General features: G+C 42.2%; 1 protein-coding gene across 1 annotated transcript; it reads right to left on the bottom strand.

Annotated features, from left to right (window-relative positions):
* Nucleotides 1–2,478: 2,478 nt before the first annotated feature.
* LOC124776070 (trypsin-1-like) lies at nt 2,479–117,192 on the bottom strand. The gene is made up of 12 exons (XM_047250913.1): nt 117,144–117,192; nt 116,955–117,053; nt 109,156–109,289; nt 104,340–104,431; nt 101,246–101,358; nt 100,851–101,050; nt 96,337–96,468; nt 35,713–35,811; nt 16,597–16,688; nt 8,865–8,977; nt 8,426–8,625; nt 2,479–2,622 (listed from the first exon to the last, which is right to left on the bottom strand). The coding sequence occupies exons 1-12, from the start codon at nt 117,190–117,192 to the stop codon at nt 2,479–2,481; spliced, it is 1,467 nt and encodes a 488-aa protein (XP_047106869.1).
* Between the last annotated feature and the right edge of the window lie 26,987 nt (nt 117,193–144,179).

Genomic DNA, 144,179 nt, shown 5'->3' on the forward strand with positions numbered 1-144,179 from the left:
TACCATAAATTCGTCAGGTTTGTGTATTCACAGCACCCTGTAGTGTAAAATCAACGTCGATGCGTACCAGAAATCGAAGAACAAATTCAGAACTTTGCTGTGATCATGAGATATCAGTTGCTGAAGACTCTGGATTTTGTACAGGTATCAGTATTAAGTAGAACTCAAAACTTTCTGTGCTGTTGACCATGGGACGGACAATTGTCGTGACACTGCACAAGCGCTAAACACTGCCCGGGGCACGTGCTACATGTTACAGCAACACACTCTCTTCAGTAACATCCACTGAGAAAGGACGCGTTCCTGCAGGGCTGTCCATAAATGCGTAAGAGTACTGGGCGTTGGAGATCTCTCCTGAACAGAACGTTGCAAGGCATCCCAGATATGTTCAATAATGTTCATGTTTGAGGAGTTTGCTGATCAGCAGAGGTGTTTAAAATCAGAAGTGTTCCTGGAGCCACACTGTAGCCATTCTGGAAGTATAGGGTGTCGCGTTGTCCTGCTGGAATTGCCAAAGTCCGTCGTAATGCACAATGGGCATGAATGGATGCAGGTGGTCAGACAGGATGCTTTGTACGTGTCATCTGTCAGAGCCGTATCTTGACGGATCAGGAGTCCACATAGCACTACAACTGCACACACCACGCACCGCTTTAAGATCCTCCAGTTCCCTGCTGACATGCACAGTACATGGATTAATGAGGTGGTCTCCGTACCCGTACACGTCCTTCCGCTCGATAGAATTTGAAATGAGATTCGTCCGAGTAGGAAACATGTTTCCAGTAAACAATCCAACGTCAGTGTTGACGGGCCCAGACGAGGTGTAAAGCTTTGTGTCGTACACTCATAAAGGATATATGAGTGGGCCTTTGGCTCCGAAAGCCCATATCGATGATGTTTGTTGAATGGTTCGCACGCTTACACTTGTTGATGGCCGAGCACTGAGATCTGTAGCAATTTGCGGAAGGGTTGCACTTCTGTCACGTTGAACGATTCTCAACAATCGTCATTGGTTTAGTTCTTGCAGGGTCTTTTTCCGGCCGCAGTGTTACCGGAGACTTTATGTTTTACGGGATTCCTGACACCAATGGTACACTCGTGAAATGGTCGTATGGGGAAAATTACAACTTCATCGCTACCTCGGAGATTCTGGGTCCCATCGCTCGTGCGCCGACTATAAAACCACGTTCAAACTCACTTAAATCTTGAAACCAGCCATCGTAGCAGCAGTAAACAGACTAACAACTGTGCCAGACACTTGTAGCCTTATATAGATGTTGCCGACCGCAGCGCTGTATTCTGCCTGTTTACATACTGTATCTCTGTATTTGAATACGCATGGCTATACGAATTTCTTTGGCGCTTGAGTGTAGAACAGATTCACTAACAGCGCACGGCCTCGTTTCTCGATAGTCATATTGTTCACTCAGGTTATGGATTGTCAAATGACGGCATGGATATTAAATTGTCATACAAACAGTTTACTGCGCCACATTTACACCTTTTACCAAGGAAAAATCCTCAAATGGCCGTTCGTTTTCAGAAGTTACTTTATTCAGATGCGAAACTGATCGTCTAAATAGAATAACTTTTGAAATCATACGACTGATTGGGGATTTTTCCCTGGTAAATATGTGACCGGCCGCTGTTGCATATCCACAATGAATAAACACACATTTGCACGTGGTTGCCACAACTGGAACTAATTATTTTTCCAGCGTAAATGCGTCTCACATTAACACATAAGAATATCTACCAAGCTGAAGTGTCATACGATAAAACCAGCCCACACAGTACCCCCATGAATACCTGCACTGTAGTTATAACCAGTCGATATTTTGCGGTGTACCACACTCCAACCTTGTACCCTGTTCCCTTCGCAAAGTTCAGTAGGGAGCTGGATGAGATGAACCTGCATTTACTGCCAGGAGCAGTTCCTGTCGGTTTTGAAAGTGGTTGTCACCTCCTGTCCCTGTCAGTTAAGATCTCTTTACGTACATTGACCTTGCGTCGTGTTAAGTGGCTGATAATTGTGCACCAAACCTCGAGGATAAGTTTGAAAATAAGCTTTGACTCACTATAATGTCAGTCAGCCTAATTCACGATGTAGTCACAAGGGAAATCAACACTCCTCCGCTTTGACTCATCTTACTGTGTTAATGCCATGCCATCTATTGACATACACACACCACACTTTATGGTCTCGACTTATCCCAAGAGGTGCAGGCTTACTTGACGACATCGTACCATTTCCACACTACCTTCGCAATTCAAAGCGTTGATCTACATTTATAAAAAAGATAACTAATAATTTGTCTAGTGAATTTAGCATACAGTTCCCTTTCTCACAGAGATAGGAAAAGTATTACAAAAAAAAAAAAAAAAAAAAAAAAAAAAAAAAAAAAAAAAAAAAAAAAAAAGAACAAGAGCTGGTAGCTGTCATTTCAAATATTTTATTTACAGGTTAGTTCCAAGTGTTCACAGATTTTCGTTGATGAAGTCCAGGTAGGCGGAGACTCTGGTGAAAATGGACGGTGCTCCCGCAGCGCCACAAGGATTCATCGTGAACGATACTATCCCGATAAGCTGTTGGTTCTGCTCCAGCGGGCCACCAGAGTCGCCCTGCAAACGCAAACATATTGTGTAAGTAACGTACACTTTGCACAATGGACTTTCGTATTGCTTGTGTTGGAATATTATGTACCGGCCGAAGTGGCCGTGTGGTTAAAGGCGCTGCAGTCTGGAACCGCAAGACCGCTACGGTCGCAGGTTCGAATCCTGCCTCGGGCATGGATGTTTGTGATGTCCTTAGGTTAGTTAGGTTTAACTAGTTCTAAGTTCTAGGGGACTAATGACCTCGGCAGTTGAGTCCCATAGTGCTCAGAACCATTTGAACCATTTGAATATTATGTCAAATTTGGCACTAACTACAAGACCGGGATTCTCTAGGTGATCAACAACAATGAGCTTTTGTAGAAATGTTGTGACAGTGATTCTGTGACAAGTACTCTAAAATTTTGATTAAGTAACACTTCATAACAGAAACAAGTGACTCTTATAGATGGTCCAGTCACAATAACGTGACCATTCCCTGTGTTTGATATCAACGTCCAATAACCGTCAAGACTGCAGTTGGCAGTGGAGGTTGAATATAGCTCGTCGAAGGGGGAGGGGGGAGACGCTGAAATAGTGCAGCCGTTGTCGTAATGTTGAAATGGAACGAAAGTTACTGCGTATGGAACCCCTTGTGGGGATCTTGTCCGTGCACCCGTGATGAAAACTGTTTATCGGTGAGGAAGGCTGGGATTGACACGCTAGTACTGCAATTAGCTACCCACTAAGTGACGATAGGTTTTATTTTCAGAGGAATCGCATTTTATGCCCCATGAGACAGACGGCCGTTGGCGTGTACAGCGCGAAATGTCTGTAAGGAAAGAAGTCTAGTAAAGAGGGGTTGTCGTGGGGTTCTCTCGGTGACGTCGTTGTTCAGGAAAGCGCAGTGGATCAACACAAGTGTTCATCTATCCGTGGAGAACATGTCCATCTCTACCTCAGTACGATGACATCTGCTGCAGTGTATGTGCGCTGTTCGAAGAGCACCACTGTGAGTTGACAGTACTGTTGTTGTTGTTGTTGTTGTGGTCTTCAGTCCTGAGACTGGTTTGATGCAGCTCTCCATGCTACTCTATCCTGTGCAAGCTTCTTCATCTCCCAGTACCTACTGCAACCTACATCCTTCTGAATCTGCTTAGTGTATTGATCTCTTGGTCTCCCTCTACAATTTTTACCCTCCACGCTGCCCTCCAATGCTAAATTTGTGATCCCTTGATGCCTCAAAACATGTCCTACCCACCGATCCCTTCTTCTAGTCAAGTTGTGCCACAAACTTCTCTTCTCCCCAATCCTATTCAATACCTCCTCATTAGTTACGTGATCCACCCACCTTATCTTCAGCATTCTTCTGTAGCACCACATTTCGAAAGCTTCTATTCTCTTCTTGTCCAAACTGGTTATCGTCCATGTTTCACTTCCATACATGGCTACACTCCATACAAATACTTTCAGAAACGACTTCCTGACACTTAAATCTATACTCGATGTTAACAAATTTCTCTTCTTCAGAAACGATTTCCTTGCCATTGCCAGTCTACATTTTATATCCTCTCTACTTCGACCATCATCAGTTATTTTACTCCCTAAATAGCAAAACTCCTTTACTACTTTAAGTGTCTCATTTCCTAATCTAATCCCCTCAGCATCACCCGATTTAATTTGACTACATTCCATTTTCCTCGTTTTGCTTTTGTTGATGTTCATCTTATATCCTCCTTTCAAGACACTGTCCATTCCGTTCAACTGCTCTTCCAAGTCCTTTGCTGTCTCTGACAGTATTACAATGTCATCGGCGAACCTCAAAGTTTTTACTTCTTCTCCATGAATTTTAATACCTACTCCGAATTTTTCTTTTGTTTCCTTTACTGCTTGCTCAATATACAGATTGAATAACATCGGGGAGAGGCTACAACCCTGTCTCACTCCTTTCCCAACCACTGCTTCCCTTTCATGCCCCTGGACTCTTATAACTGCCGTCTGGTTTCTGTACAAATTGTAAATAGCCTTTCGCTCACTGTATTTTACCCCTGCCACCTCCAGAATTTGAAACGGAGTATTCCAGTTAACGTTGTCAAAAGCTTTCTCTAAGTCTACAAATGCTAGAAACGTAAGTTTGCCTTTTCTTAACCTTTCGTCTAAGATAAGTCGTAAGGTTAGTATTGCCTCACGTGTTCCAACATTTCTACGGAAACCAAACTGATCTTCCCCGAGGTCCGCTTCTACCAGTTTTTCCATTCGTCCGTAAAGAATTCGCGTTAGTACTTTGCAGCTGTGACTTATTAAACTGATAGTTCGGTAATTTTCACATCTGTCAACACCTGCTTTCTTTGGGATTGGAATTATTATATTCTTCTTGAAGTCTGTGGGTATTTCGCCTGTCTCATACATCTTGCTCACCAGATGGTAGAGGTTTGTCATGACTGGCTCTCCCAAGGCCATCAGTAGTTCTAATGGAAGGTTGTCTACTCCCGGGGCCTTGTTTCGACTCAGGTCTTTCAGCGCTCTGTCAAACTCTTCACGCAGTATCTTATCTCCCATTTCTCCTTCATCTGCATCCTCTTCCATGTCCATAATATTGTCCTCAAGTACATCGCCCTTGTATAAACCCTCTATATACTCCTTCCACCTTTCTGCCTTCCCTTCTTTGGTTAGAACTGGTTTGCCATCTGAGCTCTTGATATTCATACAAGTGGTTCTCTTCTCTCCAAAGGTCTCTTTAATTTTCCTGTAGGCAGTATCTATCTTACCCCTAGTGAGATAAGCCTCTACATCCTTACATTTGTCCTCTAGCCATCCCAGCTTAGTCATTTTGCACTTCCTGTCGATCTCATTTTTGAGACGTTTGTATTCCTTTTTGCCTGCTTCATTTACTGCATTTTTATATTTTCTCCTTTCGTCAATTAAATCCAATATTTCTGCTGTTACCCAAGGAACCCTCGTCATTTTACCTATTTGATTCTCTGCTGCCTTCACTACTTCATCCCTCAGAGCTACCCATTCTTCTTCTACTGTATTTATTTCCCCCATTCCTGTCAATTGCTCCCTTGTGCTCTCCCTGAATCTCTGTACAACCTCTGGTTCTTTTAGTTTATCCAGGTCCCATCTCCTTAAATTCCCACCTTCTTGCAGTTTCTTCAGTTTTAATCTACAGGTCATAACCAATAGATTCTGTTCAGAGTCCACATCTGCCCCTGGAAATGTCTTACAATTTAAAACCTGGTTCCTAAATCTCTGTCTTACCATTATGTAATCTATCTGATACCTTTTAATATCTCTAGGATTCTTCCAGGTATACAACCTTATTTCATGATTCTTGAACCAAGTGTTAGCTATGATTAAGTTATGCTCTGTGCAGAATTCTACAAGGCGGCTTCCTCTTTCATTTCATCCCCCCAATCCATATTCACCTACTATGTTTCCTTCTCTCCTTTTTCCTACTGACGAATTCCAGTCACCCATGACTATTAAATTTTCGTCTCCCTTCACTACCTGAATAATTTCTTTTATCTCGTCATACATTTCATCAATTTCTTCATCATCTGCAGAGCTAGTTGGCATATAAACTTGTACTACTGTAGTAGGCATGGGCTTTGTGTCTATCTTGGCCACAATAATGCGTTCACTATGCTGTTTGTAGTAGCTAACCCGCACTCCTATTTTTTTTATTCATTATTAAACCTACTCCTGCATTACCCCTATTTGATTTTGTATTTATAACCCTGTAATCACCTGACCAAAAGTCTTGTTCCGCCTGCCACCGAACTTCACTAATTCCCACTATATCTAACTTTAACCTATCCATTTCCTTTTTTAAATTTTATAACCTACCTGCCCGATTAAGGGATCTGACTTTCCACGCTCCGATCCGTAGAATGCCAGTTTTCTTTCTCCTGATAACGACGTCCTCTTCAGTAGTCCCCGCCCGGAGATCCGAATGGAGGACTATTTTACCTCCGGAATATTTTACCCAAGAGGACGCCATCATCATTTAATCATACAGTAAAGCTGCATGTCCTCGGGAAAAATTACGACTGTAGTTTCCCCTTGCTTTCAGCCGTTCGCAGTACCAGCACAGCAAGGCCGTTTTGGTTAATGTTACAAGGCCAGATCAGTCAATTATCCAGACTATTGCCCCTGTAACTACTGAAAAGGCTGCTGCCCCTCTTCAGGAACCACACGTTTGTCTGGCCTCTCAACAGATACCCCTCCGTTGTGGTTGCACCTACGGTACGGCCATCTGTATCGCTGAGGCACGCAAGCCTCCCCACCAACGGCAAGGTCCATGGTTCATGGACAGTACTGTTATGGGCATCAAACGCCCCGGATTTGATCTCAACGTAAGCTGTGTGGGACCAACTCGATCGGGCAATTCAGACCATTGATCCTCAACCGAGAAACCTAGCGCAGCTGCACACAATACAGGAGTCGGCATGGCTCCACATCCTTGTCGATAACTTCCATAACATCACCGACTGTCTTCCTGAATGTCTCACAGAGGTACTCTCTGCAAAAGGTGGTTATTCAAGGCTCTGACTGGAGGGCATTTTAATGTAGGTAGACAAGCTGCTTGGGTACATGAACGGAAAATGCTTTCGTCTCATAACATTTATAATAATGCTAAATTACCTGAAGGTGAAGCATTTGTGGCTTAGAAATCAAATGTGAATAAATTAAAACAGTAAACACAGGTGAGTGAAGTTAAAGTAGTTTGAAAGTAGAATTTCGTCTCCACAACAAAATGTACATCGGAGTGGATGCCAATGCTACTGTTCGGGGATCAGGCTGCTGTTCTGACAGAAAGCAACAGAGATTGAGCAAGACGAACAGAGATTTAGCTAAGCTTTGTTGAAGGCTGAATGAAACAAGGAATATTATTATGAAGAGTTGCAGAAACGGTAAGTACCAAGTCATATTTTGTGATTAGACGTCAGAAGGAGTGAAGGAATCTTTCGTGAGAAAATCCACCATTGACTAAATATCTCTCCAGTTTTGTTTGCAATCAGGGAAAGTAAGAAGAGAGACAACATTCGAACGAGGATTATTTAGAAAATTTTATCTTCTATGAGGTAGTTACTTGAAATTGGCATAAAAATGAAGATACCAGCAGTAATTTGAGGCACGTGAAGTAAAAATTTTCGATGAGTGAAACAGACCAGAGTTAAGCAGTGAAGTACTAGAGTTCTGGATGCTGTTCCCGTTAATGTCAACCTATTGCCCACGTGCATATGAAAGCTAGGGCGTCCATAAAATAGTTTGTCCGGTTTGGTGGGGTGGGGAGGAGGGAGGGAGCGAGCGAGGGGGGGGCTAAACCTGGGAGTACGGAGTATTGTTAATGCTATGGAAAACGAATAACGACTAGTAAATAGCCATAAAAGATTTTCAGCTCCGACGCCGTTAAATATCAGTGGTAAAGCTGAAAAAGACGAAATTGATGTATTGGAATGTTGTACTATGTGTTATGGGGACTGAAGAGGTTTTGGCAAGAATTTGACCTTAGGAAAATCACAGTAGACTTGAAAGGCGCGTACTTGATTTTCTGAAACTATCCATTTAGGCACCTGTAATGAAAAAATATTGATTTTGTACATATTTGATGGCATCGGGAGGTAAGAGGAAAGGCAGAGACGAATATGCTAAGCAGAAAGAGATGAAAGTGAAATGAAGAATATCATTAAACCAAAACGAAAGTTGTGTGGCTGTAGTAAAACTAATAGTTGTAATAATAATAAGATCTACAATTCGAAATAAAATTCGAATATGGTATTATGAATCGACCCGATAGAGCAGATGATTAATCATCATAGTTACTTACCGCACAGATGCTAATTCCTTCATAGAATGGCCCTGTGCAAACCATCGTCTCTCTGAGAGGATTGAAAGTGGGATCCAGTTCATCCATGTGCGCCTTACAAGTTTCATAATCGTAGATGGTGAGATCGACCGTCTGGAGAATGTTAGGTTGCGTCCCGTCTTCCGTAGTGCCCCATCCAGAAAGTACACCGATGGACCCACCTAAAGACAAAAAGAAGGTTGGTTTACGTCTGAATAACGTAAGTCATTAAGTGTCCACGTACAAGGGATCATCATTATAAATGGTCTCTATTTTAACACGATAGAGAAGTAAATGATCCTTTGCTAAGTATGTAAATGTACGTGGGATCTGAATATCTTTTAGAAGTGTGTCCGCTAATGGTCAACGAGAAAGAGGTCGAAAGATCGGCACGATCGATTATTGGAGGTGTTGTGTATACCTTCAGGGATGGCTCCCGCGCTGGGCAAGCTGATAGTCTGGACATTGGAGTTCAGTGTCAGGGCGGACTGCAGCTTGAAGACTGAGACGTCGTATGGCCCCACGCCGGCAGCGCTGTGGAAGAAAATAAGGTCAGTCGCTGAGAACAGATTTCGATTTCAGAGCGAATGGACTGGGTGATGTATTTCAAAGGTTGATGCCTGTGCTGTACAGTGATATCGTTCTAAACTGTCAGAATTATCCATTACATATCAAGTTCGTTTACAGCGGCAATGTCAGGCAACCTCAGAAGGAAGGAAGTAACATTCGTCTTCCCGTTGACGAATAGCCATAGCCACGGTTTGGGAAAGGATGGGGAGGTAAATGGGCCATGACCTTTACAAACGTACCATCACGGAATTTGTCCAAACCTATTTAGGGAAAAGCCGGAAAACGTAGCAGAATGAGAGTCTCAAATGTCATTCTATAGAATGTGAGTCTAGTTAATATGGTACTCATTGGGCCACTTCACTCCGTGGCAAAACTTTGGTGCCGCAATGATTCTCAAGTCAGAAAGCCTGATCAATATCACGTACATCTGAGTGGAAAGAGTGGACCTCATTGGAGAGCAAGGTGGACGTCTGTTGTGTTTTCTGATGAAAGCTGATTCTCCCTTGGTGATGGTCGTGTATGGCTTAGAAGTCGACTAGATGAGGGCCTGAAAACAACCTGTCTGCGTGCTAGGCACACCAGACCTACACCTGGAGTTATGGTCTGGGGTGTGATTTCGTATGACACCAGGAGCACACTCGTAGCTATCCCACGCAACTTGACTGCAAATTGGTACATGTATCTGGCTGGCGATTCGACCTGTTTGTTGCCGTTCGTCAATAGCATTCCAAGGGGTGTTTTGCAGCATAATGGCGCTCGCCCACATACCGCTGTTGAAACCCAACATGCTCTGCAGAGTATCGACACGTCCCTTGGCCTGCTCGACACCACGTGTGTATCCCACGAGCACGTATGTGATAATATTGGACAACTCCAGCGATATCATCAAAAAGCATCAATAGCCCCTGTATTGACCGACAAAGTGCAACAATCACGGAACTCCATCCCGCAAACGGACATCCAGCACCTGTACAGCATACTACATGACGTGTGCTTCTTCCACTCAACCCATCCTGAGGTAACACTGGTTGTTAATGTACCAGCGTTTGACATATTAGATGCCTTATCTCGCGCTTACATTAACCTGTGCTCTTGCAGTGTTAATGACCTACGTAAGTTAGCTAGAGAAGCGTATTCCCGAAATTTCTTTAGACTACATTAATTATTTTTTGGTGTTTCGATTTCTTTCCATCAGGGTATTTCCTCAGTCTTCTGAATAAGCTGATAGGCTCTTAAATTTGTGTTCCTTTCGTGGGTTTTGGTATAGTTTTTCTTCTGTACCATACACTGGTACAACTGCAATGATTGAAGTAACTCACTCGTTGTCTTTTTTCCTGTTCAGATCAATAACTGCGTCTGTTTGACTGTGACCCCAGTTATGCCTCAATAGCTCTTCCTCCTGTTCCTGATTTAATTCACTATTAAGTCACCATATATTCATGTACTAGTGATCTCTCTATCTCTCCTCTTCCCCCTCCTCCCCCCACTCTCTCTCTCTCACTCTCTCTCTCTCTCTCTCTCTTTCTCTCTCTCCCCCTCTGTCTCTCTCACTTCAAGAGGCTTCCTGATGCTTTGTTGCGTTCAGACCATATCATTCAAGATTTACATCTGAAAAATGTTAGTATGAATGTTTTCCTTTTAACGCAGAAGCTTCTACAGGCTCCACTTGAGAGATGTAGGGGCTTATATGCTTAACTCTGACAACTTTCTTAAAAGAGGGAACTATGGGGAAACCAACTATAATTTCCCTCTTTCACACTGCAGCGTTGTTTACTACTCTTCTCCTGCGCAATTGGATAGTTCGGATATCTGTTCGTTTATGGTCGGCATGGGACTACATTATAACGCTTGACACCACTGAAGTCGCAGCTGGCGGTGGTTAGGCATCAATGGAATGCACACTACAGGGCGTCTGGCTCGGGGTTGTCCTTGAAGTAACCGATTTGTAACAGTTCGTTGTGTCACTTTTGTGCCAGCTGCTGCTCAAAATGCTGCTGCATATGCAGTTACGATGCGTCAGAGTCATGGTCGAACACTATGGTCTTCCCTCTCGGCATTGGGACGTGGCTGTCCGGAGCCCGGTCTGCTAGCGACCATTCACTCTGTTGACCACCACTGACAGCAGTTATGTACAGCGGCTACGTTCCTGCCAAGTCTTTCTGCAATATCGCAGAAGGGAAAACCAGTTTTTCGTAGCCCCATTACACGACCTCTTTCTATATAATAATGGTGTCTTTGTCGCCTTTAGGCACTCTTCAATAACGTCAACTCACCACGTCCAATCTCAAAGGTAACTAACGCTCACGACCGTTACAGCGTGTTTGTAAAGCGAACCTGATTTGCGTCCTCTCAGTGGCGGTTCTAGCGCCACTCTTATATGACTGGCGCGAAATCTGAATGGAGATCATCATGTAGAAACACGCCTACCAACTTTTATTGATGTCGCGCAGCTCTTCTAGCTACTTTGGTTTTTTCGTCAGTGTATTTGATAAAAAAGAGAATTTTTTAATAAAAGGATGGGAAAAAGGTAAGAACGAGGGATGTAAGAGAAGGAAAAAGCAGGGTTGTTCAAAATTTTGTACAACTATTTTGCTTTACTTGTAGTGAACAGTGCAAAAAGATAAAAAAGTGGAGAAACCGGTAAATGTGGTTCATCTTTACTTACACAGAGATAAAAACCCTGAGCTATATTTTGGGAAAGCAACTGCTACGGTTGAGGGCTATAATGTAAGAGCAAAAGGAATAAGATTAACATAAACAAAAAAATTACACATTAATAAATACAGCAAGATCAATTACTTGTTCAGTATCAATATGCAGTGATCCACGTAATACCCTGAATTGTATTAGCGTTAGAGGACCAAACTGATGACATACCAAAGAATACGCTACAGCTGTAACATGCTTTCATACTAGTAAGTCAAAGAAAAGCGCAAAATGATTTGAGACTCACGTCAGTTTCAAGTGCCTTCCTCTGCCATTATATTAGCCCATCTAGAGAGGAACTTCGTGATGAAATCTGTAAGTACTTAAAACAGTGCAGGGATCAAGCAAGGCAAACCCTTTTCCAAGCAAGTAAACGCGTGCACAAATTTAAAACATTAATATCCTCTGATCAAAACTATTGAATATTGATGTTGAAAATAGACCAATAATTCTGGCAGACGCTATCAAAACTATACATCGGGGTACATACAGGGTTTGGACAAAAATATGGAAGAATAATGGTTCAAATGGCTCTGAGCACTATGGGCCTTAACTACTGTGGTCATCAGTCCCCTAGAACTTAGAACTACTTAAACCTAACTAACCTAAGGACATCACACACATCCATGCCCGAGACAGGATTCGAACCTGCGACCGTAGCAGTTGCGCGGTTCCGGACTGCGCGCCTGGAACCGCTAGACCACCGGGGCCGGCATGGAAGAATAGCGAGAAATGCATGCTTGAGCGTAAATCCAGACGCTAGTCAAGCCTGCAGGTTGTACTGTTGAGTTTGACCACGAACGGCTCCTGTGCAGTCTTTTCAATACTTGCAAGCGTCAGTCATGGTCAGAAGAGTATCGTGTGTAGTTGTGAGTTCATTATGTCGGAGCTAAGCGACTTGAAACGAGGAAAAATTGATGGTTCTCGCATGGTACATTTTTCCGCAACCGAGGTAACCGAAGAGTTCGCTGTTTCAAGAGGAACCGTATCGAAAATCTGTACCGCATTCACGGAAGGCGCAGTACATCGTCTGCATAGTCACAAAGCGGACGAAAGTGTGTCGACTGATCTTGACAGACGATCATTGAAGAGGTTTGTGACGGAAGATAAGACGCCGACAGCTGTTAAATTAACTGCAGAACTGAATGTCGCAGCTGCGAATCCTGTCAGCACGAACTCGACACGAAGGGTGCTCCATAAGTTGGGAACTGAAGGATGAGATGAATTCCAAATCTACAGATGAGTTGGTTCAAATGGCTCTGAGCACTATGGGACTTAACATCTATGGTCATCAGTCCCCTAGAACTTAGAACTACTTAAACCTAACTAACCTAAGGACAGCACACAACACCCAGCCATCACGAGGCAGAGAAAATCCCTGACCCCGCCGGGAATCGAACCCGGGAACCCGGGCGTGGGAAGCAAGAACGCGACCGCACGACCACGAGATGCGGGCTACAGATGAGTGATGCAAATGCCCGTAACAGGAAAACATGGGGCCGAAGCAACAAAACCCTGACTATGTAGAAGTGGAAGAAAGTCATTTCATCGCATGAGTCTCGTTGCACACTGTTTCCAACATCTGGATGAGATTACATTCAAAATGGAAGGGGCTTGGTGATAATTTAGGCAGCCATCTCGTGCTAGTCCATGGGCCTCGTGGATATTCTTCTAAGAATTATGCAGCCATTTGGCTGATGAGCCCAATTCTATTGTACAAAGTTTGCTCCCCAGTGGAGGTGTTGTATTCCGACGAGGGCCCTGTAAAAGCAGCCATCTTCGTTAAAACCTTGTTTTGTGAGCACGATGATGAATTGTCGCATCTCCCCTGGCCAACACAATCACCAGATCTTAATATCCATCACCGTTACCTCAACTTTCTACTGTTATGCAAGGGAAATGGTATAAGGTTCCGCTGAAAACCATACAGGGCCTGTATTTAACCCTTCTAAGACGCTGGAAGCTGTTTCGAATGCTGTCGTTTTGCCTAACCGTACTAGGCCTGGCAGTGTGTTGTGTTTCTGACGTTTACGTAATTCACCCTGTGTAAGCAGACAGCCATGTGAAATAGGGATACACACACGATAGTCTCCAGACAACATCCGTACTTCTTTTTGTGTACTTTTTTGAGGACGACACTTGTCTTACGATGCAGCTTATGGGTATCGACATTACTCTCTCGATACCTTATATCTAGGCGCACTTGTTACACTAACAGTGAACCAGTCGATCATCATCGTTGGTAAATGCCCAGATCCCAGCGTCACATACCCTGCTGTTGCGTTTCATTAATATTACTGCAGCACTTGTGGTGGGTGCTGCATCGGTTATACACGAGGGATAGTCAAAACCTATATTATCGCCACGAAAAAAATCTAGCTTTTTCCATAAAACTCAGTGAGTCCTTCTGTGCATCACATGTCTCACAAGTATGGATGACGAGGTGCAGAACTTGTTTGTAGAATTCAATAATTTGGCTGTAGAAAAAAAGTTCCGTCTAGAAAAATTAGCTGGTTTCCATTCTGAAAATACCTGCCAAGGGGTATTTTCTTCACTCTAGGAAAGATGAAGAATTCTCTAAGTGCTGTGGCTGGAGAATAAGGTTATGTAGCAAAATTTGGTAGCCGAGGAAGCAGCATGTGTGATTGTGATATATGCAGAATGACCTGGGGCGTCGTCTTTGAGCAAAAATACACCCTTGGAAACTTCTGCGCTTCGCCTCTACATCCTCCTGTAATTTCGGTATTACTGTACATTAGAAGTGTATCGTAAAAGGTCCCAAAAAATACACGGGAACACATTTTCTGATTATAACTGTGTCTGCGACATGTTCAATAGTGGTGAATGGATCACCTTATTTCCATTCGTTTGTCTTGAGGTCATAGTAATAACACGCAGCACTCGTCCACCGTGATTACGCAGTTAAGGAAGTCATCTGGATTGGATTGAAACAACTGTAAAACCACCGCTGCTGACTTGTTCGCCGGGTTTGTAAAAGGTTATGAGGAACCCAGTGACGAACGACTATTGTTATGATCAAAATGTCGTGAAAGACATTGAAAACTGTTTCATGAGTGTTTTTAACTTTTTCAGCTATTGACTTGATTGTGATACGCTGGTTTTCAACCACTAGCGCTTCCTTTATGCTATTCGCAGTTCTTCAAAAAGAGGTGGTCTGTAACTCGTTCTTCATTCATACATATTTGGCCACGCAGGAAGCGTCTGAGATACTTAACTACTTTGTCATACGTTGATGTGTTGTTGATATACAACCCCCCCCCCCCCCCCCGCAACTCAGAATGCACCAATACAGCTTCGTTTCCCTCTGAAGGCAGAAAATGGATTAGCGATCAATGCTATAGTTCATTAACAGGCTGCACCATTTTTTTAGAGGCTTACCTGTTATAGGAAAAAATTCTAACACTTGCCTGCAAACAAATAAACAAATAAAGCATTTAATTATGCAACTTTTGTGTTTCCGTTGATAACTGAAAAATTATGTTCAACCCACGTACCTCTTAAGTCTTACAATGAAACTGCGCGTGAAATAGATATAATAAGACATTATGTTTGTTCATGTATTCTTACACGTTCAGTCAATGCTAAACACTACCAGACACAGCACTGCACAACTAGGGTGCCCAAATGTATGTCCCCAAGATAGTATGTACCATAAACTACAGAAGGCAATGCCTGCACGAAAGTACTCTATGACATTTGATTTTACAATGTTATACGGTGTTGGTCTATCTACAACATGCGTGCACGTGGTAATAAACGATTATTATAACACAAATATTGATACAAATTTTGTGTGAATATACTGTACATTTTGTGTAAGTGTGAACTCACCGAGCGGAGTAAGCTAAAGAACAATTAATTCAATTAAAAAAAGATTTGTTTGCGGATTCATCAATTTTCATTTGTGTTGTCCATCGCTGCAGAAAGTAATATAAGGCAGCAGTATACTATGAAAAATTCATCGTAGGATGGCAAGATGATGCAGTGTTACATTGTTACGGCATCAGGAGATCGACAGTATTTCTGTTGTGAAAGAAATAAAAATAAGAAAACTTAGCCCTCTCATTCCGTTTGAAATCTGCTGGCCAAAATCAAGGACCACATGGGCACTTCCAGATGCAACCACTTTCGAAAATACTTCATAGGCGGCTGAGTGTAAAACGGGTATACAGGTTTATTACGTGTGGGGATGCAAGGGGGAAAAATAAGTGTAGCAGGAAATTTCATTGAAGGTTATATAATTTGCTACATATCGAAGCACCTTATTCTATAAATAGCTGAATACTGTAAGTATTTAAAATTCTAACACAAATAGTTCTCTAGACAGATACGAGGACTATTCGGAAAGTAAGGCACGATAGGTCTCGAAATGGAAACCACAGTGAAAATCATAACTATTTTAGTTGCAATGGTTAGCTGCACCTTCCAGTTACTTCTCTACACAGTCGCTGCTCAGACTTTGACATCTGTCGTAGCGTTGTACGAACTTTAGTACCCGATTTTAAGACCAACGAATATCTAATTTTAGGTTTTCCATGGTTTCCCTGAATCCGATCAGATTAGTAGTGATGTGGTTTTCATTTAAAGCTCCAAGATACATTTCCTAATTTCTCTTGTCCAATCAGAGCTTGTGGTCCGTTTATAATCACTTTATCGTTGAAGAGATATTAACCCGCAGTGTTTTTGCTATTCTTTTCAGTATGCAGAGGTTGATAAACAGACGAGATCGGCGTAAGAATAAGTAACATTGTATAAAAGCAGTTGGGAAAGTACTGGTGTTATGTGACCTACAACGAGAATATAGCTGTGTAGAAGAAGCACAATAGATCCAGCGAGTAATTACTAAAGACACTCACCCATTAAACTGAGGATGTGGGATCTGTTCCGTGACCAGAACCTCTTGCTCGGTGCCTTCATCTGTGCTCATGTCGTAGTCTCCAGCAACCGCCTGAAAACACAGGAACAAAGCACTCGTGCTAATGTCCTCTCATCAATTTGTTTTATAATTACATTAGAGATTAAAAAGTAGGGTAGTTTCCAAATGTGATTGATTTGGATGGTTTACAAGGAACAGCTTCAAGGAAGCAGTGGAAGAAATGGGCACCATGAGAGATGAAAGAAAAGAAAACAGTTGACAGGGTACTGGAGAAAGAATAAAAGTAATAGCTGCCCAAACGCAATGCTTAGCTGACATGTTACGAAAGAACAGCAAAACACCAATGCTGTGTGGAGCACGATGTTCTGAATATCTAGTAAGTATTCAGTACAGTTAAGAAAAATTGTGAATTTAATTCCCTCTCCCGCTTCCTCCACGAGCCACCCTATAAAGAATTTCCTCGTTCATTTGTATTACTACGCTCTTCGATCGCCACTAACTATATGTGTTTCGTACATTCATACAAACTGTGTCACGTTCAGAACAACAACTTCTACAGTATCCAGTCACATTAATGATACCACCTGTCAAGAACCTGAATAATCGCCTTTTACAGTACGGTCCGCTGCAAGGCGTGCCGGAAGAGAGTCATTGACGTTTACGAAGATACCGTCATGGATGTGGGGCCACGCCAAATCCAGTGCTTTGGCCAGCTGCATTAGGTTCTCCTTTGAGGACCGATGGCGCGAGCAACCCGGTCGAGGTGGTATCACAGATTCTTGACTGGACCTAAACCCGTGTACTTATGTGGTCAACGGTGTACGAAAAACTCATCTTGGTGCTCTTCAAATCACGCACGTACACTGAGACTGTGTGAGGCTTTCATTATCCTGCTCGTAGATGCTATCGTGTCGATGAAAATGAAACTGCATGGAGGAGTTGACGTGGTCCCCAAGGATGGATACGTATTTGTATTGATCCTTTGTGCGTTCCAGAATGACGAGATCATACAGGGAATGTCTTCCAGCCTGGACCCGTCCGACGATTGTTGCACTGTGCTTGCTTTCAGACGTTTCGCGCTATACACGTCAATAACTCTCTGCCTGATGGGGCAAAAAAAACGTGAATCATCTGTAAAAGCCAGCTGTCGCCATTCAGTGGACCTCGAGTTGCGGAACTGACATGCAAGTTCCAACCTTCGTCTCCGATGAGCAGCAGTCAGCAAGAGTGCATGACCCAGGCTCCGGCTGCGGATACAGATAGACAGCAATGTTCGCTGAACGCTCGTTGAAGAGACACTGTTGGCAGCCCCTTGGTGTCCACGTCTATTCGCCTGTACTCATCCCCGCAACCGTCGTTCCCTCCAGTCATCTGTGATGAACCACTGCTGCCTCGGCGCCGATTTTGGGTAGCACCATTTCGCCGTCCTGGGTATACTTTAACCATGGCGGGACGTGCACGGTTTACAAACTTATCCGTTTCGGAAATGCTTCCAGCCTTGGCCTGAGAGCCAATTATTATGCCCTTTTGGACGTCAGACAAATCGCTCTGTTTCCGCATTAGAAGAATGACTGCACTGTTAATCGAATCCCCCTGACTTGTTTTATATACTCTCCACTACTAGTGCTGCCATCTGTCGTTTTTGAGTGCACGTTGACGATGAACATAGGCGATTATCACACTCATGTCACTGGAACGTGTGTGATGGGTTTCGTATGACGGCAGCACAGAGTGTTTATTTGATGGTTGCGGCGTTATGAACAAAGCGGTCACTGCGTAGGAGTTGTGATGGCGTTGATTCCTCCTATCACCTTCTAAGGAGCCCTGATATTGTGAACTGGAGAAGTACAGGGTATGGCAAATAAAAGTGGCCCGGAAGAGTGGATAAGGTTAGACGCGAATGTAAACATATAACCACATCCCGTGACTCGCACACGACGTGTACTCCCGCCACGTGATCCACACGAGTTTAGAGCGTAGTGCAGGCTGTGTCAGTGTGAGTGGAGCAGTGCAAAGGGGACGATGGAACTCCCAGTGGAGCCGTGGGTGTTCGTGGAGGAAAAATTATGTGACAACAAATTTGTGGAAACTGTGTGGTCAGTTTTTTGCTGAGAACTTTAAGTTGTTCAAGCGCTAACAAAGACTGTCATGCAACGCTTAGTCCAAAAATGTCATTAGACAGGATTTGATTTGATTAAGTCGAAAACATTCCCAAATGTGCCCTTACGCCAGAAAATGTACTAAGAGATGAATGTTGGTCACGTTTATCATCTTCTACTGTCATGTTAGTACTTTCCTCTGCTATGTTTTCTTGTACCCTGGAACTCTGCTCTCAGGGCCGTTTTTGTCTGTACACAGAACTAATTGTAGGGAGATATTCAGGAAAGTATATTTTACGAGTGTTATTTCGAAATTAAGAAACGATAGGTCGCGAAATGGAAAATACAATGAAAATCTGATGAAGCTTAGAACAGATGCGCCTGCCGATCGCATCATGTCGCTCTTTCCAGTTCTGAGCTCACAGCAAGAACGTAAAGATGGTTAGAAATTAACATCTCCCGCCAAATATGAGGGTCTGGCGAAAGATTTCGCCTGAAGCTGTGCATTCCACATAGCATAACTGTCATGTGGTTCGTTGCACACGGCAATTCTCGGCTGCACTGTACAGAGGCAATGAAGATGCTTCTGCAGCGTTTTTGATGGGAAGTGTTTGATCGCCCCCAATACAGTCCGTAATTGACTACCACTGAGGTTCATGTCTGCTCAAATGAACCGCTGGCTATGAATACAATAATTTGACGCAGACAACGAGCTGCAGTCCAGAGTAGAAAATTGCCGAAAAGCACTGTCAGCTGTCTTCTATAACGAAGCAATTGAAAAGTTCGTACAACGCTACGACAGATGTCAAAGTCTGAGCAGCGACTGTGTAGACAAGTAACTGGAAGGTGCAGCTAACCGTTGCAAACAAAACAGTTATGATTTTCACTGTGGTTTCCATTTCGAGACCTATCGTGCCTTACTTTCCGAATAGTCCTCGTATCTGTATAGAGAACTATTTGTAGTGAGATATTCAGGAAAGTGAGCAAATCGTCACTGCAGTGAATCTACGCAAAGACTGACAAGAAAACCCTTGGGTGCAGGGTTACAAGTTTATTGATGCTCATTTCAAGTGCTGTGTTAAGAGTTATGACAGGAAAAATATTAGCTGTTAATGACTCTCCACGCGCATTACGAGTGTGACAGAAAATGAGTATGCGGGAGGACTAGAGATCAGCCTTCGATGGGATGTATTTGTATGTATCACATTTCACAAAATGTACTTTGTCCACATTCAAGAAGGGCTGTAAACAAACCATTAACTTGCACCATGAACACCGAATTGAAAATGGCGCGCCACAGTGAACACAAACGTTTGCATCATCAAGATCGAAGGCGAACACCTCGGGAGTTACACAATGTGCACGACGTACGAATGGGTATTCCCTCTTAACGAATGCATACAGAATCATATTTGTGTAACGGGATGATGAGGACTGATGGAATGTGATGGCATTCGACTGAATCCGAAACACTCTGTCGTGGAGGTTATCGTGAAACTGGCTGTCCTTTAAGGCGTATCTGGGATAGTATCTTTTATAGGCACGAAAAAAAAAAAAAAACATCCAAAGACTGAATTTGTCCAGTGGTTCCAGGTGGTATAAACTGCAATGTCACACGCTTTTTAGGACGCATAGATTTCTCCAAAGCAGTATGATTTTTATACGCGGACCAGGAAGGAAGGAAAAGCAAGCTATGGACCAAAAGCACTGCTCACATCATAGCTGTATTTTTGCCACTCTCGCTTGCTGTCATGTAAATATTCGCTACTATACTTGCAAGGTCACGCACATGAGAAAGAGTTGTAGGAGGGTGAGCACCTCTAACTTCTCGCTGCACAATAAATAACTTTCCAGGCAATCTACCATCCAGTTTAACAGTCGGCCTAAGTGTACATGTATACGTTAATGCACTGATGTTAGCTGATCCTGATACAACTGTCTTGGTACCTCTATTTTCCAAGGATCCATACATACGCACTTCCTGTTCAAACCTAGATTCGTTGGAGTTGAAATAAATTCCTTACTAGCGAAGGAATCAGTGTGTTTATCTCATCTACAAGTCTTTGCGACCTCGGATCCAAGAGGTTTCTTTTGAGATAAATTTCTTCAGTTATTTTGGTGAAATGGGGAGCTAACATGAAGATAATACAATGCTTAACCTAAACATTAGCACCAGTTGCTGAAGAGCCTTTTGGAAACAAACGAGATTCGGTTTTTTGAGATGGTGATTAAATTATTATTAGGTATACTTTTTTACTTTTGACACAATCACTTTTTTAAGACAGTCATAAGCGATTTCTGACTACAATGGCCATCTTCTGGTACTGTGGGTGGAATTTAGTGCATTAGTGTTCAGTTGAGAACGCGTGGGCACTTGTTAGCCAGATGCCACCCATAGCATCAGAAGAGGCCATTATACACCGATACCTGCTTACCAGTGTGTTGTCCGGCAATTTGAACGCAACACAGGGACGATTCTGCATGGCATGGTTTCGACAAGTCCTTGGTAGGTTTGCAGAGCCATGTGGCAGCAGATGTCTATGCATAGATAACGTATTTCCCGTCAATTACGTGCCGGTGGTTTGTGGTCACGAAGATGAAACCCGATGGCGTCCCTGTGTGTTACATTGGGCTCGTATCAGGTGAATTTGGTGCCCAAGACATCAAAGTAAAGTTACTACCGTTCTCCTCAATCCAATGTAGCACTAATCTGACCTTGTGACACGGATAGTTATGCTGACTGGAGACGCCGTGGTCATCAGAGGAGACGGGAAGTATGAAGGGATGCAGGTGAACTGCATGTAGTCGACAGCTGTGATGGTGCGTTCGACTGCCACCACTCGTCACGTGGAAGCACAGATGAATGTCCTCCATAGCATAGTACTGGCCTCCACAGTTCGGTGTCCGTGATGCAATGTAAGTATACATCAGCCTTTCGCCTGGGTGACACTGTGGTTTAAAGAGAACTATGATTCATCCGACCAGGTGACACGTTACCGTTAACCCGCTGTCCAGTTTCGATCATCCCTTGCCCAATGAAATCGTAACTGGCAATGTCATTGGGTCACCACGGGAAGGGGTAGGTGTTGTCTGCTGCAGAGCCCTATGCTCGTGTGCCCAAACGGTGTGCTACGAAAGAATTTTACCTGCACCAGCATTCTCTGTGCTCGGATCTGCTACACATCGCAGCATGTCCTGTATTACAGAAGAGAATTTGTACGAATATCACAAGAGTTCCACGGTGAAAAGGATCTACACCTATGTGATATCTGTTCAATAGTATATTACGATACAGATGTGTTATATGAACCGTTCGATTCCATTCATATTAGAATAATATTCCTTGAAAACTGCAAAATTTATTTTCGTTATGAATGTTTTCGGGACTACACTGTCTGAAAAAAAAATCCTAACATCAAAAAAGAATGTAGAGTAATGAAATTTCGAGAATACGTTTGCCTACGTAATATGTAGAGCATTTTGGGTACAACAGAGGTATGTGGCCAAGCGTTAACCTGTTGTAAAATACCTCTCGAACACTGTTCATGAATGGCAGTACAATAGACAGAGTCACCACAGTGACATACAAATTTGCAGTCAGGGTGCGTAGGATGAACAAGAGAGTGCTCCTGCTGTCATACAAAATCACACCCCAGACAAGAATTCCAGCCGGTCGGAGTGACCGATCGGTTCTAGGCACTACAGTCTTGAACCGAGCGACCGCTACGGTCGCAGATTCGAATCCTGCCTCGGGCATAGATCTGTGTGATGTCCTTGGGTTAGTTAGGTTTTAGTAGTTCTAAGTTCGAGGGGACTGGTGACCTCAGTAGTTAAGTCCCATAGTGCTCAGAGCCATTTGAACCATTTTGAACCATAATTTCCTGTACAGTTCCAGTGTGTGCTGGCAGGAAGACAGACTGGTCCTAGGCCCTCAACTGGCCTCCTTCTAACCAAGCACGGCCGTCACTGACGCCTAGGGAGAACCACCTTTCATCAGAAAATAAAAATACTTCTACCCCGACTTCCAATTAGCTCTCGCTACACACCTCTGAAGTCACAAATGGCGGTAGTTTCGGGTCAGTTGAATGTATGCTGTACGACGTCTGGCTCGGACCTATCCTTGAAGTAACATATTTGTAACCGTTCGTTGTGATATTGTAGTGCCAACTGCTGCTCCACATGCATTATAATGGGTCAGAGCCCTACGCGGAACACGATGGTCTTCCCTCTCGGTAGCGTCGCGTGGCCATTTGGAACCCGCCAAGAATCCAGTACAGCCTTTATTTCTTCCGAACTAAATACGAAAGAATGGACCAGATGTTGCTTAAATTCAAAGAAATAAAGATTTATACTAAATAAATTAACAAGAGAAAGAACAGATCCCTCCCCCCAGCCTCCCACCGACCTGCCGGGGTACACAAATCAGGTCTCTGGTTAAAGGTCAAGAAAAAAGTTGCGAAATTTACAAGAATGCAAAATCCCGAAGATTAGAAAATTTTTACAAACGATAGAAATTTAGCGCTAACATCAATGCAAGATACTTTTAATAGTTTCCACATCGAAACTCTGTTTCGAAATCTGGCAAAGAGATTCTGTAGTACGTAAAGTGCACCAGCATCAAGATACAATCAATATCTTCACTGCGTTACGGCGAAGGTAATGTTACCGATGACAGTGTCACTAAAGCAGAGTTACTACACTACTGGCGATTAAAATTGCTACACCACGAAGATGACGTGCTACAGACGCGAAATGTAACCGACAGGAAGAAGATGCTGTGATATGCAAATGATAAGCTTTTCAGACCATTCACACAAGGTTGGCTCCGGTGGCGACACCTACAACGTGCTGATATGAGGAAAGCTTCCAGCCGATTTCTCATACACAAACAGCAGTTGACCGGCGTTGCCCGGTGAAATGTTGTTGTGATGCCTCGTGTAAGGAGGAGAGATGCGTACCATCACGTTTCCGACTTTGACAAAGGTCGGATTGTAGCCTATTGCGATTGCGGTTTATCGTATCGCGACATTGCTGCTCGCGTTGGTTAGCAGAATATGGAATCGGTGGGTTCAAGAGGGTAATACGGAACACCGTGCTGGATCCCAACGGCCTCGTATCACTATCAGTCGAGATGACAGGCATCTTATCGCCATGGCTGTAACGGATCGTGCAGCCACGTTTCGATCCCTGAGTCAACAGATGGAGACGCTTGCAAGACAACAACCATCTGCACGAACAGTTCGACGACCTTTGCAGCAGCAGGGACTGTCAGCTCGGAGACCATGCCTACGGTTACCCTTGACGCTGCATCACAGACAGGAGCGCCTGCGATGGTGTACTCAACGACGAACCTGATTGCACGAATGGCAAAACGTCAATTTTTCGGATGAATCCATATTCTGTTTACTGCATCATGATGGTCACATCCGTGTTTGGCGACATCGCGGTGAACGCACATTGGAAGCGTGTATTCGTCATCGCCATACAGGCGGATCACCCGGCGTGATGGTATGGGGTGCCACTCGTTACACGTCTCGGTCACCTCTTGTTCGCATTGACGGCACTTTGAACCCTGGACGTTACATTTCAGATGTGTTACGACACATGGCTCTACCCTTCATTCGAAGCCGGCCAGTGCAGCCGAGCTGTTCTAGGCGCTTCAGTCTGGAAGCGCGCGATCGCTACGGTCGCAGGTTCGAATCCTGCCTCGGGCATGTATGTGTGTGATGTCCTTAGGTTAGTTAGGTTTAAGTAGTCCTAAGTTCTAGGGGACTGATGACCTCAGATGTCGAGTCCCATAGTGCTCAGAGCCATTTGAACCATTTCAACCTTCATTCGATCCCTGTGAAACACTACATTTCAGCAGGAAAATGCATGACCGCATGTTGCAGGTCCTGTACGGACCTTCCTGGATACAGAAAATGTTCGCCTGATGCCCTGACCAGCACATTTTCCAGATCTCTCACCAACTGAAACCTCTGGTCAATGGTGGCCGAGCAACTGGCTCGTCACAATACGCCAGTCACTACTCTTGATGAACTGTGGTATCGTGTTGAAGCTGCATGGGCAGCTGTACTTGTTCACGCCTTCCAAGCTCTGTTTGACTCAATGCCCAGGCGTATCGAGGCCGTTATTACGATCAGAGGTGATTGTTCTGGGTACTGATTTCTCAGGATCTATGCACCCAAACTGCGTCAGTTCTAGTATAATATATTTGTCCAATGAATAGCCGTTTATCATCTGCATTTCTTCTTGGTGTAGCAATGTTAATGCCGGTAATGTAAATAAAGTTTTCTGATATTCCTTCACCAACGAATACGCAGTAAGTATTCCAGAATTCTAATGAAGAACTCCTGCCAATATTAGTAAATTCGGATATCTTCAGTGTAGCGAAGCAGCTTAAATCACTTAATAAAGGCAAGTCATCTGGTCTGGATTGTAGACCAGCTTGATTGTCCTGAACACCGGTGTTAGCAATCACGTACAGTGGCTACATTCAGGCCAGATTTTCCTGCAGTATAGCAGAAGGAGCATCCAGCTTTCGTAGTCATACAGCAGGATCTAGTTTAAACTCACTGAGATGTTGATAAAGTCATCTTTGTCGCCTTAAATGCATTTTTGACAAATATCAACTGACCACGTTCAATCTTAGAGACAGGCTCAAGATCGTTACAGCGTGTATTTAAAGCAAACCCGATTTGCATCCGCACAGTGGCACTAATAGTACCACTCTTATACGACTGTCATGAAGTTGAATAGACAGCATCTTTTAGATGTAGAAACACGGCTACCAAATTCCGTTTATGTCACATAACTTCTTTTTGGTGTTGCGATTTGTTTTCTGTCAGTGTATCATGATATTATATCAACTGAAATTTCACTTATCGTACTGTATTTCTCTCCATTATACGTTGAAACTCCGTTCCTTTACATTTACACTCTATCTCTGGAAACGTGAATTGTCATATGAAATCACATTTGTTACTTTTCCCAGTTATCGGGCCGGCCGAAGTGGCCGCGCGGTTCTGGCACTGCAGTCTGGAGCCGCGAGACCGCTACGGTCGCAGGTTCGAATCCTGCCTCGGGCATGGATGTGTGTGATGTCCTTAGGTTAGTTAGGTTTAACTAGTTCTAAGTTCTAGGGGACTAATGACCTCAGCAGTTGAGTCCCATAGTGCTCAGAGCCATTTGAACCATTTGACCCAGTTATCGGCGAAAAAAACGCATTTTTGACGAAACACAAAGTATTAAAAATGTCTTATAGAAATCGTCTTTATGATTAAGAAATCACTAATTATTTACAAGCCATATTTGTATTTCGAAAGTATTTTGTACATAAAAGTTATCGCATTTTGTCTGCATTGACAACTATGAAATTCTTCGTTCTCTTGAAATATATGCTGTTTCTTGCCGTCGTAAATTATGAAAAATCAGTTGAAAGAGAGTCTGAGTGAAGCATTCGTGAGGAACGGACTCGGCGACTCAAGTCACTAACTTGTCTGCATTGTAACTCTCAAAAATTATTAATTGAAAATTCGACGGTATTACACACTGTTTCACCCAAGAACTGTTCCAATTTCGATCAGTGTGAAATAAATGAAGAGTTGATTTTAAAAGGTGTATCGTTTAAGAATATTACAAATTTTACCAGTCACACTACTTGGAAAGGGTCCAAAACGTCATTATTGACATTATTGTTTAGTGAAAGCATTACAACGCATCACCGCCATCAGGAAAGATATTTTGTTCATAAAGATGTCAACTACAACAACAATTTCAAGATGAGTATAATTCTGTAACATTTTTACTGCAACAAACAACATAAGTGCTGCCTACCTGCAATCCGTTTTTCAAATTGAATTGCCTACAGTCAACAAACAGAACAGTCATAAAAACTAAATTTTAGTCCAGTTCATTATCTTGTTGTTTTATGTACTGTGGAAACCAGTTTTATTAGGACGGACAGATGAAGACGTTTATAGAAAGGAAAACCAACAGATGGAAGTGAATATATATATAAATGTCTAACTCGACCCTTTTTCCAGACAGTGTGGAGAACTGGGACAATATAAGGCGCAACTAAAAAATGGGAACTATGGTATTTTAATAGCAGTTTCGTTTCGAGGAAGGCTCACTCCAACTACATGTCCAACCAGAACTGTATTGGTTTCGAAACAGTACTTTTATAAGGGCGTGGTGTATTTGGATAAGTAAAATTACTCATCTTAGTTATAACTGGTGAAGTTATGAGGGAGTGCGTAGGACGGATAAATATTTTAATATCAGTTGAAGTAAATTCCTTTTTATATGCAGATATCTATCCCCCCACTTCATCGTGACTATTACCGCCTACAGGAAACGACATCTCTCTCGAATCTTGTGTATTGGGTAGTGAGATGACAGCTACTCTTTAACCGTTAACCTGTGGTGCACACCCTGTCGCCATGTGTAACTACAAGCTATAGAGCTGAGAGGCAGCTACATTGATCACAATTCCTAGTTGACGCAGGGTTCCGCAACTTACTTGATGTATGTACTTACGTAGTAGTACCCCGATGAAAACACGCAGTGGGCGGCTGACAGGATGGCCGTTGTGGTGATGATGGAACCACCACAGTTGTGGAAGCGAACACCGTCCCGCACCAGTTGCAGGGAAGCGATGTACGGAAACTGGCCTACGACACAAGAGCAACAGTGTCCATAGACCTTTACCTTTCCTTTCCTTCACTGTTATCTGGCACTTCTGTGTTCCACTTCATAAGCGGCAATGGACTACCATAAAAAAATGATCTGCTCCTCGAATCCTGATTACGACAGTTGGTTATCACAGTGCAATTCTGCCCGATATTTTTAGAGCTAAGGAACGACTTCTTTATCAATGAGAACCTTGCAATGATCAAAATTTGCTCCAAATTAGAAGGCAATTATCCACATAAGAGCATAAATACATAAACGTCCTTCAGAGGAAATCGTCGACTTTGACCCTACGGTAAGGTAGTGAGGACCATATTGTGCATCTCAGAATATATACACATGGTCCATACTAAGAGACATGGAAATCTACAACTGATAATAAAAGTATTTTAAGCAAGGAAATAGTTACAGAGTTTAATGAAGAGCACCACAATAGTGATGCGATGAAACAGATTAATGTTATAAAGCCCGGCCGGCCGGAGTGGCCGAGCGGTTCTAGGCGCTTCAATCTGGAACTGCGCGACCGCTACGGTCGCTGGTTCGAATCCTGCCTCAGGCATGGATGTATGTGATGTCCTTAGGTTAGTTAGGTTTAAGTAGCTCTAAGTTCTAGGGGACTGATGACCTCAGATGTTAAGTCCCATAGTACTCAGAGCCATTTGAACCATTTATTGTTATAAAGCGACTTATTCAAATTCTCCCTCCAAGACTATACTGCTCTACCTCTAGAAGCAAAATAACAAACGCTAAGTTGATAAAAATAAAAAAGATATAATACACTAAAATAATCTTCAGTTATATATCAGATGCACGGTGTTATAAGTGCAAATTGAGATACTTTTTATACGTCGTACAGCAATATGCACAGGCATCAGAGTGTTGGTTGTTTTTTCTCTACGTTGGCCAGTCTTCCCACAAACATGTCACAAAGCTTAGGAACTGAAGTTTTCTGCATGGTTATTAACCGCATCACTAACTGGACTACACTTGTCGCTTTAGACTTACTGTTTTGCGTCCACACATCCACGCTTCAACATCTGACCGGCTGTCCAGAGGAAAATAAGCTTTATGGTTTGCTGTTACAGCATGTACTTGCAGTCACTAACCAACCTAAAAACATACGACTTGCAATAGCTATAATTATTAGTCTGCAAATGACGTCAGTAGTGATATAATGTTGTTCAGTACTGTGCGCTCAGTCAGCAGTACAAATGTCTGTACGTATACCCATCAAACCCTGTGTATGAACAGAAATTTTTAAAAAGTTGCCTAACCGTCCACAGTTATTAACACCTGAGACTATGCCGTGCAGTAGAAGTGAAACACGAAGAAAAAAAGGGAAGTTATTCGTACCGCTATTGAGACGCTGTAACTGAATAAAACGGCTGTTCACCAGGTGTTACAAGCCACTTTGTGAGTTGAATGACTGAACAATAGTAATAATCTTCGTCTTCATAAAACAATCCACGGTGACAAAAAATGAAGTTTCATAACTGACAGTACACGATTTAAATGAATTTTGGAAACTCTGTTTCAGATAAAAAAATCTATACCTGCAGTTGCAACACTCTAGGAAAGCACAAAATGGATTTCTCTCTTTCGTACAGGACAAATTCTGTTACTACATTATGTGTTTATCCCATCACAGATAATGTACTTACAGTGACATGTAGCAGTGTTCATTTCATAAAACAAAAACCTGATATTTCATTGGGCATTCAGACCAATGATACACTTCTACAGAGTGTAAGATTGTTCAAGTGAAAATAAGTAATGTAAAATGGTTAATTTTTGTAGCCATTCGTCAGCTACTATCACTACGTCGTTTATCTGGAATAAGGATTAGTTGTGTTGTAGAGTAACGTCGCCTTTTGCAAGCTATCAGCGGCCTGAGTCTCGTAACACGTAAGGTAGACGCTAGGGACTGGTCAAGCGGCCGAGCAGATAAGGACAAGTCGGATGAAATTCCTGCAATGCTAGAGGTGGAGCGACGGTGGTTTAGTCTGCCGGCAAAGAGGTGCTTGTAAAATGGATACGGCGAGCAATGGATACTGCAGGATACTACGAAATTACGCAAGAAATCACAGAAATATCACATCAAATACCAGAGTCCGTTATGGTGATCACGACACTGAGGACCGTGTATTGCCATTTTATGAATAATTGTGCCTTATCAATTGCGGAAGTTGCGTCATCATAGTAGGTGAACGATATTACTTAAACCCTTTAATAGCGTAAATCCTCTGAGTAATATTTACAGTATGGGTCTTAGACGATAACTGAGGCCACATAATGCTATCTACTGTACAGAATTGTATAACGATCTGGTGATTGCAAATTAGGCACTTGCGTCAGAACTAAGTCTCCTCCACATATACATTTATAATTAACGTAGTATGTTGTACCTTGAACCATTCCCAATTTATCGCCGGCCGGGGTGACCGAGCGGTTCTAGGCGCTACGGTCTAGAATCGCGCGACTGCTACGGTCGCTGGTTCGAATCCTGCCTCGGGCATGGATGTGTGTGATGTCCTTAGGTTAATTAGGTTTAAGTAGTTCTAAGTTCTAGGGGACTGATGACCTCAGAAGTTAAGTCCCATAGTGCTCGGAGCAATTTGAACCATTTATTTTGAACCCAATTTATCAGTAAAGCGTTTGAATTGTTTTGTTGATTAACTGACTAAATGTTCACTTGGCTTGTAATAAAGAAGTATGTCACATAAATGCAGCACTACTTATGTAAATTCTAACAACACCTTTTGAAAGAGCTCAAAGAGAAACTTTGATTGAGCAGGCCTAATTTTATTATTAACTGTTTATTTGTGGTCGCTTCCTAGTTGTAAAAGTTGAAGATGTGTGTGCACAGTTTACATTTAAACTATTTGTTTAGATCTGTGATGAGGTGGGGCTGTACAGCTATCAAATAATTGTGAAACTTCATTGTGGATTAACATTAGCTGTTTACTTTTATGCCCAATGATACCGGTTACGCTTAACAGACCATTATCAAGCCGAAACCTACCGAACAAACTAAGCCCTTAAAGTGCACAGCTCACAATATGCTGACAAAATAACAAGTTTGGCGTTAAATAGCTTAGAAATTACTTACAAAGCCTAACAAGCTTGTCAGTATCACATTTCAAGTGAACAACTTCCAAGTAGGTAGAAAAACATAGCTTATGTTGCAATAAACAATCTCCAAAAGACACAGGTATGTAGGAGACGCACACAAGACGCTCATACATTTCAGACTAAATAAAATTCTAATGGAGTCGCAATAAGAAAAAGGAAAAGTCCAAAGGCAAATTGCTATGAACCTTGGATAAAGATGGTAAGAGAGTGTCTGTAAACGAAACATGTATACATATCACAGACGCAAGTGAAATCTTTGGAGTATTTTGGAGTGCATCGATTTAACAACGATGTAAACATTAAAGTGGCTTAACGAAAAATGTACATAACAAATGATATCAGCAAAGCATAATCAAAAAAATACATTCAGTGAAGTGACATGTGTACTAAAGGAAAGTTTCACAAAACATGCAATGCCAGATTAATAAAAAGTAAATAAGAAAAAACGAATTAACCTTCATTAAGGTTATGTATAATAAATAAGTGAATTTGAGGGATCCAGTGTTTTTTTATCATATCAATCAAATGCACATGTAAACAATAAGGTCTTAAACAGTGTAATCATAACAATCGTTCATATGATGAAAGGATTTTCTATCACATCGATCTTTCCATAATGTAAGTAGTCGCGTAGCTATCGGAATACGTGTTACGTTAACATTGTCAGAATAGGCAACTTATTAAGGGATGCTGTACATAAGCAGATGTTAAAAAAATGAACAATAAAGCATCATATAATAACTTATGAAGTTCTGTCACATAAATAAAACGTGAATATCAGAAGGACAGAAATTGTATGTAAATGTTACAATATAAATTGGACATTTATTTACAGAAAAATTAGATACACTATGAAATACAGACATGGGAAAGGGGAGAGAGCGATGTGCTGTGACTGAAATGTCTAATCGTTAGGAATATACGTTATGCAAAGAAAGATAAGCTTACCAAGGAACATGAAATGTTTTAAAACATAAGGGTATGCGTGCTGCAGGGGATTGGGCGAAAGACGAGGTGGAGGAAGTGTAATGGAGAAGAAGACACATATAAGTAACATATCTACATCTGCATTTATACTCCGCAAGCCACCCAACAGTGTGTGGCGGAGGGCACTTTACGTGCCACTGTTATTACCTCCCTTTCCTGTTCCAGCCGCTTATGGTTCGCGGGAGGAACGATTGCCGGAAAGCCTCCGTGCGCGCTCGAATCTCTCTAATTTTACATTCATGATCTCCTCGGGAGGTATAAGTAGGGGGAAGCAATATATTCGATACCTCATCCAGAAACGCACCCTCTCGAATCCTGGACAGCAAGCTACACCGCGATACAGAGCACCTCTCTTGCAGAGTCAGCCACCTGAGTTTGCCAAACATCTCCGTAACGCTATCACGCTTACCAAATAACCGTGTGACGAAACGCGCCGCTCTTCTTTGGAGGCTCCTATTAATTTGTTATCATATAAGATCATTAATTGCTCATTTTTGATCTACGGTGAGGGCAGTGGGTCAAGAAAGCAATAATACAATAAATAACAACAGGTTGCAAACATACTGCAGCGTTAAGCCAAACAATTCCTTTTTTTAAAGAGTTGTAGAAACAATAACAGACAGTAAAGGTACAATCAACTTTGACATTGAACATACTTACTTAGCTAACTGGTTAAGAGAAAGGAGGGATACATGATAGTGTACTACAATACGCTGTGCTTATAATAAGATTCGTTAACATGCAGTACTAAATCCATAATTATAAAAGTATGTCATCACAGTTGCAACAAATGCAAACGTAAAGAAATAATTATTTTAGAAAAAGAAGCAGATATCGTATATATAGAGTGCTGTCTTATAATCTGTACTTTTATACACCTGCCAAAAACTGCATAACTAATTATTCCAGGAGCACCTCTGAAATTGATTATAACATTTATGTACTAAAAAGATGATTGTCAGCTCATTACATTAACCAGAAATTATTAGAAGTGGACTGGGTTGTCTATAGGAAGGTAGGGATCGAAGGAAAAGAGGGACTTGGCTTACTATCAGATCAATATGCTTATATAAACTATGCTAGCCCACAGTAAATGCAGCTAAGTTCAAAAGCAAACCTGTAATGGATAAAGAATGGGGGAGACGCCGATGCTATGATGGGTGACAGGGACACAGAAGAAACTGATAGGATAGGAAGGAGAAACGGGTACAAATCGTGGAGGCATTAAGAAAGGTATAGGAAGGAACGTACCAAAAATCATTATATCATAGCAAAATCGTTTTACGCATAACAAGTACTGGCTCGTTTATTTGGTGAGTATGCTCCTTAGACCTGGTATTTAACTTCCATGTAGTTTGTCCTACACAGAATTTGTTACAATGCGAAAAATTAATTCTAGCACTTCCTCAAATCCAACCGTAATAATTCTTTTTATAAACAGTATTAAAATTAAGTTGTTAAAAATACATCAAATAAAAGTATTTCATAAAAATCAAATATTAAAAGAAAGACGACACCAGGAGTCTCTTATATACAGTAGTGTTTACCAAAAATGTATTTACTTCATGCTAACTATTTCATAAATGTATCTGAAATCATATGAAACATTTAAGGATTACCATGAGGACAGTCAATGAATAGTTTTAACAGGAATTTAAAAAAAAATTAGTGGAAGTGTACAAAGGAAAGAGGAGGGGGGCAATGGAGGGCGGTAGTACGTTACCAGAAGGTTGTTATTTCTTCAATGAAATGTTCGCAAAAATTTTCCATTAACTCCTTACATTTCAATTCTTTATGCACTTTCAAAATTTGGTACCAGTGCTGTTCTGAACCGAAATAGATTGCAATACCTTCCAAAATGATCATTAGTTGGCCCTTTTCAATTTTACGTAGTAAATTCACGCTGTCAGAAATGTTACATGTATAAAAAAATGGCTCTGAGCACTATGGGACTCAACTGCTGAGGTCATTAGTCCCCTAGAACTTAGAACTAGTTAAACCTAACTAACCTAAGGACATCACAAACATCCATGCCCGAGGCAGGATTAGAACCTGCGACCGTGGCGGTCTTGCGGTTCCAGGCTGCAGCGCCTTTAACCGCACGGCCACTTCGGCCGGCTGTTACATGTATAGCAAGGGCTGATTGTTGTCTTACTGTCTGTTATGGTTGATGATTGCTACAACGTCAAACGAAAAAAACTACAAAGAACGAAAGTCTAGCTTGAAGGGGGAAACCTGATGGCGCTATGGTTGGTCCGCTAGATGGAGCTGCCATAGGACAAACGGATATCAACTGCGTTATTTTTAAATAGGAACTCCCATTTTTTATTTAATATTCGTGTGGTATATAAAGAAATATGAATGTTTTAGTTGGACCACTATTTTCACTTTGTGGTAGATGGCGCTGTAATAGTCACAAACATATGGCTCACAATTCTAGACGAACAATTGGCAACAGGTAAGTTTTTTAAAATAAAATACAGAACGTAGGTACGTTTGAACATTATATTTCCGTTGTTCGAATGTGATACATGTACCTTTGTGAACTTATCATTTCTGAGAACGCATGCTGTTACAGCGTGATTACCTGTAAATACCACATTAATGCAATAAATGCTCAAAATGAAGTCCGTCAACCTCAATGCATTCGGCAATACGTGTAACGACAATCCTCTCAACAGCGAGTAGGTTGCCTTCCGTAATGTTCGCACATGCATTGACAATGCGCTGACGCATGTTGTCAGGCGGTGTCGATGGATCACGATAGCAAATATCCATCAACTTTCCCCATAGAAAGAAATCCGCGGACGTCAGATCCGGTGAACGTGCGGGCCATGGAATGGTGAGTCGACGACCAATCCACCTGTCATGAAATATGCTCTTCAATACCGCTTCAACCGCACGCGAGCTGTGTGCCGGACATCCATCATGTAGGAAGTACATCGCCATTCTGTCATGCAGTGAAACATCTTGTAATAACATCGGTAGAACATTACGTAGGAAATCAGCATACATTGCATCATTTAGATTGCCATCGATAAAATGGGGACAGTTACCCTTCCTCCCATTATGCCGCACCATACATTAACCCGCCAAGGTCGCTGATGTTCCACTTGTCGAAGCCATCGTGGATTTTCAGTTGCCCAATAGTGCATATTATGCCGGCTTACGTTGCCGCTGTTGGTGAATGACGCTTCGTCGCTAAATAGCACGCGTGAAAAAAAATCTGTCATCGTCCCGTAATTTCTCTTGTGCCCAATGGCAGAACTGTACAAGACGTTCAAAGTCGTCGCCATGCAATTCCTAGTGCATAGAAATATGGTGCAGGTGCAATCGATGTTGATGTAGCATTCTCAACACTGACGTTTTTGAGATTCCCGATTATCGTGCAATTTGTCTGCTACTGACGTGCAGATTAGCCGCGACTGAAGCTAAAACACCTACTTGGGCATAATCATTTGTTTGCAGGTCGTGGGTGACGTTTCACATGTGGCTGAACACTTCCTGTTTCGTTAAATAACGTAACTATCCGGCGTACGGTCCGGACACTTGGATGATGTCGTCCAGGATACCGAGCACCATACATATCACACGCCGGTTGGGCATTTTGCTCACAATGGCCATAAATCAACATGATTTCGACCTTTTCCGCAATTGGTAAACGGTCCATTTTAACACGGGTAATGTATCACGAAGCAAATACCGTCCGCACTGGCGGAATGTTAAGTGATAGCACGTACTTATACATTTGTGACTATTACAGCGCCATGTATCACAAAGTGAAAAAAGTGGTCCAACTGAAACATTCATATTTCTTTATGTACTAGGCGAATATGTAATAAAAAATGGGGGTTCCCATTTAAAAAACGCAGTTGATATCCGTTTGACGTATGGCAGCGTCATCTAGCGGGCCAACAACAGCGCCATCTGGTTTTCCCCTTCAAGCTAGACGAGTTTCGTTCTTTGTAGTTTTTTCGTTTGATGCTTATTTCATGATATAATTGGCACGGTTACTATCAATAGACCACCCTGTATACTTCTTGAGAAGCTTGTATGTTTTTCCATAACATAAATCCCTACGATTAAATATTTCAATCACAGCACTACGCCTCATGGGAAAATCACAATGTTTTGAGGTGGAAGCGTTGCCGTCTTGTAGTGTAGAATTATATAGTGGAGCTCACCCTTAGTGGCGTCATGTCCTCCGAAGATGCGTCCCTTAGCGACTGCCCAGCCGCGGGTTGGTCCTGTGTGCGGTAAACGCCGTATGGGTAGCGTCGCTCCTGTGGGCAGAATAACAAACGTGTGACACCGTGCTCAGTCCTGCTGATATGAGAAACTGACTACAACCGCTCTCCTGTCTACGCACCCAGTACGCACGTCGCCAGAACCAAAGTTAGGAGTGTTTGTCGCAGCATTCTGAAATCCTTCAACCCTGATACGGATCGACGCAGTGCTTTTTATATGTATATTCCCTCCTGCTCACCAGACACGCAAGTAGCCAGATAGTGAAAATGGTTATCTCTCCTTTTTTAATACTCATCAGACGCAGTTCATGGTTGACGTCAGTTGTCATTAACGATCTCTTCTCACAGCCATTGACGAAAGAATAATACCCTATCAGTATTACTTTCGGGAGGTTACGACATACTCAGGTGTTCGTTTTGAGACACTATCAGTCAGCCTGAGAAAACGTTTGGCATTACTGCATGAAATGATGGAGCCGCCCGTTGTGGCCGAGCGGTTCTAGGTGCTTCAGTCCGGAACCGCGCTGCTGCTACTGTCGCAGGTTCAAATCCTGCCTCGGGCATTGATGTGTGTGCTGTCCTTAGGTTAGTTAGGTTCAAGTAGTTCTAAATCTAGGGGACTGATGGTCTCAGATGTTAAGTCCCATAGCGCTCAGAGCCATTTTTAAATTGATAGAGAATTATACTTGTTTGACAACTGGGAGTACATTTAAGGAATTTCGCTGAATATTTATGGTATTTGAGACAGGAGTAAAGAGACGGCATTGAAACTTGACATGAAATTGTTAACATTCTAAGGAGTAAAATACGAGTGATTTACACTTGACCTAAATAAAGAGGAAAACAAAAAAACTTAGCAACTACTGTACATAAACGAAATCTCTTCGTGTTCGAGGGTTTGAAACACTTTCTGACAAAAGATCTCTCTTCTAAACAAGTTCCTTGAAAGGAAAAAGAGTGCTGCTTCGCACTCTGAGACAGATGCGTTGTTTTATAGACATTTGAATGCAGATCATCTCCACAGAAAGTTTCCACGTTTTGGATCGCGAGTCCAAATGCTTTCGTATTGTTAAGGGGAGACATAAATCATTCTTCTTTTCCATAGCGTTTATCCCGTCTAGTACGGGGCCCGCCTGATCAGCATTTGATAAATTTTATTTTGTTACTTTAAGTTTATGGTGTGTGACGTCACACTCGTAACGGCCACCTGAGGGAAGTCGGGTGGCTTTGACCGTATAAATTCGGTTCTGTGTATTATCCTACTTTAACTGCTTGTGTATGAAATCGTCTGAAGTGGAATTTAGGGAATAGTCCAATACGTACAAAAACGAGCCTGCGAAACCTCCTACAAGCCACACTTAGGCTTCAGGTGTAACGATCCACGGTCGTTAATCCGCCGCAAGAAATAGATCCGAATCCGGCCCATACACTGCTGTCCATCCAACATACAGCACCAAGATGGATCAGAGACATCACAGCCAAATTGATATGGGAACAAACATCACATGGTTGAAAATACAGCCTCGTGTGAAGTGAGGAAAATGATGGCATCAATATTGAGTTTTGTCGCCATTGCTGTTTATAACCGCTGCTATACGCCTCGGTATTGAATCAGATAGGCCCTCGATGTGTTGTTCGGTTATAGTAGTCCATGCTGCTTCCACATATTACCAAAGTTGATCTGGTGTAGCAACAATTACCGACCAGACGTTTTCGATAGGTGAGAGGGGAGAACAGGGAGGCCATGGCATCAGTGCAATCGTATGAGCGACAAAAAAGCCTTGAACATTGCGTACCACGAGTTATCGCGCGCTGTCCAGTTGCAAAGTGGCCGTCGGCACGCTCCGAAGTTATGGGAGGCTCCAAAACGTCAGAGATGTAAACAACAGGCCCCAACACTTCAGAGATGTAAGAAATGGCTCTGAGCGCTATGGGACTTAACATCGATGGTCATCAGTCCCCTAGAACTTAGAACTACTTAAACCTAACTAACCTACGGACAGCACACAACAGCCAGCCATCACGAGGCAGATAAAATCCCTGACCCCGCTGGGAATCGAACCCGGGAACCCGGGCGTGGGAAGCGAGAACGCTACCGCACGACCACGAGATGCGGGCTCAGAGATGTAACCCCGGCTGGCTAGTGTGCCGGCAGTTCGTACTAGAGGGGTGCGGGAGTGGAATCTGTACTACCCCAAACCATAATACTGGCTACAGGATCGGTATGGCGATGAATAAGGCCACAGTTCAACAGTCTCTCACCACAGTGTCGCCAGACTCTAATCCGACCATCATGGTGGTGCAGGCAGAATCGGGATTCACCGGTAAAAACAATGTCTTTCCATTCGGTTGTCCATGTCCGTCGTTCATCGCACCATTGCCGGTGCAAACGCCTATGGCGTTGACTCATTGGTAAACTCAGCGATCTAATCCGACCATCATGGTGGTGCAGGCAGAATCGGGATTCACCGGTAAAAACAATGTCTTTCCATTCGGTTGTCCTTGTCCGTCGTTCATCGCACCATTGCCGGTGCAAACGCCTATGGCGTTGACTCATTGGTAAACTCAGCGATGGACGCCTTGCGCAAACGACTCGAATGGCAAGCGCGGATACTGCTTGTTGCGCAACAGACCGAGTTTGTTGTGATGTAGCAAAGTGATCCATAACTGCCATGCGCACAATATGCCTGACATCAGTGTAGTGGTGCAACGAGGTGGATGCAATCGGTCCCTTCGGTCCGTCATCCCCTCCTGCACCCAGTGATTACATATCCCCATCACAGTTGCTTGCTTTCCTCCAACATGATCACCGATTTCTCTGAAGGACAATAAACATTCCCTATAGGCTACTGTTGCTCCTCGGTCGAACTCCAAAACGTTCTCGAAACATGCTCTTGTCTTCAACGACGCACACTCAAGCTGCTTACGCCAGACAACCGCACGAAAGAAAAACTCCAGTAGGTCCACCGGACTCCTGTTCCCCTTTTATATAGTGCTGGCGCCCGTGATGTGGGCCCGCGCTGAGATGCTTATGGACGCTTCCTTCAGGGTATGCGTTTCAGGTGGCCAGGAGTGTATCTCTGTTCCGACATCTAGCGCACTGCGCATTATGCTATCCAAGCAGGTCAAAGAGAGCTATAAATTTTGCTTGCGTGGGAATCTACAGGGTCTTATAAAAGAATACATTGTCCGTTGTAGCGTGTATTGTGTTTTATTAAAGTTGTGCTATTAGCTGATTTCGGCCGTGAGCAATAAACGAACGTTGAAAAGCGTCACGTCTGCATAGATCGTCATGTATAAATAAAGCATTCCGCAAGTGACATTAACGTAATTAGATTTACAGTGTAATGGCATTACTTACATTTGCTATGTTATGTATTAAATATCGTGTTCATCTGATAGTAAAAACAGACGTCGCACATAAAGTGCTGCAGTCTGACAATTAAAACAGCTGTTACGATGTTGTCAAAGATCGTCGAAACATCGTAATTGTTGTTTTAGTTATCAGACTGCAGGACTTTATGTTACGATGGAGTGTTTTGACGCATGTGACATAAAAGAATGTGATGAACACGATATTTAACACATGAAATATCAAATTTAAGTATGTTATTCCCCTGAAATCTGGTTACATTAATGTGAGTTGCGGAATACTTTATTTATACATGACGTTCTATGCAGACTTGTAACACTATTCCACACTGGTTAATTTTAGGTGCTTAATAATGGTTCACGACCGAAATTAGTCTATAGCACGATTCTAATGAAGCGCAATACACGCTACAACGGACTATATATTCGTTTGTTAGAGCTATAAATAGGGGCAGGAATTCTTAAAGTCTTTAAATCGTATCACTAAGAAATTGTCGTTTATAACGAAGGTCTCGGGCAAAAGTGGAAGCTGCTCTATTACATCTGTAATGACGTATTCTTCAGACCAAAAGAGGACACTCTCCATATTACGGCAGAGCGTTTGACACGCCACGTCCCGATGTGATTAGGTTCCGACACCACAGAACAATTTCAAATATCTGTATCGTCTTCAGTTTACCCAATACGAAGTTCGCTTCCGATCTTTTCTAAGACAGTGGCTGAGTTCGACTTCATTGACAACTTTTTAATGCTTACCAGGTCACGGCAGTATGCAATACAGCATGTTGTGGCTCCTCTTTCGATAACGTTAACGAATTCTTCCTGAATCTTTTTTCATGTATGGAGAAGTACAGTTCTCCAATATGAAATTAAAAGCTTTAGTAATTGGCCATAAAGGGCATAATATGTATAATAATAAACCCCATACACTATTTTCGTTCGTGGTCTTTTTTGCAATTATGTGTTTTTTACCAGCCCACCCCCCCCACCCAGAACTAAATGTCATGAGGCTGAAGAAGCAGCAGAAAACAGTAGAATTACTTTGAGAAATTTGTCCTTTTAAATCGCTAACCTCAAGTATCCCAGAAGTTAAAGAAAGGAACATCATGTTAAATTTTCGTTAAGCTTTATTGCCTGCATAAGTGGCTCATTATTATCAGTTTGTAAGCACTGAGGCACTCTGGGATGTGTCCAAAGTGCGAGACCTTTAGCAGACCTAGTGTAATTTTAGTTTTGTCTCTGTATAAAAAAACTAAGTTCATCCAGTGTTGTTTTATAAATCAACCTGTTGTAATGTTTAGTTCCAGTATCGCAATTTTATTACAATTCAAGATTCGTCAACCAAATTAACTCACTGCGCGCAGCACAGAACTGTACGTGATTCTGAAAGGCTGATGAAGAGCGAACGAAACAAGAATTGTGTTATACATTCCAGTTACCACAATGACCTTAATATAAATCTGTGTCAACATCCACATGATTACTCTGAAATGCACACTTAAGTGCTTTTTAGAGGGTTCACTGAATAACTGGTGCACCTCGTCAGTGATCGCCTTTTCTACAAGATTTTTCATGTGTTGGTTCCCATTTAGATAATTTGTAATTGTAACCCCAAGACCTATAACTGAATTCACAGCCTTTGAAATTTTGTGATTATTATGTACTCACATGGAAGACCTCATATTTTGTATCGTTTACTGTCATTTACCACTCTTCGCATTATACAGATACCTTGTCTAAATTATGCTGAACTTCTTTCCTTTCTTTTTCTTTTGTTCTGATAACTTTAATGACAGCGTCCACTGGAAATAATGTAATGTGGCTTCTCAGACTGTTTCCTAATCATTTATATAGATTTATATCTATATAGGGTCTATGATAGCTCCTTGAGGAACCCTAGATATCACACCTGTTTCTCTCGACTACGAATTGTGACCTTTCTGACAGGAAATCAAGAATCCATCGCACAGTCGAGAGGCTCATCCATGGGCACGCAGTTTTATTTGGAAGCGCTTGCGGAGAACCATACCAAACGCCTTCGGGGAAAATATAAAAAATGGAATCAACTTGAGAGCCCCTCATTGCTTCGTATGGATAAAGATCCATTTGTGTTCATAAGAGCGATACTTTTGACATGCCTGCTGGTTAAGATTCGTTAGGCCGTATACTTCAAGTATTTCATAAGTTAGATGGAATGATCTCGTATTGTGTTCACGGCCAGGAGTCCCCACCACTGAAAGTTCGGTCATCGAGTTGCCAGTCTTTTCAATTGATGCCACATTGGGCGACTTCCGTCTCGCAGATGATGAAATGATAATGTGGGCAACACAACGCCCCGTCGCCTAGCGAAGAAATCCTCTGACCCAGCCTGGAAACGAACCCGACCACGCTGCATGGCATTCAGACGCCTTGAGCACCCAGTTAAGGAGGTGGACCACAATGTCGCAATGCAACGTGTTTTCCAAAAGCCTACTGACAATCGATGTGAATGATACGGGTTTGTAATTCAGCGAGTTACATCTACTTCCTTTCTTTTGTACTGGTGAAATCTGTGCAACTTTCCTGTCTTTAGATACTGACGTCTTGTCGAGTGAACTCTGTATATTATTGACAATTCTGATTGATTTGATACGGCACGCCCTACGAATTTCTCTCCTGTGCCAACCTCTTCATCTCAGAGTAGCACTTGCAACATACATCCTCAGTTATTTGCTGAATGTACAAGTCTCTATCTTTCTCTATAGTTTTTGGCCTCTCTCTAGTACCATGGAAGCTGTTCCTAGATGTCAAACAGATGTCCTACCATCCTGTCCCTTCTTCTCGTCAGTGTTTCCCATATATTCCTTTCCTCTCCGATTCCGCGCAGAACCTCCTCATTCCTTACCTTATCAGCCAGCTAATTTTCATCATTCATTTCTAGTACCACGTATCAGTGCTTCGATTCTCTTCTGATCCAATTTTTCCACAGTCTATGCTTCATTGCCATACAATGCCGTGACCTAATGTACATTCTCAGAAATTTCTGCCCCAAAGTCCTATGTTTGAAAGCAGCAGTTTTCTTGATTGCGCTTTTTGGCAGTGCTGGTCCGCTTTTGATGTGCTCCATGCTCCTGCCGCCGTTGGTAATTTTGCTGCCTAGGTATTAGTTTTCCGTAACTTCACCTACTCCGTGATCATCAATCCTGATCTTAAGTTTCTCGCTCTTCTCATTTCTGCTACTTCTCATTACTTTCGCCTTTCTTCGATTTACTCTCAGTCCAGATTCTGTACTCATTAGACTGTTCATACCATTCAGCAGATCGTGCTAGTCTTCTTCACGTTCACTGAGCGTAGCAATGTCATCAGCGAATCGTACCATTGATAACCTTACAACTTGAATTTTAATTCAACTCACGAAACTTTCTTTTATTTCTCTCATTGCTACTTCGATGTACAGATTCAACAGTATGGGTGAAAGACTACGTCCCTGTCTTATACCCTTTTTAATCAGAGCACTTCGTTGTTGGTCTTCCACTCTTATTATTTCCTCTTCGCTCCTGTGCATATTGTATATTACCCGTCTCTGTCTATAGTTAATCCCTATTTTCCTCCGAATTTCGAATGTCTTTCACCATTTGACACTGTCGAACGCTTTACCAGGACCACAAATCCTATTAATTTGCGTTGATTTTTCTTTAGTATTGCTTCCATTACCAACCGGAACGACCGAAGTGGCTCTCTGATACCTTTACCTTTGATAAAGCCAAACAGAAGGAATACCATTCATGTAATCCGATAAAGAATCATGGAAAGGTCACGTCCTAAGGTACGGAAGTCAGGAAACTGGCATATCAGGCAAAGGGGCCATGTTGGAAAGTGAGTCGTCCACCGTCAGATATGTTCCTCTTGTGTAGCTAGCGTCATAGGCCACTGAGTGGAAGAGTGGCTGGAAGTGACGGAGAACGATGTGTGATTTGTGAAACTAACTCCAGACTAAGATTTTTTTTGCACTCACGTAAAAAGGGTAAAGAGACTCTAGCCCACGTTCGTGAAGGACATTGGTTTTTGATACATGGTTCTCTTTTCAGGTGAGGGTGTTCAACAGCTTATGGCGGTCGGGGCATATACATTTCAGCATGCTTGTTTTTAACGGAATGTGGGCAACAGGAGATACCAGTGGGGACCTGGCAACTTGTAGAATGGTTGTCTCATCCATTTTTACTTCAGTAACCAGTCAGGCACTCCTATCTGGTATATCGTTTTAATATATATCCTAGCAAAGCCTATAGTTACACTTATCAAAAGCATTAAAAACTGATTTACTCCATGTTTTCGCTCTCTCTCTCTCTCTCTCTCTCTCTCTCTCCCCTCTCCCCTCTCCCCTCTCTCTCTCTTTGTGAGCGTATGTCTGCGTGTGTGTGTGCACGTTCGCAAATGCGTGTGCCTTTTTCCACAAATGTGGTGCTATCTTCATTGATGGAAACATCAACTGCGACCACTGCCGCAAGTAACCTACGGTGTCTCAAGACGACGTCTGGTACCTATATGATTACCATTTTACATGATTATAAGCGGGTATTGTAGCCATTCCTCTGTGAAATGACATTTTCCGTCTTCCATTGAAATGTTATCATATCACAAAGTGTGTACGACTGGTGACTGCACCAAGGTTATGGTTGCTATTGATGGGCCTGCTCGATTTCCCTGTGGATACTGACAATAAACGCGTGCCAGTGGTCATTAAGTGCATACTATGTTGCCAAAGATTCGCCATTTTAGTGGTGATTTATTGCACGAAGACACAAAGCAACAGTGAAAAAAGCCAAGATTTGCACCATGTTCTTGTAACTGACTAATATTGACGAGTGAGACTTCGTAGTGCTATGTAAGGGTAATTAAATTTCTGCAGCCAACTTTGGAAAGTGTGAACGATTCACACTACTTTGTCATATTCACAATATAAAGCTACATGCTGCGGATGGAGGCTGGGTGTCGTTAACCGATTCAGTGTGAGTTGCCTTGGATGAGCCACCTGGAAATTTGGTGTAATCTTACTCCTAAGTTTTCCGCTATGTACAAAATTCAAGCAATGATTTTCACTTTTTGTATTCTAATAGTTTTTAAGTGTTTTGATACTCAATCAAAGTTCTTTTTTTAAGTTTTTGTTACCTCCGAAGGCGACATTCTTATTTTAGCCTTCTTGGTTTCGAACAGAAAACACCTAAAAATAAACATATGAATTCATTAAAAGACGTACTCTATACACCATGAGCTGCACTAAACATGCTTAATTTGCCAAAACGGTTTTTCATGTTAGTAACCCATCCTCAGAGAAACATTATCAAGAACTGTCACTCCCTAAAATTTGACAGCACTAACATACATGACAAACTGTGTGCTATGTTATAGGTAATATTTCAGACAAGCAAAACATTTCTAGTGCAGCTCATGGTGTATAGAAGATGTCTTTTAATAAATATCTGAAAGCCGTGGAGAACCAATCATTCAAGGTTTATAAAGAAATATAAAATATAGACACTTATTTAGACGTGTATAGCATTTAACAGCGGTTACACTAAAGCCCATTCAAGGAAACTGACGAATAAAGGAAACAAGTCCGTTGACTGGGCTGATGACACATGATTCTATTTTTCAGGTATTTCATTAACAGTGAATATTTATGAGTTCTTTATCCACTATAGTGAAAAGCAAAGTATAATGTTCAACTTACAATGAAAATTAAGTATTTATTGCAATATCCGAGATTTTATTAAATATTTTCTTTACATAGCCCATCGACAGCAACCTTCTCCCAACCCGGAACCAATACAATACGTCAATGAAACCTTTATTCGTATGGCACCATTGGTTAAAAAAAGTTCATTGCTTCAGAGCACACTGGTGTATTTCTGTAAGCTATGGCCTGTTACAATGGGACAATCTCTGAGCCGGACTGTAGCGTTATCTTAAATCTTATTACCGTGGCTGATCATATCACATATTTGGTATCGAAAACTCGCGTCAGTCTTCAGAACAAGCAACACAAGTACACATTACGTAAGTGAGAATCCATTAAACTGTTTTCAGTCTCATTGATAGTTCAGCTTTTATCTTAATGTGCGTCAAGGAAGCACAACAGCTCTTCATTGACGTAAAGCTATTTCAACAACCCACCCACAGTCGATATATTTTACACCTAGTAGCTGAAAACAGACCTGAACGTACCGAAAATGTCAATATGGAGACAGGGAATACTGATCATGATATTAAAACAGCGACGGCGGTTACCGAAATAAATAAATAAATAAAAGGTTTGATTCCTAATGGACCAAACTGCTGAGGCCATCGGTTCCTAGACTTACACACTATTTAAACTAACTTAAATTAACTTATGCTAAGAACAACACACACACCATGCCCGAGGGAGGACTGGAACCTCTGGCGGCAGCGGTCGTGCAGTCCGTGGCATGGCGCCTGAAACCGCACGGCCACTCCGAGCGGCAGTTAATAAATACATCATTATTTTGGAAAGAGCAGATAAGCCGTTGTTAGTATCCTACTTAGACAGTGAATGGATTATTTTAGTTCCAGTATGGTGGCCAAAGCTTAAAGTGATTCTAAATCGCGCTCTGCTGAAACATGCGCCAAATGTACGGATTAAGGGCGGAAATCATCCATCATTGTTTAATAAAAACTTCGAAAAATTCTGAGAAAAGAGGTATTATTGCACTCTTTGCTCCAAAAAGGAAGTAGAAATATCGACAGGCAAAAGTTAGCAGGCTTTCCTCTGCCAATAAAAAACATCGATGCGCGAAACATTCACGAGTTCCGTAGCCATACGTTAGCGAAAGATGTTGTTGAGAACACAAGACGAATCTGATCGCACGTAAATTGCTAAACAGATCGAAGATTTCTTTATGTTCGTCACTCGTCGACTTGTCTGTTGTGGCAAAAGCGTACAGCAGAAAGCTGAAATTTTAAGTCTCCCGTTTAAAAAGAAGCATTCATGAATGAGGATGGTACACACGTATCGTCGTTTAACCTCACGCACTGAACCCTGTATTTATGACACAGAAACGTATATCCATGGCTTTGAGAAGCAGCTAATGAATTTTCACTAGATCGCAAGGTCCGGATGGGATTGTAACTCGCTTTTACAGAGACTACTCTTCAGTTTTGGTCCTTATTTACCTTCTTTTATTACTGATCTCTCACGATGAAGGGGTAGTCTTAAGCGAGGGGAAAAGCCGCAGGTGATATCCGGGTATAGGAAGGGCAAAAGAACGGATTCGCCAAATTACAGACCGGTATCCTTAACGTCGGTTAGCTGCAGGATTCTGAGGATATTCTAAGTTCGAACGCAACAAATTTCATTGAGATAGAAAAGCTGTCCACAAATCACCATGCATTTAGAAACCATCCATCGTACGAAACTCAGCGTGTCATTTTCTCGCACGGTGTTCTGCGACCCATGGATTAAGGGCAGCAGGCACATCCCATATTCCGATATTTCTGGGAAGAGTTTCACATAGTGCCCCATTGCAGAGCGTCAATGGTAACGAACGTCCGAGCAGGCGGAATAAGTTTTCAGATACATGAATGGCTTGATGATATCGTAAGTAATAGATCCCTGTACGTTGTCCTGAACTGAAGAAGGCGTAGAAGATGCTCCACTGAACAATTTGAGGTAGGTAAGCTGGGGTTGAAGAAACCAGCTTAAGGAAATAATAGGAACAAAATCACATTACCACGTACTTTTTTACATTATTTACTGTTAATTGCAAATACCGTCATTGATACAATGAACGTACCATTTGTACTGTAGCTTACAAAACGTGCTGTAACTGGCGGCCATCAACCAATCAAGCATGACATGGAGGATCAAGATTCTGACGCACCATGCGAAAGATCCCTGGTGTGTTTCGAATCACAAGTAGCTACAATTCTGACAATCAGTGACCAGTCTCCAGCATTCGTCGATCGAGAGGAATAAACACTTGTCGTGACGGATGATGCCCGTTAGGAAATCGTTCCCTGCACAACCTTTCAGCACAAGGTGCGTGTCTGTGAGTTCTGCGAATCTGTACCGATACTGCTCGCTTATATTCTCCTGTAAGTCGCTCAGCAACACTGAGTAATGGATGAGTCTGTCACTGATACATAGCACGCTCCGTCATGGGACAGTGTAAATACGATACACAGAGCCACTGTATTTACAAGTAAACCTACAAAACCTCCACCATGACTTCCTAGTAATCAGGTTCATGCTCCTTGTTTGCTTACAGAAAATAAAGAATGTAGACGTAAATAAACAGCACAGTACGTGTAAACTTGTACGCACGTTAGTTGTAAATAAGCTGAAAAGCAGTAACGCTAGACAAGTTTACTACCATATTTTCTTAAGCTGGCTTCTCTGACCCCAGGTTCCCTACCAGTGGAGCATGCTTTATGTCCTGTTACATTTTTGCACGCTCTTGCGGAAACAACCCGTTTACAAATAATCGATCTGACTGACTGACTCAGCAGCAATCTGCGACAGTTCGCTGGTGTGTACGGGAAAGTGTCGTTGTTCAGTGACTCTAGGAAGATACGGGATGACTTAGACAGAATTTTTCTTTGGTGAGATGAATGACAGAATACTCTGAATGTGGAAGAATGTAAGGTAATCGAGATTAGTAGGAAAAAACAGTCATGTTATATTCGAATGAGCTATTAGTGGCGTGCTGTTAGATACAGTCACATCGTTTTAATATCTAGGGCAAGGTTGCAAATCAGTATAACATGGATTGAGCTTATAGGGCCGGCAATTTGGAAGACGAATAGGGGTGAGGGGTGGTTAGGTTGCTACAAAACACCTGTGATATCTGTCCTTTAGTACTGTTTGGTGTACCCACATGATTGGATTAAAGGAAGACATCGAAGTAGAGGCGTGCTGCTAGATTTGTTAACGACATGTTTGAACAAGACGCTAGTATTACAAAAAAATGCTTCGTAAGGGCAAATGGAAATCATTGGAAGATAGAAGGCATTATTTTCGGGAAAGAATTTTGAAAAAGTGTAGAGAACAAGCATTTGAAGCTGACTGTAGAACGATTCTATTGCCACTAACGTATATCTCGCGTAACGATCGAAAAGGCAATATAAGAGAAATTATGGCACCTACGCATGCGAACAGAGAGTAGCTTTCCCCCTCGATCCATATGAAAGCGGGACGGCAAAGTTAATGACTACCAGTGGTGTAAGACACATTGGTCAAGCGCCGTACGGTGACTTCCGGAGTATGTCTGTAGGTACAGAAGACAGTGTGACTATTGTTTGAAATTATAGTGATGGTTATTATGTATTTAATTGAGATACATTTATAAAGATTCAGTATTTAGTTTTGGACAAGTCAGTGGTAGTGAAAACAGTGTTACGTTGATCTGTCTAGAACTCTCTGAGGAGGGAATATAATTCGTCGTATGGTAACACATCTACAATAGATGTCTACATGTTCCACCAAATCTCTCGTTTTCGGGGTATCCCTCAATCTTCTGACGTCTATTCACAGCTTGTTATAAATTTCCGTACAGTAGAGGACTTCAAATGGCCAGAAAATTATCGTCTTCATTGTCAGTACGTTCGAGATGAGTAGAAAATGTACCGCTTTGTAGGTCAACCCAAATCTTGCTCACATCTCTCTGAAGCTGTGTTGTTCATCGTAGAAAAAACATCTCTGTGCTTCAGTCAAGACGACAGAATGTACTTTTCAATGGCTGTCATGGATTGTGTGTAGAATGTCTTGGTAATTCAAGCAGCTGTAGGTTTATGATGTGGAGTAAAATCTGCAACGGAACAACTATCCTGTGTCCAGATTGTCAAAGATTCTCTCATCAGTCTGGATGATTCATTCAAGGCATCAACATCCTTCTTGGTATAATCTTTCGTGCCATGAGTACCTTCTGGCCGGCTGTGGGAGCCCTAAAACATTTTAAAAATCTACGTAAAAATGAGGAAATTTTGTCGTTTATCAGCCGATTCGTGGCGCTTTTTCGCGAAGTTTAAATAAGTTTCCTACTTTTTAAAAATAAACTTCTATTGCTATCTTATGAACCGACATAGTTATTTCAGCACTGTAAATTGAACGTGACCTGACGTTTGATACAGTTCATTGTAGCTACGTATTACTCGGAGGTCGTCTCCGTGTACAGGGATGCAGCTTCTTCCTTCCCAGGTCTTAACGTACAGTGCCGCTGCGTCTTGATGCTGATAGGAGCCCGTTGGTTTGTTGTAACTGTTAAGCAGTTTGTTGACCGGCCTGGTTGCCGATAGCCACCAAAGGTTTTTAAAGACTGTGGCTAATGCAATGACTAAAGAGTCCATAGAAATTCCCTCATATTTTGCTATTTTCCTTCTTTTTTATGTAGGTCCTAAAGATAAGCTAGAAATTTTTATTTCTCATTGTGTCGCAGGTGACAGATAATGTGTACTGTGAGGGTGACTGCCCATGCGGTGGCTCATCTCTCGCAGGGAATGGCTTTAAGTCTGGTGACTTGATTGTTGTTGCCGCTAAATGGTTCGGCACTGTTCCGCTTAGCAGGCTGTGAACTACGTTACTAGTTTTCAAAATATCTGGGTCTTTTGATACATTCCCTTGTTCCAGAATATCTGGCTCACCGCTTGGGTCGCAGGTATTTGACCTGCCCAGGTGTATGCGTGCTAGTTTTTTAAGGGGTCGGTACTGTCCTGTTAGCAACCTTGTGCCACATGCTGCGGACTATGATGAACCACCTGTAACTTAGTTAACACCATGTTCCGTAGATCATTGACACAATGTTCTTTTGTTGTGATGTATAACGAAACAGTTTATAGGCTATGAACACATGTTAATTCGTGCATATGGGGTACTTTCACCTTTCACAGATTAAATAAATAGCATAGCGACTTAAATTTATAAAGATAGATGCATAAGTCTTTAATATTTTACTCATGCTACTACTGAAACATACTTTAATTTAAGAACAAAAATAAACATTTTTACCTTTTTCTTCCCTCAGGTTCACTAGGGTTTACATCAGATAACGTTTAGGTATTTATGGAATCATTTTTTTTTTTTACAGCCCAAAAGCGTTAAATTCTTTCTCTGATTGTTTGTTCAAATGGCTCTGAGCACTATGGGACTTAACTTCTGAGGTCATCAGTCCCTTGAACTTAGAACTACTTAAACCTAAGCAACCTAAGGGCATCACACACATCCATGCCCGAGGCAGGATTCGAACCTGCGATCGTAGAGGTCGCGCGGTTCCAGACTGTAACGCCTAGAACCGCTTGGCCACCCTGCCCGGCTGATTGTTTGTCTTCTCTCGTCTATCCAGACACTGTTTTGCTTTTGCTCATCATGATAACCCGTTTTTAAGTGATACATACTTTTACTGTTAGTGAAGTATTTTTTTATTCAGCCCAACCTTCTTGAAGTTATTCCCTACACGCTTGAGCAAATTGTAGGAGACTTGGGCCTGTTGTCCCGTATACTAAAATTAAGCTTCTTTTGTCGTGTTGCCTCAATCCCGAAGATGTCCGTTAAACTTTAGTCTTCGTTTGTATATCCTGTACCGCTTCTGCTACATTGTTACTTAATATTTTTTCTCAAAGTTATCAAATATGGTGCAATGCTTTTGAAGTAAACAGATATGGTCGTCTTCGAGTCTTTCACGCAGCAAAAAGGGACAAAGTGGGGCCAGTGTCACTGATAAGACAAGAGGCCTGTCATTATGGGCCACTTCAGCTAGTAACATCCAACCAGTATGCATTAGATCAGGCCTGGCAAAGTGTGGCTCGCAAGTCATTCCTCTCAAGTGAGTGCTTCCCCCTCCAACTCGACTCCTGTAGTGACGTCACGGCCCCGACACGGCCACGCTGGACGACTATCAGTCCTCGTGGATCGTAAGCTTCATAACACTATCTCGCTAACAGAAAGGTCAAAAGATATACACTACTAAAACATTGACTTTTGTTTAGTTACTTGACTCCAACTCTTATACTTACACTACCGAGACGTTTAAATATTTAGGTTGGATTTATTTAACTTCGCCATGACAAAATCTGCCATTCGCTTACACTTTTCTTCGTAGCGAAACGAAGTTGATGCTCCAACGTCTCGTTCGACACAATATTACACTGAGCAGGTTAAATGTATTTCATTTAAGAAAATGTATTTTCACAAGTGAATGTTCACCCGAAGAAAGATTTTATTTTAAGAGCGAAATATGTGAATTTTGGGTACCGGTCTTGTGGCTTGACAAAGGAATTTCGGGTCTGTTACTGTTCTGAACAGCATGAATGGATTATTCTGTAACCTGCAAACTTCTTCCTGAAGAATTTTCTAATACTTCTAAGACTAATTTTCACTGGACTGTTAAACAAAATCTCTAAAACGACTATGAAACTCATTGGAGACTGCACCAATAATGGAAGTAAATCTTGAAAATTTTACTTCCATGTATTTTTGTTTCAACTCGCAGGAACTCGGGAAATAACACAAAAGTTCAGTAGCTTAGATGCAATTCAAAGAACGTAAATATACTCCGGAATCCATTAATATCCGTAAACATATCATAAATATTACGTACCTTCCCTTGGAAAAGTAAATCCTAATTATTTAAATTATTTGTAATATCTCTTAGAAATGACAGTTATAAAAATGGTTCAAATGGCTCTGAGCACTATGGGACTCAACTGCTGAGGTCATTAGTCCCCTAGAACTTAGAACTAGTTAAACCTAACTAACCTAAGGACATCACAAACATCCATGCCCGAGGCAGGATTCGAACCTGCGACCGTAGCGGTCTTGCGGTTCCAGACTGCAGCGCCTTTAACCGCACGGCCACTTCGGCCGGCGATGACAGTTATAATAAAAAAAGTGAATCCTTAACCTTGACTTCAAATTCCGTATTAGCCAGTTTCATTTCCCTACTCAGAAATTTGAAAAGTTACATAACGAGGGAAAAAAAGGAGAAAAAGAGTTTAGCCTTTTCCGGCACTCAGCTTCGCTTCTGACCACAACTTGTGCAACATCGATACAAATTGCGGAGCATAATTTACAAACGCCAGTTTCATCAACACACTTTGAACTGCAATAAAATTATCCAAACCTGTTCTTCTAAGCATTGAAACTAAAGCGAGTAACTCTTCATGTACAGAAAATTCGTCATATATTACACGAAAAAAAATTAGTTGTTGAATAAGGTCAGTTAGATCAGTACTCTCATCCATACACATACACAAAAGGCCAACACTCTGTCGTTAAATTGTCGTTTTCTATGTTATGGTCAATATCACGAATTCACATTGTTACGTCACTAAGCAGCTGTTTCAAAATATACGACATCATTATCAAAACCTAATGCTTTTTCCATTCTTATTGCAGATTATCTAACGACCAATCTGAGCTTTTGCTAATTTTTAAGCATACGACATATGGTGCAGTTAAACTCTTTGAATTTGATGGTTCAGACAACTCTTGTACCTTTTTTCTTTAGTTATCGACGAAAATGGCATTGTGTTGCTTCATGGCTCGATGAGAAAAGTACTAACTTTGTTTTAGCTTAAGTATTTTTTACGCACTATGCAATGACGTTTTTTATCGGAATTGTGTGCATAAAAGTACTTGACTTTCCACTCGTCTTGAAAAACACGCTTTTCAGTATTTTTTTTTCGACATTCTTGATAGAAGAATAGCCACGGAAATAACCAGCATCAAAACTAGAATGATAGGCACTGTAATAAACACGATGAAAACTTCAAAGATAGTTCAATATTAAGGAGAGTAAATCTGAATAAAACGTCTAAACAAGCCCACTAACGCACTAGCGATGCCTCTTAGAAGTCGAAGAGACGCTGTCCCAGTCGACTGCTGACGTCAGAAATTTTGTCCCTTAGGAATTCACACGCATTTGAATTCACACACACTGATTACTCGAACAGGCGTCTTTGAGCCCAACTACACGTCCTCTCTGAAATACTGATATCTGCGCATATTGTTCACAATTCTGCGAGGCATAGTCACTGTCCAACTGAGTACTCGGAATGAAATCCACGTAGAATTTATGCCACGGTATGGTCTCCTTGTTACTGTCCTTGCCAGCTGCACGTTGAAATGACGCTACAGAGTCACACATTCGTCCATCAGCCGCCAAAGTTTAAAATTTTGTCTTTCCAGTGGATACCTGAATGAGTATCACTTTGTGACCAACTTGCGTAACTCCTTCGTGGTTCAACGTTTTCTATTGCCTTGGAGTGTAATTATTTAGAAAATACTTGATGTCAATAATTCATAAAAACCTAACGAAAATGTTTTTATATCCTCTATCCGCTACCGCCCACCATGAAAGCTGAAACGCCCACTAGTGAGCAGTAGGGACCGGTGTTGACGACCACTGAATTAGACGGTTACAAGTTCGGCAAGTAAAGATGGTTATCATTTGATGTGATACACTAAGGAAGGAACCGTTACTGTTACTTCAGATATTTGAAAATTAATAACCCCTCCAGCTCTGGTCGAAAGTAGCCGTCAAAAACAAAAACACAGATTAGAGGGAAACGAATCACAGCTAAAATGAGTCACTAGAGCAGTCTAGTGCTTACAAGAAAAACATGCAATAACTGCTGTCACCTTCCAGTTCTCTCTTATACTTTTCAAATTACAGGAAAACCATATTTAAAATCGGATCTTATTTGACACATTTATCCTATATACCAGCAGTAACTAGCAGTTTAAGTTCAAAAATGTGAGGACTTTATTATTCAAGAAAACAACCACGTCACAACTGCCGCCTGGTTTTCCACCAGTCACAAGCAGTAATGCAAACACCAATCAAAACGTCTGGTTTCCGGCAATGAAAAGAAATAATAAAAACACCGATAAAGAACTGCTCTTCCCTTCATCCTTAACAGCCTATGAGAATTAGATAACGGTCATGTCTGTGGGTACATCAGAAACATAGTTTCCTCATTCAGCAGTAAATAAAAACACCTTGAAGAAGATCACTTGCAACAGTGACCGAAACGTCGATAGTTTTACATATTGACAATCCGGTCACAAATCCAGAAAAAAATTTGCTGAAATTTGGCTTTGTTTGTTTGCCGTTAAATATCTGAAATCCTGGTAGGCATTGAAATTGCTGTACTACAGTGTCGTAGCACACCTCTAGAAGTGACAGAGTATAATGTTTCATGTTATAACCCAGTGGGGCAGTCCGTTTTCTGCGTTAAAGGGGAACATCGCTGCGTCAGTGCGCGCTGAGTTCGTTGAAGTGTTTTGCAACGAAGCACCATCATATGACGCACTGGTTAGGTGACGGAGACGCATGCAGTGTAGTCAGACACATCTGAGTGACGAAGAACGTGTGGGTGGAATATCTCACAGTGAAGGACTGGGAAGTCCGTCGTATCGTATCGTGATGGAGGCGAAACCGAAAAAAAATGAAAATCACTTGTGGATCATTTTACAACAGTTAACACGAAATTTGGAACATGGCAAATATCACCACCAGCTGGGTTTGAAACAGCGCACACCCGTTCAAGGAGCTACCCAAACTGAAACATGAGCAGAAATGTTGCTTTCGAATGTTACCAGTCCAGATTACGTTACCGTCGACATATGCTCTGAGGTAGAAATTAAGAATGTTATTAATGACGTCTAATTCAGAACATCTCACGAAGTTTATAATGTTTCAGATAAAATAGTAAAATTAGTGAAACCTGTTACTTAGGGAAAGGTAGGATTCGGCGTGGATGGGGCCGTAATCAGTTACCATTGGTTGCTCAGTTTTTTAAAAAAGTTACGTACACTTTATTTGGAAACAATTGCAAATATAGTTGACAATAAGCAACAGTTATTCAGTTTGACTGTTAAGACACAATGTATAATTGAAAAAATTTAAGCACAGCTGAAGGCCTTATTGAACAGAAATTCAAATTATTTGCCGGCTTTTAACATTTTTTAAATGTTAAGGATAATAAGTTGCCGTCTCCTCACCTAAGAATAGATGATGAATGCAGCTAGCCGCTAACGTTGTGTAATGTCTTGTCTGTATAGACGTGTATCTGTTGCCTTTAAGATCCCTTCACCTTCACACATAAATCTCTGCAGTAAAGTAAGGGCCTCCCCTTTCTTGGCTGATCCGTGATGAGACAGGCAAAAAGTTAGACTAATGCAGGATTATTAGTATTATCTCTATTTTCATTCGCTCTCTCTCTTTCTCTCCTTTATCTATGTACAGTTTTTAATATAATATTTCATTACGTGAAATCAGCCAAATAGAATCTTTGGTGGAGTCCGTCGTCTTGGTAATCAGCGGCTGGCTTGCTGTAAGAGATCTTTACATTTATTATTACTATTAAACACTGCATTCAGTCGGGAGAATCAATCGTGTGGACAATTTGTTCCTTTTACTAAAGATTGCGAATTCCAGATGTGTACGAAGCCTTTTTGGACGATTTAACACAGACTCAGTGATTGCAGGCTCTCTTCGACACAGCTGACACTTCCCCACTAATTAAAGGGCTAACGTGATCATCAAATGATTCAGAAAACACTCATTCGTTCATTCACTCCAGAACAAAAAGGTCACAAACCTTATTTATGAAGGAAATTGTGTATTAAATCCATCTCCATTACATGTCCAGATCTCCGGTGATTCCACGTCTTAATTATTTTCCGTTTACAGTCTCTTTCTCTTCAAACAAACCGCTAGCGGCACAAATGTTAATTGGCTCGCTTTAGCGAGAAGAAAAGCAGAATATGTATCTCTCAGAAACACGTCAATCCCTCAACAGATCCTCCAGAAGCTGTCCTAGTTACCCTTCTAACAACCATGGAGAATGCATATATGCATCTCTGTTATTTCAAAGAATAAACGCACTAGAAAATACTTTGGCGTCGTCGAGCTGTCGCCGCATATGTTACGAGAAAATCAGCTCAGATACTTTTCCAAAGTGAATGAATGTGGATGGTTTGATTGACAATGATTAATTGGTGCGTGGTAGAGGGTATTTTCTGTGGGGACATTACAATGCCCCTCGCAGCGAGCGAAGTTTGTGAGCCTAATTTTGATTTACCGAACACACTTCGCGAGCTATCTATTAGTGTGGGTAACCCGGAAGTGGTGAGTGTCAGTCCTCCGACTGAAAAAAAAAATTATGTTTAAGACAGACGAAGAAAAGAAACATTGAAAACAGAAGAAATGAAGAGACAGGTACCGCGGCTGTATTGCTTTTACGTGCATAAAGGTGTTATGTTTGCTGTGCACAACCAAGGAAGATGATCTTTCATGAAACTGTTGTCAGGGTCTACCCATTCGGGAACTTTCTTAAGCAGAGAAACCTTGGAAAACCTCTTAAGCCTAGACCCCCAGCCTACGGCACATAGGAGATAGGAAAGCCTATAGAAGAGAAAAACTAATTTTGAAATTGATCTCTAAAGAAAAGATAGGGATCGATTTATATAACGATATGGAGAAGAGTGATTTGTGCCTCTAGCTAAAAAAAATTTTGCAATCAATGAATCGAGTTTTTTGTTTACAATCTTGTTCCCCGGACAATATCTTGCGGTGCTGAAACTCCCCCGGAATTTGCATGTCCCCGACGTCAACATTTGTAGTCGGTCTTCTACGCGGCCCACAATGGGAAGAGTAGAAGGGACAGGGATACCAGATTTTACATGCAACATTCATTCCAAAAGAATTAGCAATGACCGAAAGGGAAACTCTTCCTGTAAAAGAACTGGTTAGGTTGCACCGTCCAAGATTCTCCTTTTTGAAAACAAAATCCCTATGGCTTCATCCATCCATTTTCTTACGATGTACTCCAAGGAATTTAGCCATTGACTTAAAGTTTCCGTTTATCCATTGAGTAATGCTGTTGCCGAAAACATCATAATATCTCCTCTAGTTTGAATTTTCTTTTGTACTTCGCATCACCACTTGTGCTTATAAGTCCAAGAATTCTGACACATTTTCTGTCAATAATTTATTCTTCGTAATTTAAAGGATTCATGCAACTTGCAGTATATTTTGGATTCAAATCATCGAATAATGGAAAGTGTGGTTCATTTTATACAAAGACATAATCCATCATTTCCGTGAAAAGTCATATCATTTATCTATGCTCATAAAAGTTTTATCCTAAATACATATATTTCTCCGCTTGATTGCTGTAATGTACAAGTTATTAGTAATGAGGAATGTGGATTCACTTCTTTAATTTATTCTCTGATTCATCCGGCAGTCATACATGCACATATATGGAAATGGATTTTCAAACAAAATTCCAAAGTGAACAAGACCCATTAAATAACTACTAATTCTATGAATCTTAGTTTCTTTTGACATTCAACAATAAATCAAGAACTCTTAACGTCTAATTATGACACTTTTTTGAAGTTCAACATAAATCAGTTTCCCCTCGCGTGTGATGCGAGTCTCTTACAAAGCATATCTGTGTCGTCTATATCGATTTTAACTCTCGCGCCGACGTCAACTGTTTTGCGCGGGAAATTATCTTTGCGGCGTTAACCGTCACTCATGATTCACTGCCTAAACGCATCACTTCACACGTTTACACATCTAAGCGTGCACTTGAAATTGTATATGAACATTCACTGGGAACCTCTTTTGATTATGCAGCGTCATTTTCGGGAAACATTTCTTCCTTCTTGAAGGTCATTCTGATCCTTTATAAATCTTGATGACATTAGCAATGCTAAAGTTCCATGTTTACCCAAACACAGGGGAAGCCTATCTCCATTATCTTCTTTGCAGCACTCGATAGTAATAGTTAGTCACTATTTCTACAATATGTGTCACTGATTAATTATTTCAGTTTAAAGTTTTCTAACACTAAACACACACAGTTTATTGTTATGTTTTTACGAGCATTCATCTCTGTCACTCGCAATGGGAAGCAGTATGGGCTTGCAGAGGGTTCGATCAAACCCCATTTCAACATGCGATCTATTTCCTTTTGAACTTGAGCATTTAACCTCCAGGGAACAGGACAGAAAGTTCTACAATACGTTTCGTGCGGCTTAACGTAGAGATGGCATATGTATCCCTTAATAACTCCTGGCCTTTCATCAAATACGTTTTCATACGTTAATAATAATTCATTGAGCTGCTTCTTCTGATCTTCGATAATGCAGTCGGATTCATTTAACTTTTCAAACACTAATTGACCGAAATCTTCTTTGACTTGGAACTCATTAATTATTTGCTCTTTCGAATTTCGGGCCGTCCTGATAACTTGCACACTGATCCCAAAATTATATTTTCTCGTAAGGTTATTTTTTCTCAACAACTCCAACTCGATTTCTTGTTTATTAACATTCAACCAAATTTTTCCTGTTTTTAAATCTATTCTGCATCCGAATTGACGTAGGCTGTCGACTCCAATAATGCAATCTACCACCAAATTTTTCACAACAAGGAATGTGCTTAATATTGCTACATTTCCGAATTCCACACCAAGTAGTGACTGCACCTTTACATTAGCCGATCGAGCCCCAACGGCGCCTATTATTCTGCAATTTTGAACTGGAAAAATTGGTACTCGTCTTATATCTCTGATCCTGTTAAATAGTGCCTCCGAAATAACATTTGTGGTTGCAGCTGTGTCTAAAACCGCCACTATAGGTACGGTCTCCATAATGACTTGCATTTCGGCTACTGCCACCTGTTCTTTATCCTCATCTTGTGGTTCTAAGTCCTCGGTCAGTTCATCTGCCAGTAATCGTCCATCATTATACGTTAGCATGGGTACACATATCCTGTTGCCCCTCAACCAATTGTTGACCGCTCCTCCGAGGCACGAAAGGGTCCTTACAAGTTTGTTGGATTTTGTTTTGCCTGCTGGTTGACATCATCCATCACTTCGGCAATTACCGGTTGATTCGTAGATGTCCGTCCCCACTGATGTTGGCTATTTGAATTCATTCCCCCCGGTTGATTCCACTTTCTATTATTATTATTCCAGGCTTGGGGTCTGAAATTTCTTTCGTTCCCCCGCACGGGATTGTATCTTTTCCCGTTCCTGTTGTTCCTTGAATAGCCCCTCGCAAAACCATTGCCGCGATTACTACTGAGATTTTGAGGGGTTTCTCCATTATTTAACGATCTCTGTTCATTCCCTTTAAGTGTTGATTGATCGCCATTGGTATAACACATACTTCCACCTTGCCTACCGTTTGGCGGAGGTTCTATCTCCCTATATTGGTATCTGTTATTACGGGCTTTCTGGTTGTTCTCTTCGATAATATCTATATGGTCTAACGTCGTGAGGAACGACTCCAAGTCTTTGTCGATGCCGTAAATCAATTGATTCCGGATGCTAGATGGTAGTCTTGCCTTAAGTACGATTATTATGTCTGGCAAGGGCATAGGTCTGTCCCAGTATCTCCTTTTATTTATATATTTTTCGAAATACTTTCTAAGGCTTCCTTTCGAAAAGGAGAAAGGCTCTGGGTAGAGCACCTCCTGCCTTAGGCGTTCCTGTACCCCTTCTGACCAGAACTTTGCTAAAAACGCCTTCTCAAAATCGTCATATGTCGAGCAAACAGAAGTCATGTCCGAGGCCCAAATCGCCCCCGAACCTTGTATATATCCTGTAACAAAACTGATCTTCTGTCACTCCGACCAATTTCTGGGTAGCACTCCTCTGAAACTTCGAATAAAAACAATTGGATGGACCCCCGCTTTGTCAGGGATAAAAATCTGGAATTGCCGATGCTTTATCATTTTTTCTTCGGCATGGCAAAAGCTTTCGTAATCTCCGTTAGATAAGAATTCACGCGAACAACCAGCTTGTGGCAATTTAATATTTGAATTACTTAAAGTAGATATTGTGTGCGAATGGGCAGTAACTGGCTCTATAGTCGCTGCCAACTTCTGCTGCTGCCCTGTATTCATTTGTTCTGAGCTTTGTTGTGAAGCGCGCATCGACTCTTCTATCGTTTGTTTCCAATGCTCCAAATCAGCACCTAACTGCTGTCGCACCTCCTCAAGTCCTTTCGCAAACATATTCTCTTCCTGCTGCCTTAACATTTTGCTCAACGTTTTCACACATTAGCCTTTTGTTTTCTAATGTGATTTCGGATAATTTACCCGTTAATACGTTAATTTGGTGGTCTATAACGTCTTGACGCTCTGTCAGATGTTCAACGCTTTCCTTTAGGTTAGTTTGTGTACGTGCCAATTCAGGAAGTTGCGCAATTGCACATGACATGGCGTCTTGGTTTTGTACTAATTGCGGAACCATTTCCACTTGTTCCTGTACAGTATCTATCTTAATAGCCACATACTCCTTCATTTCGACACGTACGCGGTGAGTAGATTCCTCACAGTGTGCTTTCACCAATTTTATCTGTGCAGTTAATTTTCGTTCCGTCTCTTCGGCCTGATCTTTGAGTTCTTTGGTCTTCGGCTCTATCCGCTGCTCTAATTCGGAAAAACTGTCTTGTAACTGCTGCTTAATCTCAGTCTGGACTAATTTCATTTCTTGAGTGACTGTCACTAATTGTGCTTTAATATCGGTTTTCAGATTTTCCTGCCCTTCAGTAACTGAGGCTAATTTCGCGTTAATGTCGGTTTTCAGATTTTCCTGCCCTTCAGTAACTGAGGCTAATTTCGTATTCAAATCATTTTGCCCTTCAGTAACTGAGGCTAATTTCGCGTTAATGTCGGTTTTCAAAGTATTCATGCTCTCGGTTATCATCTGCATCTGTCTCATTATAATTACCATTGGATCTAATCCCTGCTGCGTACTTGCTGTTACACCTCCAGCCGTGTCTACAGGGCGTTCTATTGCGCTATCTATAGCCATCGGTCCTACAACACTTCTTACTGCATCATTATTATTAGTGCTAACAGCTGAAGGCTGTTACGTGCTGCTATGCTCTGCTTGACTCACCCTAAACATTGCCGTCACTTTATATAACTCCCTTCTACTGTCACTATATGCAACTCCGTTCACACAAGAGTACTTCTGTGTCTAATTTCTTAATGTACATATACAGATAAATGCAACTGGGACATGTCAATCAAAACACATCTAACATGAACACAATTAATCAATGTTCAAATATCAAATAACACTAAACAGAATACTGGCATGCTTTAATAATAAAAATATAAATCCTACCTTTCCTCTGCGCCCAGCTTTTTTTTTTGTGATATGTTACAATACAGCATCACCGGTGTATTGCGGTCTAACTGTGTTGGTGAGGCAGTAAATTTGCACAGGGCAGTGACTGCGTCACTGCAATTCACTTTGGAGGTGTGGCGGTGGGACTTGTAGTCCCGTACCACCCTCTGACGGTAACAGTACTACATGAGTCAGGCAGTAAAATTTAGCCTAACATGGGCAGGTATGATTGGAAAGTATTGGACGTAGAATGGGGGCTAGTCCCGCCAAGGGATGCGTCCGTGGTGGGCGTGCCAGACCTATCGTTAGCCATGGTCGGAATCCGTTTCCTCTAGGATGGTTGGGGGAACCGGATGTCAATGCCAGCGGCGTGGAAGTGTGGTCCCAACGTGGCGTAACCCATGGACAGTGTCCCGCAAAGCATCCACTTTCTCATAGAGCCGCCGCGCGTTGTTGCGTATGGTCGTCTTTAGGGGGACGATATCCGCTTCATCGTGGAGAGTGACAATTCTCGTGAGTGGCGGGGCGTGCAGACTCCACCTGAGCACCTTGTTCTGCAGGCGCTGCAATGTCCGCGTCCTGGTGACACTAATCGTGGCCCATACTGCGGGGCAGGCGGGATCGCTAAATGCGGAGCTTGGTATGCAGCTTAAGTTCCCTACTGCGAAACAGCGGATAGAAGGCCCTGGTTAGCTTTTGCCCCTTGTTGGCGTGCTGTCTTTCGGCTTTATTTGTAGATCCAATTATATCATCTGCGAGTCTTTCCTCTCTTTTCCAAGCGTCAGTTAGGTTAGCTCGTCGTAGTTGACATGAAACAGAGAACAAAATTATTTTAGCAACGTCCAAAAATGTGTCCTGTCACGGTTTGGCCATTTTAATTTTTTTCTTAATTGTTGAGGATAATAAGTTGCCGTCTCTTCATCTAAGAATAGATGATGAATGCAACTAGCCGCTAACGTTGTGTAATGTCTTGTCTGTATAGACGTGTATCTGTTACCTTTAAGATCCCTTCACCTTCACACATAAATCTCTGCAATAAAGTAAGGGCCTCCCCTTTCTTGGCTGATCCGTGATGAGACAGGCGAAAAGTTAGACTAATGCAGGATTATTAGTATTATCTCTATTTTCATTCGCTCTCTCTCTTCCTCTCCTTTATCTATGTACAGTTTTTAATATAATATTTCATTACGTGAAATCAGCCAAATAGAATCTTTGGTGGAGTCCTTCGTCTTGGTAATCAGCGGCTGGCCTGCTGTAAGAGATCTTTACATTTATTATTACTATTAAACACTGCATTCAGTCGGGAGAATCAATCGTGTGGACAATTTGTTCCTTTTACGAAAGATTGCGAATTCCAGATGTGTACGAAGCCTTTTTGGACGATTTAACACAGACTCAGTGATTGCAGGCTCTCTTCGACACAGCTGAAACTTCCCCACTAATTACACGGCCAACGTGATCATCAAATGATTCAGAAAACACTCATTCGTTCATTCACTCCAGAACAAAAACGTCACAAACCTTATTTATGAAGGAAATTGTGTATTAAATCCATCTCCATTACATGTCCAGATCTCCGGTGAATCCACGTCTTAATTATTTTCCGTTTACGGTCTCTTTCTCTTCAAACAAACCGCTAGCGGCACAAATGTTAATTGGCTCGCTTTAGCGAGAAGAAAAGCAGAATATGTATCTCTCAGAAACACGTCAATCCCTCAACAGATCCTCCAGAAGCTGTCCTAGTTACCCCTCTAACAACCATGGAGAATGCATATATGCATCCCTGTTATTTCAAAGAATAAACGCACTAGAAAATACTTTGGCGTCGTCGAGCTGTCGCCGCATATGTTACGAGAAAATCAGATCAGATACTTTTCCAAAGTGAGTGAATGTGGATGGTTTGATTGACAATGATTAATTGGTGCGTGGTAGAGTGTATTTTCTGTGGGGACATTACAGGCTGAAGGGGCCAGTAGTAATATGTCAAAAAACAATTTTAACGCTGAAGGCCTGGATAGCAAATTCTGAAGAACCAGTTAAACTTCTCCTAGAGATACTAAAATAATTTTAAAAAAGGACAATCATCAAAATTTCAGTATTAATAGACAATACCTAATTAAAAATTCCTAAGACCAATTGCATTCACAGCTTAAGGCGTTATTGACAAGAAATTCAAATTACTTCTCGCCTGAGAAAAATCGTTGGTCTGTTCAAGGCCTGGATAGCAAATATTTGAGAGGCAATTAAATTTCTTCGAGAGATATTTAAAGAACAATCATCAACATTTCAGTGTTAACATGTTTTGTCTAACTAAAATTTCTTAAGACAAGTTACACTCTCGCATGAAGGCCTTATTAATACGAAATTCCAACTCTTTGTCAGCTGAAGGCCCAAATAGTAATAATTCAAAATTAAATTAGTTTGTATCACAATCTGACCAAATCAAGAGAGAAGTGTGCCTCCAAGGATCTAGCTGGGAAAGTTGCTCAACTTCGTAAACAATGAGACAGGCAGACAAGAGTTGTATTCACTTAACCAGATGGCAACTCAAAGTAGTTACAGTTTAAACACAGACCAACAGTCTTGCAAATTCTACCTAACGTCTGATAATCAGCACAACAACGGAATAACCCGGCAAGGCGGAACCAGCGGACAGTACTGCGTCTTAAGAATCCGGTGTTTAGAACATCCAGAAGCAGAAGGAATCACTACGACCAGAGTAGTGCAAAAGAAACAAAATACGAGAACCACGCTCAGGGAGGCGTTCGAACTACACGCCTTACCGGACAGCAGTGGCAAGGCGAGGAAAGGTACACAGCCGCGAAAATACACTCCTGGAAATTGAAATAAGAACACCGTGAATTCATTGTCCCAGGAAGGGGAAACTTTATTGACACATTCCTGGGGTCAGATACATCACATGATCACACTGACAGAACCACAGGCACATAGACACAGGCAACAGAGCATGCACAATGTCGGCACTAGTACAGTGTATATCCACCTTTCGCAGCAATGCAGGCTGCTATTCTCCCATGGAGACGATCGTAGAGATGCTGGATGTAGTCCTGTGGAACGGCTTGCCATGCCATTTCCACCTGGCGCCTCAGTTGGACCAGCGTTCGTGCTGGACGTGCAGACCGCGTGAGACGACGCTTCATCCAGTCCCAAACATGCTCAATGGGGGACAGATCCGGAGATCTTGCTGGCCAGGGTAGTTGACTTACACCTTCTAGAGCACGTTGGGTGGCACGGGATACATGCGGACGTGCATTGTCCTGTTGGAACAGCAAGTTCCCTTGCCGGTCTAGGAATGGTAGAACGATGGGTTCGATGACGGTTTGGATGTACCGTGCACTATTCAGTGTCCCCTCGACGATCACCAGTGGTGTACGGCCAGTGTTGGAGATCGCTCCCCACACCATGATGCCGGGTGTTGGCCCTGTGTGCCTCGGTCGTATGCAGTCCTGATTGTGGCGCTCACCTGCACGGCGCCAAACACGCATACGACCATCATTGGCACCAAGGCAGAAGCGACTCTCATCGCTGAAGACGACACGTCTCCATTCGTCCCTCCATTCACGCCTGTCGCGACACCACTGGAGGCGGGCTGCACGATGTTGGGGCGTGAGCGGAAGACGGCCTAACGGTGTGCGGGACCGTAGCCCAGCTTCATGGAGACGGTTGCGAATGGTCCTCGCCGATACCCCAGGAGCAACAGTGTCCCTAATTTGCTGGGAAGTGGCGGTGCGATCCCCTACGGCACTGCGTAGGATCCTACGGTCTTGGCGTGCATCCGTGCGTCGCTGCGGTCCGGTCCCAGGTCTACGGGCACGTGCACCTTCCGCCGACCACTGGCGACAACATCGATGTACTGTGGAGACCTCACGCCCCACGTGTTGAGCAATTCGGCGGTACGTCCACCCGGCCTCCCGCATGCCCACTATACGCCCTCGCTCAAAGTCCGTCAACTGCACATACGGTTCACGTCCACGCTGTCGCGGCATGCTACCAGTGTTAAAGACAGCGATGGAGCTCCGTATGCCATGGCAAACTGGCTGACACTGACGGCGGCGGTGCACAAATGCTGCGCAGCTAGCGCCATTCGACGGCCAACACCGCGGTTCCTGGTGTGTCCGCTGTGCCGTGCGTGTGATCATTGCTTGTACAGCCCTCTCGCAGTGTCCGGAGCAAGTTTGGTGGGTCTGACACACCGGTGTCAATGTGTTCTTTTTTCCATTTCCAGGAGTGTACGCTAACCTCCAGGGCAGGTAACTGGGGCGTTAGCGGCCACTAGGCAGAAATATACCGCTGCTTGAACAACACCAATATTAACACAAGGAATTCAATGATTCATAATAAGAACTGAAGGGCGGCTAATTAATTTTGCCCTCTCCAAACACTCCACTTGTTGCTCTTTGAGCAACCCAGCGAGAAGCAACGCGTGATCTCAAAATAGTGGAGGTTTCACTACTGGATTAATGTTCACTGAACTCAAAGGTCCTGGGTCTGGTGGAAAAAGAGGTTGTCGCCCTCGCAACTACAGCCCCTCGATCCGGCAGTGCCTGCATGCCGCCAGCAGTCCCAGCATGTCTTTGCACTACCGGACCTCACTGCTGTTTCGTGCCAACCAAACTCCCCAACACACTCTGACCTGGAAAACACTTCACGTCCTTCCAACGATAGCTCAACTGTACTACATATCGATAACCGCTGCTGCTGCCACTCGCGGTCAGACAATGCTAGCAACTGTAGTGGCGCCAGTAAACACAAGAAGAAACCGAGACGACACTATCCCTGTTACACGATGCCAACATACCAATGGGACCAAGGCGAGCCACAACACGGCTCAATTATGTTATTAGGTTATCTGTTTACTGTTGGATGCAGTATAGCTCTATCGTACGGAATATTTACACATAGACTTTGTCAGTTACCTTTATAAGACGGTACTAAAGTAATTAAATGTCAGACTTATTGCGTACCTTACATCTGTGTTTATGCTGATGAACCCAAGAACCTTAACATACTTCTCTAACAATAAAAAACTTCGTCTCAATTAGAATTTAAAATATGTCTACACAGAACATACTTTGTAAGTTCATGAATCGGATTTTAGAAAACTTTAGTCATTTCAGTGACAAAAGGTAACTTTTGTAATTTTTCAAAGGCATTTCATTATGCAGTTCACGGTTTTTCTCAGTGCAACTGCAATATTGCAGCACCAGATATGTTGCTAACAACTGGTTCTCATCCTAATCAACATAATGCACAGTGTGAATGCAACGGAACAATATCTTCAGAATGGGGAGTATCGCGATAGAGGATGGATCAATAATCTGTCTGGCCCTGTTATACATAACCGATATGCCATCATATAGACAAGAAGCAGAAAATTATTTACTGAAAAATCGAGCGTTATAATCAATTCCAATGGACAGCCTTTCCTTGAAAGATAATAACTCTTATTCTGCAAATTGTCTGCTGGTCTACTTAGATTTCACACATGCAATTCTGTACTACGTAAAGCCGGACAGCATGATTAGAAATAATGCATGATGGTAAATAAAGATAGCAAACAACAACCTAAATTATAGGGTGTTTCTATTGATTAGTACCAGAGCCAGAAGTCACGCCTTATATCCTGGTCTAACTCTTCATTGACGAAGAAAGTGTTTGTTACAATGAAGCTGGTAATAAGGATAATAGTGACGTTCACTACAAAATCTTTAGTTGCCACCTCAAAACAGTTCACATAATGAAAATCTATTCATACTACATATAATCCCCCTCTGGAGTTTGTTGCCAACAGTCAACCAGAGTTCAGAAACGACTGTAACGTTGTTAGGTATAAAACTAGAAGCGGAAATGAATAATGCTACTCTTCTGTTAGTCTTGGTTTGACACAGAAAGTAGCGAAATGTTCTCCCACAAGACTAACCACCCAGCAAAGTAGAGAATTTAACAGATTATAAAATTAACTTCATCCACAAACCGATATCGTGTCTGCTTGCTAAATCCTTATATTCTACAGAATAACTTCTTTTTGCATATTAATATTATGTATGTGTCTGTATGTAGTGTAGGGGAGCAGCCTACTCACGCCGTAATAAAGTCACATCAGTCTTTCCATTGTGTGCCAGCCAGTCCGCTGTAACTAGCTCTGACGTCATAAATGTTGCACAATACTTTAAAAATCAAGTAAATAACCTGAAACGGTTCTAGCATATCAGGACTAATACAAAATCAATATGTGTTGAATATCAGTTCAATAACTTTAACCATTTTCGAAATTTGGATGTTTTTCTGTAAAAATCATTGGCGCAACAGAAAGAGCTAGAGACTTAAAAATTTATATTTAGATTCCTTTTTCATAACAATTTAATAGAAACAGTACTTTGGATTTCACAAACTAAAATTTTAGTGGAAATTCATGATTCTCTAGTTTTTGACTTAAAAATTAAGGAAGCAGTATAGATTAAGTAGGGTAATAAATAAGGCTAGGATGTTTAAATTTAAGTAGATGGGAGATCCGCTATAATCATAAAGATGTGAGAAATTTCAACTGAATGACTATAAAACTATAGCGATAGCATATCTCCAAAGGGCAAGTTCAGAGCTCGTCTACTGCGTGTAGTGTGATTAAATTAATTCTCTCGCCCAAAATAATTGACTTAGCCACATCAGACTTTTATTACGATTACTTACCTGTGTGCTGATTGCGCATTTAAATTGAGAGCCTCATCGGCCATCAGAAAAAGAAGCTATGATTTATCCGGTAACTTAAAGTGGTGCTTTACTAGCCCAGCGGCTAGTCGGGAGAGCCGATTTGATCAGGCGTTCCCTTAGCCGTCCGCACCGCGGCTTTATATATAAGAACGCTGCGCGAGAGAGTAAGGCCCCAGTTCTCTCCAGACGCTGAATAGCACACCATCTGTGTCGGGAGTCGCGTCGTGTCGGTATCATTGCTATAAACAGCCTCGGATGCCATATTAAGTTACTCGGTATATGCGTAACCATGAAATCATTTTCGAGTGAAGTGTTAATTCTGGGATGACTTTAATCATCTATCTTCAGTTTGCGTATGTCGTATTTTCACGTGCCATCGCGGGACAGACATTCTACCATTATTTAGCATAGCGTTTGATGAACATTATCATCAAATTATGGCGAGCATTCACTTAAACATTTAATTTGGACAGTTACAGTTGCATCAGCCCATTAGACTCTGAACTGCTCTGTTAATCAGATTGTGTGGATTCTTTTTTTTTCATCTGTGACTTTCAGAATATAGAGAACGTTTTTTCCACGATCGTTTTTGATTATGAATCCCAGACAATCTCCTAACTCCTCAGAGCTTTAAGCTGTAGCTATAAGAGTATTTCTCAGATGAAGTGGCCACTAGGAATTCCAATTACAGGCTTCACGTTTTGCTAATCACTTTCTGGTTGCCAATATTGTAGTTAGAGAGCCAGTGTTGAGAATGGCAAAAGACAGCATAAATAATAGGAACATGTATATAATAATTAATTCCACCCACGTATGGTTAAACGGCAGGGAATCGCATAATTTTTACATTACTTTTCTACATTCATATTAAACAACATAATTTCCACCCGCTGCCCCACAATTGGTGCATCGGCCGTGAAAAACTGAGTAAAAGTGAAAGTGATTTTTAAATATTCGGATTCACGAGTGAAATGCAACACGCAACTGAGTAATAGAACACTGAAAGTGTTACGTGTGCATGTGGACGACGCAATTGGATTCTCAACGCATCTTGATTGACGGAGCTGGCACTGAGTCAAGTGGCGCTGCCGGCATCGCGAGAAGCCAGTTTCGCCTCACCGCAGTCGTCCGCCAGAGCAACCGGAGCCGAGCCTGCAGTTGCGGGTCACGCAAACACACAGCAGCTGTCGGAGTGCCGTCTGCAGTTCAATGTGCCGTGTCGCATCAGTAATCCTGGTACACCGCTCAGGCAACGCCATACGTCGTGCAGAAGGAACTAAGTTAAGTGAAAGGCTGTTAAAAATTTTACTAACCAGCAATAAAAGACTGTCGGAAATGGAACTGCCAGAAGAAACCGAGGTTAAACTAAAATCAGAACCTATGTTTGTTGAAGGAACTGTAAATCCAGACAACGGTTCAAGTGTAAATATGCATGAAAGTAGTAATGTTAAAGTGAAATATGAAGTATTGTCTCCTGACAGTAGTGTGAAAAGGGGCAATGATTCAGTAATAGAGACCCCTGTAGTAAAGCAGAAAGCAGAAATTGTTAATTTATTGGATGATAGTTTATCTGATGAGTTAAAAACAAAACAGTCTTCAGAGTTGGTAGAGTTTAAGAAGGAGAAGTTAGATATGACTGATTAATCAGAAGTTTCATTTAGTTTTGATGATTCTGGTGTTGGAGCTAGTTTTTCGTCACCTGAGTGTGATAAAAAGCCAGCTAGTGAGCAACCCAAAGATACTGGGGCTATTGATTTAAATGTTATATTACAAGCAATAGCTATCAGCAATGCTGAATTAAAGTCTGAAATAACTGAGGTCAAAAGCAGTAATGCTGAATTGAAATATGAGATTGTGGCCAGCCAAACTAATTTTAATAAACGATAGGAGGTAATGGGCAATACCTTCAAGGCTGGTTGCAATAAGTTGAAAGAGGATCTGGACAGTTTGAATTATAAAATTGATTACAATCATGAGGATATTAAGAAAAAGGTTGCTCAAAAATTTTCTGAAATGGATAAAACAGTAAAATCCGAAGTTGCTGAGGTTCGCAGAGACTTCCAAATGGAAGATGCGGAGCTGGAGCACAAGTTAACAGAAAAGATCGAGACGGAGTCTGAACTGTGCTCAGATAGGTTTAAAAATGTTAATATAAAAGTAAACATATGTCAAGCAGAAGTAGATGCAATCAAAACTGATACTACTCATATTGTGCAAAGAGTAGATAATGTTGAAATGAGAGTAGAAAATATTAGTACTAACATTGCTAACAGTGAGAGTAAAGTAACTTCAGTAACTTGTGGTAATGGTAGTATGCAACAAATTGTAGCTGCAAACGCCGCTGTTATCGGGTGTCGGCAGTTCTTGCGGTTCGTTCCAGATAAATATATCCACCCGCTGGATTTCTGGAACGATTTTGAAGATGTGATTCCACCAACTTGGTCTGAACGAGAGAAAATCTCATTTATTAGAAGCCATTTAGCAGGTGACGCCATGCGTTGTTCAGCTGATGTTATGTTGAGGTGTAAAACATTAGCGGAATTTAAAATAGCTTTCATTAATGAGTATTGGTCTAGTAATAAGCAAAATGAAGTGTTGAGAGAATTTGGGAGTGGAAAACGCTTCAATGTAGGCAAGGAATCTATTAAAGAGTTTGCTAGGTCATGGATCTCACGTTTGTCACATTTGGCCGAAAAGCTAAAACCTGAAATGATAATACTAGGTCTTGAAGCCAAACTGCCATGGTATTGGCAAACTAGAATTATATCTGCCCCTAGAGACAATCTGGATCGTTTCATTGAGTATTTGGAACGTGTAGAACGTGTTGCTGCCAATGAGGAGCAAGCACGTAATAACAGAAATGCTAATAACACTAGTAGTAATTTTAAGAACGAGCAGAATGGCAATGTAAACATCAGAACAGTAGGTGTTCGCCATCCTAAGAGAGGTAGGACTTGGAGAAATAATTATCAGTTCCAACAATGGCGCCAAAATGATAGTAATTTTGTTCCGAACAAAATTATGCAGGTAAACAACAGTACGGAAAGCAATGCTGTGTCAGTTAACTATAACGGAAATAAAGGAAACAGTAGTATGCCGACGCAGGAAAACTAGTTCCCGTCTATGAGGACACTGGCGCTCACCAGGCGGTTACTTTTCCTAAGCCAGTAATTACAATAATTGGTAAGACAGATCAGAATACTCAAACTGAACATGTGGATGAAGGGTCGGTAGCATCTAAGAATACAGCAGAAATATTAGATCACTCACAGTATTTGATAGATACCGTGTTAGAGACGCTTTCTAAATGGGAAGAGAAAGAGAAGGCGCAGCACTGTAATGGTAGGGAAGAGCGACAAAATACTGAATTGTCAGGTGAAGAAGCAGAAGAAATTCATGCTTATATTTACGATGAGGATGATGTGCTCTTATCTAAAGTGCCTGTGCAGGATGTTGATACTGTACTAATAGATTTAGGACAGGAGGTAAGTGATAATGTAGAGGGTAGTCTGTTGGGTGTCGATGAACCCAGTAGCTGTGACCAGTTGTCACTTGAGAAGGAACCCGACGATTATTCTAAAAGTGGTTTAGCTGTAACTAGTATTATGCCCGGTTTGGAGGCGACGAATCGCTCAGACTACAGCAATTTGGGTCATGTTCAGCAAACTAAGTGTAGTGAAGTCGTGCCGACTGGAAAAGGCAGCTGAAAATGTAATTCAGGAAACCTCTACACACTTTGACCTAAATGTAATGAAGATAGATGTCGATCACTTTAGTTGGAGACAAATCCAAAAGGAACTATTAGATGAGTTTGAGGAACCACCTGTACAAACTAGAATAAGCCACCCTATAATAATAGTGAATATGTTGGGTATCAATGTACGTTGTCTCTTAGACAGTGGAAGTGAGGTGAGTGCGATATCTCAGTCCTTCTTTGATGCATTACCTGGTAAAGACAAGCTTACAGTAATGAGGGTATCAGGACTAAGAATAATTGGTGCTACTGGCAAGGTGTCAAAAACGGTAAAGCAAGAAGCTTTACTGCCCTTTAACATTAATGGTAATTTAATTGATCATCCATGCTTAATTGTAAATAACCTCAGTATTGAGGTTTTAATTGGCACAGATTTCTTGTCAAAATATCAGAGTGTTGTTGACTTTGAAAGAAGCCAGTTAAAAATGGTCTTGCCAATAACCGGAGTATTTACAGTACCTTTTAGTGATAAACATGTAGTAACTAATGATGAAACTTGGGAGCTGCCTATACGAGTTCTGAAAGATAGGAGATATTGGGACAAAGGTGATAATTTTAGTAAAAGTAAGTTCATACAGAAGAAGAAGCAATTATTTTGGACAAAATAGAAGCTAAATTGCAGGAAATCGATAAAATTTCAGCTAATCAGAAGGAAGAACTGAGACAGGTTTTAAAAAGGCATCATAAGGTATTTTCAAATCGACCTGGCGTGGTCAAAGGTTATGAATGTCAATTAAAGGTGAAACCTGGCCAAGTGTTTTTCAGGAAGGCATACCAAATACATGTAGCTACAAAGGAGGCGGTTCGAAAGGAGATACAGAGAATGCTAGAGTGGGGTGTGATTGAAAAAGGGGTCGGTGAGTACAATAATCCTCTTGTTGTTGTACCAAAAAGAGACGGGAGTGTCAGATTGGTCTTGGACGCTCGTTGGTTGAATGAAATAGTGGTTAGGAAAAGTGATAGACCGCAGAACATGGACGAGTTATTGCAAAAGTTCTGGGGAGTAAAATTCTTAACTTCTATGGACATCACCATATCTGCATGTGATTGCAGATATGGTAGAATTCCCTATCCTAACGCAAATATCCACAGACGAGAAGAAGTTAAAGGCTAGGGCAAATGTAAGAAAAAGAGCATTGAAAAGGAAGAAGCGTCATGACGCAAAAGCTATACCCACTAGTTTTGAAATAGGTCAGTTAGTTCTTGTCAAAACCAAGGAAAAATCAAAGAAAATAAATGCAGAAACAAAGAAATTCATGTTCGTTTACCTAGCACCTTTCAGGATCATAGGAAAACCACATGCCAATGCATATAGGCTAGAGTACCCTAAGAGTAAAAAGCTATTAGGTCTCAGGAACGTGATCGACCTAAAGAAGTTCATAGGTAGTGACTGAATGCTGTAGGGAGGAGGTTGTTCTGTAACCGCTACACAGTGTGGCAGCTGTGCTGTCCCAGCTGTGTGAGATCTTCTTTCCCATTTCAGGTCTCACTCTCTTCATCTTTCCTGTCCACAAAAGTTTCGACACCTTCTTTGCAATACAAAAATTTTCCGTCATTATTATCAAGCCATGAGTTCTGTAACCATTCTATCCACCGATTAGTGAAGAAAAATACCTAATGTGACAAACGTAACCGTGACATAAACAACAGAGAAGTATGATGTAATTAAGATACAAATGTATTTGAGTAACAAGTATGTATAGAACCCTGGTAGTATTGTAAGTACGAAGTGTTGTTTTATTGGAAATGGTCCCACAACAATATTTTAAAAAGATATACGAATTCGTGTTCAAGGGGGATCTGAAGTGGTAGTGAAACCTATTGTATGCTGTAGAGCTAACTAATTAATAGTAAAAAAGATTGCTTAGTGTTATGAAAAAAATGCAGGTAAGTTGTAAGAATAAACTCACCTTGTGTAGCAAGGAATGGCAGTGTAATAGAATTGAACAGTGTTTGTGGTTGAGACGTGAAGGAAACGTCCCTGAAATATTTATAAGGTTGGAGCTGGCCGTTATTTGGTGTAGTGTGTGACAGGACACACCTACACGTATTGAGGTTATGAGTTGGAGGCGTGAATGCGACCATAGGTACCCTTATGTTAGATGAGACAGCGCAGCTCATGGTGTCCTATAGGTTTAAGGAATTTAGCATTACGCTCGTCCATAATTACTTAATGCACTTTAGTGGTAGGTCAAGAGAGACTACCTGTTGTTTCAGCGTCCGATCGAGTGGAAATGGATTGCCACGTGAGCAAACTGATCAATTGCAATACACTATAGATATGAAATAAATGTGCTATCCTATGCTTTAAATGTTAATAGAGTGAGTGTTAAATAAGTACATACACTAGCAACATAATTGAATAACATAATAGCAGACGTGAAACATTGTTTATAGCTCAACATAAATACACTTCGATGAAGTAAGTACATAACTGCAGATGTGGAACTGACACAACAGCAGAGGACCAATAAGTGGAGTTAGTAGTCAACTAAACGTAGTGTGTTTTGAACACTCAGAATTGTACTATTGCCACAAGTTACTCACATGTACAAAGAAGCTGAGTAGACAACTACTAATCAAATATACTCATACTATCTCTAAGAATAAGGTAATCGAAGAGTCAGCTAAGTAAATAAAATACAGATTTGTCAGGAATGTACCGAGCATTGGTTCAGTGTTCCGGCCCAGAATTAATAAATTGAAATTAAATAGGATTTATGATTGTACGCCTTGAGTATAAATTTTCTCTAGTACGTGACTAACTGCGTTTTGAGCCATTTGTTTATCGATTTTGACAGTTAAGTAACCGCGAGAGTAAAATTGAAAAAGTTCTGTTAACTTTGTTCCAGCAAAATATTGAAAGATAAAATGTGTATATCAACATTTCATTGTGGCCCATCCTTAGATATTAAGTGAACAGAGTCTGAGGCACTCTTTTTGTTTGTTCTACGGGACAAACCAGATAATGGCAGCCTGGTAGCTACGTGAAAGTGTGGAGTGACTTGGACACAACTCACAGTGACCCCTCCCCTTTCCCCATATAATATAAAGTGAACGTGAAGGACGCACACCATAGCAACTTCCCCTCCTCTACCCTTGTGAATGGAAGTGTAGAACGCCAGCCAAAGCGGCTACAACCACGTGTGTAAAAATGAAATTGTCATGATTGTAAAATTTTCTTTCAGGTTTAGAAAAGACTGCTAAGATATAAATATCTGTTTATGTATCATGAATAACTGTGTTATTTTCTTTGAATTTGTGTATGTAAAAATGTATTTAATGGATTTAAGATTTTCATAATTTTACATATTTTTTATGTGTTTGTTTGTCTAAGGCAATATGTATGCCAAAGTGTTTCATTTCTTTTGCTTAAAATTTGAGGGATAATATTGCTTAAGAGGCAGTGAACATGCCAGTAATTTAAATAATTGAAGTAGGTAATCAGTTTTATTTTTATATTTCTATATGTTTACATTTCAATTTTAATTTTTCATAGGGAGTTAAGCTGTGCTCTAGCTTCCCTTTTTGTAATTAAATTTTTTTTTTCGTTCATTAACATTCAAAAACAAAAAAAAATTTAACTAGAGGGTGATGTAGGGAAGCAGCCTACTCACGCCGTAATAAAGTCACATCAGTCTTTCCATTGTGTGCCAGCCAGTCTGCTGTAACTAGCTCTGATGTCATAAATGTTGCGCAATACTTTAAAAATCAAGTAAATAACCTGAAACGGTTCTAGCATATCAGGAGTAATACAAAATCAATATGTGTTGAATATCAGTTCAATAACTTTAACCATTTTCGAAATTTGGATGTTTTTCTGTAAAAATCATTGGCGCAACAGAAAGAGCTAGAGACTTACAAATTTATATTTAGATTCCTTTTTCATAATAATTTAATAGAAACAGTGCTTTGGATTTCACAAATTAAAATTTTAGTGGAAATTCATGATTCTCTGGTTTTTTACTTAAAAATTAAGGAAGCAAGATAGATTAAGTGGGTAATAAATAAGGCTAGGATGTTTAAATTTAAGTAGAAGGGAGATCCGCTATAATCATAAAGATGTGAGAAATTTCAACTGAATGACTATAAAACTATAGCGATAGCGTATCTCCAAAGGGCAAGTTCAGAGCTCGTCTACTGCGTGTAGTGTGATTAAATTAATTCTCTCGCCCAAAATAATTGACTTAGCCACATCAGACTTTTATTACGATTACTTACCTGTGTGCTGATTGCGCATTTAAATTGAGAGCTTCAACGGCCATCAGCAAAAGAAGCTATGGTTTATTCGGTAACTTAAAGTGGTGCTTTACTAGCCCAGCGGCTAGTTGGGAGAGCCGATTTGATCAGGCGTTCCTTTAGCCGTCCGCACCGCGGCTTTATATATACGAACGCTGCGCGAGAGTTTTGTTGTTGTAGAGGGGTTTTGTGGGCGCACGACAGCAAGGTCTTCAGCGCCCGTTCAGTATCATAGTGAGACGGGTGTCAAGGAAAAAAAAAAGCTCAGAATATTTACATAAAACGGAACATAAAACACGGGAAACAATCATCGGAAAAGATGTGCTCACCCACACCGAAGCGTGGGATGAAGCAGGGCGTCAGCAGTAAAACATGGACAACACAGGAAGAAAACGAGAGAGGGGGCTAAAACAATGTAGCAGATGGAAGTGGCTGGCTGACCGCAAGGAAAAAAAGGGAGGAGTCAGCCACTCTGCAATACACTAAAACCTCCAGCCTAAAAGTTTAGGCCAAAGGCCCCAGTTCTCTCCAGACGCTGAATAGCACACCATCTGTGTCGGGAGTTGCTTCGCGTCGCCATCATTGCTATAAACAGCCTCGGATGCCATATTAAGTTACTCGGGATACGCATAACCATGAAATCATTTTCGACTGAAGTGTTAATTCTGCGATGACTTTAATTATCTATCTTCAGTTTGCGTATGTCGTATTTTCACGTGCCGTCGCGGGACAGACATTCTACCATTATCTAGCGTGGCGTTTGATGAACATTATCATCAAATTGTGGCGAGCATTCACTTAAACATTTAATTTGAACAGTTATAGTTGCATCAGCGCATTAGACTCTGAACTGCTCTGTTAATCAGATTGTGTGGATTTTTTTTTTTTTTCATCTGTGACTTTCAGAATATAGAGAACGTTTTTTCCACGATCGTTTTTGATTATGAATCCCAGACAATCTCCTAACTCCTCAGAACTTTACGCTGCAGCTATAAGACTATTTCTCAGATGAAGTGGGCACTAGGAATTCTAATTACAGGCTTCACGTTTTGCTAATCACTTTCTGGTTGCCAATATTGTAGTTAGAGAGCCAGTGTTGAGAATGGCAAAAGACAGCATAAATAATAGGAACATTTATATAACAACTAATTCCACCCACATATGGTTAAATGGCAGGGAATTGCATAATTTTAACATTACTTTTCTACTTTCGTATTAAACAACATAATTTCCACCCGCCGCCCCACGGTAGGAAACAGAGGGAGAGACACACATTTGAGCATAGTTCAATATATAAGACAGTAGACAAAAGCTTTCACATGTTGCATTAGCGAGACGTCACAGTTATCAACCATTGAGAATGAAAATAGCGTAACTAGCAAGAAAATTTCTGTGATGAAGACAATGCATATTATTTTTCATTAACAATGACATGATGATTCCTACTGCTTATGCCCCATACTAATAATCACTACTGAGACAATTGCTGTTAAGTATCCGACGCGTTCGACCAGTATGTCTTCCAATTATTCTTCTTCTTTCTCTTGTTCTTCGCTTCATCTATTAGGCAAATTGGCTGTTACTGTACTCCACCTCTTGTATGATTTACCTACATTACTTATTCCAGTGCATTTGTACCTGAGGGCCTTTAGTGGGAGTATTTATCCATACATACAGTCTACAATGTTACTTCCATTTCATCCTGTTTTCTCTTATCTTTTCTCTTACGTTATGTAGTCAGAAACCCTTATTTATATCGTCATTTCTTTTACAATCTTTCCTTGTACATCATTCCATTCTTCTTAGACGCCTCATTCCTTGGAACTGTATTAAAAATTTCTTGCCGTCTTGTTGTCGTCCAGGCTTCTCTTCCATGGGTGAGGCATGATACACCCACGATTTTACAAAGCTTTCAACTGCATTTATTTCCTGAGTTTATTCTGCAAACGTTTAAGGATCATTCCACTTATGGAAATAAATTTTTTAATTTTTCGTCCACGTCATTGTTATATTCGTAAGTGATGTTGCATTCTAGTTATTTAAAATATTGCACTTGCTCCAATATTTTATTACTGAAAACTATTTGAGATCTTATTGGTTGCATGCCCTGAAAGTCCATCACTTTCGCTTTTCTTGCGGAGAATGTTAGGTTGTAATCTGAGGCTATCGGATGCAAGATATTTAGGGTGATCCATTGATCGCGACCGGGCCAAATATCTAACGAAATAAGCGTCAAAAGAGTATTTCTCAGATGAAGTGGGCACTAGGAATTCTAATTACAGGCTTCACGTTTTGCTAATCACTTTCTGGTTGCCACTATTGCAGTTAGAAAGCCAGTGTGGCGTCTCCTTCAACTGGCTCAAATGGTTCTGAGCACTATGGGACTTAACATCTGTGGTCATCAGTCCCCAAGAACTTAGAACTACTTAAACCTAACTAACCTAATGACATCACACACATCCATGCCCGAGGCAGGATTCGAACCTGCGACTGTAGCGGTCACGCGGTTCCAAACTGAAGCGCCTAGAACCTCACGGCCACACCGGCCGGCCCTACCTGTAAATACCACATTAATGCAATAAATGCTCAAAAGTCCGTCAACCTCAATGCATTTGGCAATACGTGTAACGACATTCCTCTCGACAGCGAGTAGTTCGCCTTCCGTAATGTTCGCACATGCATTGACAATGCGCTGACGCATTTTGTTAGGCGTTGTCGGTGGATCTCGATAGCAAATCTCCTTCAACTTTCCCCACAAAAAGAAATCAGCGGACGTCAGATCCAGTGAACGTGCGGGCCATGGTATGGTGCTTCGACGACCAATCCACCTGTCATGACATATGCTATTCAATACCGCTTCAACCGCACGCGAGCTATGTGCTATGAAATATCTTGTAGTAACATCGATAGAACTTTACGTAGGATGTCAGCATACATTGCCATCGATAAAATGGCGGCCAATTATCCTTCCTCCCATAATGCCGCACCATACATTAACCCGCCAAGGTCGCTGGTGTTCCACTTGTCGCAGCCATCGTGGATTTTCCGCTGCCTAATAGTGCATATTATGCCGGTTTACGTTACCGCTGTTGGTGAATGACGCTTCGTCGCTAAATACACTCCTGGAAATGGAAAAAAGAACACATTGACACCGGTGTGTCAGACCCACCAAACTTGCTCCGGACACTGCGAGAGGGCTGTACAAGCAATGATCACACGCACGGCACAGCGGACACACCAGGAACCGCGGTGTTGGCCGTCGAATGGCGCTAGCTGCGCAGCATTTGTGCACCGCCGCCGTCAGTGTCAGCCAGTTTGCCGTGGCATACGGAGCTCCATCGCTGTCTTTAACACTGGTAGCATGCCGCGACAGCGTGGACGTGAACCGTATGTGCAGTTGACGGACTTTGAGCGAGGGCGTATAGTGGGCATGCGGGAGGCCGGGTGGACGTACCGCCGAATTGCTCAACACGTGGGGCGTGAGGTCTCCACAGTACATCGATGTTGTCGCCAGTGGTCGGCGGAAGGTGCACGTGCCCGTCGACCTGGGACCGGACCGCAGCGACGCACGGATGCACGCCAAGACCGTAGGATCCTACGCAGTGCCGAAGGGGCCGTACCGCCACTTCCCAGCAAATTAGGGACACGGTTGCTCCTGGGGAATCGGCGAGGACCATTCGCAACCGTCTCCATGAAGCTGGGCTACGGTCCCGCACACCGTTAGGCCGTCTTCCGCTCACGCCCCAACATCGTGCAGCCCGCCTCCAGTGGTGTCGCGACAGGCGTGAATGGAGGGATGAATGGAGACATGTCGTCTTCAGCGATGAGAGTCGCTTCTGCCTTGGTGCCAATGATGGTCGTATGCGTGTTTGGCGCCGTGCAGGTGAGCGCCACAATCAGGACTGCATACGACCGAGGCACACAGGGCCAACACCCGGCATCATGGTGTGGGGAGCGATCTCCAACACTGGCCGTACACCACTGGTGATCGTCGAGGGGAGACTGAATAGTGCACGGTACATCCAAACCGTCATCGAACCCATCGTTCTACCATTCCTAGACCGGCAAGGGAACTTGCTGTTCCAACAGGACAATGCACGTCCGCATGTATCCCGTGCCACCCAACGTGCTCTAGAAAGTGTAAGTCAACTACCATGGCCAGCAAGACCTCCGGATCTGTCCCCCATTGAGCATGTTTGGGACTGGATGAAGCGTCGTCTCACGCGGTCTGCACGTCCAGCACGAACGCTGGTCCAACTGAGGCGCCAGGTGGAAATGGCATGGCAAGCCGTTCCACAGGACTACATTCAGCATCTCTACGATCGTCTCCATGGGAGAATAGCAGCCTGCATTGCTGCGAAAGGTGGATATACACTGTACTAGTGCCGACATTGTGCATGCTCTGTTGCCTGTGTCTATGTGCCTGTGGTTCTGTCAGTGTGATCATGTGATGTATCTGACCCCAGGAATGTGTCAATAAAGTTTCCCCTTCCTGGGACAATGAATTCACGGTGTTCTTATTTCAATTTCCAGGAGTGTAGAACGCGTGCAAGAACTCGGTCCTGATACTTGGATGATGTCGTCCAGGATACCGAGCAGCATACATATCACTCGCCCTTTTGGCATTTTTCTCACAATAGCCATACATCAACACGATATCGGCCTTTTCCGCAGTTGGTAAACCATCCATTTTAAGACGGGTAACGTATCACGAAGCAAATACCGTCCGCACTGGAGGAATGTTACGTGATACCACGTACTTATACGTTTGTGACTATTTTAGCGCCATCTATCACAAAGCGAAATAGGTGGTCCAACTAAAACATTCGTATTTCTTTACGTACTACACGAATATTTAATAAAAATGGGTGTTGCTATTTAAAAAAAAAAACGCAGTTGATATCCATTTGACCTATGGCAGCGTCATCTAGCGGGCCAACCATAGCGCCATCTGGTTTCCCCCTTCTAGCTAGACGAGTTTCGTTCTTTGTAGTTTTTTCGTTTGATGCTTATTTCGTGAGATATTTGGCCCAGTCACTATCAATGGACCACCCTGTAGACCCACACCTGAAAGTCGTCTTCAGTTCCTGCAATCGGCGTTACGTCATCTGCATATAAAACTAAATATCTTCACCTTTTTCCGTTTACCAATCACTTAGCTAAGAATATATTAAAGACTATCGAAGGCACACACCGTCCTTGTCGCACCCCACCATTTGTCATCATTGGTCATGTGATTAGATATCCCATACCTATAACAATTTCAGTCTTTGTGTATAGGCTGTTAATAGCATTTATGAGGTAAGAAGCCGTTACATTCTATAGCCTTTCTATGTACACATTATCAAATGTCTTTTCAAAATCTATAAAACCTAATTCTCGTCTCTTTTCTATAAATTGTTGTGGTGTAAAAACGCTCCCAATAGTTGAGAGTCCTTTTCTAAGATCTGATGTTCGTCGGAGTTAGTTTTCCATGCTACTGCAGCGTGAGGTAGCCGCGCGGTCTAGGGAGCGCCTTGTCACGGTTCGCGCTGTTCCCCCCGTCGGAGGTTCGAGTTCTCCCTCAGGCATGGAATTGTGTGTTGTCCTTTGGTCCCATAGAACTTACCACAAAGCTCCAAATTTTCCATGCTATTTTTTAGTCCTGCATATTCTGGCATAAAATTTATCGACTCAATGAATATATATCTGTAGTCACCTTTGTCGCCCTTTTTAAAGACAAATATTATTTTCTCTTTTAGCCACTCTTTTCGTACCTTCTTATTTCTCCAACACTTATTAAAGGTGTTCAGAAGCCTAAGATGTGGCAATAACCCGCCATTATTTCTACAGTCCCATATTAATACCATCTAAACCGGCGGCTTGCCTACTCTTTGTAGCTTTTAGAGCTGACCTCAGCTGTCTCGTATCAACATCGCCCAGACCTTTTGTTATTTAGTTCAGGTGACGTCTGAATTACAGTATCGTCGAACGATATTTTTTTTCTAATGAGCTATCTGTTCTACATCTACGTCTACGTCTACATGGTTACTCTGCAATTCACACTTAAGTTGCTGGCAGAGAGTTCATCGAACCATTTTCATAGTACTTCTCTACCATTCCACTCTCGAATGGCGCGTGGGAAAAAGGAACACCTAAATCTTTCCGTTCGAGCTCTGATTTTTCTTATTTTATTATGATGATCTTTTCTCCCTACGTAGGTATGTGTCAACAACATATTTTCGCTTTCGGAAGAGAAAGTTGGTGACTGAAATTTCGCAAATAGATCCCGCTGCAAAGAAAACCGCCTTTGTTTCAGTGACTGCCACTAATCGCGTATCATATCAGTGACACTCTCACCCCTATTGCTCAACAACACGAAACGGGCTGCCCTTCTTTGCACTTTCTCGATGTCCTCCGTCAATTCTACCTGGCAAGGATCCCATACCGCTCAGCAATATTCCAGCAGAGGACGGACAAGTGTAATGTAGGCTGTCTCTTTTGTGGGTTTGTCGCATCTTCTAAGTGTTCTGCCAACAAAGTGCAGTCTTTGTTTCGCCTTCCTCACAGTATTATCTATGTGGTCTTTCCAATTTAAGTTGCTCTTAATTGTAATTCCTAGGTATTTAGTCGAATTGACAGCCCTTAGATTTGTGCGATTTATCGTATACCCAAAATTTCTCGGATTTCTTTTAGTATCCATGTGGATGACCTCGCACTTTTCTTTGTTTCCATCTCCCTGCTGTTATTGACACGTATACGATCCTCTTTTTGTGTGACGCATGATTCCATCACTTTATAAAGGATAGTTTGTCTACCATGTAAATCACGATCTTTGATGCGACGCCATGATTCTGGGTGTGCCTCCAGAGCTGTGTGCTTCTCATTACTTCTTCCTTTTTATATTATAGTTTTCATATGTGGGATTATTTATGTACGTGTTGAAATCTTCTTGTTTTCCTTTAATAGCATTTTCCATCTCTTGCGACCAAATCTTTATGCCTCTACATTTCCTGCTCTTCTTTTCCTTGGCCAGAACCTCATTAGCTATGTTTTTCACCGCTGTTTTTACGTTTTTCCATTCTTCTGCCAAGTCTTCTACCGTTTCCAATTTTGCTAATATTTTTGTCATCTGACTTTAATACAGATATCGTATGCTGATATCTTCTAAGGATTACATATTACTACCTTGATCTTCCTTTTGATCTTTAATTGTTTGTTCAGTTTTGTCCATTTTACACAGGTGTCAGTTACGTACTCCAATAAGAAGTGTTCCTATCTAATATCCACTCCTCGATAAACTCTGGTATCTCTAACGTGTCTATATCTTTTTACCGACCAGGTAAATTTGTCCATGTATTTCTTTCTAAAGGAAAGTTGTTAATTTTTAAAAGACTGAGTGTAGCAAAATCTGAAAGTCTTTCAGCGGTTTTATTTCATACGTTTCCTCCGAATATGCTTTGTATTTTCGGAATTCGTATATATCCAATTCTAGTACTGAGATCTACCATGAGCAAAATGTCATCTTTATTGCATTTGTTTGATATCATTCGTAATTGTTTAACAAAGGCCTTGAACTCATAAATTTTTCCTTATACTGGGACAACAGGTGCTATTTTTCCTAGGATTACTGTTGGACCTTTACTTCCTGCTAGTACAATGCGTTCATTTACGTATTCATAGTCCAGTATTTTGTCACCTAATAGCAACATTTTTACTCGCTCTTAATTCCTGTTTTACTTCACTCTAGATTATAATATACGCATCCAAATTATTAGATTCTTCTTTGTTTCACTAATTACCGCAAAAATTATTTCCTTTCTTTTCTAATACTAATCTAATTCTACAATTGCCCTAAAGTTCCTGGTCGCAACTTCACAAGCTTCATTAAAGCATTTTTTCATTACTGATGCATGTTTTAGTAACCGTGACTATTCTGTTATAAATAAGAAACGAAAGCCGTCTGGATCACAGCTTTTTATTTAACAGTACCCGGTTTCAGTCTGCCTTGTGGGTCATCTTCAAGTCTGCCGTCTCAAAGTGCAATTTGTCAACGTTGTGTAAAACTAACATTGACCACATCCTTGTTTTTATCTTAGCTTCACACAAAATTGACAAACTGCATTCTTCGGCCCCAGATATGAAGGCAGCGCAGAATGAATCGGACATCGGTATATAAAATGGTTAATGTGGCTCTGAGCACTATGGGACTCAACTGCTGTGGTCATCAGTCCCCTAGAACTTAGAACTACTTAAACCTAACCAACCTAAGGACATCACACACATCCATGCCCGAGACAGGATTCGAACCTGCGACCGTAGCAGTCGCACGGTTCCGGACTGCGCGCCTAGAACCGCGAGACCACCGCGGCCGGCCATCGGTGTATAAAAACGTTTGATCCAGACTATGTTCGCGTATTTATTAAACGATTTTTTCCTGTTCCTAGTTCTTGCCTATGTCGTGTCCCGGTAATCCGTCCTGTTTCTAAGGCTATACTGAGTATTGCAAGTACGTTTATTGAGTCCCTGAATGGGGAACTGACCCATAGCTGGTAAGACTGGTGACGGGACTGCCATCTCTGAGCTTGAACAGCAAAAATTGGTAACTCACCTACGTGAGGAAGGTACAGGATTTCCTAGGTACGCGATGTTATCACCAACTCTCGGTCGTTAGAGCTTCATCTGCTAGGCAGGATATACCCTGGCAGGTGAGGTTGACAGTTGGATGAGAGAGGCTGTATGTTTGCGTCATCAGCCCCTTAGTAGCCTGACCAGTATGTTTCAAGAGAATATCTCGCTTCGCGTTTCAGACTGTGTGAACTATTCATAAACTAAGCCACGTTAGATATTCATCCTTTATACTGCCAGAGTTTGATTTTAGACGTTTCCTTTGTTCCCATCCCTCGGTTGGTCGCCAACATCATGAATTTTATACATCTGTCAGACTTAAAAAAAAGTATTCAGTGATTCAGCATTTCAATCGATTGTTTACAAGTAATGTCAACGGTCTTGCCGCAGTGGTAACACCGGTTCCAATCATATCACCGAATTTACGCAGTGTTAGGCTTTGTTAGCACTTGGATCGGTGAGCGTTATGGTATGCCAGCGCTGATGGCAAGCAGGGTGCACTAAGCCATTGTGAGGCCAATTGAGGAGTAACTTGACTGAGAAGTTTCAGCGCCGGTCACGAAAACACAACGGCCAGGAGAGCGGTGTGCTAAGCACATGGCCTTCCACATCCGCATCCAGTGACGCTCATCGACCGAGAATGACACGGCTGTCCATCGGCATCGCTGGGCCTCCCGAGGCCCGTTCGGAGGGAGTTTTAAAAAGAATACATCATTATCTTTTTTCTTTATAGCTTGTTCAGTTCCCTCCACATGGTGAGGATTGGAGGGGTAGGGAATATGGATAGTAACAGTTCCTCTTAACAGTGGTGGTATGTACTGTTAAGATGACTTCAGTAATAAAATTAAAATTTAAAGACTATAGTGTAGATGGGGTTACGACGTAGCTCATGCTGCTGCTTCTAGCAGATATTTGAAGATTAATTTCCAGTAAGTATTGTTAGGGTCGGAAGGGAGGATAACTAGATGAGGGGCTATATGGATGGATCTCTCGGACGGAGAGAGAGAGAGAGAGAGAGAGAGAGAGAGAATGAGGGAGAAATTGCGTGAGAGATACAGGAAGGAGGGGAGGAGAGGGAAGATGATGGGTTACGACAGGGCTGGAATACAAGGGGCGCTGGAACAGGAAGAGTCAAGGGTAGGATGAGCAGGAAGAATGTTGGAATGTTGATTTACGAACAGGAAATGGGACTTCAGCTAAAGCTTATAAAATTGGTAAATGTCAGTACAGAATTTTGGACTGGGAAGAAGGAGGCTATTGCTCTCCTTGGGATATGATATATATGGTGCAGAGGCGACAGGAGAGAGCAACCTGTTAGTATAGCGCCAGCTGTAGAAAAGACTATGGTCATAAATATTAGAGTTTGCGGGACATAAATGATTTGTGGAAATGTCTAAGCAGAGAGGGAAACATGTTAGCTGTCAGAGGTCGAATTAACAGAAAAATACAGAAGTGTAGGTGGAATGCATTGTGTTAATGGATTTATAGAATTTCTGGACTGGGGATATTCATGCACTACTGCAGAAAATAGCTTGAACTGGATGACGTATTCGTAGATGTGCTGTTTGGTGGAAAGCTGTAGCGCTATGTAGTATTTTCAGTAACGTTGGTCTGTTTTTTGGTAAATATGGGCTCCATTTTTCAAAATCAAGGCCACAATGTAGGAAATGGGTTTACGATAGTTGCTTATGATATTGCAGCGGAAGGACCATATTCCCTACGTCCTATATATGTTAGCTTTCTTTGTTACTGCATCTGTACAGCCAAGCCTGGATAAAAAAGTCCGTCACAGGTGTGAGAGTTTAGGATTTTTGGAATAAATATCTCATTTAGACAGAAGGATTTAAAGATGCCTGGACAAATGAAGACCAACACACAAAGTAACCTGTCAGTATGATCCTGTGGTTGATCTGGATTCTTGAACTTTCTGTTTGTTAACATGATCTAGATTGTGAGAAGGGAAAAGGTGTACTGTGACTGTCTCAACACCTTGCAAATAGAGGACAATGTATGTCAACCCCAGTGAATATGAATCAACAGCCTGTTCCTGTGAGGAAAATATGATTGATGTTAAACATTACATCAAGGCTATTGAAACCAGTAGTTTCTATTTAGGTCAATAAGAGGAAGGTTTTCCTATTGAATTGGTGAACTTGGGAAAGTCGTTTACAGTTAACAAAAGTAACTTGATCCATATCGTAAAATGTTAAATTATTCTTAGGTGAATTTGAATCGTTTTATGGCACCCAGCTGTTGATACAGAACAACGCTAGTTTATCTAGATGTTAACATTAATTTCCAGAAAGAGTCAGACAACAGAAACCTTCGTCTACATGTACATGGATACTCCACAAACCACATTTAAGTGCCTGGCAGAGGGTTCATCGAACCATTTGTGAGCATTTTCAGCCTACTTTTTCGCGACATGAAGACAAATTACAGAACCATGAAGCAGCAATAAAAGAACTGCAGGCCATTGTACACGAAAATCACGACACCTTGCAGGATAAAACTGACTCAGTTACATCTACTGATACAGCCGTGCAACTTGTAAAATATCAGGAAAACTTAAAAGACACAGTAGATACGATTACGACATAAATGGACACTCTAAAATTGGCTCAGAAAAACGACGGAAGAAATCAGCACGTTATCGGAAAAAGCAGCCGAACTTTCGGATCAGTTAACAAATTTATCTACGAAGATAGATCATCATTTGAATGACACAAGACCGATAGTTTTTTACTGACTCAGAGGAGTAAGCCCGCATCTCGTGGTCGTGCGGTAGCGCTCTCGCTTCCCACGCCCGGGTTCCCGGGTTCGATTCCCGGCGGGGTCAGGGATTTTCTCTGCCTCGTGATGGCTGGGTGTTGTGTGCTGTCCTTAGGTTAGTTAGGTTTAATTAGTTCTAAGTTCTAGGCGACTAATGATCTCAGCAGTTGAGTCGCATAGTGCTCAGAGGCTCAGAGGAGTAAGAGGAAATTCGGAAATTTAAACAGAGTCAGAAACAAATTAATACGCAACATAGAAAAGAAAAACGTGAAGGACAAGATCAGTTGGCACAGATGATACAAGAATTACATGTTTCAGAGGATACTCGCGCTCCGACGCGGGTAGAGGGATTTAGAAATACGGAAAAGTCACACAGTAATAATACATGGTATTTCCGAGATCTTGAAAGGATTCGGCAGGGTGCACCGAGCGTTGAGATGGAACCACCGACATGACGTAGCGATGACCTATCTGCGACTCGGCTACATGATGACTTTGACTATAAGATCTTCATCAAAACGCGTAAATTTAAAACATTCAAGAATTCTGCCAATGGCATACATCCACGTGCTTCGCTTCATCAATTTTCTTATTGTTTCCCTCCTAATTGGTCGTCAGAGCATAGACTAGAATTAATGTGTGGCTATTTAGAAAATGAATCAGCTGTACGAATGTGATCGATTATTCGCGACAGTCACAATGAAGGAAATTCTGCATATTGGTCTCAGGCTACACAATATCCAGTAAAACACACTATTATAATGATGAAGCATTTCAAACAGTCTGAATTTTCCTGACCAGTAAATTATTTTGAAGATACGTTACACAAGAATCAGTATTTGTCAAACCCGTACAGCCCCTCGGAACTTATCCGCATTTGCTTAATTAAATTGCCTGAACGCTTAAGACAAATTATTTAGGTTGGACGTTGTAAAGATGACATCGAAGCTTTTCAGGGTCTTTTACAAGAACTAGAAATCGACACAGACAATCGCATGATACGAAAACAGGAAAATAACAACAATTACAGGTCACATCCATCACAATTTCGTGACGACAGAAACAATAACCGTTACAAAGATAAACGTGACGAAAACAGACACAACCCGTATGACAACTATTGGCAGAATAACAATAATCACAGAGAAAGATCACATTTCCATGGCAATGACTATGACAGCGACAACCGTAGAAATAGACAATAGGGGAACCAGAATAATTATTATCAACGGAGATGAAATGACTTCAGACGCAACAGCCCACCTCGCAATTACGATTCGGGGAGAAACCCTCCAACAGTTAATCTACAAGGAAGAAATTACAGAAATTACCGACAAGACGACAGACGCTATATTCATAACAACAGACCTGAATTTAATCAGAATTGGCGTGATTCAAATAGGGCAGGGCCCTATCGACAAGCTGAAATTGTAGAAATTAGGCTTCCAAATCCCAGTAACGAGGCGCGGCAACAAAGACATAATAGACAATCACTCGCATCACAGGCAGCCACAAAACGTACTTATGAAACTGACGACGTAGCTGCAATGACTGTCAATTATGTGAAAACGGTAGACATTAGGGACATTTTACTCCAGGAACATGACCTGAAACAGAACAATACTGCCTATCCTGTAATTCATATCACAACAAATGACGGCAGTACCTGACACTGGCAGTGCTGTTTCGGTAATTAGTGAAACAGCTTTCAGTAAATGCAACAAATCGAACGATTGTCCCACACTTACTTTACGTAAAATTAAATTACATGGAGTAATTTTTAGAAAAAGTGTAGATGTACGTCAACGAACTAACGTAGAATTCTTTTGTCAAAGCCACAGATTTATTATGAATTTTCTTATTTTTCCATTATTGCCGACGGAAATCATATTAGATGTAGATTTTTTGAATCAGTATAAAGCAATTTTAAATTTTCACGATACTGGAATAAGTTTACAGAAACAAGGTACGTCGATAGCTGTGAAATTTGAGGATTGGCTTTCAAACCATGACGAGAAAATAAATCGGATTTACCTCCTGTCAGATCACAGTTTGGAACATTCGACGGAATTTGACACTAATATTCACTTTGTGTGTACTAACAGGGATGATATTGATGACGTATTGATACTAACTTTTTAATTCAGAAAAATTCAAACATTCGAGAACTGTAACGACACTGATAGGCAGGACGTTTTTGACATTTTACGAGCACATTCCACAGTTTTTACTCACAAAACAGGCACAATTAAAGGATTTCAGTACAAATATCGTGTTCTTGAGCATACAAAATTTTGCGTCGGATCAAACGTAGTCCGGCAAATTATAGAGACAGAGTTATAATGCAAATACAGTCAATGCTTGACGAGGGCATTATTGAACCAGCGGTATGCTCATACAATAATCCATTACATACCGTTGAGAAGAAAAACGGATCGATCAGGCTTGTCTTAGATTTCAGACAAATAAATACCATAATCATTCCTGAAACAGATGGGCCGCAAACGTTGGATGAACTTCTTCAAAATTTCAATGGCGTGAAAATGTTGCCTTCTATTGATCTCAGATCCAGCTTTTATCAAAGTGTACTTCACCCAGAATGTAGAAAATATACGGTTTTTCTATGTTTTGGCCATTGTTATCAATTTCGGAAACTTCCTTTTGTTTTGAACATTTCTTCCGCAGCATTCATTCGTGGGCTAAATTCCATGTTACCTGAGTTCTTACAATGACACAATATCGTACGTGGACGGATATTTTAACAGCAGAAGCCTCTTGGGAACAACATAATTGTATCCTCAACTATTTGTTTCATATTTTTGCAGAATCTATAATTGCAGTTAACTTGGAGAAACCTATGTTCGCTAGGGCAAAGGTGAAGCTTTTGAGTAACATTATTTCTTGTAAGGGCATTCAGCTAGATTCTGAAAAGGTGGAAACAAGCAGAGCTATTCCTGTTCCATCCACAAAAAAGACAAGTTGGCAGTTTTCTAGGTCTCGTGAATTTCTACCATCGTTACCGGAATATGCAAATTCTAGTAACTCCAAAACTTAGTTCTCTCGCTGGGAAAAATACTATTTCGAACTGGGATAAACAGGCACAGTTAGAGTTTGATTATTAGATAAAAGCGCTACTTAATGCGCCAATCTTAGCTCACCAAGATCTGTCACAGTATTTTTGTCTTAAAACAAATTCATCTAAGGTTGGTCTTGGTGCCCACTTATTTCAAGAAGCTATAGAAAATGAGACAACTCTTCATAGAATCTGAGAAAAATTATTCCGTCACTGAATTGGTAGCTTTGGCTGTCGTTTGGGCATTTGACACATATCGTTTCTTTCTTTCTGGCAAATAAATAAAAGTTTGTAATGACCATCGAGCATGGTCGTTTCTTATGTCTTCAAAATTAAATCATGTTGAAACGTTGGGTATTGTTTCTGCAAGAATTCCGCTTCACAGTAGTCTACATTCCTGGCACCGAAAACTTTGTTGTGGACACGCTTTTACGTGCCTTGAGCAAAGCAACACAGCAGCTAACCTTGAGAAAAATGTCAGTGTTCTTTATGTTCAAAAAGTTGCGGCTTCAGCCGTTTTTAAGCTCACCGCTCTCCCGCAAGTGCTCGCATAGATGTAGAAAAGAGAGGCCATTGAGCTCGCGATTGCGATTTCTTTGCTGAGCACGTCACAAACACGACATACACTATTACTTGTAGACATATGATTGCACTCTGGAGTTGGAACTTTGTGCTACTTGCTGAAATGCTAATCAGTTGATGAGAAATATTTTTATGTTAGCCACCTGATTATTACAAGGGTCCCTCTACGAGAGTTGAGAGAAATTCTACTGACTTATGAAATACCACTTGGCTATTGAATGATTTTTATGTTTTACCTTGTAAATATTTGCTTATTTTATTTGGTATCTGGTTTCTAACTAATTTGCACCATTGGTTTATAAAATAAAATTCATTACTTATGCTAATGTGAACACATTCTGTCAACAGATCCATTAAATAATAATTTTATGACCCACATTCTTCAAAAAAGAGAACTTGAAAAGGAAAGAACAATGAGAAGGAGAAGCAACCAGTAACAGGAATTGCATACATAATTTTCTTTTCAAGAACTTGGTAATTTATCCGATATAATAAGATATTGTGGTGCACCACTTTAGTGGTAAGATGTGACATAGAATCATGGCATTTCACGTGGGAGATAGTATAGACCTTTTTCCTTGTGCCAGTATGTTGCATAGTTTTGATGATCACAGATGCACACATGCTATTGTAAGCTGACATATACAGGGTGATTCAAAAAGAATACCACAACTTTAGGAATTTAAAACTCTGCAACGACAAAAGGCAGAGATAAGTACTATCTGTCGGCGAATTAAGGGAGCTATAAAGTTTCATTTAGTTGTACATTTGTTCGCTTGAGGAGCTGTTGACTAGGCGTCAGCGTCAGTTGATGCTAAGATGGCGACCGCTCAACAGAAAGCTTTTTGTGTTATTGAGTACGGCAGAAGCGAATCGACGACAGTTGTTCAGCGTGCAATTCGAACGAAGTCTGGTGTTAAACCTCCTGATAGGTGGTGTATTAAAAGTTGGTATAAACAATTTACAGAGAATGGCTGTTTGTGCAAAGGGAAAAGTTCTGGACGGCCGAGAACGAGTGATGAAAAAGTAGCACGCAGCCAGCAAGCATTTGTTCGCAGCCCAGGAAAATCGACTCGCAGAGCTAGCAGAGAGCTGCAAATTCCACAATCAACTGTATGGAGAGTCCTACGAAAAAGGCAGCCCGTGACAGAGCACTTCATCACTGGCCTCCAAGAAGCCCTGATCTTACCCCCTGCGATTTTTTCTTATGGGGGTATGTTAAGGATATGATGTTTTGGCCACCTCTCCCAGCCACCATTGATGATTTGAAACGAGAAATAACAGCAGCTATCCAAACTGTTACGCCTGATATGCTACAGAGAGTGTGGAATGAGTTGGAGTATCGGGTTGATATTGCTCGAGTGTCTGGAGGGGGCCATATTGAACATCTCTGAACTTGTTTTTGAGTGAAAAAAAGCCTTTTTAAATACTCTTTGTAATGATGTATAACAGAAGGTTATATTATGTTTCTCTCATTAAATACACATTTTTAAAGTTGTAGTATTCTTTTTGAATCACCCTGTATATTTCCCTTATCTGCATTGCTGTCTTTACTGTAATATTTTTCTGCTTGTGCTTTGTCATGTTTAGGCATAAGTTATTGCGTCTGTTGGTGCTATTTGTCAGGCAATGTCCTACCGAATTTTACTTTGTATTACCGTGCTAAGCCAGTTTCATCACTTATTTATTTTTCTTGTTTGCTGCATATTGCCTTATATTAATCGTAATGTTGCATTTGCTTTGCTAATTTAGATATGCTACAGTTTACTTTGCCAATTTGCATTTTTTGTCGATGTTGTTTGTGTTAATTTTTTGTGCTACTGCATTGCCTCATTCTCTAGTTTGTGTATCTGAGTTCAGTAGATTTAAGTTAACTTAACAGGGGGTATGCTATATAAGAAAACGAGTTGTGATGAGTTGAGAAGAAATGCATTGAGAAGCAATAAGGAAAAGGTCTGGCCAATTGGTTTTTGAAAGAGGAAACAGATATATGCAGGGTATAGTGACAATGGGTTTAGGTAGGATCTTCCGGGAAACGAATGATGAAATAAGAGAAATATGGAAGCATAAACACTGGTTGAAAGTGTAAATACAGATAACATGCTTAGATAGGATGCTTTTTGTGGAAACAAAAGTATAAATACAGATAACATGCTTAGATAGGTTTCTTTTTGTGGAAACAAATGTCAAATTAAGAGAGGTCTGCAAGAATTAAATGAAATTTTGGTTGCAAATAAAGTGGTTTTGGTTGAAAGTAAAGGGGATATGTGCATGAAAGATATTCTTGAAACGAGAAAAATGAAACATAGGTATAAAATGCACACCACAAGTACTGTAGTATCAAATGTTACACTTACACGTACACATTGACGCATTTAAACTAGATCCTGTCCTTTTTCTCTTATGTTATTCCGCTATGCTTTTGTATACCCTTGTGTCTCTGTGTTCTTCCCATATCTTTGTGTTTACCTGATACGATAAAATTGCTAGAATTTTTTTCCTTCTAATACTAGGCTGCATTCACTATGATGAGGAATAATATTATCCTCAAACCTATTCTCTGTCTTTGTATCATGTTCTTTACCTTAGGAAGACGTTCAGACAGTATTTATTCTGTTATGCTTCTACTGATATTCTCATTTTTCATTTATTTACTTATGTCATAATTCCTGTAATACTCGCATATATGCTCATTTCTACTCTTTTTGTAAAACCTGTATTGCTACGAATATTATTTGAATTATCATGTTCTTTTCTACAATGATGTTTTCTTTACATTTGAAATTGTATTCTTATGCTGTAAAATTTTAATTGTATAGACACCAGTTCCTCAAGTTAGGTAAATAGTAGGGACAATTTTTATTCACACGTTTGTCTGTTGGTCATACTACATGTATCAAATCTCAGACACTACAATACTGAGTTAGTGCTTGCATGTGTGTTGATAACTGAGTAAGGGACTGGTTACCAGCATTGCTAGTTGTAAGGATATTGCAAAAAAGATTAGTGAGTGCACAAGTGGTGGCTCAGGGACTTATAATGTCATCAGTACTGACTGCACAATGGTGATTCATGGACTTGCTATATTATCCTCAAGAATCTCCAATTCTGAATGAGCTCCCACACAGTCACAACAGATGGCTGCTGGCCTTCTTTCCAAGGACTACTGTGGGTCTGCACCTTTGGTGACCCATTACTATCATAAAAATGGTTCAAATGGCTCTGAGCACAATGGGACTCAACTGCTGAGGTCATTAGTTCCCTAGAACTTAGAACTAGTTAAACATAACTAACCTAAGGACATCACAAACATCCATGCCCGAGGCAGGATTCGAACCTGCGACCGTAGCGGTCTTGTGGTTCCAGACGGCAGCACCTTTAACCGCACGGCCCCTTCGGCCGGCCCTTCTATCATAATCTCTACAAGGACTACAGTGGGTCTGCTCTGTGGTGACCTATCAGTACTACCAATATTCTTCAAGATTTCGATTGATACTGTAGTGGATCTGTTCTGTTGTGGCCCCTTACCAATCTTACGATACCAATTGAAATATTCAGGTCAAGAGTCAGCACAGTTTCTGTGGAGACGACAACACTACTTCTTCAAGACTGCATAGTTGTCCACTACTTAGTTGTGCGTTTTCATATACTGCTCAGCCGTTGTGACTTCTCTTATGATGAATTATTAGGACTGTCTTTAGGGACTGTGCGGAGAATTTTTACTTTATTGACCAACAGCATATTACCTAACCTTTGCATGCACGTGCTCTATCTGATATTGTTAATATAAAAATTTCAACAAGTTCGTCTTGGCCACTGCCCAAGACTTTTTGTACAAATTTTTGAAGGGAGTAGGTGGGATATGTGAGTAGCCTGTTTGTATGTTGGCAGCGCTATGGACTGTATTAATATCGCTGAAAGTACTCTGCGCCCTCGGCAGGAGATTCTGTGGTTGGACAGACTAGCAGTTGGCGAATGGATAGAGAAGTGTATGGACAGATTTTTTCTTAGTAGAGACTCTGTGTTGTTTGGACATGCATTGGAAAGTGAGACACAAGGAAATATAAGATCAGGATGGATATTGTTGGTAATATTTGGGTTGTGGAATTATTGACAAATATATAAATTTTAGAACTGGATGTCACATGAATAAGGTGAAATTTTCTAAATACATTGTTTGCTTTCCAACAAAATCTTTCTTTTGCTAATCATTTGCTCCTAACAGTTAGAGTCTCTAGTAGTTTCAATCTTTTTATTTAGCTGGCTGTAATTGCTGCTTGCTGTAATTGCTGTAGTTCGAGTTACGAAAATTTTCTGTGAGATAAGTGGGGTTCATAATTGAAATGAGCTTTGGCAGTTAACGGAGTAGGAGGTAGATTCATATTTCTTTAATTTCATATTTTTTTGGAATTTGTTAGGATTTCTTGCAATTCAGGGGCATTCTTTTTTGTTAAATATTGGAAGTCATGTTATTACTGTATAGTAGTCAGGTTGCGTTGGGTTTGTATATTGTGGGTAATACTTGAATAGGTTAAATTTGAGTTGTCTTTGTCAGGGAAAATTCTGTAGGTCAGTGTTTAAATGATAAAAATAACTAAAGACCTAGTTTCAAACTATTGGTGTCAGCTGCATCGGGACTTAATGCAGAGTCAGCGGCGAAGAGAGAAAATGTGTGTCTGACTGGGATTAGAACCCAAGATCTCCTGCTTAGGAAGCACTTACGTCAATCAGCAGTTACGTTAATCACAGCGTCACATAGGAACAGTGTTTACTCCACTTGGACCGACTATCTCAGAATCACCTCGGCCGACTCACACTCTCACGTAGCACCACCTATCGGCATACTTTGTCCATGTCCTCAATGCTCGCTACTTTGAGATTCCCGTAACAGGTTGAACGTATTCGTGCGTCCGGACTGAAGGTGGTGGATTCATTGCCCATCGAGGAGAAGACTAGCTGTGGTAAGATTTGTGTACGAACGAGTATTACTAGCTCTTGTAAATTAAAAGTAGCCTCTGTCATAAATAAATAAATAAATAATTTTTCAGATATTACTTTATTTACCCTCAGCATCTTACTACTATCATAAACTAACTCTGCATCAGTTCAAATACTTTGAAGGGTACTGATGTATTTTGTTTCAGCTTCTGTTAGTATGTTCAACTCGTGGAACTCTGAGATGCTTTCAGTCTTTTTGGCATGTTAGGGAAAATGGGACGTACTAAAATAGAACAACAGTTGCTTAAAATGTGTTTATTGCGAGAGCCGGTTACAGGTTTGCGTTGACGAATTCCAGGTGGGCCGAGACGCTGGTGAAGACGGAGGGCGCGCCCCAGATGGCGCAGGGGTTGACTCCCCAGGACACCAGCCCGATGAGCACGCCGTCCTGCACCAGCGGGCCTCCAGAGTCGCCCTGCAGGCACAGACACGCGTCGCTGCAGAGAAGGGTGCGCTTAACATCAAGGCTTTCAGCATTAGTACGAGTCCGACGTCGGACCACTTGCACATCTGAATGCCCCACAAAACTGGATGTTACACTATTGGACCAGCTGTCGTCCTAAAGTTTTAAACATGACTGCGTGGTCAGCGACCGTTTCCAAAGTAAAATTAAAGCAATAGCAGCCCTCGGTGGCAAAAGTTAAATCTTTTGACCTGGTTTCGGCACTACTATGAGCGCATTCATTAGAAGTAAAACATTCAACTGGCAAGTCACGTACAAAATATGAATCAAGCGATCCACTCCAAAAATTTTGTGAATAAAGCTTTATCGCTTGATATTTATTTCATACGTCACATGTCAGTTTGAATGCTTTACTTCTGATGAAGGCACTCATAATAGTGCCGAAACCAGGTCAAAAGATTTAATTTTTGCGACCGATGGCTGTTATTGTTTTAATTTTATCTTCGTCCCTTTCACGGTCTGTCATGTGCTGATAAGCTGACTGGCGCAAGCACACAGTGATCATTCAGTAACTGCTGCTGTTCACTCCTCTTACATGAGTACACCCGCCCAGGCCAGTCAACAGCACTAAACAACGAAAAAACACAAATCCACTCTATATAAATGTCAAATCAAAACAACTTCAACGGTGTTTTATTTTACTTGTGCAACCAGTTTCAGCCTTAGATTACGCCATCTTCAGGCCGCCTTACCGACGTGCAGGACGAATCACACTTATTGTACGAGATAGTGGCCAGCTATCAGTTACTGGTATCCGCCATTTCTTCTTACGACAGCGATCCCTTCGATCACCACTTGCCGAAAAGAAAGAGTCCTGGTGGGGTTCTTCCTACACGTCGATCAGGGGGCCTGAAGATGGCCTCATTTAACGCTGAAACTGGGTGCACAAATAAAACAAAACTGAAAATTTAGATGGTTGAAGGTGTTTTGATACGTGGAACAGCGGAGGTCCACCAACCATCTTGTATAAAGATGGAGTTACAGGGACACTCTGGTCGCCGTTCTACCTGTTACAGGCAACTGCAAATCTAATCATTTACATACCCACCGATGGTGTGTACATCTGTGAAATTACGTTAATTGGACGAGGTCCTGTGAGTGCTCCATTTTTTTTTTTTTTTTTTTTTTTTTTGGCAGGCTGTGCAGTTAAATAATTATAAATTGTGATCAGAGATGAAATCAGTAATCTAGCACTGACCACAATCCCGTAATCTCTTTCCCACTTCCATACAGAAGCCTAAATGCGTAAAACAAGCTTTGGGCTTTTCACTGAATTCCTTCTTGTTAAAGTCAGGCAAAGTATCACTAAGTCAGCTGAAGCAATGGTGAAGGGAATTCTGTCTGGCTGTTTGTAATAAAAGAAAAGACTGAGGCAAGGTGCATACAGTGTAACCAAAATAGCTTCGTTCGCACTACCAAGATGGCATTGTATTCGAGAAGAATGCGGCAGTGGTGGGGGTTCTGTTGCATGCTACCAATGCACTGTCAGAAAGATGCAGTTCAGTAGCTGGAGCCACTCACAAGCAGCACTTCTAAGCGACTCCTATTGAGGGCGAACGATCGTATAACAGTTTATGCTACGGTATTTACCTACAGTACTGAATAAAATATCAGTGCTTAACCAACTGAGACAGCCGTTCTAATGAACAAAGCACATATGTGGGTGGACTCACCCAGCACTGACAACGAGATTGCATTTCCGCGCAGGTGAGAAGTTATTTTCCGCAAGGTGTGCTCGCATTGTTGTCAGTTCTAATAGAGGAGAAACCAGCTGGTAAACAGATTGCCGTTGTTTTTGACGTTTTACAGAACACCTTCTGTTGATATACGACACATGAGCGAGATAGAATCGTCATTCGTCCTTGTATAGTAGTTCTTCTCATCTCTAAGGCTGGAAAAAGAAGTTGTATATCTGACTCTTGAGCGTAATTGATTACAGCTTCTTCCTCACCACCAGTTGCCATCGCTCTGAAGAATGATTTTGTGCATAGTATACGAGACGAATGCCTGTGGTGGGAAGCCAGATTTTCAGCCTGAATGTGTATTAGCTTTCCTGAGACCTTAATTCCTTAATAGGAGCACCGATAGCAAGTGACCAACGAAACTTCGCAGTTTCATTTATGAGCGGTCCATTTTTAGAGAGACTTTCCTAGAAAATCTTCAAGCGAGTGAATATTCGACGAAATCTGCTATGATTAATATGGTTTGATTAAGATGTCTGCAGTCTAGACGTTGACAGTTGTTTGAATTCTAAGACGTATCGTACTCAGCTGCCGCTGAGTTGAAGCTGTTGATCTACTCTGATGTCAGAGACATTATAAATATTACACAATGTGACTACTCATTCTTGCATCTACGAATGTCATGGTGATCATCATCTACTATCCAAATGTCGTGGTCCATCTGCCATTCTTTTCACCGACTAACATTCCTCTATCCATGTTGTAAGTTAAGTCTAAGCTCAGCAGTATCTTTGGTTGTCTACTTCTGTTACGTACTACGTTGTTTTCTTTCCCTTCGTTCCTGTATTTTTGATCTGTCGTACATCGTTTCTAGAGTTTTTGGCGTCGCTTCCATCTATGAAATTGAGGCACAAATTTCATCAGAGTATTCACGCAACGCCGACCTTATTGAACAGCACCTCCACTAGTTTAACACTACCTGGTGTTCGAAGGTATGACTGTCGCATTGCCATGTTATCCTACTCCTAGTCCATTGAGGCCACTCTACAGTATTTTCTACCGGCTTTTATCCTTGTTTTCGTTTACTCCAGCCGCCTAGACGGAAACATATTTTCTTACTTTATTCTTGTATCCATTGTCACCATTCAACTCATACTTACAGAAAACCACTAAAACTATGTTAAACATGTCAGAAGTGGACAACATTGCTGTTCATTCCTAAGATGAATATGGAACTGTGGTGTCACCGCCAGACACCACACTTGCTAGGTGGTAGCCTTTAAATCGGCCGCGGTCCGTTAGTATACGTCGGACCCGCGTGTCGCCACTGTCAGTGATTGCAGACCGAGCGCCGCCACACGGCAGGTCTAGAGAGACTTCCTAGCACTCGCCCCAGTTGTACAGCCGACTTTGCTAGCGATGGTTCACTGACAAATTACGCTCTTATTTGCCGAGACGATAGTTAGCATAGCCTTCAGCTACGTCATTTGCTACGACCTAGCAAGGAGCCATTATCATTTGCTATTTATCTTGTGATGCATGTACCGTCAGACCGATGTTCACCAATTATGGATTAAAGTTAATTTTTCCAACAGCTGCGTACTTTATTTGCTAGACTCAAATCCTTTAACTGTTCCAGACCTCACGCCAGCCTAAGTGAGCTTAAACGCGTGCCTTTCGGCTTCACCTCCTAGTGGCTTGGCTGTCTTGCCAAGTCACAACAGGAACTATTACATAAAATTTGTTAAACTCTTTTCTGATGATACTTAAATTGACAAAGGAAAGAAAGAATATATGGAAATAAATGAAAGGGTCGCGAGCAAAGAAGGATGGTCCTAGAAACTCAGGTACTGCGAAACTATGAAGTAATGGACGGATGATTGGGACAACGATTGGTACACCGAGATATTTTAAGGCACAAACAGTTTCATCCTTGAAGACGAACTTGGTGTTGGATCGATCGGAAAAAATATACTGTTTCATACGTGTTGCTCAACTGAATTAATGAAATTATATATTGAAATATTATCTTAAAGAATCATGAGATGAATAATAGGGCTCCAAATTCGGTAGACCTGCATCGGGTATAATTGGCCCTACGAAGCAATAAATCATTTCAGAGGTTCGGAGGTATGCTGGAGATGGTCGCACATCTCCATAGAGACTAGAGTAGATCTAGTAATCGACGCGATACCAAAAGCAGTGCGCACGGATTACCTTACTTCTTTCCTGGCTTGAGAAACTGTTACTTCTTCCTCACACAGTTCCTCACTTATCCTCATAAAGTTAAATACCCTCCGCCTATCTGGTCTTTTCATTCTTCATTTTCTGTGGCATTACACATACCAAACACCTATATACGGATGGAGGCTTATAGTGCCCTTCAGTTCCAAATGTACAACCTTACTCGCATCTAATAATCTCATATTTACTCAGATATCAGGAGACTGAATGATTAGATCCCCATAAACTCCGTCTAATCCGTTCCTTTCAGTTGCGTTTAGTTTGTCGGATGCCTGCGTCAACGAGCAGAAAACTAGTCTCACGGGGAACCACACTGAAATTGCGTACTGTTGTCGTTAGATATCACGTTTCTAAATCAATAAATAGGACTCATTGCCAAATCTGTACCAAGGTGGGAGACATAGTTACGTTGCAAGTGGAGGTTCCGTCGTAGACAGGGCCCGTGCAAATCATGGTGTCGGTGAGAGGGTTGGAGCCCATCTGCAGCTCGTCGACGAGTTTGCTGCACGTTTTGTGATCGATGATCGTAACATCGAGCGTTTGCAGGACGTTCGGTGTCGTGGCGAATCTCGTGCGACCCCAGCCAGACACCACAGCAGCTGAACCACCTGCGGAAACAGGGAGTGTCTGTTAAAATTTGTTGAGTGAGCACTGTTTCAGGTTTACTGACTAACTTTCAAGCTACGAAGACATTACATTCAAAGCTCCGACTTTAAGCTACTTCCACGTAGAAACTATGCCCCTACAACATAGAATCCAAGTGGCTAGTCAGAAATTCAGTGTCGCATCAGCGTGTAACTTACCGACGGGAGTGAATCCAGCGCCGACCAGAGGAATAATTCGAACGCAAGAGTTCAGCGTGAAGGCGGACTTCAGCTTGAAGACGGCTATGTCGTGAGGTGCCACAACACCGCCGCTGTGGGAAATGAAATTTGCTGATCAGCGTTCAACATTCTTTACAATGCTGCAGAGACGTTTTTGCATCAACATTTAAAGTGTCATTATAAGCAAAGTCGGTGCAACGTGAACAAATACTTTATATTGTTCTACACTGCCGTTCGGTTTCGGCATTTCCAGTATTGTCAAGCGCACCTTTCATACTCTGAGGCTACTGTATCTATGTTGGCCAAGTTGTTAGGTAACCTGTGAGGCAGTCGTTGAGCACTGAAGTGTTTACAACCCGAAGTTTTTCATTCAAGAACTTGTGCAATTTTGTAATGAATATGAAGTATGAGATTATTGTAGACAATAAGTAAAATAAGACAAATGCGATTAGGCAAAGAATATTAATTATAAAAATAGACGAAAAGCTTGTAGTAAGGCGTTTTCGAGGAAATAGCATTCCGATTAAGAATGGCTCTAGTGGTTGAAGTTACCAATCGCATGTGACGTTTAATGGCTCTGAGCACTATGGAACTTGACTTGTGAGGTCATCAGTCCCCTAGAATTTAGAACCGCTTAAACCTAACTAACCTAAGGACATCACACACATCCATGCCCAAGGCAGGATTCGAACCTGCGACCGTAGCGGTCGCGCAGTTCCAGACTGTAGCGCCTAGAACCGCTCGGCCACCCCGGCCGGCGACGTTTAATATTCGGCAGTTGTTATATATGACATTTAGCGATTCTGTTGGTTTCCTGCGGAGCAGTCCAGAATGTCACTACTCACAGAGAAGGAGGTAAAAATGGTTCAAATGGTTCTGAGCACTATGGGAAACATCTGAGGTCATCAGTCCCCTAGAACTTAGAACTACTTAAACCTAACTAACCTAAGGACATCACACACATCCATGCCTGAGGCAGGATTCGAACCTGCGACCGTAGTAGTCGCGCGGTTCCGGACTGAGCGCCTGAACCGCTAGACCACCGAGGCCGGCCGAGAAGGAGGTAATTTGACAACACTCACGAGTGGGTGTACGCAGTGAAGGCTGTGAATTACTGAGTGTAAACGTTGCAGGCAGTGTTACCTATATGAAAAGCGCCATATTTCAGCCGCCAAGAGCTACTTAGAAATAACTCTTTACACAAAAGGGGTTTCGACAGTATCGATTTTCAGGTCATAATCGTATAACTAAAGCTATAAATAACAGCTTACGTGGTGAAATGAGAACTGTGGCATCAGATGAAATGAAAAACATCCTGAGTCAACTGGTAATCGTTGTCTACATATCGCAATCGAGTTCCACCTTTTCGTGTGGAGAGAATCTACATACTTGTTCGTCATCCGAGGCGTAAAACGTTTATGATTTTATTTCATAACGATGTTCTAATTCATTTGTATTTGACAATGATGCAAGTATCGAGCTCGATCGATAATGCATATTTGCATTAAAATATTTACTCCACCTGAAGATCCTTTGCAAAAATGATACTGTCGTTTTTGGACACTGAAGGACGTTGGTGTTTTTGAAACTTGACTCCTGGTACATGTTACTCGCACTTGCATTTATTTCTGTACCTCGTTAACATCAGTACTATATACAGCATTTCTGATGACTGAAACATAAAGCGAGAGACAAATTCCGTAACATCGATCGTCCTATGAAATTATCTCCCGTAATGAAATAGCTGCCAACAGCATGTTGCAGCCATAACTATTATTGAAGTCGTTACACAACAAATGCTTTTAGAAAGATTTTCTTGTGGTACAATTTTATGGGACCAAACTGCTGAGCTCATCGGTCCCTAGGCCTACACACTACTTAATCTAACTTAAACTAATTTACGCAATGGACAACACACACTCCCATGCCCAAGGGAGGGCTCGAACCTCCAACGAGGGGAGCCGCTCGGACCGTGACAACGCTCCTCAAACCACAGGGCTACCTCGCGTGGCTAGAAAGACTGAGCACGTCAAATTTTATAATGCAGTCAGCATCGATGCCGTTCGAAATAAACCTTAAAGTGTAACGATTCGTTCACGTCATTATATTTGTGAACGAATCACCAGAACATTGTTGCAAAATGTTACAGTTTTAAGTTTTGGAAATCGTTTCAGAAATTTTTACGTCTTCTTTAGGTAATGCACAGGAAATTCAAATCAGGATTTTTGGAAAGGAATTAAAAAATCACTCCTTCAGTTACGAAACCACAACTCTCAGCAGTAACCAGTTGCAGTCTTCCAGAAACGATACGTCAGAAATTGTCTTAAAGCTAGAGAAGGCAGTCTGCCTTCTGGTATACAGGGTGTTTCACAATTAACAATACATGCTGCTATGAATATAGAGGAGAGAATGAGCTCAGACCCATGCGCCCGACACGAGCTCATGGCCTGAGAAATATATAAAGTACTCATGGTAGCGTTGTCTCAGACGTGACGAAGGACACCCATTTCATATTATAAACTGCAGTGCGTCCGTTGGGCACGCAGCCCACCCTGTAAGTGCCGAATGTACCAGCTTCAAGCAGGAAAACGGTACATTTCGTCATGGTCCCTATGCAAGAAGCTTTATCTAATTAGCCCCTCTGTAACCCCTACTAGACAGTAATAGGATTTGTTGGACACACGATGTAGTTATGAAAGACCAAATTCAATGTTATATTACTCTAATTTGTCTTTGATCAGAGTTCCGATCGCCAACAATGTAATTTGACATAATGAATTAAGAATATCTGGTCAGATATTTACGTAAACAAATTTCTTGTTTAACTTGTATAGTTTTGTAGAAAATCCACATGGTCTGACGAGGATGTGAACGCCGCAAATACCGAATAAAACTCCTATGCCATTTACGATGAATCTTAATGTCAATTTTCTTAATGGAAAACAGCAGTAAACAAAAAATTATGATGTAATCCACAAGAGTGTCCACAATGTTCGTGTTTAACGACAGGGAAACCATTATAGTGAGTAAACACCGGTAAAATGTTACTGGAGATAGAAAGTGCGGTACTCACCCGGGATACCTCTTGTCGGCGATCTGCTGTGATACGTAGATCTCCTGTTCAGTCCCCTCATTTTTGCTGAAGTCATGCTCACCAGCCACTGCCTTTAAAAGAAAATAAGTCGTTCTATTACTAAATCCCAATTTTTGGCAGTGGTATAGTTTTTTCTGACAGACATATGTTGCTATTGATCAGACAAAAAGAAAATTAAATTATTCTATAAGGAAAATTTAGAGGACAAAACCGACATGAATTCTCATTAGACTAAAATGTGTAAAGCATTATTTAGCTCTCACATTTCACGTTTTAGGTGGGTGTACTTGTTCTCGGCCAGTTTCTCTCGGCCAGTTTCTTTCGGCCAGTTTCCGTTGAAATAATGGCGAATTTGTTGTGGTACATAGTGGAATATCCCCGGCTCAACACCTACTGTTTCACAAAGTTTTGGTGGGTGGCTGCGCTATAAGCAGCCTTCAAAATAACGTCTGTAACGGAGAGCTGTAATTGAATTTTTGTAAAACAATATACTGGTAGCCAAGTTCGCAGGAATTCTTTTTATTCCATGATTACCGGTTTCGGCGAAACTAAAGCCACCATCATCGGGTCTTAGGACACATACAGGTCACAACATCAAGGCAAACAATGGTGATATTAATAGTTGCCTATAACACGCAGACTTTACAAAATGGTCGTAAGTAGCACACAGGCGTCCAAGAGAGATGACATGATAAACGTTAAGTATCTCCATCACATAGCTTGCGCTTGTATGTAATGGAGATACTAAACGCTTATAATGTCATCTCTCTTGGACGCCTGTGTGCTACTTACGACCATTTTGTAAAGTCTGCGTGTTATAGGCAACTATTAATATCACCATTGTTTGCATGTTGTGACCTGTATGTGTCCTAAGACCCGATGATGGCGGCTTTAGTTTCGCCGAAACCGGTAATCATGGAATAAAAAGAATTCCTGCGAACTTGGCTACCAGTTTATTGTCTTACAAGCATCTAGATCGCTCCCACATGAGCACAATGTGCTCCCTACAATAAAATATTAGAATTTCTTTTGGCGGGAAAGCAGAGCATCGCAGATACTCATAACAGCCTGCATAATGTCTACGGAGACGTTCTACTGAAGGAAAGCTCCGTGAGTCGTTCGAACAGGCGTCTAACGTCATCGCAACGTGGTCCGGCAATCCTGTCCGATCTCCTGCGTGGCTGTTACTCCTGCAATGTCGGGACGTGCGGACACTCTCATCCGAGGAGACCGACGGATCACAGTCAAACACGTCGCTGCACAGCCGGACGTCTCTGGTAGTACTGCTGAGACGCTCCTCCACCAGATGGGGTACTCGAAGATGTGTGACCGCAGGTTTCGTTGCCGCCCAACAGAAACCGTTAAAATCAATGAAGGACCATCTGTGTAGATTAGATTGTGCGCTGCGAGGCTCATCGAGACAATTTCTTGTCGAGCTTCGTCACAGGAGATGAATCATGGGTTCATCACTTCGAACCGGAACCAAAAGAGCAATTCCTGAAGTGGCGCCACACCATGTCTCCACCGAAGAAAATGTAATAAGTTGCACCTTCAATCGGCAAAGCAAGCGTACGGCCTTAGTAGACTGTAAACAGGTTATTCAGTTTGGCGTCCTCGCCCTCGATGCAGCGATCACCTCTTGAAATCTATTGTGCTTCCCTCACAAAATTGAGGAGAGGACGTCAGTGAGTTCGTCACCATAAAAATGCAAGCGAATTTTTCCTTCTTCATGACAACAAGAGTCCGCGGACTCGAAAGGACTTCAAAAGCTCGATTAGGCTGTTCTTCCTCATCCGTTCCATAGCCCGGATCTCTCACCTTCCGACTTCCATCTGCGTGGCCCAATGAAGGATGTACTCCGCGGGTAGCAATACGTGGATGATGGGGAGGTTATTAATGCACCGAGACGCTGGATCCGACACCGAGCAGTAGAGTGGTATTATGCGGGCGTACTGGCCGTAGCAGTAAAATGGCGTAAGGCCGTGGCATTGAATGGAGATTATGTTAAAAAATTGGGTTTTGAAGCCAAGAAGAATGGTGAAAAATATGGTGTGTTGCAAGCATGAAAAAAATCAACCTGCAGTCAGAAAACATTTGTCCCATTAGCTATTGAACGCCGCTCGTAAATTAGAAACTTCCCATGCCAAAGGATTATAGTAATTATATAAACACAAATTAGGCTTAATCTCGCAGAAGAAGCCATTATTCCTTTACGTAAAGAATGAGCCACGTTACTAACCTCTACCCTAATGCGTTCCAACGGGATCACTCTTCCTTGAAAAGCAGTAATGTGTTGTTTTGTTGCTTTACCAATATAATAAAACGCTCTGCATAATGTATGTTAAGTACAACAGCCTTGTGCACCTCTCGTTGGAATGAAAAATAATGGGAGGAAATATATCTTTACAGCAATGTAACAAATAATACAAAGTACTAGCTGAAAATGGACCGTTTCGCTTGGTCCTGTTTGTCCACTTGTTATCTGAGTTGGACAAAAATTAGGAATTATTTCAATAAATACAGTACTGACATACTTATTTCTTTGCGCGCGTCCTGTTTCTCTTATTCTTTGTTTTTTTCTGGTCTCATTCTTTATAGCGCATTTCTTCTGAAAAGTAATGTGTCCGAATTTTTCTGTGATAATTCTTAAGGCTTTCTAAATAAAACAAACGTTAACATTCTGCGTCTTTATTCTTTATGTCTACGTATTTATTTCTCAGCATAGTCTTCCTGGCGGCGAAAACATTTGTCCCAACGAGAGAGTGTTTGACCATATTGACAGGGCAACAAACTCGCCTCTGCTAGCACTGCTTGAACACTGTTAAAGTGAAGTCCTCAAAGGTATTCTTTAAGTTTTGGAAACAGTTGAAAATCGGAAGGGATCGACTCGCTACTATATGGAGTATTGTAAATGTTGCAGGGCTCGTATGCGGTCTGGGATTGTCACGCTGAAGGAAAGAGTGCTTCACGTGTGGAACTCGATAACACCACGCTGTTTCTCAATCACTGACATAGTTACTTTACACACCTTCACGTTAGACGCTACAATTTGAAGCCCTGTGACAGCGGAGGACTGCAAATAAGCAGAAGTAGTGAATAAAGACGTAGAATGTAAATAACCTTTAAGAGTTTAAGAATTTTCTGATTTGATTCTTCTGCATCTATTACAATTTCTAACAAGGGAACCTCCCCATCGCACCCCCCTCAGATTTAGTTATAAGTTGGCACAGTGGATAGGCCTTGAAAAACTGAAAACAAATCAATAGAGAAAACAGCAAGAAGTTGTGTGGAACTATGAAAAAACTAAGCAAAATATACAAACTGAGTAGTCTATGTGCAAGATAGGCAACATCTAGGAGAGTCCGAGTTCAGGAGCGCCGTGGTCCCGTGGTTAGCGTGAGCAACCACGGAACGAGAGGTTCTTGGCTCAAATCTTCCCTAGAGTGAAATGTTTACTTTCTTTATTTTTGCAAAGTTATGATCTGTCCGTTCGTTCATTGACGTCTCTGTTCAGTGTAATAAGTTTAGTGTCTGTGTTTTGCGACCGCACCGCAAAACCGTGCGATTAGTAGCCGAAAGGACGTGGCTGTCCATTGGAAACCGATAACATTTGATTGCAAGGTCATAGGTCAACCGATTCCTCCACAGGAAAACACGTCTGATGTATTCTATACGACACTGGTGACGGCATGTGCGTCACATGACAGGAATATGTTGTCGACCCACCTAACTTGTACACTTGGTGAATGGGTAAAAAGATTCTTCTACCTCGCCCAATTTAGGTTTTCTTGTGGATGTGATAATCACTCCCAAAAAAGTGTGAAGACATAAGAGTTTGTCACATTAACTGCAACAAATGAATGCAACAGTTTCACAGTCGCACAGTTTTGTCTGTGCTCTGTCAAAACATATGTTTTTAACGTTTTCAAATTTTTCCGTGTGTAGACTGTCAAATCCTGCATATGTCCAAGCAAATCTGAACATGTCCTGGAATCTTGGAGAGCGAAGTTGATTATATGTGAGTGCCTGAACTTTGATAATTGTGTGAAAATAAAAAATTAAAATTTTCTCCCGAGGGAAGATTTGAACCACGGACCTATCGTTCTGCAGCTGCACACGCTAACCACGGGACCACGCCGCTCGTCTGTTCACCTTCGCCTGGATGTTGCCTATCTTATACATAGACTACTCAGTTTGTATATTTTGCTTATTTTTTCATAGTTCCACACAACTTCTTCCTGTTTTCTCGATTGATCTGTGTTCAGTTTTTCAAGGCCTATCCACTGTACCAACTTATAACTAATTCTGAGGGGGGGTGCGATGGGGAGGTTCCCTTGTAAGCATTAATTGGCGGGAGTTGCATTTGTTCTACGTAATTTAAGAGCATAATTTCTCCAATCTTGTTATCGAATGTATTAATTCATACTGCCTTCCTAACATATGTTGCTTGGAATGAGATTATTAGTATATTTTTTAGCAGTTCCATCATTTCGAATACCTCAGAAATCATGTTACGAGAAACCCAAAACAAATATTGCGTGTGTATCTGCATTTAAGGAATGAACCTAGCGTCTCTCTTGAAACTTTACAAGAGTGACAGAGATTGAAAATCCAGAGTTATAAGACTTACTTTTGTTTATCTTTCGTAAATGTTTAATTTATACATGCTGAAGTATGAAGAGGAACAAAAACAAATCTTTATTTTGCAAAATGTGCATATTGTGAAAACATAAATGTTTCAACTCAAGTGTGTACGCTTCGACATGCAGTCAGACGACTGGGTGGGGGTACTCACGATGTAGTGACCGCGCTTCACGACGCAGTGGGCTGCCGTGAGGACGGAAGTCGTGGTGATGATGGAGCCGCCGCAGTTGTGCATTCGAGACTTCAGCAGTGCCCACTGCAGGGACACTTGCCACGGGAACTCACCTGTCAACAGGGTAAAGTGGTTACACGCATCATATCCGCTTGCATCTACATCTACGTGTACATCTACGCTCCGCAAGTCACATTGGGGTGTGTAGCGGAGCGTGGATTTTGTACCACTGTCGCTTCTCTCCTTTCCTGTGCCAATCACGAATGGTGCGAGGAAAAAAGAATCAATTTTTGGTAAGTATCCGTAAGAGCCGCATGAACTCGAATCTCTCCAGTTTTACCGTCACAACCTTTTCGTGTCCTATGTGTTGCAGACAGAAATTTCTTATTTATTTATTTATTCCTTTTCAATCTGACATGATTAGGGCGCTTAGGCTCTCTCTCTTACGTTTTGTTCATTCTTCAGGGAACGTGAGTTCTCGGAATTTTAACAGTAAACCATAATACCGTGATACACTGCCATAGTGCCTGACACTGGGATTGGATGAGCATCTCCGTGGCGCTTATTAAACGAATTTGTGACGAAGCACGTTGCTCTTCTTTGGACGGACTTTATTTCCCTCACCAATCCTGACCAGTAAGTGACCCAGACTGATGTACAATTTTCAGGTATCAATCGAATGACAGTTTTCTATCTCCTCTGTGAACAGACTACAGTGAGAGTGGATTCTTCCAATATGCCATCTGTATTCATACAGTTAATTTAATGTGACCGATCCTATTACGGTGTAACGTCAAGCACTGGCACGCTAGTCGGGAACGATAGAGAAGCGATGGCTGTGAGAAGAAGTCAGCCAATCGCACGCTGACGAGACATCCCTACAAGACGACAACACGACAGCAGCGGCCCCAATGTGAAGACAACATAAACGCTGCTACTGACTGGTGACGGTCCAGTTGAATAGGAGCTTCAAGATTAGCAACTTCTTTTGTAATTTTTATGTAGCACGGATTTGGAATTGTCTATACTGAAATTTGATGGTTTTCTATTTTGCCCTTTTTGCGACATATCTGTGAAATTGCAAGAGTTAAGTATAGTAATTCTCTTTTTGTAATGTAGATTATTAATACGGCTGGTCTGACTATTTCTGTAGCTAGCTGAGTATGCAGGCTCCCTGGACACTACAGATCCATTTTAGAATACGCATACTCTAAAATAAAAAGACAAAAAAGAAGACGTACCACGAAGGAATAATCCGAATGGGACGAAAATCATTGAATGTGATGTAAATGTACAGATAAAAAAATTGTTACAATTTCAGAAAAATTGGATGATTTATTCGAGAGAAAAAGCTTCACAAACAGAGAAAGTCACCTCTGGCTCCTATGCAAGCAGTTATTCGGTGTGGTATTGTTTGAGAGAGTTTTTGGATGTCCTCCTAAGGGATATCGTGCCAAATCCTGCCAAATTCACGTTTTAGAACGTAAAAATCCCGAGCTAGTTGGAGCCCATTAAGCTGCAAACGTTGTAAGCTTGAGAGAGATCCGGCGACCTTGCTGGTAAGTGTAGGGTTTCCCAAGCCCGAAGACAGGAAGCAGAAACTCTCACCTTCTGCGGATGGGCATTAACTTGCTGAAATGAAAGCTCAGGAGACTTGACATGAAGGGCAGTGAAACTGTAGGTCGAATGCCATCGACGTACCGCAAGCGACAAGCAAATGGATCCTACTATGAAAAGAAACAGCATATCACACCATCACACCTAGCTGTTGGTTCGTATGGCTTGCGACAGTCTGGATTGTATCCCCTTGTCATCCGCGGAACCCCTAAAACACATTGTCGCCGGCCATTGGAGCTCATTTCGTAGAGAGGACTCCTCACTGCAGACACATTCTACTTATGTTAATGAGATTCTATGCTGAAGACGTGTGACAGCGGTTGCATACTTACTTGACTCTCAACCGTCATTACGACCAAACAAACAGGCCTGTTGGTCAGGAGCCCCATTTCTTTTCATAGGAGAACCCATTGTTGGTGCCGGACGCAGTGGCCGAGCGGTTCTAGGCGCTTCAGTCTTGAACCGCGTGACCGCTACGGTCACAGGTTCGAATTCTGCCTCGGGCATGGATCTGTGTGATGTCCTTAGATTAGTTAGGTTTAAGTTGTTGTAAGTTCTAGGAGACTGATGACAGATGTTAAGTCCCATAGTGCTCAGAGCCATTTTGAACCTTTGTTGGTCACCCACGACATCCTTGCAGCACAGCGGGACGTAGAAGATATTATACGACCAGTTTTGTTTCTCTTTATGGCAAGCCATCCTAGGCTCACATTTCAACAAGATTACGCCGGCTGCAGGCGGCGAGAGTTTCTACTGCTGGTCTTGGTGCTTGCCAAATCCTACCTTCGCCAGCAAGGTTGCCGGATCTCTCCCCATTGAGAACGTTTGTAGCATTATTGGCAGGTTCCTCCAAGCAGCTCTGGATTTCGGCTATCTAAAGCATCAGTTCAGCAGAATGTGACATGATATCCTTCAGGAAACAGCTGGCAACTCTGTCAATCAATGCCAATCCGAATAGCTCCTTCCAAAAGGGGCAGAAGTGGACCAACGAGTTATTGACTTGCTCAATTTGTGTACCTCTTTCTTTCTAAATTTTCTGAAATTGTGACCGTTTGTTCGTCTGTACATGTACATCTACCGATTTTCGTCCCATTCAGATAATTCCTTCGGAGTGCGTCGTTCTTTCTGTATTAGAGCGTATTTATTGGGTGTGAATGTTTACATTGAGTTTCAATGATACAATAGCTGACGTTTCCTCTTATTTATGCTCGATGTGTTACATTTACTGATGTCGAAAGTCAACAGCCAATTCCTGCATCAAGCAGCGATCGTCTACAGTTACTGCATTTCACTACACTTTTGTAGCGTTGCGAATTATCTGGATCTTCCTACGTTATTCACTAGATTTATGTAGATCGCGGACTGTAATGCTCTAGTGGCACTCACTGAGCGACACCAGATTTTACTGTTACGTTCTGAAGTGTTACGTCTGAAGATTTCACTGCCTGGGCTAAGACCTTTACATTCCCATCATATAGGTGGTCTGATATTCCGTACTGTCATAGGAGACGTACATAGCCGTATGTACCATCATTGCTTGCGTGGAGTACTATCTCCGTTTCTGATTTTAACTCGACGTCTTCAGACGTCATCGCTAAAACCAAATAAATCTGGATACTTTTTTCATTATTTGAACTAATTGTTAGTCTGTCTGAAATTGGCCTATTACAGAGCATAGGTATTTTTAACCAAATTACGGATAACTGGGAGAGGAGCACAAGTGTTTCCTACTAAGAATGTAAAAGGTGTCCCAGGAAGAGTGATCAATATTCAGGGAAGCAAAAAAGTTTAGTATACAGGGGCTCTAAAATGATTACTTTAAGAGCTATTAGCACTTCTTCATGTTTGATATTTTTACTGTAAGCCTTTTTCTTCCCACATTTTTAGAGGATGTAGCATGAAGCAAACCATGACCAAAATGTCCAACAATCATGGGTGCCAAAGTGCATACATTAGGATCTATTCATTGACTTGATAAATTTTTCTTGTTTTTATCGACAGTACCCCCTGCAAAAGCATGAAAAATAATGAGCACAGTACTGAAAAAGAAGAAGTGTGCATAGCTTTTAAGATATGCATTAAACTGCCCATGATTACTCGACTTCTTAGCTTCGAATGATCCTTTCTGTCATATCCATGAAAACTAACCATTCCCCCTCAGACGTCCTGTATAGGAGGAGAGTAGCAGTTCAAGAACCAAGGGAAACCCACTGAAAACTTTTGTTGTAACCGTTTCTGCGCAATCCATCTTTGTTGCTAAATTTTCCAGAATATATTTCATATGGAAAAGACACTGATTAATAAATGCATAAGTATAAAGTACTTTTATTTGCCCAAATCTCTCACAGCACAGTTTTTCATTGGCTGACAGCCAAAGAGAGTTTTCTGATGCAGATCTACCAAAAAATCCAACATTTCCAGTGATGAGGTATATTTACATTCTTTTCAGTAAATAAGTGTAAACTTAAAAGGAAAGAACTTTTATTTTCATCTGACAAAGAAATCATTGTAAGTGGAACGTAAACTCTAATGGACAATGGTGGGTCAAGAAATCAACAGTGACCGTTCCAAATGAATGAATGAAGACATTAAGGTAAATCCTTCACATTCGTAAGTCGCTTCACCAAATCATAATGATGCTAACGGTATCATACTTCATCTGAAGTTCTTGAATGAACTACCTGTATAGGCTTTACCTGTACCGGCTGTGTTAGGATGTATGGAACCATACAATTAAGGCAGACTTCCTCAACGCAAGAGAGTGAGTAGATTCGTCTTCAAAAGACAAATGTGTAAGCTAATTATAATGTTAGTGAAACAAGTAACGACGTATAATTTAATAAAAAAAGTGGTAAACGGCTCCCTCCCCTCTCTCTAGATTGGAATAACAATTCTGTCTGCGTGATTGTCTGTTGTAGTTTTTTACCAAGTTGAAGTGATGCTAGTGGTATCACGTTCCATCTGACGTTCTTCAAGGAACCACCTCTATAGTCCTTACTTATTTCGGCTGTGTTAAGGTCTATGGAACCATACATTAAGGCAACGATATCTCAATGCAAGATAGTGAGTGGATTAGTCTTTTTGACAAACAGCTCGCTCGCCTCTTGCTAGACTGGAATAACAGTACTGTCTACGGTGTCGTCTGTCGTTGTTGTAGTTTTTAGCCCGAAGAATGGCATCACGACAGCACCCACGATTGTCTGTTCTGTGCAAGCCTAGTTGTGCTACTGCTGACACCTAAGTATATCTGAGCCTGCTTAGTATAATCAAACCTAAACATGCACCACGAAGAAATTACCCGAATGGGACGAAAATCGGCAGTGGTGTTGAACATTTACAAAAAAGCAAATGATTACAGTTTCAGAAAAATTGGTTTATTTATTCAGCGGCTAGCGACCCTCAAATAGAGGAAGTCAACAACGCGTTAGTCCATCTCTGGCCTTATGCAAGCAGTTATTCGGCTTGTCATGTATTGACACAATTGTTAGCTGTCCTCCTGACAGATCACTGCTCATAATGCTCCTAACGTTCTCAATGGCGGAGAGATGCGGTGACGTTGCTGGCTAAGGTCTACTAGCAGTAGAAACTCTCTCCTTGTGCGGGCGAGCAGTATCTTGCAGAAATGTAAGACCATGAAGGCTTGCCATGAAGGGTAGAAATACGTGCGTAGAAGGTCGTCCACCTACCGCTGTGCTGCATGGGTGCCACAGATGAGAACCAATGACGTCCTGCTATGAACTGAAATGGCACCCCGTACCATCAGACTCACACTCTGTCGCTGTCCGGAATGTCATCAGTCGTATCTTCGCTGGTCGTCGGGGCTCATTTCGAACGGACTCACCACTGAAGACAATTCTACTACATTCGATGAGATTTCCGACCAATGGTGTGTCTGTAGACGCCCCAGACACTGTGGGGTTGCCCGCCATAAAGCCTGACAACCCAGTGATGGTCTGGGGTGACATTTCGTTTCATATCAGGGCCCCTTCGATTGTCACCCACGGCACCTTTAAATGGCAGAGGTACGTTTACAATATTCTACATCCTATGTTGTTGCCGTTCGTGACAAGCCCTCCTAGTCTTACATTTTATCTCCTTACCTTTCTGTTTGCCAAACCTTACCTTGGCTATCTAGTACGCCATATCTGTCCCCAGTTCAGAACATTTGGAGCATTATGAGCAGGATTTTTCAACCAGACCGAGATTTTGAAGATTTAACGCTCCAGCTGCATAGTAAAGTAAAGCTGCATGCCCTCGGGAAAAATTACGGCTGTAATTTCCCCTTGCTTTCAACCGTTCACAGTACCAGCACAGCAAGGCCGTTTCGGTTAGTGTTACAAGGCCAGATCAGTCAATCATCCAGACTGTTGCCCCTGAAACTACTGAAAAGGCTGCTGCCCCTCTTCAGGAACCACACGTTTGTCTGGCCTCTCAACAGATACCCCTCCGTTGTGGTTGCACCTACGGTACGGCCATCTGTATCACTGAGGCACGCAAGCCTCCCCACCAACGGCAAGGTCCATGGCTCCAGTTGCTCAGAATTTGGCACGTTGTCCTTCAGGAGGATATCCAACAAATGGTTCTGAGCACTATGCGACTTAACTTCTGAGGTCATCAGTCACCTACTACTTAGAACTAATTAAACCTAACCAACCTAAGAACATCACACACATCCATGCCCGAGACAGGATTCGAACCTGCGACCGTAGCGGTCGCTCGGTTCCAGACTGTAGCGCCTAGAACCACACGGCCACTCCGGCCGGCGAGGATATCCAACAAGTCTATCAATCATTGCAGAGTCGAATAGCTACATGAATGAGGGCCAGAGGTTAGGCAACTCATTAATGGCTTGCTCAGTTTGTGAAGCTCATTCTCTGAATAAATCCTCTAGTGTTTTTCTGAAAAAGGAGGGTGGGGAGTCCTTTGTTTGTATGTGTACAACACATCCCATTAGGATGATTCCTTCGTTGTGTTTCGTTTCTCTTGTCTTAAAGTGTACCTTACGATGTCTCATTTCACCTTACCCTTCCTTTTTCTCTCCCGTTCCAGTCTGTACTATCTCCTTAGGTATACGATCGATGACACCCATCTAATCTTAAAAATTATTTTCTTGTACCACATTTCAAAATCTGTTCCGTTGTTGGCCTAACTGTTTATCGTGGATACTTCACTTCAGTGTAAGGCTGCTCTGCGTACAAATTTCTAACATTTGAATCTGTATTCTGTGCTAAGACATTTCTGTTTTTCAAGTACGATTTTCTTGAGCTTGCCAATCTACTTCCTCCATTGTCAGATATTCTACTGACCAAATACAAAAGCTGTCATCTGGTAAACTAAGTCCCTCAGCGTCACTTACATCTTATTCGACGACGTTGAATTACCTACGTTCTCCTTATGTTAATATTCATCATATGACCTCGTCTCAAGATGCTACCCATTTCACAATGTTTTACAGAAGCGATGATTTAGAGGTTGGTTCTATTTGTGTAATTCTTGCCTAGGCAGATGATATAGCATTAATTACTTATTCCAAAACAGAACTAATCAAAGTTTTTCGAAATTGTTACACAGTCCTTGAGAGAATAGGACTATGTTCGAATGAAAAGAATACAGAATATCTGGTCATAAGTGAAAAAATCCGAAGCGATGTGCTCTGAAGTGAATACATTAAGACCAATAAACACTAGTTCATCTTCGCTACTGCGAAGAATATCTCTTCCGCTGATGGAGTGCTCATAACTCTTAAAGTATTCATTTTAGGAACATGTTTAATAGACGTTTTTGCTTCAAGAATAAGCACAATGATCATAAATCAAGAAGAGACATCTGAGGGTGGCCTCTTGTTTGACCGAAAGTCTCATTTTTATTTCCGTCCAGTTGTTCCACCAAGCCCTTAGCTGTCTCTGGCACCTCAGTTTTTGCTATTTCCTCTCCCATAAATTGTCATGTATAATACAAGTAGACTGTACACTTCTCATCAAGCTCCTTTGTTCGGCTTCAGTGAAGCACAACGTTAACAGGAGCTAAAGATACAAATTCCACAGAAGAGGTGGCAATTTGCTGATTACAGTTTAATTACTTCGGATCTTTGGAGCTCACTCTGGTTCCGACACAGCAAAAGATAGTTCCGCGCCATTAAACTGTAATATAAAATTACTGACCTGGGGCAGCATTGTGGCCGCCGTAGATGCGTCCCCTGGCGACAGCGAATCTGCGAGCTGGCCCGCTGTGTGGTAGGCGACGCACTGGCAGCGTCCTTCCTGCAAACACGCAAGCACACTGAAGTAGTCTGAGGTAGGGCAGCCAGAAGGAAGACTAGCAACGCAGGTAGGATAGGTGCGTCCACTCACCCAGCACACAGGCGGCGATAGCCAGCAGCAGAATCGACTGTCTCAGCATCCCGGGGGCTACTCTGACTTTACTGGCCGCTTCGGCCACTATATATAGGACTACAGCTCACTGGGAGCCTCGGCCGGCCTTCAGAGTCCAATGTACGTTGTCTTTGACACTTCCGAAAAGTGGTCCTTCACCCTTATCAATGTCGGAAACACCGGTTTCCGAACGGCGTCGTAATCCCACTTATCGTTAAGGTGACGGAGGTAATCGCTTCTGTGATGTAACTGCACACGGCAGGCCTTCATCTTTTCCAGGTATTCGGAATTATTGTGTTATCAAAACCGAGTGCTGGTCGTGGCAAAGGTGAAAAAGTATTTAGTTTACCATGTGCGAACGACACAGCGAGACACTTGGGAGTGGAGGTAGTCTTTTGAAAGTGTCGGAACTGTAAGTCACGAGGAATGTGACAGCTGCCATAGACAAAAAATTAAATAAGAGTACACTTTTGTGAACAACTAAAGTGTTTTACTTATGAAACATCTCCTATTGTTGCAAAGAGTCTAGGTTCGCCTGGTACTGACGTAAAGAGTACATGTGCCAAAACACATCGGTTATACTTACTTTTGGACATTTATTTTCTCCATAAAACAATCACGAAAGTAGAGACACCACGAACCATTATAGAATCTGTAAAATCTGCAAAGAGCTATTTATCTAAGGATAAAATTAGACCTAAATGTTGGACTACATTCTATTACATTGTTTAGTCAAAATTAGTATGAACAACGGTAGAGTTCACTAGTTCTTTGTCTATTCCAACACAAATACTTTCGCTAAAAAAATGGTTCAAATGGCTCTGAGCACTATGGGACTCACTTTCAGAGCTCAACAGTACCCTAGAACTTAGAACTACTTAAACCTAACTAACCTAAGGACATGACACACATCCATGCCCGAGGCAGGATTTGAACCTGCGACCGTAGCGGTCTCGCGGTTCCAGACTGTAGCGCCTAGAACCGCACGGACACTCGGGCTGGCCTCTCGCTAAAGGAACAGCCAAATCCGCTGTTACATTCATTAAAATAATATGACATAATATTTTGACACTTTTTTAATTTTGAAAATTCCATAGTAATTACAAGAGTTTTTAAAAATTAACATTTGTAAAGAGGCGGAGAAGTGTGTTGAGGCAGAGAAGTGTGTTAGAAGAGAAATTCTTAGGAACATGATGATGTAGATGAATTACACAGGGAAATTATTGGATAAAAGCAGTAATTGCGTATACCAAATGGAAGTCGTAAAGGAGGAAAGGCAATTAGCAGAATGTTATAGTTGTTGGTAAAAGTTAATTCAAGGTGTACTTAGATATTTTAGTGACGCTATGCCCGTATTACGGTTCGTAGCTATTAGAGCACCATTTCGCCACAGTACGTTGGACTGGACAGGACGGCGTCCGTATGCTCAGATAGTCGCTGTGTATAATTATTTTCATAAAATAAAGTATGGGTTATTACGGATATGTTATCCTTTGTGATCCTGTGATAAAAACTCTATACCCTGCAAATAACAATTAATACTAAAAGTTATGTTGTAGTAGAGCACCCACATTTTTAGCGTAGCGTAAGGAAATACAAATACGATTCCCCAGACAGGTTTGTTTGTATACATCTTCACCAGCTAATAACAGACATTTGTTTGAGGTATTTCCTGTGAATAAAGACGACATAGTTCCGATTACTTATTCTACTTAAACGTCATGCGTGGAAGACACTCTTTGTTACCGTATGATGAGTTGTTGTATAACGTATAAAATGGAATCACAAGTTGGAAGACATCCACACACACAGAATCTTCTGAAAATAAATTTGATAGTGTTCTGGCGTAACCACAAACGCCGAAACGAAGGGGCGAAACGCAAGAGCAGAGAAGGCTGTGAAGAAATGGCGGCCAATGGTACGCGAAATCGGACCTCGCTGCATCAGGCGGCACCAAGAAGTGTACTCTTTTCACGTCGCCTCTCGCTAGCGACATTTGTTGAAAAGGAAGTTATGTGTTGCCAGTTTGCTTTCTGGGAATAAAATAGCTAATGTTATTTGTTTAAAGTTGTTATAAAGCATTTCGAGAACGCTGCATCCCGCTGGCACCCTATTAGCGACGAGTGGGCAAGACCCCACAGATAGTATCAGTGATCGTTGACTGTGTGTTGCAGGAACACACACTAACTTAGAATCTGACGACACTCTACGGTACCGAACGCGCTGAACACTCTGTACCAATGATCGGTTAATGGTATCTCTATAAAACTACGGTCTAAAGCTCATTTCCATATTTGTACTTTATTAGAGGCCATATAACAATTGGTAATTACTAAAAAACAACCTCTAACATTAAAGTATGATTTAGACAGGCTTTTCCGTTAGTCCGGTTTGTGCTGCGTTGTATTGTATTATATTGTATGTTAACAGGGGACCTATAAACGACGGAGAGGCTACATCCCCGCCGCTGCCGCAGTGGTCCACAACCCCACGACGACTACGGCAGTCCACTGAAGACCCCTCCGCCACCCCACACCGAACCCAGGGTTATTTTGCGGTTCGGCCCCCGGTGGACCCCCCCCAGGGAACGTGTCACACCAGACGACTGTAACCCCTATGTTTGCGTGGTAGAGTAATGGTGGTGTACGCGCACGTGGAGAACTTGTTTGCGCAGCAATCGCCGACATAGTGTAACTGATGCGGAATAAGGAAAACCAGCCTGCATTCGCTGAGACAGATGGAAAACCGCCTAAAAACCATCCACAGACTGGCCGGTTCACCGGACCTCGACACAAATCCGCCGGGCGGATTCGTGCCGGGGACCAGACGTTCCTTAGCGCTCGGAAAGTTGTGCTGCATTAGTCTGTATTGTTATACAGCTGAGTTTCCAAGTATAGGAAAAAGACGTGTTCATGCTCTACTGGTGGATATTCGTTTTCAGGATGACTAGGGAGCACATATACAACAGGTGTGTCATTATAACTAATGTATACAGCAAAAACTTTGTTTTAAGCGTAATCGTCCTCCACATGCATTTTCTTGACATTCAGCACAATATACTACTGGAAAAGAGCCGCTGTTTGGATACCTGAAGCTCTAGATGAGGCCATTTCTTCTACCCCATCGTCTCTTCCTCTTAGAAATAACTGGATGATCGTGACCCTGAACGAATAAGGAAAATAGATGTAAGGTGTTTATAATACCATTTTTAACAACGGTATTGTCTCACACAGGGTGTGACGGATAGCTCGAAGATGTGAATGACACTGTCCAACTCATGTACCGTGAGGACAGCTAGTGTCATGATTTGTCCCCACTGCTGAATGTCTCAGCAAAAATATCGCGCTACCTGAACTTTCCGCTGGCTGTAACGGATTCTGAATGTATGCTTACATCCCTTAAACTTTCAATTTGAGAGCATTTTTCATAACCTTTTTCAGTTACCGCTATTATAAAACCAGTTATATTTCAACGATGAATTACACAAACTTCTCACCGCGTTTTTATTTATTTCTAATGAAACCAACGGCCAAGATAGCATATGACATATTACCCTGCTTATAACTTACTTCTCACAACCTTAACGAATAGATTACGAAAACGTTTGGCAGTATATCGACACAGAGCGACAGCCGAGACTATGGCTGAACGATTTGAAATATTTAATTTACTTTACAGAAACAATAGGCTTGAAAATTCCTGTCCTCCCATCTGCATCGAGACATCACAGGAATAGTATTCTTTTATTTTCATTATTAATTAAGTGAAGGTCTAGTTGACACACATTCAGATTCCTTGACCACATCATATTGCGTTGTACGAGCACGTGCCAGCAAGTTGGCCGCGTCAGTGATCTGTAAACAAACGCGGAGTACTTATGTGGCTGATAACAGCGGTGATGTTGCTGGGCAATAGTACCTTGAAAGCGACCTTGCCCTCTTCCTTAGAAGAGGTAAACTTAACGTATATCGTAACACGTGCAAACAGTCGTGGAAAATGTGACACAAGCACCCTTAAGAGAGTTCTTTGACGGGTGAAATCATTATTTGCATAAACCAAAGATGACTACAGACTATCAATAAATCTGAGCACTGAAAGAAACTGCAAAAAGTATCAGTCCTAGTAATTTACCATCTGAAGCAATGGATCTCACTAACTGCATCCAGAAATACTCAAGGTAAAAGACACCACAGAATCTTGACAATGTACGTCCTAAGACGACTGTAGCTGCATCATGTCTCAATCTGTAGCAACTTAGTGTTACGTTTCGGACTAAAAGCGTTCTAATCTGCATTAGCATCCGGCAATATTTTCAGGTATGCTTCTGAGTTTTCAGTTATCCTTTTGTCTCTTGGTTTCTTACCAATTACGACTATTTTCATAACTAATTTTGCCTCTACAGTTTATAATGCCTGGGATTGTAGATTGCGAATTATTTTTGTGCATTGGCAGTGGTTCCCAATCTGCGGGCACTCTCTTGGTCTCGGTTTGGGAAACTGCCGCAGAAAGGCAGATCAACCAGTAATTACCAAAGGCATGAGGATGCACAAGGCAATGAAAACAATTGCATTACAGACACGTAAGTTGTATCCGCAGGACATGTGGCCTTTAACTGAAAAAGTGTCAAGGATATCTCTCCACTGGCAAAAAAATACGGACTAATCTCGCATTCGGATCTCCGGGAGGACATTGCGGGGGGGGGGAGGTGACCATAATAAAAATGAGCAACAAAAACAGAATGATAACGTTCTAAAAGTCGGGGCTTGAATAGTAAGAAGTTTGAAAGTGTTAGAGAAACTAAAAAGTTTGAAAAGGAAGTGCAAAGGCTCAGTCTAGATACAGTGGGTGTAAGTGAAGTGGAATGGAAGGAAGGCCAGTATTTCTGGTCCGACGAATACAGGATAGTGTCAGCTGCAACAACCAGAATTCGTTACGAAGAGGGTGGAGACTGTGAACTGATATGTGATAGGATAGTTTCCATCAGATTCGCCAGAAAACACAACTGAGATGCACGTGCCGAACCCGCAAGGAGAAGATGAGGAGATAGAAAAAGTATGTGAGATATTGAACTGTAATTCAGTATGTAAATAATGGGTAAATAATGGGGGACTGGAATGTGGTTGTAGCGGACGGAGTAGAAGAAAGGGTTAGGGGAGTATACGGGCTCGGTAGTAGGAATAAGACAGAAGAGCCGAATTCGGCAATACATTTCAGCTAGTAATATTGAACACTCTATTCAAGAATCACATGAGGATACGGAGGTACACCATGTGATCAAAGGTACCCAGACCCCCGCAAAAACATACGATATTCGTATTAGGTGCATTTTGCAGCCACCTACGGCCAAGTACTTCGTTCCAGCGACCTCAGTAGTCATTAGACATCGTGAGAGAGCAGAATGGGGTGCTCCGCGGAACTCACGGTCTTCGAACGTGGTCAGGTGATTGGGTGTCAATTGTATCATACGTCTGTACGCGAGATTTTCACTCTCCTAAACATCCCTAGGTCCACTGTTACCGATGTGATAGTGACGTGGAAGCGTGAGGGGACACGTACAGAACACAAAAGCGTACAGGTCGACCTCGTCTGTTGACAGACACAGATCGCTGACAATTGAAGAGGGTCGTAATGTGTAATAGGCAGACATCCAACCAGATCATCAAACAGGAATTCCTAACTGCATCAGGATCCACTGCAAGTACTATAACTGTTAGGCGGGAGGTGAGAAAACTTGGAGTTCATGGTTGAGCGGCTGATCATAAGCCACACATCACGCCGATAAATGCCAAACGACACCTCGCTTTGTGTAAGGAACGTAAACATTGGACGATTGAACAGTGGGAAATCGTTGTGTGGAAAGACGAATCACGGTACACAATGTGGCGATCCGATGGCAGGATGTGGGTATGGCGAATGCCCGGTGAACGTCATCTGCCAGCGTTTGTAGTGCCAACAGTAAAATTCGGAGGCGGTGGTGTTATGGTGTGGTCGTGTTTTTCGCGGAAGGGGCTTGCACCACTTGTTGTTCTGCGTGGCACTATCACAGCACAGGCCTACAGTGATGTTTTAAGCACCTTCTTGCTTCCCACTGTTGATGAGCAATTCGGGGATAGTGATTGCATCTTTTAACACGATAAAGCGCCTCTTCATAATACGCGGCCTGTGGCGGAGTGGTTACACGACAATAACATCTCTGTAATGGACTGGTCAGCACAGAGTGCTGACCTGAATGCTATAGAACACCTTTTGGAAGTTTTAGAACGCCGTCTTTGTGCCAGGCCTCACCGACCGACATCGATACCTCTCCTCATTGCAGCACTCCGTGAAGAATGCTCTGCCATTCCCCAAGAAACCTTCCAGCACCTGATCGAACGTATGCCTGCGAGGGTGTAAGCTGTCATCAAGGCTAAGGGGGTCCAAAACTACATCAGATATAGAATTGTAAAGCTACCCAAGAGCAGCAGTAGACTCATATAGCTATTTAGCGATGATGAATAGTAGACACGAGTTTAAGAGAATCGTACGGAAGAGTCGCTGTAGAAGGAAGTGGGACATTGAAATGCAGAGGAAGGATGAGGTGTAATTGAAGTTCGCTAAAGATATCAATAGTGCGATAACGAATAACACATTAGGCAGCTCATATGAAGACAAGTGGACATCTCTAAAAGAAACAACCACATATGTTGGAAAGACAAACATAGGTATTAAGAAGGTAACTGCGAAGTAAATTTCGGTACCAAAAGAAATACTTCAAGTGACTGACGAAAGAAGGAAGTAAAATGTGTTCAGAACAGTAATACAACAATATAAGTCACACAGGAAAGAAATAAAGAGGAGATGGCGGGAAGCCCAGTTTTTCTCTGATGTGAAACGCAAAACAATCGTGAGACGACAGGCCCTTCAGAACCTAAGAAACGTAAAATATGGGACATAATAACCGTATAAAAACTAACGGATGCGGAATTATTACGAATATTACAAGAAGGTGATTGGGAAACAGAATTGGCCAGTGGGGAGGACGGGTGGGAATCCAATGAAGAGACTAACGCAGCCGAGTTGGCCTTAGATGAGACTGTAGACATGGCTGAGAATCCAAGCTACAGAGAGGGGCAGAAGGCGTGGTAAACAGTGTAACGTAGCCGACACAAGTGTTGCATGAGAAAGCAATCCAGTTGGAATAGTAAATTCCCCATTTATAAAAAATGAGGGACTGCTAATTCCACCAACGGGAAACACTCCGTTAGATTATTTTCATCTTTTGCAGACGGATGAATTTCTATTGAATGTTGTACAAGGAACAAATCGAAACGCAATTGAAATATTCCGTTCTGTGGAATAAATTGTTGGAAAGATGTGACGATTGGCGAATTGTTCGTGTTTATTGGAGTTTTCCTACACATGGGAAATGTAAAGATGAGGAAATTGCAGGACTTTTGGAAAAAGGTCCCTTTATTTCACGTGAAAGGATTTGCCGATAGTATTTCACAAAATCATTTTCTTCTAATACTACGTGCATTCCATTTTCCTGATAATCCAAAATAGGGTGAACCAAAACAGTGCGACAGGTTGTATAAAATACGTCCAGTTATAAATTTTTTCAATGAAAGGATGTGCCAAGTGTACTACTCTGGACGGGAACTGTCACTGGACGAATCAATGATCCTTTGACATGGAGGATTACTTTCCAGCCTACAGTCTGGAACCGAGCGACCGCTACGGTCGCAGGTTCGAATCCTGCCTCGGGCATGGATGTGTGTGATGTCCTTAGGTTAGTTAGCTTTAATTAGTTCTAAGTTCTAGGCAACTGATGACCTGAGAAGTTAAGTCGCATAGTGCTCAGAGCCATTTGAGCCATTACTTTCCAGCCAATACATCCAAAAAAAAAAAGGTCAAAAATGGTATAAGGCTGTATGCCGGCCGGAGTGGCCGAGCGGTTCTAGGCGCTACAATCTGGAACCGCGCGGCCGCTACGGTCACAGCTTCGAATCCTGCCTCGGGCAAGGATGTGTGTGTTGTCCTTAGGTTAGTTAGGTTTAAGTAGTTCTAAGTTCTAGGGGACTGATGACCTCAGATGTTAAGTTCCATAGTGCTCAGAACTGTATATTTTGAAAACTCCAACTGGAATGGTCCTAAAATTTGCGGTATACACTGGTATGCTAGACGATTTAGGAGGAAGAGGCCAGTGCAAAAAACTGTTCTTCATTTATTGGATGAAAAATTGAATGCTGGTCACCACGTGTACTTCGTCAGTTACTATAATAGCTTTGCATTGGCTAAGTTGCTCCTGGATAAGAAGACTCACTGTACGGGAACTCTGAGGGCGAATAGGAAGGATACAACCAAGAAAAAACCGAAGGAAAAATTACAAAAAGAGGAAGCTGTTGCCAGGTTTGTGGAAGAAGTTATAACGGGTAAGTGGCGTGATAAGAGGGAGGTTTTCTACATTTCTAATTCATTTACAAATGAAATGGTTGAGGTTGAAAACAAAGGAAAGGAGAAGAAATCTGAGCCCTTCGCCATTGTAAACTACAATAAATTTATGTTGGAAGTTGATCGGCACTATCAGACGTTGTCATATTACCCCTCGGAACGAGAAACCATAGGCTGGTACAAGAAACTTTTTATCCACCTTATGGAAATGATGCTGACAAACGCATATGCCATACACAACAAATATTCTGGCAGAAAAATGCCCCTCCAAGAATTCAGACTCAGTGTTATACGAGCACTATTGCCACAAAAGTAGGTAGAACGGCCAGTCACAAATCCCCAACATGTTGTGGTAAATAGAGAATAAACTGGAAAAACAAAAACACCGAGCAAAAAATGCAGATCATGCGCCAGCCGAGGACAACAAACAGACACGATTTACGAGTGCTCAGATTGCGCAAATAAAGCAGGGAATTGATTGCAAAAAAATGGTTCAAATTGCTCTGAGCACTATGGGACTTAAGAGCAGAGGTCATCAGTCCCCCAGAACTTAGAACTACTTAAACCTAACTAACCTAGGGACGTCACACACAGCCATGCCCGAGGCGAGGATTCGAACCAGCGACCGAAGCGGTCGCACGGTTCCAGACTGTAGCGCCTAGAACCACTCGGCCACCTCGGCTGGCAATTGATTGCATTGTTGTATTAATCACCACCTCCAAAGGCAGATTGCACTTTTGCTGTTCTTTCATTTACCGATCGTTATGTGTGGTACTATTCTAGATCTTTGTATTTATTTTATTTGTTTAATCCGTAAAGTTCTTGATTTTATGTTTTCTGAGATTTGACATACACTGTATTTCAGAAGTTTTTATTACGATCTTGTGTTTGATTTTGAATGCTGTTTCTACTATATTTTTCGTTCAATAACTACGTCGTTTGTCAGTAGGATGTATAGTTTTATTTTTCAATATTAAATGAAAATTTAGTACTCTCAACTGTCACAATTTTCAAGAAAAATAAACGAGATGCAATAGCGTAACCAAGGCCACCTACTACAGAATGTGGCCTGATATGCCACTAGCGCCTTAGTGAGCCCCAAAATACATTTGATTCACGAGAGTAAATTTTATGTTTTACTTTCATTACAAATACGTTTTATATTACCTTTAGCAATATAGTTTGAGATTATATTCAGGAAATAATTGGTTACATGGCAATGCAAGACCAATTACAGTGCCAGTGAAGGCGATAATAGCGTCGCAGTTTGTGTGTTAATTAGTCAATGTGAAGGTGCGAGGCATACGGCAAACTGGTAGTGGTGCATTGGAGAATAGATAGTTGACTCCAAGGAGAAGAGCCATACGTTGACCATACCGCAGTTACTCGCTTGGGGAGAAGTCGGCATGGATTCTTTTGTATTTAATAGCGACGCCATTTTTGTGTCAAATCGTCACTAAGAGGGTATGTGATTTTCAGTAAACAGGCAGTGGTGCGTCGGAAAAAAATACTTGACTGCATTGAGAAGATCCATACGTTGACCGTAGCCACATTACTCGCTTGGGGAGAAGTCAGCCAGGATCCTTTAGTATTTAATAGCGGCGTAATTGCTGTGCTAAATCGACAACGTGAGGGTATGAGGGTTACAATAATCAAATAATGGTGCATCATAAAAGAGATACTTGACTCCCAGGAGCAGATCCATATGTTGACTGTAACCCCTTTACTGGCTAGTGAGCAAGTCATCCTGGATCCTTTAGGGTATAATAGCGACACAATATCTGTGTTAATTCGTCAATGGGAGGGCATGAAGGATACAATGAACAGGCAGTGGTGGATCGGAAAGAGATACTTGACTCCCAGGGCAAGAACTATACGTTGACTGTAGCAACGTTACTCGATTCGGGAGATGTCGTCATGGACCCTTCAGTATTCAATAGCTACTCAATTTCTGTGTTAATACGTCTATGTGAGGGTGCGAGGGATACAGTAAACTGGCATTGGTGTTTCGGAGATCAGATATATGCCTCAGAGCAAAATATATATATATGTTGACAGTAGACGCATTACTCGCTTTGGTGGATGTCTGCATGTATCTTCAGTATTTAATGGCGACGCAATTCCTGTTTTAATTCGTCAATATTGGGGTGAGAGGGATACAGTAATCTCCCAGTGGTGCATCGGGAAAAATATACTTTACTCCCAGGAGAAGGTATATACGTTGATAGTAGCTGCGTCATTCACTTGAAAAGAAGTTGGCTTGCATCGTTTAGTATTTAATAACTACGCAATTGCTGTGTTAATTCGTCAGCGTGAAGGTACGAGGGATACAGTAAACTCTCAGTGGTGGGTCAAAAAAAAAAAAAATACTTGACTGTCAGGAGAAGATCCATACGTTGACCGTAGCCCTGTTAATCGATTGTGGAAAAGTCGGCATGGATCCTTCAGTGCTTAATAGCGACGCAATTCCTATGTTTAATCGTCATTTAGGATGTGTAGGGATTACAGTAAACAGGCAGTGGTGCATCGGAAAAGAGATACTTGGCACACAGGGAAAATTCATACATTGACCGTAGCCGCGTTACTCGCTTGTGGAGAAGTTGGCATAGATCCTTTAGTGTTTAATACCGACGCTACTTCAGCATTAATTCGACAATTTGATGGTGCGAGGGCTAACATTAAATGGAGGGATGTATCGGAAAATGTATTAGCATTATTAGCGACGAAGTTTCTGTGTTAATTTGTCAATGTGAGGGTGCGAGGGATACACTAAACTGGCAGTGGTGCATCGGAAAAAACATACCTGTCTCACAATAGAAGATCCATACGTTGACATTAGTCGCATTATGCGCATGGGGAGAAGTCGGCATGGATCCATTAGTATTCAATAGCGACGCAATTTCTGTGTTAATTCGTTAACTTGTGTGTGTGAGGGATACAGTAAACTGACATTGGTGTATAGATGACACACGACTACCAACAGAAGATCCATACGTTGACTGACGTCGCAATGCTTGCATGAGAGGAAGTCGGTATTGTTTCTTTTGTATTTAATTGCGACGTAGTTGTGTTATTTCGTCAATGTGAGGCAGCTAGGGGTACTGTAAACGGCCAGTGGTACATCGAAAAAAAGTGACTTCCTTGAGAAGATTTGTACATTGACTAAATCCATGTTACTTGCAGGGCGAGAAGTCATGTACCCTTTAATATTTAAAAGCGGCCCAATTTCTTTGTTAACTTGACATGCAGGAGTAAATCCATACATTTACTGTAATCGCGTTACTTTCTAGAAGAGAGGTCTGCTTGGATGCTTAATTACTTAGTAGCTACACAATTTCTCTGTTAATGCGTCAACATGACGGTGTGAGGGAAACAGTTAACTGGCAATGATGCATGGGAACAAAGGTTACTTGACCCGCAGGAGAAATTTTATACGTTGACTACAGCCACGTTACTCGCTAGGGGATAAGTCTGCATGGATGCGTTAGTATTTAATAGCGACGCCGTTTCTGTGTTAAATCGTCGATGTGATTATGCGACGGTACAGTAAACTGGAAGTGGTGAATCGGACAAAAGATATTTGACTCTCAGGTGAAGATCCATATGTTGACTGTGGCCACGCTTGCGGAGAAGTCGGCATCGATCCTTTATTGTTTAATAGCGACTCCGTTTCAGTGTTCATTCGTGAATGTGAAGGTACGAGGAATGCTGTAAACTGGCATTGGTGCATTGGATAATAAGGTACTTGACTCCCAAGAGGAGATTCATACGATGACTGTAGCCACGATACTCGCTTGGGGAGAAATCAGCATGGATCGTTTATATTTGTTATCGAAGCAATTACTGTTGGGATTCGCAAATTTGGGGGTGCGAGGGATACAGAAAAGAGGCAGTGGTGCATCGGTAAAAAGATATTTGACTCTAAAGACAAGATCCATACGATGACTGTACATCTATAGGTGGACTGGGGACACGTTACTCGCTTGGAGAGAATCCGACTTGGATCCATTAGTATTTAATAGGAACGCTATTTACATGCTAATTCGTCAATGTGGCGGTGCGAAAGATACAGTTAACTGGCAGTGGGGCATAGGGACGGAGATACTTGACTCTCAGAAGAAGACCTATACGTTGAATGTATCCATGTTACTCGCTTGGGCAGAAGACGGCTTGGATCCTTTAGTGTTTATTAGCTATGTAATTGCTATGATAATTCGTCAACCTGAAGGTGTGACGGATACAGTAAACTCTCAGTGGTTCATCATAAAAAAGATACTTGACTCCCAGGAGAAGATCCATACCTTGACTGTAGAAACATTATTCGCTTTGGGAGAGGGCGTCATGGAGCCTTTGGTATTTAATAGCGACGCAATTTCTGTATTAAATTGTCAATAAGACAGTGCGTGGGATACAGTAAAGTATCAGTGGTGCATCGGATAAAAGATACTTGCCTCGCTGGAGAAGAGTCATACGTTGACCGTAGCTGCCTTACTCGCTTGTTGAGAAGTCGGCATGTACCCTTTGGCATTTAATAACGACGAATTTTCTGTGTTAATACGTCAGTGTGATTGTGAGAGGGATACAGCAACCTGACAGTGGTGCGTCGAAAAAAAAAAAGATACTGGGCTCACAATAGAAGATTGATAAGTTGACGATAGCCACATTATTTGCATTTGGAGAAGTCGGTATGCATCCTTTAGTGTTTAATAGCGACGCAGTTTCTCTGTTAGTTCAACAATGTGAGGGTGCAAGGGATGCAATAAACTGCCAGGGGTGCATCGAAAATGATACTTCACTCCCAGGAAATGATCCATGCGATGACTGTAACAGCATTACTCGCTTGGGGAGGAATCGTCTTGGGTCCTATAATATTTAATAGCGAGGACGTTTCTTTGTTATTTCGTCAATCTGAGGGTGCGTAGGATACAGTAAACTGGCTCTGGTGCATCAGTGAAAGATACTTGACTCCCAGTTGAAGATCCATACGTAGACCTCGTTTGCGTTACTCACTTGTGGATAAAAAAGGATGATTTCTCTATTGTCTTATAGCGACACTTTTTCCATTTTAATCTGAGGGTGCGAGGGATACAGTCAATTGCCAGGGGTTTATTGGAAAATGACATTTCACTGCCAGGAAATGATCCATACGATGACTGTAGCCGAGTTACTCGCTTGCGCAGAAGTTGTCTTCGGACGTTTAGTATTTAATAGGAAGGACGTTTCTGTGTTCATTAGTCAATGTGGCAGTACAAGGGATACAGTAATGTGGCAGTGGTGCATCGGAAAGATGATACTTGACTCCTAGGAGAAGACCCATATGTAGCTCTGTTACTCCTTTTTGGAGAAGTTGCCGTGGATCCTTTAGTATTGAATACTGAAGGAATTTATGTGCTAAATAGTCAAAATGATGGTATGAGTGTTATAGTAAACTGGCAGTGCTGAATATGAAAAAAGGTGCTTGACTGCCAGGGAAAGATACATAGGTTGACCGTAGCCGCTTTACTCGCTTGTGCAGAAGTAGGAATGTATCCTTTGGTATTTAATGGCGACGCAATTTCTATGTTAATTCATCAATGCGATGGTGCGATGGATACAGTAAACTGGCAGTGATGCATCGGAGAAAAAATACTTGACTCCCAGGTGAAGATCCTTACGTTGACTGTGTGTGGTGAGAAGTCGACATGGATCATTTAGTATTTAATAGCGATGCAATTTCTGTGATATTTCGTTAACATGAGGGTGCGAGGGATACAGTAATCTGTCAGTGGTGCGTCGGAAAAAAGATACTTGACACAACAGGAGGTACATACGTTGACCAAAGCCACATCTCTCAGCATGGATCCTTTAGTATTTAATAAACTGTCAGTGGTGCATAAGAGCAAAGATACTTGACTCCCTGGAGAAGATCCATTAGTTGACCGTATCCCCGTAACTCGCTTGCGGAGAAGTCGTTATGTAACTTTAATATTTAATAACGAAGTTATTTCTGTGTTATTTCGTCAATGTGACGTTGCGAGGGATACAGTTAAGTGGCAGTGGCGCATCCGAAAACACATAAGTTAACAGTAGACGCGTTACTCGCTTGGGAAGAATTCGGTGTTGATCTTTTAGTATTTAATAGCGACGCAATTTCTGTGTTAATTCGTCAATGTGAGGGTGCGAGGGATACAGTAAATTGGCAGTGGTGCATCGAAAAAGCGATACTTATTCTGAAGAGACGATCCAAATGTTGACAGTAGCTTCGTTACTCTCATGGCAAGACGTCGTCATAGATTCTGTAGTACTTAAATACGATGCAGTTTCTGTGTTAATTCGTCAGTGTGGGAGTGCGAGGGCTACAGTAAGCTGGCAGTGGAGCGTTGGAAAAGAGTTACTCCCAGGTGAATATCCGTAGGTTGATCGTAGCCCCGTTACTCTCTCGCGGAGAAGGCGAAATGGATCTTTTAGTGTTTAATAGCGACGTAATTTCTGTGTTGAATCGTCAGAGCGAGGGTAAGAGAGTTATAGCAAACAGGAATTCTCACTGGATCCATTAGTATTTAATAGCGATGAGGGTTCTCTGTTAATTCTCCAATGTGATTGGCCGCGGGATACAGTAAACTGGCAGTGGTGCTTCGCAATAAAAGATACTCTACGCCAAGGAGAAGATTAATACACTCCTGGAAATTGAAATAAGAACACCGTGAATTCATTGTCCCAGGAAGGGGAAACTTTATTGACACATTCCTGGGGTCAGATACATCACATGATCACACTGACAGAACCACAGGCACATAGACACAGGCAACAGAGCATGCACAATGTCGGCACTAGAACAGCGTATATCCACCTTTCGCAGCAATGCAGGCTGCTATTCTCCCATGGAGACGATCGTAGAGATGCTGGATGTAGTCCTGTGGAACGGCTTGCCATGCCATTTCCACCTGGCGCCTCAGTTGGACCAGCGTTCGTGCTGGACGTGCAGACCGCGTGAGACGACGCTTCATCCAGTCCCAAACATGCTCAATGGGGGACAGATCCGGAGATCTTGCTGGCCAGGGTAGTTGACTTACACCTTCTAGAGCACGTTGGGTGGCACGGGATACATGCGGACGTGCATTGTCCTGTTGGAACAGCAAGTTCCCTTGCCGGTCTAGGAATGGTAGAACGATGGGTTCGATGACGGTTTGGATGTACCGTGCACTATTCAGTGTCCCCTCGACGATCACCAGTGGTGTACGGCCAGTGTAGGAGATCGCTCCCCACACCATGATGCCGGGTGTTGGCCCTGTGTGCCTCGGTCGTATGCAGTCCTCATTGTGGCGCTCACCTGCACGGCGCCAAACACGCATACGACCATCATTGGCACCAAGGCAGAAGCGACTCTCATCGCTGAAGACGTCTCCATTCGTCCCTCCATTCACGCCTGTCGCGACACCACTGGAGGCGGGCTGCACGATGTTGGGGCGTGAGCGGAAGACGGCCTAACGATGTGCGGGACCGTAGCCCAGCTTCATGGAGACGGTTGCGAATGGTCCTCGCCGATACCCCAGGAGCAACAGTGTCCCTAATTTGCTGGGAAGTGGCGGTGCGGTCCCCTATGGCACTGTGTAGGATCCTACGGTCTTGGCGTGCATCCGTGCGTCGCTGCGGTCCGGTCCCAGGTCGACGGGCACGTGCACCTTCCACCGACCACTGGCGACAACATCGATGTACTGTGGAGACCTCACGCCCCACGTGTTGAGCAATTCGGCGGTACGTCCACCCGGCCTCCCGCATGCCCACTATACGCCCTCGCTCAAAGTCCGTCAACTGCACATACGGTTCACGTCCACGCTGTCGCGGCATGCTACCAGTGTTAAAGACTGCGATGGAGCCCCGTATGCCACGGCAAACTGGCTGACACTGACGGCGGCGGTGCACAAATGCTGCGCAGCTAGCGCCATTCGACGGCCAACACCGCGGTTCCTGGTGTGTCCGCTGTGCCGTGCGTTTGATCATTGCTTGTACAGCCCTCTCGCAGTGTCCGGAGCAAGTATGGTGGGTCTGACACACCGGTGTCAATGTGTTCTTTTTTCCATTTCCAGGACTGTATGTTGACTGTACCCACATTACTCGCTTCAGGAGAAGTGGACATGGAACCTTTAGTATTTAATACCGACGCAATTTCTGTGTTAATTCGTCAAATTGAGCAGGGAGGGATACAGTAAATTGGCAGTGGTGCACAGGAAAGAAGTACTTCACTACCATCAGAAGAAGCAAACGTTGATCGTAGCCACTTTACTCGCTTGGCCTGAAGTCTGCACGCATTCATCGGTATTTAATAGCGACGCAATTTCTGTGTTAATTCGTCAATGTGAGGGTGCAGGGATAAAGTAAACTGGCAGTGGTGCATCGGACGAAAGATTCTTGACTCACTATAGAAGATCAATAAGTTTATAGTAGCCCCATTACTCTATCCGTCAGAAGCCGGCTTGGTTCCTTTACTATTTAGTAGCGACGCAGTTTTAGTATTAATTCGTCAATGTGAGGGTGCGACGGATGCAATAATCTGGGAGGGGTGCATCGGAAAATTATACTTAACTCCCAGGAGAGGGTCCATACGTTGACAGTAGCCCAGGAGAAGATCGGTACATTGACTGTAACACATAACTCGCTTGGGGAGAAATCGGCATAGATCCTTTAGTATTTAATAGCGACGCAACTTCTCTGTTAATTCGTCAGTGTGAGGGTGCGAGGGATACAATGAACTGGCAGTGGTGCGTCGCAAAAAAGATAATACACTCCCAGGAGAAGAGAAATACGTTGAACATAAACCCGTTACTCACTTTAAAGGAACTCGTAATGCATAATTTCGTAATTACTAACGACGCAATCTCTGTTTTAGATCGTCAATCAGAGTTGCGAGGGTTACAGTAAACTGGATGTAGCGCAATGGAAAAGAGATACTTGTGTCGCACGAGATGATCCAAAGGTTGACATAGTCGCGTTACTCACTTGTGGAGAAGACGGCATGGATCCTTTAGTATTTAATAGCGATGCGGTTTCTGTGTTAATTCGTCAATGTGAGTGTACGACGGATGCAGTAAACTTGGAGTGGTGCATCGGGAGAGAGATACTTGACTCCCACTAGATGACTATAGGTTGATCGTAGCATGTTACTTGCTCGCGTGTAAGTCGGCATGGGTAGTTTAGTATTTAAGAGCGACGCATTTTCGGTGTTAATACGTCAATGGAGGGGGTGAGGGATGCAGTAAACTGGCAGTAAGCCATCGGAAAAAAGATAAGTCACTCCCAGGATAATATCGATACGTTAACTGTAGTCACGTACTCACTTGGGAATAAATATGCATGTATCCTTAAGTATCTAATAGCGACGCAATTTCTATGTTAATTCGTAAATGTCAGTGTGTGAGAATAACAGAACAATGGCTATGGTGCATCGAAGAAAGAGACTTGAATCCCACGAAAACTTCCATACATTGACAGTAGCCGCGTTACTGTATTGGCTTGAATCGGCATGAATCCTTTAGTATTCAATAGTGACGTTATGTCTATGTTAATTCGTTAGTGTGAGGGTACGAGAGATATTGGAAACTGGCAGTGGTGCATTGCAATAAAGGATAGTTCACTCACAATAGAAGACCCATACGATGACCACAGCTACGTTACTTGCATTCGGATAAGTGGACATGGATCGTTTAATATTTAATAGCGACCCAATTTCTGTGGTAATTCGTCAATGTAACGGTGAGAGAGTTAAAGTAAAGTGCTGTGGTGCATCAGAAAAGAGATACTTGACTCCCAGGAGAAGATCAATGCGTTGACAGTAGCATCGTACTCGATTGACTGGAAGTCGGCTTAGTTCCGTTATTATTTTATAGCGATGCATTTTCTGTGTTAATTCGTCATTGCCAGGGTTCGACGGATACAGGAAACTGCCAGTGTTCCTTCGAGAAAAACACACTTGCTTCCTAAGTGAAGACATATACGTTGACCGTAGCCATGTTACTCACATAAGTAGAAGTCGCCATGGATCCTTTAGTATTTTATAGCCAGGCATTGTCTGTGAGAATTAGTCATCGTGAGGGTGCGAGGGATACAGGATACTGCCACTGATGCTTCGGGAAAAAACACACTTGCTTCCCAGGAGAAGACCTACGCGTTGACTTGAGTAGAAGTCGTCATGGATCTTTTAGTATTTAATACCGACAAATTTTCTGTGCTAATTCGTCATTGTGAAGGTGCAAGGGATACAGGAAACTGACAGTGGTGCTTCGCGAAAAATTTGCTTCCCAGGGGAAGACCTAAATCTGAATTTAGCCACGTTACCGACTTGAGTAGAAGTCGACATGGATCCTTTAGTATTTTATAGCGACGCATTTTCTGTGTTAATTCGTCATTGAGAGGGTGGGAGGGATACAGGAAACTGCCAGTGGTACTTCGGGAAAGAAGCACTTGCTTCCCAGTGGATGACCTACACGTTGAGTGTAACCATGATACTCACTTGCGCAAAAGTCGGCATGGATCATTCAGTATTTAATAGCGACGCATTTGCAGTGTTAATTCGTCATTGTGCGGGTTCGAGGGATACTGGAAACTGCCAGTGATGGTTCGCAGAAAACACAATTGCTTCCCAGGGGAAGACCTACATGTTGAGTGTAACCACGATCCTCAATTGCGTAGAAGTCTGCACGGATCCTTTAGTATTTAATAGCGACGCATTATTATGTGGGTGCGAGGAATACAAGGAACTGCCAGTGGTGGTTGGGGAAAACACACTTGCTTCCCAGGAGAAGACCTACAAGTTGCGTGTCACCACGTTACTCACTTGCGTAGAAGTCGCCATGGATCTTTCAGTATTTAATAGCGACACATTTTCTGTGTTAAATCGTCAGTGTGAAGGAACGAGGAATACAAGAAATTGCGAGTGATGCTTCAGGAAAAATTCACTTGCTTCCCAGAGGAAGACCTACATGATGAGTGTCATCACGTTACTCACTTGCGTAGAAATCGGCATGGATCCTTCAGTATTTTATAGCGACCAATTTTCAGTGTTAATTCACATTTGTTAAGGTGTGAGTGAGTCTTAAAACTGCCAAGAGTGCTTCGAGATAAAATGCACTTGCTTCCCAGGAGAAGACCTACGTGTTGAATGTAACCACGTTACTCACTTGCGTAGTAGTCTGCATGGATCATTCGGTACTTGATAGCGACGCATTTTCAGTGTTAATTCGTCACTGTGACGGTGCGAGGAATGCAGGAAACTGCCAGAGGTGCTTCGGGAAACAGACACTTGCTTCCCACGAGAAGACTTGCGTGTTGAGTGTAACGACTTTACTTACTTCCGTAAAAGTAAGCATGAATACATTAGTATATAATAGCAAACCTTTTTCTGTATGAATCCTTCATTGTGAGAGTGCGGATAATACAGAAAACTGCCAGTGGTGCCTCGGGATAAACACACTTGTTATTCAGGAGAAAACCTATACGGTAACTGTAGCCACGTTACTCACATGGGTAGAATTCGGCATGGATCCTTTAGTACTTTATAGCGACGTAATTTCTTTGTTAATTCGTCATTTTGAGGGTGCGAGGGATACAGGAAACAGCCAGTGGTGCTTCGGGAAGAACACACTTGCTTCCCAGGGAAAGATATACATTCTGACTGTAGCCACGTTACTCACATGCGTAGAATTCGGCATGGATCCTTTAGTATTTTATAGCGACGTAATTTCTTTGTTAATTCGTCATTCTGAGGGTGCGAGGGATACAGGAAACAGCCAGTGGTGCTTCGGGAAGAACACACTTGCTTCCCAGGGAAAGACATACATTCTGACTGTAGCCACGTTACTCACATGCGTAGAATTCGGCATGGATCCTTTAGTATTTTATAGCGACGTAATTTCTTTGTTAATTCGTCATTTTGAGGGTGCGAGGGATACAGGAAACAGCCAATGGTGCTTCGGGAAGAACACACTTGCTTCCCAGGGAAAGACATACACTCCTGGAAATTGAAATAAGAACACCGTGAATTCATTGTCCCAGGAAGGGGAAACTTTATTGACACACTCCTGGGGTCAGATACATCACATGATCACACTGACAGAACCACAGGCACATAGACACAGGCAACAGAGCATGCACAATGTCGGCACTAGTACAGTGTATATCCACCTTTCGCAGCAATGCAGGCTGCTATTCTCCCATGGAGACGATCGTAGAGATGCTGGATGTAGTCCTGTGGAACGGCTTGCCATACCATTTCCACCTGGCGCCTCAGTTGGACCAGCATTCGTGCTGGACGTGCAGACCGCGTGAGACGACGCTTCATCCAGTCCCAAACATGCTCAATGGGGGACAGATCCGGAGATCTTGCTGGCCAGGGTAGTTGACTTACACCTTCTAGAGCACGTTGGGTGGCACGGGATACATGCGGACGTGCATTGTCCTGTTGGAACAGCAAGTTCCCTTCCGGTCTAGGAATGGTAGAACGATGGGTTCGATGACGGTTTGGATGTACCGTGCACTATTCAGTGTCCCCTCGACGATCACCAGTGGTGTAAGGCCAGTGTAGGAGATCGCTCCCCACACCATGATGCCGGGTGTTGGCCCTGTGTGCCTCGGTCGTATGCAGTCCTGATTGCGGCGCTCACCTGCACGGCGCCAAACACGCATACGACCATCATTGGCACCAAGGCAGAAGCGACTCTCATCGCTGAAGACGACACGTCTCCATTCGTCCCTCCATTCACGCCTGTCGCGACACCACTGGAGGCGGGCTGCACGATGTTGGGGCGTGAGCGGAAGACGGGCTAACGGTGTGCGGGACCGTAGCCCAGCTTCATGGAGACGGTTGCGAATGGTCCTCGCCGATACCCCAGGAGCAACAGTGTCCCTAATTTGCTGGGAGGTGGCGGTGCGGTCCCCTACGGCACTGCGTAGGATCCTACGGTCTTGGCGTGCATCCGTGCGTCGCTGCGGTCCGGTCCCAGGTCGACGGGCACGTGCACCTTCCGCCGACCACTGGCGACAACATCGATGTACTGTGGAGACCTCACGCCCCACGTGTTGAGCAATTCGGCGGTACGTCCACCCGGCCTCCCGCATGCCCACTATACGCCCTCGCTCAAAGTCCGTCAACTGCACATACGGTTCACGTCCACGCTGTCGCGGCATGCTACCAGTGTTAAAGACTGCGATGGAGCTCCGTATGCCACGGCAAACTGGCTGACACTGACGGCGGCGGTGCACAAATGCTATGCAGCTAGCGCCATTTGGCGGCCAACACCGCGGTTCCTGGTGTGTCCGCTATGCCGTGCGTGTGATCATTGCTTGTACAGTCCTCTCGCAGTGTCCGGAGCAAGTATGGTGGGTCTGACACACCGGTGTCAATGTGTTCTTTTTTCCATTTCCAGGAGTGTACATTGTGACTGTAGCCACGTTACTCACATGCGTAGAATTCGACATGGATCCTTTAGTATTTTATAGCGACGTAATTTCTCTGTTAATTCGTCATTTTGAGGGTGCGAGGGATACAGGAAATAGCCAGTGGTGCTTCGGGAAGAACACACTTGCTTCCCAGGGAAAGACATACATTCTCACTGTAGCCACGTTACTCACATGCGTAGAATTCGGCATGGATCTTTTAATATTTTATAGCGACGTAATTTCTTTGTTAATTCGTCATTTTGAGGGTGCGAGGGATACAGGAAACAGCCAGTGGTGCTTCGGGAAGATCACACTTGCTTCCCAGGGAAAGACATACATTCTGACTGTAGCCACGTTACTCACATGTGTAGAATTCGGCATGGATCCTTTAGTATATTATAGCGACGTAATTTCTTTGTTAACTCTCCATTTTGAGGGTGCGAGGGATACAGGAAACAGCCAGTGGTGCTTCGGGAAGAACACACTTGCTTCCCAGGGAAAGACATACATTCTGACTGTAGCCACGTTACTCACATGCGTAGAATTCGGCATGGATCCTTTAGTATTTTATAGCGACGTAATTCTTTGTTAATTCGCCATTTTGAGGGTGCGAGGGATACAGGAAACAGCCAGTGGTGCTTCGGGAAGAACACACTTGCTTCCCAGGGAACGACATACATTCTGATTGTAGCCACGTTACTCACACGCGTAGAATTCGGCATGGATCCTTTAGTATTTTATAGCGAGGTAACATCTTTGTTAATTCGTCATTTTGAGGGTGCGAGGGATACAGGAAACAGCCAGTGGTGCTTCGGGAAGAACACATTTGCTTCCCAGGGAAAGACATACATTCTGACTGTAGCCACGTTACTCAGATGCGTAGAATTCGGCATGGATACTTTAGTATTTTATAGCGACGTTATTTCTTTGTTAATTCGTCATTTTGAGGGTGCGAGGGATACAGGAAACAGCCAGTGGTGCTTCGGGAAGAACACACTTGCTTCCCAGGGAAAGACGTACATTCTGACTGTAGCCACGTTACTCACATGCATAGAATTCGGCATGGATCTTTTAGTATTTTATAGCGACGTAATTTCTTTGTTAATTCGTCATTTTGAGGGTGCGAGGGATACAGGAAACAGCTAGTGGTGCTTCGGGAAGAACACACTTGCTTCCCAGGGAAAGACATACATTCTGACTGTAGCCACGTAACTCACATGCGTAGAATTCGGCATGGATCCTTTAGTATTTTATAGCGACGTAATTTCTTTGTTAATTCGTCATTTTGAGGGTGCGAGGGATACAGGAAACAGCCAGTGGTGCTTCGGGAAGAACACACTTGCTTCCCAGGGAAAGACATACATTCTGACTGTAGCCACGTTACTCACATGCGTAGAATTCGGCATGGATCCTTTAGTATCTTGAAGCGACGTAATTTCTTTGTTAATTCGCCATTTTGAGGGTGCGAGGGATACGGGAAACAGCCAGTGGTGCTTCGGGAAGAACACACTTGCTTCCCAGGGAATGACATACATTCTGACTGTAGCCACGTTACTCACATGCGTAGAATTCGGCATGGATCCTTTAGTATTTTATAGCGACGTAATTTCTTTGTTAATTCGTCATTTTGAGGGTGCGAGGGATACAGGAAACAGCCAGTGGTGCTTCGGGAAGAACACACTGGCTTCCCAGGGAAAGACATACATTCTGACAGTAGTCACGTTACTCACATGCGTAGAATTCGGCATGGATCCTTTAGTATCTTATAGCGACGTAATTTCTTTGTTAATTCGCCATTTTGAGGGTGCGAGGGATACAAGAAACAGCCAGTGGTGCTTCGGGAAGAACACACTTGCTTCCCAGGGAATGACATACATTCTGACTGTAGCCACGTTACTCACATGCGTTGAATGCGGCATGGATCCTTTAGTATTTTATAGCGACGTAATTTCTTTGTTAATTCGTCGTTTTGAGGGTGCGAGGGATACAGGAAACAGCCAGTGGTGCTTCGGGAAGAACACACTTGCTTCCCAGGGAAAGACATACATTCTGACTGTAGCCACGTTACTCACATGCGTAGAATTCGGCATGGATCCTTTAATACTTTATATCGACGTAATTTCTTTGTTAATTCGTCATTTTGAGGGTGCGAGGGATACAGGAAACAGCCAGTGGTGCTTCGGGAAGAACACACTTGCTTCCCAGGGAAAGACATACATTGTGACTGTAGCCACGTTACTCACATGCGTAGAATTCGGCATGGATACTTTAGTATTTTATAGCAACGTAACCTCTTTGTTAATTCGTCATTGTGAGGGTGCGAGGGATACAGGAAACAGCCAGTGGTGCTTCGGGAAGAACACACTTGCTTCCCAGGGAAAGACATTTATTCCGACTGTAGCCACGTTACTCACATGCGTAGAATTCGGCATGGATCCTTTAGTATTTTATAGCGACGTAATTTCTTTGTTAATTCGACATTTTGAGGGTGCGAGGGATACAGGAAACAGCCAGTGGTGCTTCGGGAAGAACACACTTGCTTCCCAGGGAAAGACATACATTCTGACTGTAGCCACGTTACTCACATGCGTAGAATTCGGCATGGATCCTTTTGTATTTTATAGCGACGTAATTTCTTTGTTAATTCGTCATTTTGAGGGTGCGTGGGATACAGGAAACGGCCAGTGGTGCTTCGGGAAGAACACACTTGCTTCCCAGGGACAGACATACATTCTGACTGTAGCCACGTTACTCACATGCGTAGAATTCGTCATGGATCCTTTAGTATTTTATAGCTACGAAATTTCTTTGTTAATTCGTCATTTTGAGGGTGCGAGGGATACAGGAGACAGCCAATGGTGCTTCGGGAAGAACACACTTGCCACCCAGGGAAAGACATACATTGTGACTGTAGCCACGTTACTCACATGCGTAGAATTCGACATGGATCCTTTAGTATTTTATAGCGACGTAATTTCTCTGTTAATTCGTCATTTTGAGGGTGCGAGGGATGCAGGAAACAGCCAGTGGTGCTTCGGGAAGAACAGACTTGCTTCCCAGGGAAAGACATACATTCTGACTGTAGCCACGTTACTCACATGCGTAGAATTCGGCATGGATCCTTTAGTATTTTATAGCGCCGTATCTTCTCTGTTAATTCGTCATTTTGAGTGTGCGAGAGATACAGGAAACAGTCAGTGGTGCTTCGGGAAGAACACACTTGCTTCCCAGGGAAAGACATACATTCTGACTGTAGCCACGTTACTCACATGCGTAGAATTCGGCATGGATCCTTTAGTATTTTATAGCGACGTAATTTCTTTGTTAATTCGTCATTTTTAGGTTGCGAGGGATACAGGAAACAGCCAGTGGTGCTTCGGGAAGAACACACTTGCTTCCCAGGGAAAGACATACATTCTGACTGTAGCCACGTTACTCACATGCGTAGAATTCGGCATGGATCCTTTAGTATTTTATAGCGACGTAATTTCTTTGTTAATACGTCATTTTGAGGGTGCGAGGGATACAGGAAACAGCCAGTGGTGCTTCGGGTAGAACACACTTGCTTCCCAGGGAAAGACATACATTCTGACTGTAGCCACGTTACTCACATGCGTAGAATTCGGCATGGATCCTTTAGTATTTTATAGCGACGTAATTTCTTTGTTAATACGTCATTTTGAGGGTGCGAGGGATACAGGAAACAGCCAGTGGTGCTTCGGGAAGATCACACTTGCTTCCCAGGGAAAGACATACATTCTGACTGTAGCCACGTTACTCACATGCGTAGAATTCGGCATGGATCCTTTAGTATATTATAGCGACGCAATTTCTTTGTTAATTCTCCATTTTGAGGGTGCAAGGGATTCAGGAAACAGCCAGTGGTGCTTCGGGAAGAACACACTTGCTTCCCAGGGAAAGACATACATTCTGACTGTAGCCACGTTACTCACATGCGTAGAATTCGGCATGGATCCTTTAGTATTTTATAGCGACGTAATTCTTTGTTAATTCGCCATTTTGAGGGTGCGAGGGATACAGGAAACAGCCAGTGGTGCTTCGGGAAGAACACACTTGCTTCCCAGGGAAAGACATACATTCTGATTGTAGCCACGTTACTCACACGCGTAGAATTCGGCATGGATCCTTTAGTATTTTATAGCGAGGTAACATCTTGGTTAATTCGTCATTTTGAGGGTGCGAGGGATACAGGAAACAGCCAGTGTCGCTTCGGGAAGAACACATTTGCTTCCCAGGGAAAGACATACATTCTGACTGTAGCCACGTTACTCACATGCGTAGAATTCGGCATGGATCCTTTAGTATATTATAGCGACGTAATTTCTTTGTTAATTCTCCATTTTGAGGGTGCGAGGGATTCAGGAAACAGCCAGTGGTGCTTCGGGAAGAACACACTTGCTTCCCAGGGAAAGACATACATTCTGACTGTAGCCACGTTACTCACATGCGTAGAATTCGGCATGGATCCTTTAGTATTTTATAGCGACGTAATTCTTTGTTAATTCGCCATTTTGAGGGTGCGAGGGATACAGGAAACAGCCAGTGGTGCTTCGGGAAGAACACACTTGCTTCCCAGGGATAGACATACATTCTGATTGTAGCCACGTTACTCACACGCGTAGAATTCGGCATGGATCCTTTAGTATTTTATAGCGAGGTAACATCTTTGTTACTTCGTCATTTTGAGGGTGCGAGGGATACAGGAAACAGCCAGTGGTGCTTCGGGAAGAACACATTTGCTTCCCAGGGAAAGACATACATTCTGACTGTAGCCACGTTACTCACATGCGTAGAATACGGCATGGATCCTTTAGTATTTTATGGCGACGTAATTTCTTTGTTAATTTGTCATTTTGAGGGTGCGAGGGATACAGGAAACAGCCAGTGGTGCTTCGGGAAGAACACACTTGCTTCCCAGGGAAAGACATACATTCTGACTGTAGCCACGTTACTCACATGCGTAGAATTCGGCATGGATACTTTAGTATTTTATAGCGACGTAATTTCTTTGTTAATTCGTCATTTTGAGGGTGCGAGGGATACAGGAAGCAGCCAGTGGTGCTTCGGGAGGAACACACTCGCTTCCCAGGGAAAGACATACATTCTGACTGTAGCCACGTTACTCACATGCGTAGAATTCGGCATGGATCCTTT

The sequence above is a fragment of the Schistocerca piceifrons genome, chromosome 2, assembly GCF_021461385.2.
Source record: "Schistocerca piceifrons isolate TAMUIC-IGC-003096 chromosome 2, iqSchPice1.1, whole genome shotgun sequence".
Taxonomy (NCBI): Eukaryota; Metazoa; Arthropoda; class Insecta; order Orthoptera; family Acrididae; genus Schistocerca; species Schistocerca piceifrons.

Bases quoted from the DNA above. Each gene is read 5' to 3' on its own strand.
- LOC124776070 (XM_047250913.1), bottom strand. From the start codon at position 117,192: ATGCTGAGACAGTCGATTCTGCTGCTGGCTATCGCCGCCTGTGTGCTG. The intron at 104,432-109,155 runs GTGAGTACCCCC...TTTCTTTTAAAG, and splicing joins TGAAGCGCGGTCACTACATC to GCAGTGGCTGGTGAGCATGA. The intron at 35,812-96,336 runs GCAAACCTGTAA...TTCTGCCCACAG, and splicing joins CCCACCTGGAATTCGTCAAC to GAGCGACGCTACCCATACGG.